We start from the raw sequence: 108,532 nt of genomic DNA on the forward strand, positions 1-108,532 counted from the left end.
AGGAGAGCAGAGCGCTATTTTCATCAGTTATCAAAATAGACCTGACCTATTAAAACAAAGTAATACTGTTTGTGTGCAGTGTATAACAAGACATGCAGGCCTATTAAACATTCCTGAAACTTCACTGTCACAACTCTCTCTGTTGTAAAAAACAATAAAGTAATAAATTACACTTGCAAAATTACATTTGCACAAAGCAGATACTTTGTAGTCAATATGAGCCTAAAATATAATGCATATAAAATGTAAACTGATTACTTGCACTTTTACTTGATTACATTTCTGAAGAAAAAAATATATTCTTTTTACTCCTTACAATTTTATTTCAACTTAAGACGTAATCATAATATTTTTCATTTTTATTTTATATCATGCACATTAAATATGGTAAACAGAAAAAAGTGCTTTTGATGTGCAAGAACCAATGAGATTTTTCATGCATCAAGCACACACATTTAATCTTCAGTTACTTTAACTTTAACCAGGCACATTTCTGGCAACAAAAGTTTGCTATCAGACCTGAGGAAGCATTTTCAGAATCAGAAAGAGCTTTATTGCCAAGTATGCTTGCGCATACAAGGAATTAGTTTTTATGACATAAGCTTCCAGTGCACAGAGACAACAACACGCAGACAAAAAAAAATTAAAAAATTAAAATAAACCTTTGCAAATAAGTTTATAAGTGTATAAACAAATGTGCTATAAATGATAATGGAATAGGATCAAGTAAGACGCAGGGATGTACTAGGATGGAGGGGTAACAATTAAATATAAGCATATTGCACATTTTTATTGCATAAGTGGGGAATATTTAATATTTCTCTGTAGTCTTCTGATGTCTGATTTTGTAGCTGAACCAAACCAGACAGTTATTGAAGTGTACAGGTACAGACTCAATGAAGGTAGAACTGTTTAAGCAGCTCCTGTGGCAGGTTAAACTTCCTCAGTTGGCAAAGGAAGTACAACCTTTGTTGGGCCTTTTTCACAATGGATATATTTTTAGCTGTCTAGTATATTGGCTGAATGAACAAAATGGCTGAGTCCAAATACTATCAGAGATGAGAATTTAAATACACTTCATGTTTTAGTAGGGATGACCGCTTTTTTAAAATTAAAATATTTACTATTTACTATTTTTCATTATGATTTTTGGTTACTTGTATTTAAAAAGAAAATAGAGTAAGTCTGGTCCTCAAAAAACACTGTATTAGTTATGATATTTATTTATGGAACCCACAAAAAAAAAAAATTAGATAAAATCACAATTCAGTAATATTTTGACCACTGAACTGGGAAATGTCCCCGGTTTTCATTTCAGAAATCTGGTCACCTTAGCTTAAGCTGTGTTCTCGAAATCTCTACATCAACCCTAAACACTAAATACTTGCATCGTAGCACTGGTTTTTAAAATGAAGCTTTGACAGTTTAGCAAAAGGTTTTGCACAAATTACCCAAAAGACAATGGTGCAGGGTGTGTGATATACAGGTGCTGGTCATATAATTAGAATATCATCAAAAAGTTGGACACAAAGAGTGGACTGCAGCTGGAGTCAGTGCTTCAAGAACCAATACGTACATGCAAGACAGGTTTCAGCTGTCGAATTCCTTGTGTCAAACAGACAGCGTCAGAAGCATCTAAAGACAAAAAGGGCTGAACTGCTACTGAGTGGTCCAAAGTTATGTCCTCTGATGAAAGTAAATTTTGCATTTCCTTTGGAAATCAGGGCCCCAGAGTCTGGAGGAAGAAAGGACAGGCACACAGTTCATGTTGCTTGAGGTCCAGTTTAAAGTTTCCACAATCAGTGATGGTTTGGGTCGCCATATCATTTGCTGGTGTTGGTCCACTGTGTTTTCTGAGGTCCAAGGTCAATGCAGCGTATACCAGGAAATTTTAGAGCACTTCATTCTTCCTGCTGCTGACCAACTTTATGGAGATGCAGATTTCATTTTCCAACAGGACTTAGCACCTGCACACAGTGTCAAAGCTTCCAGTACCTGGTTTAAGGACCATGGTATCCCTGTTCTTAATTGGCCAGCAAACTTGCCGGACCTTAACCCCATAGAAAATCTATAGGGTATTGTGAAGAGGAAGATGAGATATGTCAGACCCAACAATCTATCAGAATCTATCAGAGCAACCTGGGCTCTCATAACACCTGAACAGTGCCACAGACTGATCGACTCCATGCCACACCGCATTGCTGCAGTAATTCTGGCAAAAGGAGCCCCAACTAAGTATTCAGTGCTGTACATGCTCATACTTTTCACGTTTATACTTTTCAGTTCACCAAGATTTCTAAAAATCCTTTCTTTGTATCATCAAATCATAAAAAAAAATAATAATCACCAAAATTAAAAGAAATAAACATTTGGAATATATCCCTCTGTCTGTAATGAATGAATATAATATACAAGTTTAACTTTTTAAATGGAATTAGTGAAATAAATAAACTTTTTGATGATATTCCAATTATATGACCAGCGCCTGTATATCGTCTGCACTAATATTGTAATTGTTGTTTTAACGATGTGCGAAAAATATTAGTATTTTGACAAAAACCCATGTGTGTGTGTGTGTGTGTATATATATATATATATATATATATATATATATATATATATATAGCCTATATGTTTTTAAAAAATTAGTATTCAACATTTTATGTCTTATATATATATCAAAACATAATTTCTGCTTTGGTAACTGCAGGCTCTTTCCACCTCTGAGAGTAGCTGAACAAAGAGCTGAACAGTGAAGAGTTGTCTTTGAAGTGGCCTAAAGATTTAGAAAAGGAACAGGTTTTACTTGAAATTCAGCCAGACAGAAAACACATTAAACTCTGATGTAATTTAATTTTAGAACAGGAACACAGACTTCAAGGCTTATTTTAACAAAATGATGGCTTTACAAAAACACATTAAAAGTAAGACAATAAATATGAGAAAATATGATGAATGTGAAAATTATGGTCCTATGATTAATATTTTTCTAACTGTAACGTTAAACCAACCCAAGTACAGTAATTACTTTTCAACTTGTTATGCTTGAACTTTTCAAATTTTATGCTTAAGCTTTGGAAATGTATATTTCCTATGCTTAATCAGGCTTATTATTTTGCATTTTAGGCTCATTTTGACCACCATGTATGGACTTTCTCACTATCTGCGCGCGATCAACAAGTATATAGCTCGCAGCGCCCTCTGCTGGTTAAAATAACAATCATATCACGATTGCTAGTTGGCTGCTCGGGCTTTTACTTTTATTTGCGTGTTGTTTTTAACGTGGTGTAAAACGGGGACACACTAAAAACCGGGACAGTCCACGGAAAACGGTACGTCTGGTCACCTGAACCCAGGGTCTATGTTTAGCGGTTTCTGTTTAACGGGTGATTTCTGGGAAGAAGCTTGTGCAGCCGTTATTTCAGTGAATTGAAGCAGCATACTTTCACTTTCACTCTCGGTGTAGGGAGTGTATGGCAAATATCTTAGGAACAAAGACACAAATATAAGACGGGAGGAGCCTCGGAACATCGGGTTTGTGCGGTTCTAAATTTAAGAACCATGTATGCTTTCTGCTGTTCAACCAAGTCGCTTTGCTAACGATAGGCTATAATCAGCTTCTTTGCCTGTCAGTTATGTATTCAAATTTAAATGTAATTTTATATATGTTTTTATGTTTCTGTATGTAATTCTGAAATTACTGGCTATTGACGTTGTTGTGCTTTGTTGTTTTCTTTTGCAGAGTCATGGCGTGTGGCAGGCTCATGTCCGCTCCGGTGTGTCTCATTGAAAATGATGAAAATGGGCAGCTGCATGTGAGAAAAGAGGCCAAAGACATTCTGGATGGGATCAAGGAGCCGGTGGTGGTGGTGTCTGTGGTGGGACTCTACCGTACGGGCAAATCTTACCTCATGAACCGCCTGGCAGGACAACAGTCCGGTGAGAGAAAATGCTTGAAGTCATTCTTATGTGCGGTAACTGTTACATGCTATTATAATGAGGTTATGAGGTTATTATTAACTGAATAAAGTCAAACCAAATATTATTCAGACAGACACCAGATGTAGCCTATTTTATTTAAATAGTTGTTTACTTGTGGATGCGACACAAGTAAAAAAAAAAAAAAGATTTTGACGTGTATCAGCAGAGATTGGTCACATGTGAAGACAGTTGCAGGCACTCGATTAAAGCTCAAAGATGTATTTGGTACCCTACTCCCTGTTCGTCTCCTTATTTGAAACTACACGCACTGTGCAATAAAATAATTAAACAAAGAATACATTGTGTCCGAAGAAAAGTAAATGAACATTTTACAGGAGTTCCAGCTACGCATATGAACTGGGAATCGTTTAATTTACCGAATGCATGGCGTAAATTGAGACAGCACGCAGAGCTCGTGTTCGCGGGTTCATTAAAAAAGCTGAAGTTGAAAAGTGCAGTTATTTGTTCCTGTGGTTAGGATAAAAAGTGAAGCATGTGATACCCAAAACGAATATTTTTTCGCCACATGTCAGTTTCATGAGCGAGTACAAGGAGCCTACGAAGGTTTGGAGCAATTAGTGACCGAACTAAGACTATTACTGAAAGACTGCTTATGCAGACAGCGAGGAAATGGTTAGACATAGCATCGTATTTGGCATTCACTCTCCGCGAGTGCGAGAGAAGCTGTTGAACGTTAACGCTAGACAATGCCATAGATGTATAGAGTGAGAATCATGCCAAAACCTCACACACACACACACACACACACACACACACGAGACGTAGATAGCTCAGCTGAAAACATTTGCAGGGGCGTGTCTAGAGCATTTTCAGTGGGGGGGCCATGCTGGGGCACTGCCTCCTAATGGGGTGGCCGCCAGTGGCCAAAAAAAAAAAAGCGAAATTCTACAGTGTATTACGTATATCCTATTGATTTTATTATTATTATTAACTTGAATAAGTTACTTGTAAACAAATGCAGTAATAAAGCACATTTTTGATTAATTTAGTTTTTGTCATCCCATATATTTATTTATTTATTTTTTTCATTGAAAGAAACTCCCTATATCTTTACTTCTTTTCATGGCTTGCCACTGCTCTCTTCCCTGCCTTCAAAAGAAACACTTATGTGTGTCTATTTTTCTCAATCTCAAAAAAAAAAAAAAAAAAAAATGAAATGCACAGAATGCATCCACAACATTTCATGTGTAAATGGTTAAGTTAGGCCTGACAATTTAACTGACTCTCTAACTGACTTACTCTCATGCATTAACAAGTAACGTGTCACCAGACAATTATTATTATGGAACATTCTGTGCATATTGTCATTTGGTGCAATCTTGCTATATGTGGTCACTGTCACAAAATAAACTGATACAAAATATGCAAATCAACATGACTGTTTATTGTTTGATAGCCCCCCAGCGTATTTTACTTTTATTGTGTTTTATTAAACTTGACTGAACGTTCGATTGAAATCAACCACGACCAACGCGAGCAGAGCCTGACTGGGTAAAAACATTGATCTGAGAAAACCATACAAACATTTTAAACCATACTTAAAGGTTACCTACCAGCTCTTTTGCTTTGTTTGGTGCCTTGTGATGTGTCGTTCTTGAACGACGAATCTTTAATGTGACTAGGGAAGAACGAGTCGTCTCTATGACGGCGACATCACTTTGATTGTTTTTTTTTTTTTTTTTTTTTTTTTTTACAGTGGATTCTAATCTTCAAAAATGACCGTGTTGTATGATTTATGTCTTTTGAGTTCACTCTTCAGATTAGACTATAGAACTGTAGTGTTACTTGTTTAGGATTCAAAATGTTGTTTGCTTTTAATTTATGTCATTATGTCCTTTTTGAGCAAGCATCTTATACATATATTATTAAAAATGGATTAAAAATTAAACTAGGCTATGAATACTTGGATTATTATATTATTATATAGCCTAGTGTTTATTTACTGATAGACAGTCAAAAAGACAAATTAATCAATATTTTATTTATAAAAAGGTTTTATTTATTTATAAAATAATAACACCACAGATCCTCAAGAAACATTAACAAAAACACAGTGACAGAAATGTCAGAAATAGCGCATGGGTCTGTCACGTGATTAAGGAATAATTTGAACCCGAAGACTTGTCAGACACGAGGTGAGTTAATCACAGACTGAAGACCCAGGTCAAGAATTAATTAATTAAGTCCAATATCGCGACGAGCGTTGTTTCTCTGAAGACGCTGCACTTCTTTGAATCGCGAACTTCACCAATCACAAGACATCTTATAGGGGGGGCACCTGGGGTGGCCAATCGAATTTCAGGGGGGGCCGGTGCCCCCCCTGGCCACCACGTAGACCCGCCCCTGAACATTTGCAAACAGCGCATACAGCCGTGCACGCTGTCATCACTCAGAAAGAGGGAAGGCTGGAATGAAAGCTTCACGTCTGAGCAGCAATGACGTTGTTGTTACTGTGGTAACCAGGTTCACGGTCCGTCTGAGAAATGCCCTGTTAAAGGTTAACAACGTGGCAAATGCAGAATACGCAATCACTTGGCGAAAGTAGTCGTTCTGCTTTACAAAAATGTTCTTGCCGTGCATATACAAGCACAGATAAACTGATAAACTTTTACATAGTCAGCACGCAAGCACCGCCTACATAAGGTCTCAAAGCATGCCTAGACCTGGATTTAATTAAACTAGTGCTCTCTGTAAATGCACTTAAAGAGGACAAATCCATCCTGGAGAAATACGTTGATGTTTTTGATGGCATTGGATTATTTCCAGGGGAGTGCACAGTTCGTTTAAAGCCCGATGCAACTCCAGTTGTTTATCCAGTTGGACCTACAGGGCAGACTGAAAGAAGAGGAGACGAGAGAAGCAGTCATAGCAAAGATAATGAGCCCACCTGGTTAAATGCAATTGTAGTCACGGAAAAACAGAACTGGGTCTTCTTTTTGCCATAATTTCGGCTCAGGACGAAATCCTCCAATGTTCTTGAACATCAAAACACCTGCGTACTCAAATTCTAAAGCTTGGAAGAGCAAGGATAATTCTTTTTATATAACTCTCAATTGGATTCATCTGAAAGAAGAAAGTCATAGACACCTAAAAGATGATTTGAGGGTGAGGGAAACATGGGCTAATTGTCATTTTTGGTTGAGCCAACCCTTTAAGCATTGCTGGGTAATTGTTTGATGTTATCTAATTATGCACTTTAATTTAACAGCTGACAGCTATTCAGCCTAATTCATTACATACCTTTTTATCAAAGTTATCTGACATTATCAAGATTAATTTATTCTGACACAGTTTAACTATGAGTTCTTGTCATATTTTATTACCATTTTCAAAACTATAGCGAATAAACTGTGATAAAATAGTTTTGGTATGTGCAAAACAGTACTATAATGCGATAATTTCATACATGTAAACAATAAATATCAATTGATAATATAGCAAAAGTTTAAATATTAATAAAGTGTCTTTTTGTGCTCATTTTGTGCTCTAAAACTAATTTACTGAAAAGATGTCTTTAAATTAAAATGTCTTTAGATTTTTATGGGGTAAAGTAAACATAGTATAGCTATCCTGAGATGGTAATGTAGAAAAAAAGTTTTAATTATATGTGTACTCAGTAAATATTTCTCTCATTAAAAATATTTTACACACAAAGACACAAATGATAGATACACTTAAAAGAAACGTGATGTTTACAGTCATGCACAGTCTTCAGTCATAACAACTGCCCAATAAAACCTGGAGTGGTTGAGATTACATAAGGCAGTGAATAATACTGTATCTCAGTAACTCATTATCTGTCATTGCCGCTCACAGAAACATGACTGAGCACTTCAGTAATGGCATCGGTAACTAAAAACTTATGAATGATGCTGCATTTTCACCATTAAATAGTGATGTTTGTCCGAGGTAACTGGCATATTTGTCAAACCATTGATTAAAAAAAATAAGCACACAGCTAGAAGGCTGAAATCATTCAGCAGTTTTTGCATCATTGTTATCATTATTCCTTAAAGAGAGCAAGAAATAGAGAAAATAATATTTATATTCTGAAAATGTTTGTCAGGTTATGTTACCTAACATGCAGGAAACCATATTATGTGGTTCGCAATCGCATGTGACAATCATGAAAGAGGAAATTATGTCACAGAGAAGATATCACAGAGTCAGTATTCTTAGAAACAGTATGTTTTTCAGAGAAAACCAACGTGAATACAAAGATAATATTTTTTTCAATTTTGGATTTGCATCTAGACTTTATTTAAAAGATAATCTGAAATCTGAATAAATAAGCTTTCACTTGTTGTATGGTTTGTTAGGACAGAACAATATAAAATTATGATAAAACTATGAAAATCTGAGAAAATAGCCTTTACAGTTGTCCAAATGAAGTTCTTAGCAATATATATTACTAATAACAAATTAAGTTTTGATATATTTATGTTTTGATATATCAAAAATATCTTTACTATATATCCTAATGATTTTTGGCATAAAATAATTTTTATTAAATTTTGACCCATATCATGTATTGTTGGCTATTGCTATTACCTGTGCTACTTAGGACTGGTTTGGTTGTCCAGGGTCACATATGTCATTGACTTTAATAATTTGATTGTCTCAGGCTTTGCTCTCGGCAGCACCATTGAATCAAAAACCAAAGGCATCTGGATGTGGTGTGTCCCTCACCCTAATAACAAAGGACACACTCTTGTGCTGCTGGATACAGAGGGACTTGGAGACGTGGAGAAGGTGAGTAGGAAAATCACAAAGCATCTTTAGCAATGTTATCTCTATATAGCAGTAACATCTGCCGTCACCTTATGCTTTCACTGTCATTTAATTAATCACAAGATGAGAAGATTCACTGCACAGAATTATTTGCTATTAAATATAAATAAGTGGCCAGTTACTGACACTCACAAATTTTACTATTTCAGGGGGATGAGAAACATGACACATGGATCTTCTGTCTGGCTGTTCTTCTCAGCAGCACTCTAGTGTACAACAGCTTAGGAGTCATTGATAACACGGCACTGGAAAAGCTGCAGTATCCTTCTCTCTCTCTCTCACACACACACACACACACATAGAGTATATGATGTAAACAGAGTTTGCAGTTAATGAACACAGTTAATAAATGGAACCAGTATTATTCTTCCTGAACAGTGCTGAATGTAGCTATGTTACAGAGCTTACAGAGAACATTCGTGTGAAGGCAAAAGAGGGTCAACATGAGGAAGAGTCGGCTGATTTCATGAGAGTTTTTCCATCGTTTGTGTGGGCTGTTCGTGACTTTACTTTGGAACTGAAAAGGGGAGATGAACTAATAACATCAGATGAGTATCTGGAGGGCGCATTGAAACCCAAAACAGGTGAGATAAAGTGTTGACATTAAACAAATACACAACATATTCTATTACTAACAGGTATATATGCTCTCACAGACAATTTTTGTCATGTTGAAAAACATCAGTCATTAGACAAAAATGCAGAAATAACAAGCTTTCAAAACTTATTTCTCACATTCTAACTATTGGAGCTAAGCCACTGCTGAAATAAAAGAAAACGGCAACCTTGAAAGCTCAAAAGTGCAAATCAACCTACAAATGGCCTACTAAAACAGGATAGAAAAATGTATTTTAACATTGCAAAAATAGCAGTTTATATAGCAGTTTCGTATAACATAAAAGTGTCCATTACATACAGTAAATTAGCAATCAAAATATAATATATTCAATATATGTTATGATTTCATAATTATCTTATTTTAGGTTGTTCACCTCAGACTGTGCGGTATAACCTGCCCCGTAATTGTTTGCGGCAATTCTTTGCGGTGAGGAAGTGCTTTGTCTTCCCTCGACCTGCTAGCACGCCAAACATGAGGCGAATGGAGCAGCTGAATGAGGAAGAACTGGAGTCAGAGTTTCTTGAGCAGGCAAACACCTTCTGCTGTTACATCTACAACAATGCACAACCAAAAACAGTCACTGGAGGCTGTACAATTACTGGAACAGGTGTGTGCCTTCACAAAATCCCTTAAAGAGAAAAAGTTTGCCAGCTCTGATTCTCTTCTGAGATCCAATGATTAGTGGACTGTGTATAAAAGAGCATACAGTTGACTGAACTATGGAGTTGTGTTTCCTGACAGCTCTGGGTAATCTTGCTGAGGTTTATGTTGAGGCGATTCGCAGCGGGAAGGTTCCCTGTCTGGAGAACGCAGTGGTGTCTCTGGCTAAGATCCAGAATGTCCGTGCAGTGGAGGAGGCCCTGCAGCTCTACATGACAGAGATGTTCAACATGCTTCAGCTTCCAATGCACCCAGAAGAGCTGTCTGACATCCACACAGATGCAGAGAAGAAGGCAATTGAAGTTTTCATCACCTTGTCCTTCAATGACAATGACAAGACATACCATCAAGAGCTCATGGTAAAGTACCTTCTAAATACAGACCAAAAAAAACTAGGGAAAAACAGGGAAACTACTTAGATCAACTTGAAACTCTAATTGAAATCTGAACTATACTGTGTCTTAGAAAATCATTTTTACCTTTCTATCAGTTGATAATGCTTGAACTGAACTGGACACATTCATTACAAAATGCTGTGACCATTTCTCAACAGAAACTTCAAAAAGAACTGTCAGAAACATCCTTTTCTTTTGCAACAAATTTGCATTATGTAAAAAAATGCATGCACAAATGCACACAAGAAAATTGCAGCCTGTTGTTTTAAAAAATTTCATTTAAAAGAACTTAATAGTCAATATTACAGAACTTAATAGTCAGATTACATATAATGCATTTTTGTGTAGTGCAATGAAAACATTTAATTAAAGTATTTAAATTCATGAACCTTTATAACTTCTACTACTCTTGTATTGATGATGGTGATTCAAGTAATGGAGATTCACTCGGTGTACAATATTCTGTCTTCTTCTCATGATTTAGGGGAAGATTCATAATGAATATCAAGATATGTGCCAGCAGAATCTTGAAGCGTCTCGCATGCAGTGTGAGGAGATTCTGCATGAGGTGTTTGATAAGCTGGATAAAAGCATTTCTAACGGATCATACTTAAAACCTGGAGGATATCAACAGTACAGGGACACTCTCAGTCATCTGACCAGTGACTACAGAGCAAGAACGCACTCACAAATAATGGTACAGTTCAAACATGCAGGCTTTGCTCACATTTAATTGTTCCGGAAGAGGTCAAAACAACATCTAGCAGCTCTTATTATTTAATGCTGACGTGGTAACAGTCATGAAACTAAAACGTATAAATCTGTGTGCTGTTGTTATTTTCCTTAAGGCACAAAACAAACATTTCTGAAGGATGTTCACATTTCTTTTTATATGAAAAAAAAAGACGTTTGTAATGATTTGGGCTGTCAAACTTGAAACCTTGAAAAAAAAAAAAAACAGCCTTAACACCAGCATGATTGACTAATGGACTGATTTGCTTTATTTCAAGTTATCTGATGAGTCTATGATATTGCTTCAGAAGATAACTGATATAGAACCAGGGCTCTAGACTAACTTTTTGCACTGGTTGCACTTTTTTTCTTAGGTGCACCTGTACAAAAGCTTTCACCCAAAATTAGTACAAAAGTTGTCACCCAAAATTTCGACCGCATCGCATTTAACACCGCATTTTTACAAGTTAACTTTTTTTTTAAGCACAATTCTACAAGAAAGGTAACTGACTGAAAAAGTGTTGGTGCTTAAAATGCTTCACTGAGCTGAAATTTTAACTTAAAACATCTCAAGATAAATGAAATAAAAAGAAAATCTAAATTACTGTAAGCTTCGAACTGAACATTGTCTTTTGGACTATCCTCCATTGCAGTCACATGCCCCTCAGATGGCCAACTCCTGTAGTTTGGCCTTCTTGATCTTTGGCATTGGCTAAACCAGCTGGTCACACTCTAGCATCAAAAAAATCTTCCAAACTTGGCCCCTCTACACTGATTCTTATCAGATCTTCCACTGTGCCTGAATGAAGGAATGCTCTATTGTCTGATTTAAACAGCAAAACAGTCCCTAAACGGCTTATACTACTGTTTCAGCTATTAAAATAGCTTTTAATAATATATATATATTTTTTTTTTACTTAATTTAGAAAAACGTTTAGAGCTGTTTTTGTTTGTTAAATATAAGTTTTAGTTTGTTTGTTTTTTAAATAAAGACAAAGCGGCAGACAGTGAACCTATGTTTGATAAATTTAGCCCTCTCAAATAATCACGACTTGCCTTAAATAAAATCTATAGATATAAAACTGTTTAAACATACAACAATGTTTAAACGTTAAACCTAGATAAATGCGAGCTATATCCAATAGTTTGTGCGGAGATGCTTCAGGACATGGAGACGCAAGCATGATCACTTGCATCTTTTTCAGTAGATAATGCCATCATTGTTGCTCATAAGAGTAATACATCATTCATAACGGCAAAGGGTCTACTTTTATTTGTGTACACTCACAATATCAAAAAAACGCTGTGCTTTTATAAAATAAAGAAAACAAACATAATGTGCTTTCTGCCGTCTTTCTGCCTGTCTTTAACAGGAGTACACAAATGAACCGAAACTCAGTGAAAACATTCCTCACAGACATAAGTATATCTATAGAAAACTTTAAATGACTACTTAACAAAATGAAACTAATCGAAAACAAAAACTCTTTCATTTTAATTATAATCCATGAAGATGCACTTCTCTTTAAAGGCACGTCCAATGAGGAGGTAACAAGTCAGGCTCAGCAACCGCATCCTTGCAACACTGACTCAGAAAACACTAGTTTATTAGTAAATAATTCAAATATCTCCTTACGATTTCCCCTGTCACATTTATTGTAATTACTTTTGCCGGTGCCTTGCGGCCTATTGGGTGTATTTGAACGGAGAACTGTTCAGCTGCGCTGCTGCTGTGTGACACTAAACACTTTAGAGCTGCTCTTGACAGTCGCAGTAGCATGGTCTCTTGTTGTTTCCACCAGCACGGCAATTTTTTTCATCACTAATGATGGATGTCTAAACTATAAAAGTATTTTTTCCCTTCGAAAGGCTGGTTGCACCGGCCCGACCTCTGTACTTCAGAGCCCTGAGTACACATGTAATCTGGGCAACTTTTATGGTTCTTTTAAATGCTTTCATTTTCAAGCTTGAAAGCCATGGTAACTACAAACTGTAATTTTATGGAAAATAGTAGCATCAACATTCCTTATGGGAAAATTAACACCATGTTGGTTTATCATAAGATAAGGGTGAGTAAATGATAAAGTTTATATATTTGGGAAAACCCTTTAAGTATGATTTGTTGCAATCACAACAAAACTCCCAATTATATTTTAAATGATTAGAAATGTATTTTCCCTCACAGTGTGAAGAAGTGTTGAGTACATATTTGAGAGCAAAAGAAGATGCTGGAAATATGATTCTACAAGCTGACCAATCTCTCAGTAAGGTGGAACAGGAGAATGAGGGTATCTATCATATTATTTATCTATCATTCAAGGCTTCTAATGATATACAAGACAGTACAAGGACATAAATGAGAGCACAGAAGAATGCTAGTTAGCAGTGTTGGGCAAGTTACTTTTAAAAAGTAATTAGTTACAGTTACTAGTTACTTCTTCCAAAAAGTAACTAAATTAGTAACTCAGTTACAAATTTTTAAAGTAACTAGTTACTTAAGAAAGTAACTATTGCGTTACTTTCAAGTAAAATTAAATTTTAAATGCTCAAACGTGACCCCACCTCTACCCCTCTTTAAAGGAACTTAAAATACATGTGCATGTTCAATTATTTATGATAAATCTGAATATTATAATGAAATGGACACTTAATACAATACATTATTAACAGAAACATGAAACATTGTACACACATCTAAAAAAAAAGTTGCTGTGGGACAAAGTGAGACTAGCCTCCAATCAAATGGCATGTATGTAGATATTATGTTTATATAGTGGATCAATGCAAATAACACGATAGATTTTTGGGAACTTTTGATATTTCCTTTTATTGTTTCTTTAATTTCTTGAAGGAAAAAGTAATGTATATACTTCTATTTAGAGAAGGCTACTTTTGGATTATTTGGGCTCGTCGCCATACCTGTCTCTCGTTGACTGACTGGCTTGTGTTGTTCGTTGTGTGTCCTGTCCTGTCCGATGATGGGTCGTTCGCGAATGAGCGTTAGTGATGATGGATCGACTCGTTCGCGAATGAGCTTTTGATGAGTCGTTCGCGATTCGCGAATGAGCCGACTCTAAGAGCCGGCTTTTTTAGTTGAACTTCGGGAGCTGGCTCGCATATCTGAAGAGCCAACTCTATTTTTTCAAATTTAGCCTATAGAAATTAAATAATTATGTAATAAAAATTGAAATATTATAGTCAAAGTCATTTAAAGAGCCGTTTGTGAGCCAAAGAGCCGGCTCTTTTCAGTGAGCTGAGTCAAAAGAGCCGAATTCCCAACACTACTATGCGTGCTTTCGAAAACCCGCCCAACTCTACCTCTGATTGGCTTACAATGAAATTTTACTCTACCTCAGCCAATCGTCAGCATTTATGCGCTTGTCTCGTGCTCTGCCCACTAACCAAGGAAGAACAGTAAAAAAAAGTATTTGCCTCTCGCTCAGAGATCTAGTTGGTCTGATGAAAAAAAAAAACAGCTTCATCATCAGTTATAGTAACGCGCCGCATTTTTTGGCAGTAACGGTAACGGCGTTATTAAGATGAGAAGAGTAATCAATTAGATTACTCGTTACTGGAAAAAGTAATGCCGTTAGTAACGCCGTTATTTATAACGCCGTTATTCCCATCACTGCTAGTTAGTTCATCTAAAAATGAAAATTAGCCAATAAATTACTCACTCTTAAGTTGTCCTAGGTGTATAAGACTTTCTTCTTTCAGACGAATCCAGTCGGAGTTATATAAAAAATCGTTTTTGATCTTCAGAGCTGTTAAATGGCAGTCAGCAGGTGTTGCAGTGCATCAGTCCAAAAGAAGTAAAATAAAAAGCACCCATCCTTAATAAAAATTCTCTCACATGGCTCCGGGGGGTTACAAAAGTCGTCCTGTAGCAAATTGATGCATTTTGTAAGAAAAATAAACATATTTAAAACATAATAATCGACACCCGCTGAGTGCCATTAAACTGCTTGAAAGATCAAAAACAATTTTTGATATAACTCCGACTGGATTCGTCTGAAAGAAGAAAGTAATATACACCTTGGACAACTTAAGAGTGAGTAATTTATGGGCTAATTTTCATTTTTGGGTAACCTAACCATTTAATATACTGTTTAGTAGCTGTACATTAGGATTTCATTACTAAATACCTGTTTTTGTATATAGTCTAAACCTATGCCTTTTAAAAAAAGAAAAACATGGAAAGTGAAAGTGACGTGACATGTTTTTCAATACAGTGCAAAGACTGAAGAATGAAATTCTTGAGCAGCGGCAAAAAGGTCTAGAGGAACAGAACCAGTTACAGGAGCAAGCATTTAAAGACATGCAGAGAACCCATGATGAGCATGTGAAGCAGATCTTTCATCAGATGGAGAGAGAGCAGGAAAGGATCATCAGAGACAATGAACGAGTCCTGGAAGCTAAATTGAAGGTGAAGCGGAATAGAAAAAAAGAAAAAGAAATCAGAAAATAAATGTTTAATGCTGTGCTTAAAGGAGTACATAAAGTCTGTAATACCAATAGAATCTGTAAATGTTTGGCTTGTTAGAATTAATTGCTTAATACTCTAGGTTTATTGTAATGTACTGTTTTTGGAATAGAAATGTAACACTGTTTATGGTCAAGTTTATGAGTAGACTTTCTAAATTCAGTTGTCGTTTGTTTTGCAGGAAAGAGAAGCTCTTCTACAGCAGGGCTTTCAGCAGGAGGCTGCCAGGATGCAGCGTGAGATTGACAGCCTAAAATCAGACATGAATAAACAGGAAACGTCCCAACCCTCCACGGTGAGCAAGGTTATGGATGGTATCGGCACCGCAGCAACTTTTTTGTTGCCAGGTTTCATTCCTAAATTAGCTGGCATTGGTCTGTCCATGTTTTCAAAACTGTTTTGAAAATGGACATATATTATTGACATACTTAACATATACGTACATACATGCATGTAGTTTATTCTCATATTATACGCCGTATTAATTGATAAGGAAACTAAATTTGTTATAAGCTATGAACAAAGCTTTTGTTATCAGAGTGACTGCTGTCTTCCACGTAGTGTTAAAACGATTTACAAAATCAGTGTTTCCTTATGTAAATCTTCCTGAGAACCTTCCAGTTAAAAGCCCTTACTTGTGGCTAAATTATGGCTGATGTCTATGTCCAGTAACAGCTTTGACATCAAACAATAGTGTGGTACTTTCTTTGTGTTTAAAGGTTTAGCTTAGATGTCGGATGTTCTTAAACTGAGTTAGAGTGTATTCACTTTTTTTTGTTTGCTTGTAATTATATGGGGGGGGGGGGAAATCCTTATTGGCTAAATGTGGTGACTGAATTTTCTTTGAAATATAATAAAATTTCCTTTTGATTGAGGCTGATTGTGTCTTTGGCATTGAGTGTATATTTATATTGAAATAAACCTCTGAAGAAATGTTAAGCTTGAAGCTTGTCTGTTTCTTAACATGGCTGTACATTCCTGATTGAAGGGGCTCAAAATAAAATAAAAATATCTACTTGGTTTATCTACTGCAAGGAGTGAAATTATTTCCATATGAAATTAACTCATCATGAAACCAAAACTCAGGAACTCTCGCAATGCAAATGCCATGCCAGAAAACAATGGGCTTTGATTTCCTCATGAAGTTAATCATTCAGGAACTCTTATCAGATAGAAACACCTAGAGACCATTTGCTCTTCGGATCCTTCACCTTCACATGTTCCATAATTTTAAAGGTTTATGTGTGTATATGTCTTGAATGGAACACTTGGCTGTTTAGGAAACCATTTCCAGGAGCAAGGTTGCCACACAGCTAAAATGTGATTCACAGTTGCATTATCTTTTCTAAATTGGCTTCTAATCGTTTTATTATGTAATTGGCATGATACAGTTTTACCTGACTAATAATAATAAAATTTTCTATTCGAACTCTCCTGAACTCATCACAAATAGTAGGAGGCTAACTGTGAGGAGGCTTTTGTTACCGCAAATTTACAGCCAGGATGGGTCAAACTGAAGGCTCATGAATGATAAGAGCAGTAGGGTTGTCAGCGGAGACCTTCTGATTTCTGTCTATCACTGATGTTATATATACATATACACACACACACACACACACACACGTGGGGCCCATATGGGTTACAAATGGGCTACAGGGGTACATAGTGGGCATAGGCTCAAAAAAAGTCGACAAATATTGGTAGTCACGGGTCGCGTATTTTTTGGGGATTGTTTCTAAAGTGTAGTTGCTTATTTGGGCTTGTTCCCAGCTCCGTAATAAGTTATCAAGCAGATATTTTCTTTATGTTACTTAAACGTTTTTTCCATAGACAGTAAAGGAAATGGACACAGCGACCCCATTGGTTTCAACCATAGACAGTAAAAGAAATGGACACAGCGACCCCATTGGAACTCAATTGAGACAAATGAAGCCCAGTTTTAGCGTTTTTTAGCACTTCCGTTTCTGACGCGCAGACTCAAACGAAGCTTGACGACGTCAGCAACCTGTCTGCCAGATGTAAATCTTCTAAGTGGCTGTGCGTGCAAACTGCCATCGTTAATCTTGCAGAGACGGCGAGCTTGAGCGGGGAGTTCTTTGTCGTGAGTGAGCAGGAGTAAGTATTCTGATTCATTATTTTGTATAGTATTTTAAAATGTAACGCCAGTACGCCATATTAAGTTAATTGCCTGCGAGCTTCTCCACCTGTCTGTACGGTAATGCGACAGAGAGCCGAGTGGTTATGACGCAATCGTTAGCCTATTTTTTACAAAAACTGTTTATACGGGGCCATAATGTAACATAGAAGGTAATGGAGCCCTTTATACATTGTCGTGTATCTTTAGAAATAAATAATGGACAAACAGAGTCTTTAAACGCCTCAGATGTAAAGTTATTCGCTGTCAAAGTGACGCCAAAATGAATGGGAGTCAATGGGAATGCTAACGCAAGTGAAGTTCTGCTAAAAGATGGCAGCCCCCACCCGACTTCAACTTCCGGTCGAGTTCCTTGCCCCTTGGTTTCAACGGAGAAAATGAAGTAAATTAGAAGCTCTCGCTTCCTGGGGGTCGGGCGTACTCAAAACAGACTCAAACTGAGCTTGATTACGTAGATGTCACATGAGCAACCTGTGAGTCTCCTAATCGCTGTGCCAAGAGAAATCTGAATCACCCACCGAATCTTGCAGAGAAGGCGAGCGTTAACAGGAGCAAATTTTGGTAAGTATTCTGATTAATTATCTCCCTTCACTTTATATCTCCACGTTCTTCCGATTGCCTCATAGACAGTAAAAGATTGCCTACTAGCTTTTCCTCCTGTCCATACGCTAATTTCTCTACTGTGCGACAGAGATTCGACTGGTTATGACGCAACCGTTAGCCTATTTTTTTTACAAAAACTGCTTCTAAGGGACTATACGTAAGATACAACGTAATGGATCCTTTTATAAATTTTCGTGTTTCTGTAGAAATAATTAATGGACAAATGGAGTTTTTAAACGCCTCAGATGTAAAGTTGGAATGGAATGGAATGCTAACAGCAGGTGGGGGTCTGCTAGCCAATGGCGGCGCCCAGGGGTGCTTAAAAAAATATGAAACCCTGCCCCCCTGGTTTTTTCCCACCCACATCCTGCTTCTAATTGGCTCTGACCGAGATGGCAACCAGTACTAGCGAATCAGAGGCAGAGCAGGGTCAATCATCATTTTGGCAATCTGTCCATATGGATGTAAATTGACAATCTGTACCTAAAGTTTAAAATTCGTCCCCACAAATTGAAAACTGTGAACACGGTTTATTTATTTTTCTCTTCCCAGAATTCGGGGGGTTCCATAGAAAAAGTCGCTTGTTTTGGGCTTGTTTTTATAGGCCTTGTTGCTTATTTGTTTTACGAGATCTGTCAACACTGCTCACTGTCTGTCATTCAGCTGTAATCTTTCGGATTCGAAATATCTGCACACGCAGCACATTTTGAAGGGCAAGATAGGTAAAAGTCTTAAGATTTAAATTATAAAGATTTAATGGGAACACAAACTTTAAAAAGACAAGAATGATTCTAAAATGTTTTACCATTTGTGTGATATAACGTGATATTTAGCCCCTAAAATGCGAATTTCTGCCAAGGCAACCATGCCATAAAACGTATATTTAACCCGGAAAGCAATTTTTATCGGGGAACCTCCCGGAAACGCGATTGGGCTAGTTTTGGACTAGTTTTGAGAAGCAACTGGGCAGGATTTGTTGTGAAAACCTGGCAACCCTGATCTGAACGCACGTGCTGGAGATATACTTCTAATTACAGGAGCATCTTTACTGACGAGATGCGCATGAAAATTGCGTAGTGTAGTAGTATACAAATCTACCTGCTTCTGCTTGCTCCAGCTCCTACTAGACAACCTACTATATCCAATGGGATTTGGAAAATCCATAGGCAAAAATGGTAAAGAAACTCCCATTACCAGCAACATAGTGCACACTTTTATTACACGGTATATATTACATTAAGTAAGAATTAGAACACTACTCGTTAACAAACAAAAAACAGTCTCAATGAAAAAATACATTGTGTCTTGTAAGCTATATGGATATATCAATCTGTGATGCAGCAGTGATTTGCATGGAAAGGGTCATTTTACTTTGAGTCTTTGCATCATCACTCTGTAATTAAGGAAAGTTGGAAGGATTTCTGCCACAGCTCCTAAAATGGGCTTCACATATTCCTGCATAAAACCACCAGAACTTTCTTTTTCTTTTTTTAGATTTGTTATCTCTTCATTCAGGAGATCAGCTTTCTCCTTCATGTCTTTCTTTATCATCTCCTCCCTCTCCATCATCTTGCTCTCAATGGCTCGGTCCATCTCCTGCTGCTGCTGCTGCAGCTCCTGGTTGAACTTCTCCTGCATCTGCTTTATTTGGTCCTGCTGCCGCTCTTTCTCTGCCTGCATCATTCGTTCACTCTCAATGCGTTTCTCCTCTTGCTCTTTCAACTGCTGTTTCAGTAGAGCATTCCTTTCCTGTTCCTCTGTAAGTCAACACAGAAAACAAAAAATATGTGAAATATGTTACTACCAAACCTCCACCTGAACTCCAAGATGACTTAAACATGCTCTTTGAGTAACAATTTGGGCTTTATTCAATTAAAAATGCTCCAGGATGAAATTAAGTGTAATGAATTACAAGTATTCATTAGGTTGGTAATGATTTACCTTCCATATTTCTGTCTTTTTCAGTGAGTTTTGTGTCCATGTAGAGGATGCTGTTTGCTTCTGGTCCTCGCTCATTCAGAAACTCATTCAGCACAGCCTCAGCCTGCATATTAACATACATGATTAACTTTCACTGTATAGATAGCTCATCATGTATATTCAAAGCATAATTTCACAAAAACACAGTCCTCACCGATACACCTTTGTTGGGTTCTCTGCGGTACTGTTCAACAATGGCGTCTCTGTCTCTGCAGTAGAGTTCATATCCTCCAGACTTACTATACTCTCCATCCTGCAGCCGTTTATTCATGTCAGAGAACAGATTCTTCAGCAGATCTCTGCACTTTCTCTCTGATGCCATCTCATTCTCTTGCAGCAGGCATACAAAGTCCATGTCTATGTCTTCCTAAACGTACATAAAAACAGATACATGCATCACATATACAAGCTTGAAAAAGTCTACTATACTACCATAGCTGAATTACAGTTTAAGGAATGACCATCTGTGCACCTCTTCAGATTCCATAAAATAATAAATAAATAAAAATTCCTTGCACACATAAGAGTGATATATATACAATACTATCTAACTAACTATGTATCATTTAAAATAATGCACAATGAAACAAGTCTTTGGAAATTAACGTTTTATTCAGATAACAGCAGCATTATTGTGAGAGGTGCATTTGAAACTTACCCTCAGTTTGTTCACATATTCGCCTTTTTCATCTTTAAAGGAACGTTTCATAAACTCAGCGGTGGCCAGACTGCTGAACTTCTGATGCTCTGAGGTAATGTCAATCACACTTATCGGGAACTTGTTCTTCACCTGGAAAGAAATAGCAGCATGCTTCATCACTATGGCTGTAATAATTCTGTTCAGTTTCAAATAATTAAAGCTGTGGTAGGTAACTTTTGATGCTTTAGCGGTTAATAAACAGAACTGCTTGCGTCTTCCGGAAGAACATCGTAGCTGGAACTACTTCTCTCTGTTTATGTCTATGAAGAATCACAAAGGTACTGGGTTACTCCGCCGCGGTACCCCCGAAGCAATCTAAAATAGTCTGAATATAAACCCTTATTATAGGTGCACCCTAGTGATTCAGGACAAGCTAAAAACACGGTTTGGAAAATGGATTCATGGTGTACTCGCTTATTATTTCCCTTTTTATACGTTTTGAACACAAACAAAGTTACGGACCACAGCTCTGATTGGTTGTTTTTTACCGGGAGCGATGGAGTTTCTGCAAATGGCAATAGGACCACTGGGAGGAGCCAGAGGAGCTTGATTTTTTCAAAGATTATCTGTCTCATATTCTACTGTCAGGACATAATGACAGGTTTAACAAATACGTAAAATATATATTTTTACAAAAGTTACCTACTGCAGCTTTAATAACTGAAAATTATAATTTTATAATAAATATCATATCAGCAGCAAAAACAAAAAACAAAAAAACACACAATGGAAAAACTCAAACAGGATGCTCAACAAGAAAATACTGATCATGAAAATAGAAAAAAGTTGGCACACCTAGTCTCCAAAAATACAAAAATGTAACTAACACATACTGTAGGTGACACTTCAAGCACGTGGATGATCAGTCTGATAAAGAGCCTGCATGCTAGAAATGTCAAATATGTGATAGTCTGTTATTTCATTTGTGGAGCCTGGGTGTGCTGTCTTTTTTCTGTTTTCTTGCTGAATATTATCACATTAAATGGTTTACAAGATGATGCTCTTAAACTAATGCCTGACCAAGTGATCATATGTGTATAATTTAATTTAATGTCATATTAAAATTAAATAACAGCTGCTTCCAAAATACACATCTTTTAACTAAAAACCCCACTAAAGCCATGCTAAAACAACTTTAGATAAACTTTAGAGAGTAACTGCACTGAGTGAATATACAATATTACAATATTACAACATAATGTGTAATAGTGAATATATGAGATAATGTGTCATACCTTTTCCATCCCAGTCTGATATGTTTTTAAAGCTTCTTGAACAGCTGTCTTGTTCTCTAGATTCGCAAGAGCAACAACTGCATTTTCCAGACAGGGCACCTTACCACTTTTGATTGTGTCTACATAAATCTCAGCCAGATGTCCGAGCACTGACAACACACACAAACACATAAACAGATTTTACTTGCAATTATAAAACCATATGGGTCTGAACACAACATTTTTTCTCAATATTAAACTGGTAAAACACTCACATTTGCCAGTAACTCTGTGTCCTCCTTTCACTGTTTTCACGACACTATTGTGAAAGATGTGGTCACAAAAACGCCTCGTGGCCTGTAGAAAATCAGGTACAAGGTCCTGTTCTTTCAAGCTTTCTAAGCATGCCATATTTTGAGGTGAGGCTGGAGAAGGGAACACAAAACACTTCCTGGGGGACGGGAAGTAGTTTCGGATGCACTGACGAGGCAGGTTGTAGTCACTGACTTTCTTGTTAATACCTTTTAGAAAAAAAATAAATTTAGCAAATTGCAGTAATTATTCTAGCAATGTTTAAGTCTCTCTTAAATACCTTTTTTGAGCTTAAGAGCAAACTCAAGGTAATCGTCCTCAGTCACCCTCTTTCCTTCAATTTCCAATTCCAAGGTGAAATCTCTCACAACCCAGGTGAATGATGGGAAAAACTGCACAAACTTACAATCCTCTTCTTCCTCCTCATCAGCTGCTGCTTCTGTCGATCTGATCTTGATCTGCTCAGTGAGTTCAACAACATAGCTGCAGCACATTAAGAAATAACATCTTCTAAAGTGTATGCTTGCATGTGAAAGAGGAAGTGGGTTATTTGGTTAAAGGATACTGCAGCTTTTCCACTGCAGAGTTATCAATAGTGCCATGGCTGTTGTACACCAATGTGCTGCTGAGCAGAACAGCCAGACAGAAGATCCAGCTGTCATTCTTAGAGTCTCCCTGAAACACACAGAGTCTTCAGACAAAATCATCCACAACATATATCAACAAGACTGAGTCTACAACTTTATTCTTGTCCTCACTTTGGCCACGTCACCAAGTCCCTCTGTATCCAGCAGCACTAGAGTGTGTCCTTCTTTTTTGGGATGAGGGACACACCACATCCAGATGCCTTTGGTCTTTGACTCAATAGTATTACCGAGAGCAAAGCCTGAGTCAACCATGTTTTTTATTATTATAATTGCATGTAGCTAATATGTACACATTAAACTGGCATGTATAGACAGTGCTCTCACCGGACTGTTGTCCAGCCAGGCGGTTCATGAGGTAAGACTTCCCCGTACGGTAGAGTCCCACCACAGACACCACCACCACCGGCTCATTGATCCTGCTCAGGAACTCAACAGCGTCCTTACAGACAGAGAGTGATCCGTTCACATTCTCCACCAAACATATGGGTGAAGACATTAGTCCGGCTTTAGACATGCTGGCTCTCTCTAGCTCTTCCTTTTTGCTAAAGGAAAAAAATATTTGGTTACTGCAAACAGAATATTGTAAACAATAATGTATAAAAACCTCCACTACATACAACAAAACAACTAATTCTTCACCGACACTGACTTCACAGAAATCTATTATTAACTTCCAAAAAACTGTATAAAATGATCACTGATAGGCAACTGTCATTATCGTCCCTAAACAGGTAAATGATACAGTATTTTTACGGTGAAGTTATGCAACTCACACATTCAGCATGAGAGTTTGATTAACAGACGATCTGAACAAACATAACACCAAATCAACCATCTTGTCCAACAGAAATCAGACAGGAGAGTGGATTAAAGGGGTCGTATGATGCAATTTCAAGTTTTCCTTTCTCTTTGGAGTGTAACGAGCTGATTGTGCATAGATAAGATCCCTGAAGTTCCAAAGACTAAAGTCTCAAAACCAAAGAGATATTCTTTCTCAAAGTTAAGACTCTGCCACGCTCTCCTAAAATAGTTAATTCAAACACGGCCCTTTAAGTCTACGTCACTATGTGGATATTAGGTATGTAACAATTCATCGATATTAAATCCATGCTTTGTTCTTAAAATGTAAGCAAACTAATAATAAATCTAATACTGTCAAAGAAAAAATACAAGTGCTCACTGCTCCTGACTAAATAACCATTGCAACATCAAACATTATTAATCTATTTAATTTATACAGTGAAGACTGAGCAGTTATTTTACTTTTGATTAGACTTACATTTCTGTAGCTTACCTGAACATTTATTTTAGATTGAGCTGAAAAACCTGAAAAGCACTCTTTATTGAACTTGTGTCTTTGTTGTCCTGTATTTATTTTCTGCTATTGCTATTGTTAAATTGATCGATATACTCCTGTATCGAATAGAATCGTAATCGTATCATACATTTTTTATAGATATCGAAAAATATTGTATCGATGGTTATGAAAATCGATATTGTAAAGTATCGTGACGAACCATTTGATTTACACCCCTAGTGGATATATTTGTGTAATACCGCCCAAATGTTCACACAAAGAAAGAAGGCATGGTTTCAGACACCGCAGTTAGTGTTGAAGCAGCCATGTCAGGGAGATGCTTTGTGTATCTAGGCAAAAGCACTTAATTTGGCCTTCTGAAAGTAGATGCATTTAAGGAAGCTTTAAGAACAGAAAAGCAACGCATTTTATGGACAATCGTTTCGTGAACCTAGGAGCAGAGTTTTGCGCGTCGTGTATGTATGCGTGAGTGTGTGCGTGAGGGGCAGAGATGTATAAAGTATTAGAGAACCATACTTGAGTAAAAGTACAAGTGCTCTATCAAAAAACTGACTTGAGTAGAAGTTGAAGTGCTCTTTAAGCACCACACTTAAGTAGAAGTACTAAAGTATTCAACATTTTTTGTACTTAAGTATTGCAAGTAGTCTATTTTAAAATTTACTACTCAAGTACTGAAAGTAAAAGTACAAGTATTGTGTTATGTAGTTATTAAAGAGAGTAGTCAAAAGTTTGAACATATTGTTTTTTATTATTTCTAATGATTAACCTAAAGGACAATCGCAATTCCTTTGGCTGTAACTTTTTGTATTATTAGTTATTAATTATGTCATTAATAACTTACCCTCATGTTGTTTCAAACCTGTAAGACCTCCGTTTATTTTTGGAACACAGTTTAAGATATTTTAGATTTAGTCCGAGAGCTCTCAGTCCCTTCATTGAAGCTGTGTGTACTGTATACTGTCCTTGTCCAGAAAGGTAAGAAAAACACCATCAAAGTAGTCCATGGGACATCAGAGGGTCAGTTATAATTTTTTGAAGCATCGAAAATACATTTTGGTCCAAAAATAGCAAAAACTACGACTTTATTCAGCATTGTCTTCTCTTCCGTGTCTGTTGTTAGACAGTTCAAAACAAAGCAGTTTGTGATATCCGGTTCGCGAACGAATCATTCGATGTAACCGGATATTTTTGAAACAGTTCACCAAATCGAACTGAATCGTTTTAAATGGTTTGCGTCTCCAGTACGCATTAATCCACAAATGACTTAAGCTGTTAACTTGTTTAATATGACTGACACTCCCTCTGAGTTAAAACAAACCAATATCCCGGAGTAATTCATATACTCAAACAGTACACTGACTGAACTGATGTGAAGAGAGAACTGAAGATGAACACCGAGCCGAGCCAAGATAACGAACAGACTGACTCGTTCACGAGTCAAGAACCGATTCGAGAACCGAGGAGCTGATAATACTGTGCACATTTGATTCAGCATGAAGCAAACCGACACACAGAGCGTCTGAACTGAACTGATTCTTTTGGTGATTGATTCTGGACTGATTCTGTGCTAATGTTATTGTTATGAGCCCAGGTAAACCGAAGGCTTGCAGTCAACGGCAATGACGCCATTACGTCGAGCGCAAAAGAACCGGTGAAACGTTTTCTTCAACCGGTTTATTGAATCGAACTGACAGAAAGAACTACTGGTGATCCGAGAACTGATGCAACCGGTTCTTGACTCGCTAACGAGTCATTATCTGGCTCGGCTCGGTGTTCATCTCTCTCTTCACCGCAGTTCAGTCAGCACGCGCAGTCTCGCTTGATTCGCTCAATGATGTGCCAGCTTCATCAAACCTGCCATCTACAGTTCTGGCAGTGGTAATGTTTGTAATGGAATGATTCGTAACATTTTTATAATTGTAATGAGTAACGATGCAGCACATAAAAAATATATCGGAGTAGAAGTATTAAACTCATCGAAAATATGTAGTGAAGTAAAAGTGGAAGTAGGAGAAAAAAACAATACTCTAGTAAAGTACAGATACTGCCTTTTAGTACTTAAGTACAGTAGTGAAGTCGTTCTACTTCGTTACTATACATCTCTGGTGAGGGGGTCACACAGTGGAGTCAGCTGTCATAACCGTCAGTGTCTTGTGTACTGCAAACACATATGAGCTTCATCACGGTGTCTGTCAAGTGACTCTATTTCCCTCTCAGGCTTGAACTGATGTTAAAACTATGGACATTATTTACTGTCTTTTTTTTTTAAAGATGAAGCCTGCGATTATGGAAAGAGCATTACATTTCTTATGAGTGCTTGTGGTGTTCGGCCAACCACAATGCACTGGGTCAGTTGGCCAATCAGAGCAAACTGTGCTTGTCAGAAGGAGGGACTTTATAGAAAATTATGTTTGAGAGAAGCGGGGCATAGAGGACCTACAATAATGTACAGTATTAAAAAATAATGTGTTTTTTTAACATTAAAACATGTCAACATATTCTGTTACACCAAAAACATAAAACAATGATCTATAAAAAAAAAAAAGGATCATATGACCCCTTGAACTTCGCTAGACTTGTGCTGCATTCACATGTCATAATTAGATCAGCTGTTAGCATGACACTGTTTCCTTCGACAAAAAGCCTATAAAGTTTTTCCATAGGCTTTTGGATTATCGCAAAAAAACAAAACAAAAAAAAAGCTCTGTGTTCAACCATAGTTCATAAAATTTACATGTTTTGTCCATCAAGATAATCTTCACAAAATAATTTGGATAAATCTTTAAGCCTAATAAAAGAAATTAGAAACTAAACGTAGGCTATAAACGAACTACAGCACCACGGTCGCTCACCATCAGCATCATTACCACCATGGTTCCGACTTTTTGAAACTTATTTTTAACATGTTCAGTGAATTATACATTTCAAAGTAAGGTGCATTAAAAGGCAATAAATCCTTGATTAATATCCATCCATCCATCCATCCATCTTCTTCCGCTTATCCTGGGCCGGGTCACGTGGCAGCAGTTTAAGCAGAGACACCCAGACTTCCCTCTCCCTATACACTTCCTTCAACTCTTCCTGGGGGATACCGAGGCGTTCCCAGGCCAGCCGAGAGACATAGTCCCTCCAGCGTTTTCTCTGTCTTCCCCGGGGGCCTACTCCCGGTGGGACATCCCCGGAACACAAATAACACGTTTTTGTATAGTATCTATTTCCCCCTTTTTAGAGCAGTAATAGCTTTCTTTAACAGCGCCGCCATTTTTCTCTGGTTCTGTGTGAGTTCCGGTGGTCACATGGTACAAGCCGTAGCTCTCAGAAAACTCCCAGTTTATAAGTTGTGTGAGTTCTACAGAACGTGACTTGCTTTTAAAGTTTGTATCTTGTAATTATGGTAATTAAGATATGTCATAAATGCACCTTTGATCTTATGATGTGTATTGACATCTTTGCCCGGCTGAACCAAGATGTTCATGTTTACTTTGTGCTAAAACTAGTAAAGAGGAAGAGATGATCAGTCAAGTGCCACTTGAACTGAGGCACTACAGAGCCACAAAACTGTATTTATCAATTAAATAAATAATAATAATAATAAAAATGAATTCTGTTACCTAGTTTTCCTACCACAAGAACCTGTGGCAGTGTGCATGGCTTGTCGAAAGTAGCAACAGTAATTAAGGGGGAGCCGTCTCACGTCGATTTTCTCACACTCTCTCAAATGAATTAAAGAGCAGTTGAGTTAAAACTGTAATAATACAGATTTGGCAACATGTCCAGTGCATATTTGTGTTTGTGCTCTGAAAACTGTCAAACGTTTCTTTTTACAAGGTGTTTTTGTAGCGTTGAGTGATGTAGCCAATCACAGACATATCTGTTGATTTCTTGAACACCTCTGATTGGCCACTGCTGTTTAAAACTCTTTTTAAGACTATGCAGAAGTTCTGCATTCTCGTAAATTCTCTCATTGTAACAAAGTTTAAACAAGTTAAATAAAAGACCCATTGTGCAATGTAAAGAGCTTAATTTATCATAACATAACTTTGTGAGATCATGATGAACTGATCAGTGAGTTAAAGGACGCAGCCTTCAGGATATCTCTTCAGAATTTGAATAGAAGTTTTTTTTTTTTTTCAGCTGCTTAAAGGACAAGCGATCACATACACTGTAAACATAGCAAAAGGTTTGGGAGTACCTCATAACATTTCACTTTTTGCAATTCCATCTTTGCCATAGTGATAACCAATGGACGGGAGAAAAATATAATATGTCATACAGATGCAATGTAAATGCAGATAGCTTTTTAGTTTGAATTTTTTTATCAAAATGTTTTTGAAAAGTGTTTACTATGTAAATGCGCTGACTTATACAGTACATCCATCGCTCAATGTGCATTGTTATTCTTGTGGTGAAAAGTTCAGTCATGACGTTAACTACTATGTGTAGCTGTCAGACAAAAACTTGTAAAGTTTTTTTTTTTTTTTTAACAAAACAACCCCACCCTCTTGGGAATTCTGACTGCCAGTTGAGCTCAAAGTTGGCAGCCTAAGGTTTAAGGAGCGGCCAGGTATAACACAACAAGCGTCCTGAGATTTCAATGTATTCCTCTTAGGTTTTCTAAGTCCATGAATTTCAAAGTAAACCCATGACATATAATTAGAGTGCAATTCAAAGTTAAAATAAGGGTTAAATATTAATGAATTAAAATATAATTACCTATACATTAAATAAGCCATTAAAACTCAGTTTTTACACAATATGTTCATTTGCACGATTGAAATTCTTAAATAGATGTTCTACATTTGTTTTTGAATAAATGTCAAAGAAATTAAACAATAAAACAAAGTTTACTTACGTAACCCTAAACTTAAAATGTGTTTAGAGATGTTCACGCGTCTGTCTGTCCCTCTGCTTTACCTCTCTGAACTGAACTGAATCTTATATATAACTTTACAACACCGATGAGGTTATCGCCCAGTATCCGCCCATCGTCCTATAGCTGTCTTGACGTTAAAGAGTCGATTTCTTGGAAATCTCTTATATTGACCGAACCGAACCTGCCGTTTCACTTTTACTTTCACTTTCGTGTCAGCATAACTGATTTGCTAATAAGAGAACACTCACCGTATCTGTAACGTTACTATTTATAGTGGGGGCCTTATAGGGTGCTGCAAGACTTTTGCTCCAGTTACGTCCTATAACGATCGGTAAGGTAATAAATAAATAAATAATAAATAAAAACTTTAAATATATCTTACTTGTCAATGTTAAATCACTTTTAAGCTAAGTGTCCATGTATCATCAACCCAACTGCACACTCGGACAACCCTGAGACTAATTAAGCACAACTGTTTATCAATTTCATAATGATTAATGACCTAGATCTCAGGTAAAATATAGTCTGTACCTATTTTAGAAACGTTTGATAATTGTCACAACATTTAGTCAACAGGCATTGTTCGGCAACGTAAAAAAAAAGTTTTTACACGCTGAAAGAACATATTTGCTTTTTGCGGTAGCTATAGAGTCATGGCATGTGGCAGGCTCATGTCTGCTCCGGTGTGTCTCATTGAAAACGGTGAAAATGGGCAGCTGCATGTGAGAAAAGAGGCCAAAGACATTCTGGATGGGATCAAGGCAGCGGCGTCGGACTGGGAGTAAAACCAGTACTGTTTACCAGGGCCCCCAAAGAAAGAGGGGGGGGGGGGATATTAGGATCTTGTGCAGCGCCCCTGGATCAAGGAGCCGGTGGTAGTGGTGTCTGTGGTACCGTATGGGGAAATCTTACTTCATGAAGACTTATATTCCAAGTCTTCTTAAGGCACAGTTTGATGCTTAGGGTCATAAATAGACAAACGTCATTATAATATACAATATAGTATAGTTTTGTTTTTTGTTTTTTTACACATTACATATGCTTTTAAATTTAACATGTGTTTAATTTAATTTGTCATCTTGGATAATAATGTCATTGTGATTGTCTCAGGCTTTGTGCTCTGCAGCACTATTGAATCGAAGACTAAAGGCATCTGGATGGTGTGTCCCTCACCCTTATAAAGAAGGACACACTCTGGTTCTGTTGGACACAGAGGGACTTGGTGACATAAGGAATATATGGGAGGAAGACATCAGCAAATACCCCCATTGCAACACGCATACATTAATTTCAGCATAAGTAACTTATCAAATTTGTTTACTTACTGTTGATAACAGTCAATATCTCAGGGAGATGAGAAACATGACACATGGATCTTCTCTCTGGCTTAGGAGTCATTGATAACATGGCACTGGAAAAGCTGCAGTATCGTTCTCACAAAAGAAGCACAAAACATGCACATCCAGTACAATAGATTAAAAACAATCTCTCATAGCACCTGTCTTATTCCTCCTGAACTGTGCTGAATGTAGCTATGTTACTGAGCTGACAGAGAACATTCGTGTGAAGGCAGAAGTGAGTCAAGATGAGGACAAGTCAGCAGATTTCATGCGTGTTTTTCCAGTATTTGTTTGGGATGTCGACTTAACTTTGGGACTGAAAATAGGAAACGTGCCGATAACATCAGATGAGTGTCTGGAGAGTGCACTGAAACTCAAATCAGGTGAGACATTACACACACAGTAAACACAATATACACTATCTGTTTATTACATTCAACTGTGCCTTATTAGAGCACATAATTAAAGTAAAAGCTCTTCTCAAAAAGAACCAGTTTTAGCTAGTAATTGAGAATTTGGTTCATTTTACCAACCCAAACCATTGAGTCTCGTTCATCAAAATGAACAAAAAATTTTTTCGAGTCATGTTGTTCATTTGATCAAATTATAATTAAAATGTTACATGTTACTTCCCCTACGTCTACTAGTCCTGTAAGCTTTAACCTATGCAGTCTGAGCCAGAAAGAGAATTTAATAGTTAATCTATCAAGTCCTCCGGTTTGACTTGTTCCTTATTATTATTATTATTATTATTATCATCATCATAATCATAATGATTTACTCGTACAGTTACTGCATTTCTGGTCTGGTCTCTGGTAGCTTTTTACTTCTTACAGTTTACAAATGTGTGAATTTCTGTCATGGTGGTTATTTTCCTTACACCAAATGTTGTCAAGTCAAGTCAATTCCTTTATAGAGCACAACATTAACACAACCATTGTTTATCCAAAGTGTTTTACAATAAAAGGTTACCTAAAAAGCAACAGAGATCAAAAATTAAAGGGCAAAGATATAAAATATAATAAAATAAAAATTTATATAAAAAAAACTAGTGGTGGGCATATATTATTTTTTTATCTATTTTAATCTCACTGTGATCTTGAAATTAATCTAGATTAAAATGGCTCATTCGAATTCTGCCGAAGGCATTCAGAATATGTGTGTTACCCAAATAAAATTCTTTGAGTCTTTGAGAAGGGGTTTATCAAGCTAGGTGGTGCATTAGAAAAGGGGCTCATCTCCTGTTTGCAAAATGCATCACAAAGTGCTTGAAAAAGCTGTAAACTAATTCCACACTGCACAATGTGCAAACAACATTACGCCTGTTTCACACCAATGTTTAAGTTTTTTTCAAGTTTGTAGGTGTCAAGGTACAGAAACCAAATAATTTAATGTAAAATAGCACTGGATAGTCTTCAATGTAAAAATGAAATATACAATCAAACCTACATTTATTCAGACACCTTCAACATTTCTCAAATTATTAGTTTTGCTATATCAAAACTTATACCTGGTGTCTGAATAATTTTTGGTTTGACTGTTAAAACTACAAAGTAATTCAGTCAAGAGCAGTGAGTGATTTTCTTTCATTTTCTTGGATTAACATTACAGCAGCCAGTAGCTAAATTAGTGCGTGGTCACTTTAAGAGATGATGAATGCATCCAGTATACCATTTTTTCCCTCAACTGTTTACTTTCACTCAAGAAATAACTGACAGTTTTTTCGAGCATAATTTCCAAGGTGGATATGACATAATATATTTGACATATTTTGTATGTATTTGTCGGCACAAGAGCAAAAATAATCAAATTCGATGTTCAAGTGTTTTGAGACGCCTTTCTCTTCGCAGAAGAGAGCTCGGTTCAGTGTCGCTGTCCGTGATATGCGTCTCGTTTTCTCTCTCTCTCTCTCTCTCTCTCTCTCTCTCTCTCTCTCTCTCGTGCGCACCAAACACAGTGCGCAAGTAACCAGCTACTTCATTCAGCTTTTCCGCGTATTGTGTTTGGATGCTTTAATGTTTAAATCGACAAGCGGTAAGGCATAAAAACACGTGAAAATGATAAGCTTTCATGACGATGCGCAGCAGTGGCCCGTCAACTGTCCTGAGCATCTTTTTAGGCTGGCCAAAAGTTCCGTACACAGCATCATTCAAATCCAAGGGTGTAAAAATGAGTCTTTTAAGTCTGATTTAAAAACACTGAGTTATGGAGATGCCCTGATACTAAAAGGTAAACTGTTTCAGAGTTTAGGAGCTGCAACGGCGAAACGAGAATGAGGGACAAATAACCTTTATCAAACACACCTGAGCATGCTAAACAATATCTTTGGGATCATTAGAAAATCACAAGCGGGTGGCTTTGATCATGGTTGGAGCCAAACTCTGCAGTGCATTGGACCTCCAGGGCAAGATTTGAGGAAGGGGGACCTAGAGGTTGTATATGGCTAGATAAGGTCACGGATATAATCCGAGGCTGACTTATGCAATGCCTTATATACAAAAAAATTATTTAAAATCAACTCTGAATTTGATAGGGAGACAATGCAATGAAGCAAAAAACAGGAGTAATATGCTCACTTTTTTATTTTTATTTATTTATTTTTTTCCTGTCAACCCGTAGATTTTTTTACATGGGGTTGTAAGTTATCACTAAGGGAGCCTAACCTACTTGTAAGAGTAGTATTGAGTGCAGCAGGGTCTAGCAGAAGCACCTCAGTTTTGTCATTGTTTAGTTACAAGAAATTGTTAGCTATCCAAGTTCTCACTTCATCAAAACATGAGAAAAGAAGTTGTAGAGAAGAGTCATTTTCGAGATTGATTGGAAGGTAAAGTTGTAGGTCATCTGCAAAGCAAATATAGTTAATACTATATTTCTGGAGAATGGAACATAGGGGAACCATTGTGACGGTTGGGTTTTGGGAAAAACACAAGGAGAGGGTAGGGTCCAATTGCAGGTATGGTTTATTGCACAAAAAGGTTAAATACAAAATAAAACTGTCTTGAGAGACAAACAAAACAGGGAACCGGATGAAACGGATAGGAAACTCGGAGGAACGAGAAGGTGAGGGGAAGTCTCGGGACGAGAACATAAGCACATAGGGTAAGGACTCCATACAGACAACAGAGAAGGACAGCTCTATATAGGGAGACTAATGACAAAGGATTGTCAGCACCTGTGCGATTTAATTGGAGTGCAATTACTGTGAAGACATGACAAGACTAGAGGAATTAAAGTGCCTATGATGAAGTGCCTAAGGAGAAGTGAGCTCACTAAGGAACACCCAGGAAAACAGAGACTGACAGCGTGACAACCATGTAGAGCGAGAACAATAAAGGGCCAAGAATAGAACTCTGAGGAACACCATAAGGGACGGTTGCAGAAAGTGAGGTGAACAACCGAATATTTGCTGAAAACATCCTACCCTTTAAGTAAGAGGTGAACCACTGTAATGCTGTGCCTTGAGCCCCTACTGCATATTGTAGTCATTTCAAGGGGATGTCATTGTCAATAGTGTCGAAGGCTGTACTCAAATTTAACAGTATCAGAATGGCAGATGCCTGTCACGTGATGAATGTATGACTCGATAAACCTGAAGACTCGAGAGATGAAATAATCAAATCTCTTTCTGGCTCAGACTGCATTGACTGAAACAGGTGAACTACTAGTACCAGTAAAGAACCTATAGAATATTGCAAATGCATGACTGAACGAATCACTCCCCAAGATGACTCACTCTTCCTGAGTCACATTAAAGATTCGTTCAAAATCAACAAATCATTCAAAAATGACACATCACAACTTTACACTACTCAAAACTCTTGTTTGAATCATCAGTGGCAAATTCTTTAAATATGAAAACATACTTACAGGCTCTGAGTCAGTACAGCCAGCATTGTAGTCTACTCTCCCAGGACCAGGAAACAGCCCTCCATAAAATCGCTGCACACATCTGAATATTTGGGCTGAACTGTTCTGGAATTTAACCACTGTTTTATAGTTGTGTTCTCTTTTGGGAGGCAAAACAAAGTATTTCCACTTCCGCAATGAAACGCACTATGTCTTTACGATAGGGCGGGGAGGCAACAATACTACAGCATAAAAAAGGTTGCGTTACCGCCACCTATCTCTCAAATGGTCCACCTGAGAGATCGGTGGCAGTTATGCACTTATAAGTCTGTGATCTGACATAAAGCAAGAAGACACTTTGTGCTTCTGCTACTGAAAACACTCTCAGGAGAGTTCAGACAGTTCAGACATTGCGATTTACTGACTAATGAATCACATCTGGATATCAATTTCTTTAATTATTACTGAACTTTAGATTTTAAGTTAAATATGGGCTGTAATATTTGTTTTAATGGATTTGATGTTGATAACTGCAAAAAGGTTAAAGGCATCATAAAGAATTGTAAAGGTATTTCCATAGAACTTGGTCTTCATCACCGCTATTTTCTGTTTCTATTTTGTTTTACTTTGTATTCATTGATATTCAATGTCATGTAAAAAAACAACAACTACTTTGAAACAAAGTGAAAGTGAAGTGACATTCAGCCAAGTATGGTGACCCATACTCAGAATTTGTGCTCTGCATTTAACCCATCCGAAATGCACGCGCACGCACGCACGCACGCACGCACAGAGCAGTGGGCAGCCATTTATGCTGCAGCGCCCGGGGAGCAGTTGGGGTTCGATGCCTTGCTCAAGGACACCTAAGTCATGGTATTGAAGGTGGAGAGAGAACTGTACATGCACTACCCCCACCCACAATTCCGTCCAGCCCGAGACTAGAACCCACAACCCTTCGATTGGGAGTCCAGCCCTCTAACCATTAGGCCACAACTTCCCCTAAACAACTTACTCTATATATAATAATTGTCTATTGCTTTCTTAGTTTTTATTTCAATGCGGTTTATTTGTCTTGTATGTTTAAACATCTGTTGCTAACTTATATTTCTTGCTATAAGATTTTGCTGTGATGTTGCCATTATCAACACACTTCATACAGACAGTAACTTAAACATGAATTAAAATGTATTTTAATATATTTTTGTGTGTGCCATAATGTCCTGAGATTATAATAAAGCAGCAGTTTAATTTAAATTTTTTTATTTTTAATTTGTTCTGATTGCAAACAGTTTTACTATATGCATAAATATAGAACATTTTTAAAATCCTGAACATTCACAGGTGCATCTTAACACTCCAGTCATTTTAGTGACCTAAACAATCTGCTATATTTTGCATGCAGTAGATTATCTCATGAGAGCTGACTTCTTGGGATTACATGATCAGCCAAATGATATTAACACTACCTCAGTTACCCTGCATTTACACACATACTTTTGATTATGGAATAAATATAGCACTGGAAAAGCTGCAGTATATTTCTTTCTTGCACAATAATGAATTTGGACACTACTCATAAACAATCAAAATATCACCCAGACCTATACTCCTTTTATGAATGCAAGAATCTTAAAAACGCATTACTTTAATGTGACGAGTGTCTATGGTTTGCTGTTCTTTCCTGTGAACTCAAGCATTAGAGGTAGGAGTTTTTCCATATTTCTGATAAGTACCATCAACACATCCATAAAACTGCTAGAACCTTTTTCTTCCTTCTCTTTTTTTAGATTGTTTATCTCTTCCTCAAGGAAATCAGCTTTCTCTTTAAAGCCTTTCATTAGCAGTTCTTTCATCTCCTTCAGTTTGCTCTCCATAGCTCTGTCCAGCTCCTGCTGCTGCTGCTCCATCTCAGATTTAAACTTCTCTTGCATCTGCTGTATCCTGGCTGCATGCTGTTTTCTCTCTTCCTGCAACATTCGCTCTCTCACTATTATTTTCTCCTCTTCTTCTTTACCCCTCTGTTCCAGCAGAGCACTCGCCTCTTTCTCCTCTGACCATTTAATTGAGGCATAGAGAGAAAAAACAAAGTAATGAGATTCTGTGATTATTTGCAGCACCATGCTATGACATTCAGTAGTGCAACACATTTGCTTGTTTGGTATGGCTTATATAAAAATGTTTCTCATATAACTCCATATTTAAAAGACAAACAGTTGAGAACCTTGGTGAGCAAGTTAGTTACAGTTAATATATTATTGTCATGGTCTGCCAAGTACAGAGTGGATCTGTTTGCCCCAATTTCTTTATAGGAACAAAAGGAATATGGCCAACAACACCACAAATGCAAACTGAAAACTGGTATGTGTATAGACAAAGACTGGCAAAACTGAACTGAAAACGTTCAGGGAAGGAAGTTAAGGAACTAATCAAGGGACACACTGATCTTAGTTTCTGTTAACCAAGGTGGCCGAATGTTTAAAGTCAATAGACTGACATGAAAGACACTGCATTTGTATGGTTATTGCTGACTAAAATGTGGATATCTAAGGAAAGACATATTATACATTGTATTACTTTTGTACTTTATTATTTGCAATTATTTAACTGGTCCTGTAAATTAGAATACATTTTATTTTATATACTTATGTTTTCATATTTATAAGCACATTACCCCATGCATACCTTTCTTCTAACCATTTCTAAATATACTGTTGTTGTATACATAATGCACGCAAATATAACATATATTGAATCCAAATATTTATTATTGAAGGCAATGGGCTTGGGCCATGTTAAAATGCTAGAAGACTTTTACTGTCTGCAGTGGTTCCCAATCGTGGTTCTGGAGAACCCCCAACACTGCACGCTTTTGGTTACTCCCTTATCTGACACACTCATTTGAGGTCTTGGAGTCTTCAGTAATGAGCTGACAAACTGAATCAGGTTTGTTTGAATAGGGAGACATCTAAAATGTGCATTGTTGGGGGTTCTCCAGAACCAGAACTGGGAACCAATGCCCTACTGTATAGTGATACATTTCTCTTGGATATGTGGCAGTATCAAATGCCTTGGAAGGTAAAACAGGTTAGATTAAGTACCAAAATGTTCCTGGATTAAACGACTAAAGGAACTGAGAAATATTTATTAGGCTGATTGTTCATAAAAGTTTACCTTGAATCTTTCTGTCATTTTCGGAGAGTTTTGTATCAATGCAGAGGATACTTTTTGATTCAGGTCCCCGGTCCTTCATAAACTCATTCAACATGGCCTCAGCCTGCACAAAAACATATTATTAATACACATTTATAGGAACACTTATACCCATGTACTCTATATTCACACAGCTGAAAGTCTCAAAAACACACAAAAAATGTCCTCACCGATACACCTTTGTTGGGTTCTCTGCGGTACTGTTCAACAATGGCGTCTCTGTCTCTGCAGTAGAGTTCATATCCTCCAGACTTACTGTACTCTCCATCCTGCAGCCGTTTATTCATGTCAGAGAACAGATTCTTCAGCATATCTCTGCACTTTCTCTCTGATGCCATCTCATTCTCTTGCAGTAGGCCTACAAAGCATTTACTTACAGCTTCCTAAAATATATAAACATATGGAAATACAATCTGAAACATGCACAAACACACACATTCAATGTCCTGAATGTTTGGGTAAACTGTTATTTTAATTTCGCTACCTGATGGACATACAGTAGAAATTAATTTGGTCACAAAACATTAATACAATGAATCAATCTCCAAACCCAACATATACTCTTCAGTATGGTTATGTTCAGGTGTGGGAGTGGGATAGGGTTAGGTTTTTTGGGGATAGCTATCTCAAGTTAACTTGGGACATTAGTGGAGACATATAATTTTCCTTCAAGAAAACATTGTACAACACCCCTTCCTATACTGTTACATTATAGGTTATATATATTACATTGTTCATTATCTGGCTCAGCTCAGTGTTCATGTTCAGTTCTCTCTTCACAGCAGTTGAGTCAGTGTACTGTTTGAGTAAATGAATTACTCCGGGATATTAGAACTAGGGTTAGAATTAACCCTTTAAGATAAAAAGTTGTTCCTGTTCAGTCTGTTAATAAATATCATATTCTTGATATTAAGCTGTTTCCACGAGTCCTTTATTCTCGTAATATTTTGACTTTATTCTCTAAATATTAAGACTTAAATTTCATAATCCTTCTCCCCCTCTAGCTTTATTAAAATAAATGCACCACTGTTTTCCTGCACATACAAGAGGCCACAAATATATAAAGATATAAACACAAAATGTCAGATTATTGGCCAATAAAATAACAATTATTAATAATGGCAGATTAATTTAATAAAATTTATATATTATTATATTATTAATAATTATATTATTATAATTATTATATTTTATTATTATTACGACTGCATGCTAATATCAGTTGGTTAGTGACTTAATATTTAAAACTTACCATCAGTTTTATTAGGTATTCTCCTTTTTCATCTTTAAAGGAGCCTTTAATGAATTCAGAGATGGCCAGATTGCTGAACTTCTGGTGCTCTGAGGTAATGTCAATCACACTTATTGGAAACATATTCTTCACCTGTGAAACAGAAATGTGCATGCAGTTTGCCAATGAAAGGCTGCCAAAACTGTGGTACCTAAACTAAAACTGTTCACCAAGTTGAACATCTTTATTTGACTCAAGTGAAAAACACATACTTTTGACTAACCTGCTACTGAATACTATCATGAACATAATACTTATCAAAATATTGATAAGTGTCTATAAAGCTGTCTATGATAAAAAAGAAACCTGAGATTTCATTAGTTATACCTCTAAAGTGTATTTGTATAAATGGAAGAAAAAAAAACTGAGAAAGGTTAAAGAAGCTTCAGTAAGTGCAATTTTATGTGTATGAGAGTCACAGTATTTAAGTGATTTAAGTGAGGTCTTACCTCTTCTATCCCACTCTGATATACTTTTATTGCTTTTTGAACAGCTGCCTCATTCTCTAAAATTGCAAGAGTAGCAACTGCATTGTCCAGACAGGGCACTTCACCATTGCTTATTGTGTCCACATAAATCTGCACCAGACGCCCGAGCACTGATAAAATGCACAAACACAGATAAATAAATGTACCTGTTTTACAGTCTTTTGGACTTTAATATCTACGATGGACTGTTTAATTGGTAAAACACTCACATTTGCCAGTAATCCTGTGTCCTCCTTTCAGAGTTTTCACAGGACTCTTATTAAAGACATGGTCACAGAAACGACCTGTGACCTCCAGAAAATCTGGTACAAGTTCCTGTTCTTTTAAGTTTTCTAAGTGTATTATGTTTTCAATCGAGGCGGGAGATGGGAATACAAAACAGTTCCGGGATGGGAAATAGTTTCGGATGCATTGACGAGGCAGGTTGTAGTCACTGATTTTCTTATTCACACCTAAATGAGTTTAACAAGAAAACATATTATTACCAAAATGCACTAAGTCAACATTTAGAAAATAGTGTTTAGAAAATAATATTTTCATTATACAAGTCACAATTTGTTTACCTTCAAATGCTGCTTGATGAATATTTCACATTAGCTGAATTAACTGAACTTAAATAAATAGTCAGACCTATCTGTCACACATGATGACTAATATAATTTTAGCCAGGGTTTTTCTGCTTTTTGTATTATTTGAAATGCATAGATTATTTCCAAGTCTTTGCATTTACAATGCTGGGGAGGGGGCAATCAATAGACCTTAATTATAGTAATTATTTCTTAAATACCTTTCTTCAGATCGAGGGCAAACTCAAGGTACTCATCTTCTGTCATTTTTTTTCCATCAGCTTCCAACTTCAATGTGAAATCCCTCAGTACCCAGATGAATGATGGGAAGAAACGCACAAAATGACAATCATCTCCTTCAGCTGCTCCATCTGGTATAGGTAATGGTGACCTGATGTTGATCTGCTCACTGAGCTCAGTAACGTAGCTAGAGCACATTGAGAAATAACAGCATCTTGCATAGTCTGTATAAATGAAAGAGGGTTACATGTGACAGAAAAAAGGATACTGCAGATTCTCCAATGCAGTGTTATCAATAGTGCCGCGGCTGTTGTACACCAATGTGCTGCTGAGCAGAACAGCCAGACAGAAGATCCAGCTGTCATTCTTAGAGTCTCCCTGAAACACACAGTGTCTTCAAATCAAATCATCCACAAATTAATACATATTTAGAAGAATAATAAGTCTACAGCTTTATCCTTGTCCTCACTTTGTCCACATCACCAAGTCCCTCTGTATCCAGCAGCACTAGAGTGTGTCCTTCTTTTTTAGGGTGAGGGACACACCACATCCAGATGCCTTTGGTCTTTGATTCAACAGCACTGCCAAGAGCAAAGCCTGAGACAAGCAAATTATATTTATATAACAACCCATTTTCATGCAACTGTTGTAAGAACTGACTTAATTATGACTGTATATTGTTAATGGCAAGGTAGCCGTCCAAAACAAATCACCTGACTGTTGTCCTGCCAGGCGGTTCATGAGGTAAGACTTCCCTGTGCGGTAGAGTCCCACCACAGACACCACCACCACTGGCTCCTTGATCCTGCTCAGGAACTCAAGGGCATGCTTACAGACGCTGAGTGATCCGTTCACATTCTCCACCAAACATATGGGTGAAGACATTAGTCCGGCGTTAGACATGCTGTCTCACTTTAGCTCATTCTGTATGTTCAAGGACAAAATATTTGAAGATGAACAGATTTCTTAAGGGTTTGACACGATGGTGAGTAATGATGACAGAATTTCCATTTGAGCTGTGAGACGTCCTGTGCGTTTTGTTTCAAAATCAAACAATACTTGTAAAAAGAAGACCTTTCATTCAAAAAATGTACAAAATTCTTTCATTGAAGTAAAACAATTGAAAGTGTGAGAAAACTCATATCATGAAATAAATGTTTTTCTCCAACACATACATGCACAATTATTGGCACCCTTAGAAATTCTTATGAGTATAATATCTATCATATTTACATATTTACATTTTAGCACATAAGGTTGCTGTTTCATAAAAGATGCTGAGAAAAGTGGGGATTAAAGTCCAAAACATGATTTAAAATAACCTAACAAATCGTGACTAAAGCGGTTTCATAAATTTCTATTTAAGTTCACTCAAGCTCCCTTATTCGATCCAGGTTTAATCGGGATCATCATAGGAGTCAGGATAATTTGATGTGCACGCTTACTCTTAAGCAGCTCTTAAAGGGGTCATATGATGCGATTTAAAATTTTCCTTTCTCTTTGGAGTGTTACAAACTCTTGGTGCATAAAGAAGATATGTAAAGTTGCAAAGGCTAAAGTCTAAAGATACTTAAAAAAAAAAACATTTTAAAAAGAGCCACAAAAACTATGGAAAACTATTAAAGAACAGAAAAAATATTCTAAATAAATACATAGCTTTCACACGCTCCTTGGATGCTCTCATTTCCCAAGTTGTGCTTCCTTCACTCTAAGGCTAAAACCTGTATTTCATGATCTGGGTCACTGTTTAATACAAAACCACACATAATGTTTCTACTGTATCTCTGTCAATCACTCTGATATTTAGTTAAAAGTTAGTCTTTAATCAGATCTGTGAATTACTGTATGCTCATGCTTTATAAAGTATAGCAACAATGTAGTTTGTAAAGTACAGTACTTTGCAAAAGTCTTAGGCACATTAGTATTTTCACCCCAAAAAAGGGTTTTAAGCAAGTTATTTATATCTTTTGTTGTAGTGTGTCAGTAGGAAATATCAGTTGACATTTCTAAACATTCATTTTGCCGTTAATTTTAATAATAATCAAGTGAGATTTTTGAATGCACAAGCAGTCTGACAACGGCTGGTGCTCCACATAGAGATCTGATCTCAATTTCTTCGTATCTGTCTGTTATTACGTGAAGAAACAGATGAAACCGAGACAGACACATTTCTAAAAACATAAACATTTGAAATATATCATTCTGTGTGTAATGAATGAATATACAAATTTCACTTTTTAAATGGAATTAGTGAAATAAATCAACTTTTTGATGAAAGAAAATTATTAAGATGAGTTTAGCATTTCCTTGAACATTTCCCATTTGCCCACCGATTTCTGTAATTTATTTTGCTACTTTCATCACACATTTAATTAATTATATATTCATTTTCAACAAAAATGGGTATATACACACATTTGTTTATTTATTTGTGTAATTATTTGTTTATTGTATTTGCAGGTTTGGTCCTACAAACTAAACAGACATTTAAAAGTATGCCTATACTTCAGTGCAAAATATAAAAAAAGCAAAAACATCTCTAGGTTACGTATGTAACCCTAGTTCCTCGAGGGAACGAGATGCTGCGTCAAAACGCTGCATCGAAACGCTTTTGGGAACGCGTTTAGCGTGAGCAACTCTGAATATCATATCTAATCTGTCTTATAGAAGAGCGTGACGTCACGGGCGGGCTGTTTCATAAAAGATGCTGAGAAAAGTGGGGATTAAAGTCCAAAACATGATTTAAAATAACCTAACAAATCGTGACTAAAGCGGTTTCATAAATTTCTATTTAAGTTCACTCAAGCTCCCTTATTCGATCCAGGTTTAATCGGGATCATCATAGGAGTCAGGATAATTTGATGTGCACGCTTACTCTTAAGCAGCTCTTAAAGGGGTCATATGATGCGATTTAAAATTTTCCTTTCTCTTTGGAGTGTTACAAACTCTTGGTGCATAAAGAAGATATGTAAAGTTGCAAAGGCTAAAGTCTAAAGATACTTAAAAAAAAAAACATTTTAAAAAGAGCCACAAAAACTATGGAAAACTATTAAAGAACAGAAAAAATATTCTAAATAAATACATAGCTTTCACACGCTCCTTGGATGCTCTCATTTCCCAAGTTGTGCTTCCTTCACTCTAAGGCTAATACCTGTATTTCATGATCTGGGTCACTGTTTAATACAAAACCACACATAATGTTTCTACTGTATCTCTGTCAATCACTCTGATATTTAGTTAAAAGTTAGTCTTTAATCAGATCTGTGAATTACTGTATGCTCATGCTTTATAAAGTATAGCAACAATGTAGTTTGTAAAGTACAGTACTTTGCAAAAGTCTTAGGCACATTAGTATTTTCACCCCAAAAAAGGGTTTTAAGCAAGTTATTTATATCTTTTGTTGTAGTGTGTCAGTAGGAAATATCAGTTGACATTTCTAAACATTCATTTTGCCGTTAATTTTAATAATAATCAAGTGAGATTTTTGAATGCACAAGCAGTCTGACAACGGCTGGTGCTCCACATAGAGATCTGATCTCAATTTCTTCGTATCTGTCTGTTATTACGTGAAGAAACAGATGAAACCGAGACAGACACATTTCTAAAAACATAAACATTTGAAATATATCATTCTGTGTGTAATGAATGAATATACAAATTTCACTTTTTAAATGGAATTAGTGAAATAAATCAACTTTTTGATGAAAGAAAATTATTAAGATGAGTTTAGCATTTCCTTGAACATTTCCCATTTGCCCACCGATTTCTGTAATTTATTTTGCTACTTTCATCACACATTTAATTAATTATATATTCATTTTCAACAAAAATGGGTATATACACACATTTGTTTATTTATTTGTGTAATTATTTGTTTATTGTATTTGCAGGTTTGGTCCTACAAACTAAATAGACATTTAAAAGTATGCCTATACTTCAGTGCAAAATATAAAAAAAGCAAAAACATCTCTAGGTTACGTATGTAACCCTAGTTCCTCGAGGGAACGAGATGCTGCGTCAAAACGCTGCATCGAAACGCTTTTGGGAACGCGTTTAGAGTGAGCAACTCTGAATATCATATCTAATCTGTCTTATAGAAGAGCGTGACGTCACGGGCGGGGTGACGTAAGCAACCAGGAAGCTATAAAGGCACGAGCCACGCAGCTGGCTTCAGCTTCGAGTACCAGCAAGCGCCGGCAGGGGTGCCAGCGCTTGTCTCAACTATCCAATGACTAATAGTCTGCTTAGAAGCAGGAAAACCCCTCTTGGGGGGGACCGCAGCACACAAGCAATTGGTCTGTTTTTTTCCTCCACAGGGCAGCTCTGTGGACGTATGCATCCAGCGCTCGAGCTGGACACACATAATTTAGCTTCTCTTGGTCGGGCTCCCGAAAGGGAGGAGGACAAAAGGCCTGCAGCACTACAGGTTGTGGTGTGCACCTTAGAGGGCACCTTAGGAACATATCCCGCTCGAGGGTATATGAACACTTTGGTCATGCCAGGTGCAAAATCAAGATAGGTAGGGGCCACTGAGAGGGCCTGTAAATCTCCTACTCTCCTCAGAGAGGTAATGGCCAACAGAAAGGCGGTTTTAAGAGTTAGATGTCTGTCTGAGATATCTTGAATCAGTTTGAATGGAGATTTGCAAAGAGCCTCTAACACCACACCCAAGTCCCAAGGGGGAACATGGGACCGTACTGGAGGTCTCAGCCTCAGCGCACCGCGGAGGAAACATGTAACTAAGGGGTGTCTTCCCAAAGACTGGCCATCGAGAAGGGCGTGGTAGGCCGCAATGGCCGCCACGTTAACCTTCAGCATGGAGTGGGTCAACCCTGCAGAGAGCCTGGCCTGTAGAAATTCCAGAACTGTACCAACTTGGCAGTTTGCTGGGTCTAGCTGGCGGTCTCTGCACCATGAGGTGAAGAGTTTCCACCTCAGGGCGTACAGTTTCCTCATTGAGGGAGCTCTGGATTGGAGGAGGGTCTCAACAACCTCGGTTGAGAGACCAGCTGCTAATAGTTGTGCCCCCTCAGGGGCCACACCCACAGCTTCCACAACTCTGGGCGAGGGTGAATTATCGTGCCCTGCGCCTGTGAGAGTAGGTCTGTCCTGATCGGTATCTCCCTTGGAGAGCCGTCGAGGAGCAAGACCAGGTCTGCGAACCATACTCGGCCAAGCCAGAACGAGGCCACTAATAACAGATTGACCCTGTCCTGGCATACTCTCGCCAGAACTACCGGGAGCAGAGCAATAGGGGGAAAGGCGTACAGACGAAGCCTCGGCAAGGTCTGTACCATAGCGTCCAGTCCCAGAGGAGCTGGATGAACTAGAGAGAACCAAAGGGGACATTGTGATGTCTCTTGAGTCGCAAAAAGGTCTACTTGAGCCCTGCCAAAAACTCTCCATATCTGCTTCACCACCTCGGGATGAAGCCTCTATTCCCCAGGCCTCGGCCCCTGCCTCGACAGTATGTCTGCTTCCACATTTAGTTTCCCAGGAATATATACTACTCTTAACGAGAGGAGTTTCCTCTGGGACCACACAAGGATCTGGTGCGCCAGCTTGTACAAGGGGTGCGAATGCAGACCTCCATGGTGGTTGATGTAAGAGACCACCGATGTGTTGTCGGTGCGTACCAACACATGGTGACCCCTTAGGTCTGGGAGAAAGTGCTTCAGTGCACGATAAACTGCTAGCATTTCTAGACAATTGATATGCCATGTCAGATGGCGACTGCTCCACAGACCACGTGCAGGGTGGCCACTCATGACTGCACCCCAGCCAGTGAGGGATGCATCCGTTGCTAGTATTACATGGTGACAAGGAGCTCCCAGCACTGGGCCCTGATTCAAGAACCAAGGTGTCCTCCACATGTCTAAAGCACGGAGGGAGTGCCATGTGACTTTGATAGTTCGAAGTGGATTGCCCCTCGGGGAAAATCCCTTGGTCTTGAATCCCCACTGTAGGGGTCCCATGTACAGCAGGCCAAGAGATATCACGTTGGACACAGCTGCCATCAGACCCAACAATCTTCGAAATTGTTTGACAGTGAGTGACTGGCCTTCTTTGACTCTCTCGACTGAGATGAGGATCGACTCGATACGAGCAGGGGACAATCGTGCCTGCATCGCGGTCAAATTCCATACTACGCCTAGATAGGTGGTTCTATGAACCGGAGAAAGCACACTCTTCTTGGCGTTCAGTCTCAAACCCAGCTCCCCCATATGTGCGAGAACGACATCTTGATGCCGAGCCGCAACCTGCTCTGACTGAGCTAAAATCAACCAATAGTTGAGAATGCAGATGCCCTGCATGGGCTGGGGAACCAGAGCCACGTCTACACATTTTGTGAACGTGCGGGCTGAGAGTGCAAGGCCGAAGGGAAGTACTCGATATTGGGCTTCGCCCCCGAAAGCGAACCTCAGAAACTTCCTGTGTTGTGGAAGGATGGAAATGTGGAAGTATGCATCTTTGAGATATATTATGACAGACCAGTCCTCGGACCTGATCTGACCTACAACATGCTTGATCGTGAGCATTTTGAACTTCAATCTCATAACTGAACGATTTAAGACCCTCAAGTCTATAATCAGACTCAACCCCCCATCCTTCTTTGGAACTGTGAAATACCGGCTGTATGAACCCGGACTCCCTGTCTTGAGGAGGGACTACATCGATAGCCTCCTTCTCTAATAGGGTTTTCACTTACTGTTCCATAACCAGACCCTGCCTGGGGCCGACTATCGTCGGAATTACCCCGTTGAATATCGGCAGTGCTGAACTGAATACGGTAGCTTTTTCTACTATGTGCAGGACCCATTGACATACATTTTGGCAGTAGTTTTCACGCTGCTAAATAATCTACTGGGGAATCAGTCTCTCGAGAATGACCTCTGGTGTAAGAGGCCCCCGCAGGGGGACCGCTGCGCCCTGGAACACTGGCAGGGTTGGCAGACCGGCCCCCAGAGGGCGCTGAGGCGAGACGGGCACCGTGTAATGCGGTGTACGCCGCTCTACCCCAGTAGGGGCCGCACTCTGCAGTCGTGACCAAAACGTGTCAGGACTTCTTAACTGAGGGCCTCACAGCCTGAAGTATGGCCCTCAGATCTGCCTTAGGCTGGGAAAACCCTGGTCCAGAGCGTTGCTTCAGCCTCCGGTCCCGACGCAGGGGGAGCGCGGACGGCAACGCTCTGACTATAGACTCAGAGGGCTGCTCCCGCCCAGCAGCCCCTCCACTATATATAATTTCTCAGAGTGAGATAAATGTCATTATATTCCTCAGAATTTAATGCAAACAAACAATCAGATGAGTAAACACGGTCTGCCTTGTTGGTATAATTCATATATAACTTCTCATAGTCAGATAGATACTGAATTCAATTCCTCAGAATTAATGCAGTTAACCAATCAGATCAGTTAAGACAGTCTGGTTTTGGTAAGATTTACATCAAAACTGAAAATGATGTGATACATGCGTTGCCTCGGCAACATGCGAGCCGCTTAGTCACACAAACAATATAAATCTCCTCAGAGATAACTAGCTGCAGCTGCGAGTTCACAGAGGGGGAAGGAACCGCTGCGCTTGCTTCCGAACCTCGAGAATGAACTCTAAATCTAGGGAATACGGGTGAAGATAGGCAGAGCCGTCTTCCCCCCGTCCTTAGATATGCGAGAAGCACAGTCAGCCCCCTTATTTTTTTCCCGAGAGCTGACTGCGTGAGCTCCGTTCCTCATTAATGCTGCTTGTTATACAGTTAGGCATAATATGTTTGTGAAACTGATGCTTGTGTAACTGTTTGTGCAACTGTGAGCTCATCGACGCCCTCCGTTTCAATCTCCTCGGAGAAAAAAAGGCGGTGCGTCACGGCCGTCACTCAGGGGGAAGGACCGCGGCACTCGGGCTTCCGCACCCGGAGATCGGGCAGATCTGGCGGGTGAGGTAGGAGATAGGGATGCGCCCGTCTCCATACCCTCCAGCAGATCTTATCTGCGAACCCAGCGAGTGCAGGCGCATGCACACACAGAGCGCTTGCTAAAAATACGCGAAGCTGAAGACAGCTGCGCGGCTCGTGCCTTTATAGCTTCCTGGTCGCTTACGTCACCCCGCCCGTGACGTCATGCTCTTCTATAAAACAGATTAGATATGATATTCAGAGTTGCTCACGCTAAACGCGTTCCCCAAAGCGTTTCGACGCAGCTCGAGTTCCTGAAGAGGAACTTGTTGGTCCTTATTCGCCCAAAACACACACACACACATACACACAATAATGAGTCATCATGTCGAAAGACTTTTAATCACTCTCACCAGCACAATGCAAATGATTGTCAATTGACAGGTCTCTTTCACCAGGAGACAATGGATGAGTTTTCCGGGTTTGGAATGCAGAATAACTCTTTTTACAGGGTTGAGCTTTTAAAGGAAGGCTATATGGAAGAGCATAGCAAATATTATTTTTGTTTTCCAAACTACCCAAAAGGCAAGAAAAACCTACTATTGCATTTCCACGACTTTCAAAAATCTTAAACATACGGAAATAGAACAGGGCAGTCAAAAGAGAGAAGGATGTTAGATCTATCGTCACTTCCACAGCAATAGCCCATTCGAAATCATTCATGACGTTATAGTGTTGTAGTAAAGACTATTGTAAGTGTTTTTAAGCCACATACAAGAAAAGAAAGTCGCTTACGTTGATCAACCTTAAAAGATATGTTTTAGTTACTAGAAGATCTTACCGATGTTGTTTCCCACTCCTGTAGTTTTCAGGTAAATTATTGTTTGAGATGACGATAAACTGAGTTACCTGTTTACTATCCAATAACAAGAATACTTGCACTTTCGTGACAGCGTCACTCGCACACCCATATTTAGTAGGCATACCATTTTAGAGAACAAACCTGTTAGACACGAAGAGCCTGAGAGAGTTTATTAATATATATTTTTTAACGACGACAACAAATTCAGGCATTCAACTTCGTTTGAGGTAATTAACATTCAGAATTAAGTTTTGTTATTGTTGTATAAGTATAAAATCACCAGATGACTTTGTTTATTAAAAAATATTACTTTGTTTATTATTTCATTCATGTAACTTTTTGCGTCATGTTTTTTGAGTGATGGCGTGTGGCGGGTTTACGTCCGCTCCGGTTTGTTTTATTGAAAACGATGAAAATGGGAAGCTGCGTGTGAGAAAAGAGGCCAAAGACATTCTGGATGGGATCAAGGACCCGGTGGTGGTGGTGTCTGTGGTGGGACTCTACCGTACTGGGAAATCTTACCTCATGAACCGCCTGGCAAGACAACAGACAGGTTTTGCTTAAAGAAATGGCTTAAAATCTTCCTCACGTGCTGTCAGGCTACTAAAATGATATTGAAAAAAATATTTAAAATAATTTTTCTTGTCATCTTGGGCATCTTAATTTGTTTTTTTATTTTGTCTGTCTCAGGCTTTGCTCTCGGCAACACTATTGAATCAAAAACCAAAGGTATCTGGATGTGGTGTGTTCCTCACCCTAATAAAAAAGGACACACTCTGGTGCTGCTGGACACAGAGGGACTTGGGGATGTAAAGAAGGTGAGAGCACAGAATCCACAGTGTTTTCATAGCAATATTAACTCTATAGCAACATCCTTCAACTTTCATCACCTGATCTGTGCATTCAGTTTTCATTATCTATTCAACATGCCATGGATATGTTATTTAAACTTCGCTCACAGGGCCACAACACTACTCTCAAATGATGCTCAAACATTGTTTAGTATAAAAAAACTGTTTGAATTATTTGCTATTAAATATAAATAAGTGGCCAGTTACTGACACTCACAAATTTTACCATTTCAGGGGGATGAGAAACATGACACATGGATCTTCTGTCTGGCTGTTCTTCTCAGCAGCACTCTAGTGTACAACAGCTTAGGAGTCATTGATAACATGGCACTGGAAAAGCTGCAGTATCCTTCTCACACTATAAACAAACAAAACATGCACATACAAATGCAATAGATTGAAAACACTCTCTCGTAGCAGCAATATAACTCTTCCTGAACTGCGCTGAATGTAGCTATGTTACAGAACTGACGGAGAACATTCGTGTGAAGGCAGAAGAGAGTCAAGATGAGAATGAGTCAGCAGATTTCATGAGTGTTTTTCCATCTTTTGTCTGGGCTGTTCGTGACTTCACTCTGCAACTGAAAAAGGAGGATAAACCAATAACATCAGACGATTATCTGGAGGGTGCATTGGAATTAAAAAATGGTGAATAACAGAGTTGACACTAAACGCATACAGTACATATTTACTTTCAGAGTGCATGGACATCTAAATTTTATGTAGAAATTAAGATAATGTGGAAATACACAAATTACAAGTCCTTTTAGACACTTAAGTTTTGAACACGTTTCAGCCATCCATCCGACCCAGTTTGTAGTATTTTCATTCCATCTTAGTCCAAGATATGGTGTAGTGTCATTTTACTTGGCTGCTTACAACACTAAAAAGAAAATTGTTAACACAAGATAACATTTAAATCTATTATGGTCTGATCAAAGAGTGATTGCAGCAACATTAAATTTCTCTGCCTAAAATAAAAAAATGAACAAACATTAAAAGTGCAATAGAATGCAGGGTAGCACTTTATTTTACAGTCCTGTTCCTCATGTACATACTGTGTACTTATTATAGTAATTACAATAACTATGTAATAACTAGGTACTAACCCTGAACCTACCCCTAAACCTAACCCTACCCCATGTAGTTACCTTGTATTACCAGAACTTTCTTAGATAAATACACTGTAAGTACACTATAAGTACATGTTAGTACACGTACTGTAAAATAAAGTGCAACCGAATGCAGAAATCACTTTTATAAGGTGTTTGAATACAATTGGTGTCACCAGCTATGTATTGTACCCGGAAATAACGCCTCTCTCTCTCTCTCTCTCTCTCTCTCTCTATACAGTATATAAATAAATCAATTCAAATAATTTTATTCGTTTAGCAGATGCTTTTATCCAAAGCGACTTACAGTGCATTCAGGCTAACATTTTTTTTTACCTGACATAATATATAAATATATAAAGTATATTATTATGTAAAGTATAATATTATACACTTAATATAATATGATATTGTATTGTACTATAGTTATTATATCCAAGTTGTCTGTCTGAAGCGCAGCATTAGGTTAACATTTCAATAAAAGATTGTGTACTACAATTATGAGCCATTCTATAAGGTGACATTTTTAGCACTTGACAAACGGATAGCGACTCCTAAGTGGCACTTAAAGCACAGCTTACGTGCGACTGTGTTAAATGCATTTTTGGGAAACACACGTGAAACAATAAGGAACGATTGCAAGATGACTTGTAGAAAACGTTCTTAAGCACTAAGATCAATCGTTATCTAAACCTGGCCCTGATTTGACAAGAACATCGCCAATTAAACGATTGAGCTGTTTTGTTGTTGGATGTAGTAATGAGCATTCTTCATTTATTCCCGACATTCTGAGCCACTAAAGATGCAGAGGATTAACGTTACTTACGTTTTTGAAGGGAATAAACCAATCTGCCTAAATGCGTTTGTTCACGTGATTCATTGTGATCAAGCTTCATCTACAGAAGTTAGTTAGGTTTTTTATGCATCTTTTTCATGAATCTGTCCTAATATGTACCAATTAGCAAGTTTCACGGCTGAAGTTTACAGTCTGCTTGTCACCCCACGGAAGAGAGGGGTGGGTGAGCAGAGCTCACTAGCATTTAAAGCAACATGGACTAAAACAGTTAACTGAAAACAGAGCTGTTTTTGACAGGGTAAAAATGTTGTTTTTACACAACCATTGAGAAATTTTAACCATAGTGGATATCATATGATATCATTGATGATTAATAATTATCTTATTTTAGGTAGCTCACCTCAGACTGTGCAGTATAACCTGCCACGCCGCTGTCTGCGGAATTTCTTTGCGGAGAGGAAGTGCTTTGTCTTCCCTCGACCTGCTAGTACACAAAACATGTGGAAAATGGAGGAGTTGACTGAGAAAGAACTGGACTCAAAGTTCCTTGAGCAGGCAAACACCTTCTGTCATTACATCTACAACAATTCAGAGACAAAAACTGTCAGTGGCAGTCGTACAATTACTGGAACAGGTTTGTGTCTTTACAGAATTACTTGTAAAAAAAATGCATAAAAACATGTCACGCTGCCAGTCTTTGTTTTCCTGGGTGTTCCCTAATGAGCTCACTTCCCCTTAGGCACTTCACCATAGGCACTTTAATTCCGCTAGTCTGGTTGTGTCTTCACAGTAATTGCACTCCAATTAGAATCGCACAGGTGTTGACTATACTCTGTCATTAGTTTCCCTATATAGAGCTGTCTTTCTCTGTTGTCTTCATGGAGTCCTTACCCTATGTGTCTCATGCTCTCGTTCCCCCGAGACTTCCTCTACCTTATCATTCTTCCGAGTTCCCCGTTTCATCCGGTTCCCTCTTTTGGTTATGTTTGTCTCTCATGACTGTTTATTTTTGTAGTTACCCCTCTGTTTAAATAAAAACCCTTACCTGCATTTGGATCTACCCTCTCTTTGTGTTTTCCCAAACCCAACCGTGACAGAAGGACTTCATCATGCCTAGATCCAGCGGTGTGAGATTTCGAATCGGTTCCCCAGCCACCATGGAGGAACGGAGGGGGAGAGTCCGGAACTTAACCACCCTTCATCAAGAAGGAAGGGAGGTGGGTGGCCTGGCGCAATTGTTTTGGACTTTGGCAGTCGGGTTAGGTTACAATGATGCAGCACTAAAGGATTGGTTTAATAATTGCCTGGATGATCCTTTACCTCAATGGGAGATGAAGGGGTTAGAGATCCTGGACTTTTGGGGGTTTACCAATTACCTGCACCATCGTGCTCAGTGGAATGCAACAACCACACCAGAGTTTCCAGACAAGGCTGCCAGCTCAGCCCCACAACCCAAGATGGCCACCAGCCCAGCCCCACAGCCCAAGATGGCCGCCAGCCTAGCGCCACAGCTCAAGATGGCCGCCAGCCCAGCACCACAGCACAAGATGGCCGACTCAACGCCACCGACTCTCCATCGTAGAGGGCGGAGGAGGAGACAGGCAGCTACTGTTCCTCAGGACCCGGAGAACGCTCCCGAGCGGGCGGCTGCCGTCCATGAGGCCATTCCCGATGCGGTGCCCGCTGCTGTTCCGGAGGCGGTGGCCGAGGCTGTTCCCGATGCGGTGCCCGCTGCTGTTCCGGAGACCGAGGCGGTGGCCGAGGCCGTTCCCGATGCGGTGCCCGCTAATGTTCCGGAGGCCGAGGCGGTGCCCGATGCAGTCTCCGAGGCGGTGCCCGATGCAGTTCCCGAGGCGGTGCCCGATGCTGTTTCCGAGACCGAGGCTGTTCCCGAGAAGGTGCTCGATGCTGTTCGAGAGGCCGAGGCAATGCCCGATGCTGTTCCCGATGTGGTGCCCGCTGCGGTTCTGGAGGCCGAGACGGTACCCGCTGCTGTTCCGGAGGCCGAGGCGGTGGCCGAGGCCGTTCCCGATGCGGTTCCCGTTGCTGTTCTGGAGGCCGAGGCGGTGCCCGCTGCTGTTCCGGAGGCCGAGGCGGTGACCGAAGCCGTTCCCGATGCGGTTCCCGTTGCTGTTCCGGAGGCCGGGGCGGTGGCCGAGGTCGTTCCCGATGCGGTGCCCGCTGCTGCTCCGGAGGCCGAGGCTGTTCCCGAGGCGGTGCCTGATGCAGTTCCCGAGGCGGTGCCCGATGCAGTTCCCGAGGCGGTGCCCGATGCTGTTTCCGAGGCCGAGGCTGTTCCCGAGAAGGTGCTCGATGCTGTTCGAGAGGCCGAGGCAATGCCCGATGCTGTTCCCGATGGGGTGCCCGCTGCGGTTCTGGAGGCCGAGGCGGTACCCGCTGCTGTTCCGGAGGCCGAGGCGGTGGCCGAGGCCGTTCCCGATGCGGTTCCCGTTGCTGTTCTGGAGGCCGAGGCGGTGCCCGCTGCTGTTCCGGAGGCCGAGGCGGTGACCGAAGCCGTTCCCGATGCGGTTCCCGTTGCTGTTCCGGAGGCCGAGGCGGTGCCCGATGCTGTTCCCGAGGCGGTGCCCGATGCAGTTTCCGAGGCGGTGCCCGAGGCAGTTCCCGAGGCGGTGCCCGATGCAGTTCCCAAGGCGGTGCCCGATGCTGTTCCCGAGGCGGTGCCCGATGCTGTTCCCGAGGCGGTGCCCGATGCTGTTCCCGAGGCGGTGCCCGATGCAGTTCCCGAGGCGGTGCCCGATGCAGTTCCCGAGGCGGTGGCCGATGTTGTTCCCGAGGCGGTGCTCGATGCTGTTCCCGAGGCGGTGCCCGATGCAGTTCCCGAGGCGGTGCCCGATGCAGTTCCCGAGGCGGTGCCCGATGCTGTTCCCGAGGCGGTGCCCGAGACAGTTCCCGAGGCGGTGCCTGATACAGTTCCCGGGGCGGTGACCACGAGGACGTGGTGGTCGTCCGCTCCGCTCTGGGGGACTCCGGCGGTGACTATGAGGACGTGGTGGTCTTCTGCTCCGCCCTGGTGGACTCCGGCCTCGACCACAAAGACGTGGTGGTCTTCCGCTCCGCCCTGGAGGGCTTTGACTTTGACCACAAGGCCGTGGTGGTCTTCCGCTCCGCCCTGGTGGACTCCGGCCTCGACCACAAAGATGTGGTGGTCATCTGCTCCGTCCTGGTGGACTCCTCAACATGCCCTTCATGGACTTATGTTTTGTGTTTTTTGAGTTCTGTTTCTGTCTGTTCCTTTTAGTTTAGTCTGGCCCTCCTTCCCTCCCCCTGAGCCTCCACCTGTCCGCCTCCCTCCTGGACTCCTTGTTTTGTGTTGCACCTTTCCATTCCTCCTGGTTGCTCCTGTCCCTGTTTTCTGTCCCTCCGTCCCTCCCCCTGGTCCGCCGCCGTTCCACCTCCCTCCTGCCTCTTTTTCTGTTGGGGTTTTCCTGGGTTTAGGTGGAGCATCTGGTAGCTGCTCCGTAGGGAGGGGGTAATGTCACGCTGCCAGTCTTTGTTTTCCTGGGTGTTCCCTAATGAGCTCACTTCCCCTTAGGCACTTCACCATAGGCACTTTAATTCCGCTAGTCTGGTTGTGTCTTCACAGTAATTGCACTCCAATTAGAATCGCACAGGTGTTGACTATACTCTGTCATTAGTTTCCCTATATAGAGCTGTCTTTCTCTGTTGTCTTCATGGAGTCCTTACCCTATGTGTCTCATGCTCTCGTTCCCCCGAGACTTCCTCTACCTTATCATTCTTCCGAGTTCCCCGTTTCATCCGGTTCCCTCTTTTGGTTATGTTTGTCTCTCATGACTGTTTATTTTTGTAGTTACCCCTCTGTTTAAATAAAAACCCTTACCTGCATTTGGATCTACCCTCTCTTTGTGTTTTCCCAAACCCAACCGTGACAAAACATTGTTATAAAACTTTGATTAGCATAATTTCTATCGCTCTGTAGAAATCTGAGCATTTTCTACTGTGTGATTCATAGCTTCTCTAAATGATTAATTGTGCCAAAAAGAAAACCCAATTTTTTATCTTACCATCCTTTATTCAGCTAAACAGCATGTCCAAAGTACCCTTCCCATTGGTTGAAATAGACATATGCGTTCAAAGATTGTAATTAACTGATGTTTAGAGTTTATGGCTGTTACAAAGACAAGTATGATTACTCAGGACACTAAAATTAGTCTGGTATTTGGGACATTTTATGTGTTATTTTAAAAAGTCACTTATTACACCATTAAGCAGAGCAATGAAATGCGAAAGAAATAATAGATGTCTGACTTAACTATTGTGTTTCCTAACAGCTCTGGGTAATCTTGCTGAGGTTTATGTTGAGGCGATCCGCAGCGGGAAGATTCCGTGTCTGGAAAACGCAGTGGTGTCTCTTGCTAAGATCCAGAATGTCCGTGCAGTGGAGGAGGCCCTGCAGCTCTACATGACAGAGATGTTCAACTCAGTTCAGCTTCCAATGTGCCCAGAAGAGCTGTCCAACATCCACACAGATGCAGAGAAGGCGGCCATTGAAGTTTTCATCACTGTGTCCTTCAATGACAATGGCCAGATCTACCAAAAAGAGCTCATGGTACCTGCTGAAACACACATCAAAGTAACTAAGACAGACAGACAGAAAAAGAGACAGTCAGGCAACAGAAGACACACCATGTCTTAGGAACATGGCAAAAGAAGCCTATAGTCTTGCATAATAAGAGGTAGCTACCGTATTTTGTAGACTAAAAGTCGCACCTGGTATAAGTCGCATCAATACGTAAGTCGCATTGGACTATAAGTTGCATTTATTTAGAAGAAACAAGAGAAAACATTACCATCTACAGCCACGAGAGCCCTCTCGTGGCTGTAGACGGAAATGTTTTCTCTTGGTTCATTTCTCTCGGTTCATGTCAATTAATTTTGATAAATAAGTCGCATCTGACTATAAGTCGGAGGACCAACCAAACAATGAATGCAGATCATTCTGATCAAAACTGAAAATGCACATATTTAAAACAATTTTTTACAAATTCTCTTATTGCTTCTTGCATTTTAGGGAAAGATTAATGATGAATATCAACAGATGTGCCAGCAGAATTATGATGCATCTCGCATGCAGTGTGAGGAAGTTCTGCATGATGTGTTTGATGCATTGGAAAAAGGAATTTCTGACGGATCATACCTGAAGCCTGGAGGATCCCAAAAGTACATAGACATGTTCAGACAGCTGGCAGAAGAGTACAGAGCAAGAACAGGCTCACAAATAATGGTACAAAACACTAATATCACAATCACAAATAATGGTACAAAACACAAATAAACAACAAACAGATTTGGAATGACAAAAGGATAAGTAAATGTATTAAGTTTTTGTTTTTTGTAACAAATCCTAATTTAAAACTGTAATTGTGCAAACAGACATTTTGAATGATGCTTTGAATATAATATATGTTTTTATCTACAGAGTGAAGAAGTGTTGAGCAAGTTTTTGAAGACAAAAGAAAATATTGGAAAAATGATTCTACAAGCTGATCAATCTCTCAGTGCAGCAGAACAGGAGAAAGAGGGTACAAATCAAATGAGCTGTACACTTCTCTATCATGCTATCAATTAAGGCTGATTGACAGAATTATATGATACACAAGACGATACACATATATATATATATACTCATAAATTTCTATTCTAAATATCTGTTAAGCTTTCATACTGCATATCTTTATTGCTGGGTGTGCATGCACAAGTAAACTGCAAGACTAAATGTATGTGAACACATGCAGCCATTAAGCTTTCTTAAATATAGGGAGTTATGGGGAGTTATGGGGAGTTATGGGGAAGTCGTGGCCTAATGGTTAGAGAGTCGGACTCGCAATCGAAGGGTTGTGATTTCTTGTCTCGGGCCGGCAGGAATTGTAGGTGGGGGGAGTGCATGTACAGTGCTCTCTCCACCTTCAATACCATGACTGAGGTGCCCTTGAGCAAGGCACTGAACCCTCAACTGCTCCCTGGCCGCTGCAGCATAAATGGCTGCCCACTGCTCTGGATGTGTGTTTGTTCACTGCTGTGTGTGTGCACTTTGGATGGGTTAAAAGCAGAGCACGAATTCTGAGTATGGGTCACCATACTTGGCCATATGTCACATTACTTTATTTTTAGTCGATTTTTCAAATGAATGTGTTTAGCTGTTTCAGCTATATCCACTGACAAGCAGATAAATTTAAGCATGCAGCCATGTAGTTAAGATATTTTTAGTAGAAATGGATGTAAAAGGATGGCAATGACAATCCACACAGCAAGAGTGATGTGTTCAGTAAAACACAGTTAAAAGTTTTCTTTGTCCCTTTGCAGGGGAGAAGATGAAGACAGAGATTCTAAAGCAGCAGAAAAAAAGCCTAAAGAAACAGAACTGGTTACAGGAGCAGATGTTTAAAGACATGCAGAGAACCCATGATGAGCATGTGATTCAGATCACTCATCAGATGGAAAGAGAGCAGGACAGAATGAGAAGAGACAATAAACGAGTCATTGAAGCCAAACTGAGAGTAAGAACTGTTTTAAATGGATTTATACAACCCAAAATAGGTTGTAAATTTTCAATCAGACACATAATAACTAGACTAGAGGCATCAGCAATAATCAAAAGGTGAACATTTATTAATAAGTGTAACAATATACAAACTGTATAATCACGAGAAGAAGGAGGCGGGAACCGGCGGACATTTAAATACAATATATAACCAGGCCTGGTCCTCTCTTGTCCTTCACTGTCGCTCCTCTTTTATATCCTTCCGATCTCCTCCATGGGACTCGAGACTGGTGAGTGGTGCAGGTATCGCTCATTTCCAATCACTCCACCGGCCTTGCTCTGTTCCCACGGCTCTCAGCCCTGTCCCACTCGTCACAATAGGCAATTCTCTAACTCAGCATTTTTTACAATGAATACATTACTCCTTTTTTTTTTTTTTTACTTTTTTAGTGTGCTCCAAAAAAAAGTTCACATTTACAAGATATAAACATTTAAAACTTACAGTGCTTTTAATAAACATCATCAGTTTAACATGCTAAGAATGCTAACCTAACATATAAGTATATAAACCATAAATGTTTAAGAATCACTTAGGCTACCCCTAGGCGATTCATGTTCAGGTAGATCTTAAACTGCACGCTCATGCCAGAAAACTATTAATTTGCCAAAATGCTTGGTTTGACTTTTCGGAGATCATCTACTCTTCCCTATGGACTACCTCTGACCTACTTTCTCAATGATATTAATTTCTGCATATTGAATTTTAAAATGTTGAATTTGATGTTCCCAATTTCCTCTTCATCTTGAAAACTTGAAGCTGGATTTTTAAAAGCTGGATATTTACAGTCTAAGATTTCAGAACAAAACATGTGTTGTTTGAAAAAACATCTATAAAACTCTGCCATAAAAATATGCAGTTCTGTTACATTTCAAATGTTTAATATTCAAGTAAAAAAAATGTAATTCAGAACTATGTTAAATGCCACATAATAGTTTTGTTAAATTACATTTGTCAACATTTGAAATTTATAAGAAGAGAAACTAAAGTAGAAGCCAGCAAGAAGAATAATGATACTAGATGGTGTTTCTCCTCATGGTTTTAGAGGAGCAGCTGGCATGTAGGCCACAAAAAAGGTGGCATCAAAAGTGGCAAAAAGGCAAGGAAAAAAACCTAAAAGCCATGACTAAAAGCATAATTTGATGGTGTCCTGAGTATTTGAACTGGGCTTTTGGACACATCCCAAATGTTGTCTTGACCAATTAGATATTGTCTTTGGTTGGGGTGTTGCGATGTTTCTCCTCCTAAATCGACATAAATCACGTTATCTTATCAGTCACATGGTCCGAATTTTCCCGCTCTCGCAGAGAATAATTTTGGACATGATTTCTATAACAAGAATATGATACATTTGACAAAGTATTGTTTGAAAGAAGCAGTTAAAGCATGACTTTCAAACTCATACATACCCAACATGAATATAATCCTATAAACTATTAAATTGTTATTCAAAATACATAAACAATAAGTGATTAGCACATGATATGAAGTCAAATGTGTGGGTTACATACATAATATGGAGTTATGCATAGAAATGATTAGTTGCTCATAAGTCCTTTTATTTAGTCATTTAGGTGCATATATACATGGAAAGGCAGTTTCTGTGCAATTCTGTGGACGTAAAGGACATGTTCTGTGAAGACCAGAGAGGTTAAAAGGTCTCCTAAGGAATTTCAGTGTGGTTCTTGTCCTCTAGGTGGCGGGAAGTCAATCCAAAGAGCTTGTGATCATGATTACTATCATGGATTTACATGTGATGGTCATGCTGTGCTTCTCTTTTACCATCATCTTGGTTATTTGCCCCAAATTTGACAATCTCCTTCCTGAGTTGTTCTTTGGTGTAAATGTTGCAAGCTGTTCTGTGAGAGAGTTGGTTGATTAGGCTTGCTTCAGAGCTGGCACTAGGATAAGATTTACAAAGATTTACCTGTTGTCTTGGGCCTTTCTGTGAAATTCGGCTTCTCGTGTTTCAACCATGTTCTTGATCCAATCTTAAATTTTGTTCTGATACTCTAAATGTATGTTACAGGAAAGTCAAGCTCTTCTAAATATGGGCTTCCAGAGGGAGGCTGCCCGGATGCAGAGTGAGATTAACAGATTGAAAGCAGACATGGATAAAGAGAAATCATCACAACACTCCAAATTTGGCCAGGTTTTGAATTGTATCGGCATTGCAACAACAGCCCTTGCACCAGGCTTCACCCCTAAACTGGTTGGTGTTGGTATTTCCATGGCATCAAATTTTGTTTGAATACAAGCTTATTCACACACACCTAAACCTATATAACAGTTGAATCAGAATTACAGCAGTTTGTCATTCCTTTAGTCAGTGAATTAGTCAAATCAGTTCATAGGCATTGCTTACTCACAAGATGCCAATTATTTTGAAAGACCAGTATATTAACCTCTAAGCAAGAACCAACATTTGTCATGAACAAAGCTGTTACCAAGTTATTCAGGACATGGGCCCTTTGTAACTTTAAACAATTTATGCAATGTATGTAATGTTAGATTTTGTTGTATATTTTTGTTATATTTTATTTGTTTTCTATGTGAATACTACTGATAGACCTACAGTATATATCAACCAGGCTGAAGAACTGGCTGAATATCATTGTCAACTGATAACTGTGTACAGCTTACCGATTATTAAAAGCTCTCTGTAATGTTAGTGCCAAAATCTATCAACAGCACTTTCATCAGATAATAAAGACGTTTTTTTTACTTTTAAGTGAATTTTGTGAATCTCAGCACAATATTTAGTTTTGAGTTTTTAGCCTAGGCATATAATTGAAGGAAGATAATAATACGTTTTAATTTAAATGGGTCATATGATGCAATTTCAAGTTTTCCTTTTTTTGTGCATAGATAAGATCCCTAAAGATGCAAAGACTAAAATCTCAAACCCAAAGAGATCTTCTTTATAAAGTTTAAGACCTGTCCACGTCCTCCTAAAATGCCTTGTTTAAACATGCCCCCACATGTCTATGTCAATGTGTGGGAAGATTTGCATAACACTGCCCAAATATTCATGCAAAGAAATAAGGCCGATTCTCACTGTTGTATTGTTGCTGCAGATAAAATGAGTTCTGATGACAGAACCATTGAATTATGTGATCCTTAAATAATTTTTAATTATTGTAAAGGACTGTAAAAAAAAACAGTGCAATGCACTGCAAATTCTTTGAACTGAGACAAAGCATAGTCCTTCTAATAAAAACCTAGGGCTACTGTACATGTGTATTTCTCCCTCTTTCACCCCCAATCAAGACAGAGACCTCCCCGCTGTTTGTTTCAGTAAGTTTTGAGTAAGTTTGCTCGGTGCACACACACACACACACACACACAAAACAAAAAAACAAAAGCTTAGCGAACAATAGTGTGGTAAGTTGTGTTTAAAGGTTTATCTAACAGTGACTGCAGTTTTCTGTGAAATATAATAAATGTGTCTTGATTTAGGCTGATTGTGACTTGTAAAGCATATTATGAACATGCCAATGTAAAAATTTAAACCTGTATTTATTTCTCAGATAAGATCTTGCTGCGTATATTGTGCAGGCATTTGTACATTTCTTACTCCTTATCTATGCTGAAGACATCACTGCCTGGTGATGTTGTAGGTTCATTTTATCCTTGAACATTCCTTACCTCCTAGCCCATGCCCATGACTTATACATGCCAATGTATCCTTGGTAGTGAGTATATATTCCTTTAACAAACAATAAACCTCTGAAGAAGCTTAAACAGGGTACACAATGTTTTCTTCCTGCGGTTTTGCATTATACTATTACTGATTAATGAGGCTGAGTACTGTATATTATACACTATACATTAACAACTTCTCGGTTACATTGGGGGGAAAAAAGCAGAATTAATTTTGCTGAATGACTGTGTAGTTTTGGTAAAACAGTCTCTTCAAGTGATGTTCACCACATAACTTATTTTACACACACACAAAAAAAACGGTGCAATTTATGAGAACACCTATGGAAAAAGTAGCCGTCTGGTTTGGCCTGTACATTTATGATGTCACTACTTGGCAAAATTTGCAGTGTACATGTGTTTCTTTCATCCTAAATCCTTTCCCTTGTTTTTAGTAAATAGATAAATGGACACAAGAAAATCATTTCATCAGTTTCTAAGGCTGAAGTTTGGAGTCAAATTGACTCAAAAATGGGAAAAGGAATAAAAGAAGTTTGTGACGACAGAAGCTTTGAAATGTTTGAACCTATATGTTAAATAAAGATATTTGAACTGATGCATTTAATGATTCTTTAATTTATGTAATGCTTAAATCCTAAAAAAAAGTATGAAAGAATAGGAAATAAAGTTCTACAAAATACTGTCTTACTAAGCTGAGTCATCTTAAAGGTGCTGTAGGGAACTTTTGTAAAAAACTATTTTTTACATATTTATTAAACCTGTCATTATGTCCTGACAGTAGAATATGAGACAGATAATCTGTGAAAAAAATCAAGCTCCTCTGGCTCCTCCCAGTGGTCCTATTGCCATTTGCAGAAACTCCATCGCTCCCGTTAAGAAATCAACCAATCACAGCTGCGGTCCGTAACTTTGTTTGTGTTCAAAATGTAGAAAAATGTATATAATAAGCGAGTACACCATGAATCCATTTTCCAAACCGTGTTTTTGGCTTGTCCTGAATCACTAGGGTGCACCTATAATAAGTGTTTATATTCGGACTATTTTAGATTGCTTCGGGGGTACCGCGGCGCAGTAACCCAGTACCTTTGTGATTCTTCATAGACATAAACAGAGAGAAGTAGTTCCGACTACGATGTTCTTCCGCAAGACGCAAGCAGTTCTGTTAATCAGAGATGTATAGTAACGAAGTAGAACTACTTCACTACTGTACTTAAGTACTAAAAGGCGGTATCTGTACTTTACTGGAGTATTATTTTTTTCTCCTACTTCCACTTTTACTTCGGTACATATTTTTTACATATAGTTTAATACTTTTACTCCGATATTTTTTTTATGTGCTGCATCGTTACTCTTTACAATTATAATAATGTTACGAATCATTCCATTACAAACCACTGCCAGAACTGTAGATGGCAGATTTGATGAAGCTGGCACATCATTGAGCGAAAAAAGCGATTAAGAAGACTGCGCGTGACTTGACTCATGAACGAGTCATTATCTGGCTCGGCTAGGTGTTCATCTTCAGTTCTCTCTTCACAGCAGTTCAGTCAGTGTACTGTTTGAGTCAATGAATTACTGCGGGATATTGGTTTTTTTTTAACTCAGAGGGAGTGTCAGCCACATTAAACAAGTTAACAGCTTAATTCATCTGTGGATTAATGCGTATTGGAGACGCAAACTGTTTAAAACGATTCAATTCGATTTGGTCGACTGTTTCAAAAAGATCCGGTTACATCGAATGATTCGTTCGCGAACCAGATATCACAAACTGCTTTGTTTTTAACTGTCTTACAACAGACACGGAAGAGAAGACAATGCTGAATAAAGTCGTAGTTTTTGCTATTTTTGGACCAAAATGTATTTTCGATGCTTCAAAAAATTCTAAATGACCCTCTGATGTCTTACGGGTTTGAAACAACATGAGGGTAAGTTATTAATGACATCATTTTGCAAATTGGGCTAACTAACCCTTGTAACCATTTTTTGTTTACAAGAAGTTACAGTCAAAGGAATTGTGATTTGTCCTTTAGGTTAATCATTTGAAATAGTAAAAACAATATGTTCAAACTTTTGACTACTTTCTTTAATAGCAACATAACACAATACTTCTACTTTTACTTTCAGTACTTGAGTAGTAAATTTCAAAATAGACTACTTGCAATACTTAAGTACAAAAAATGTTGAATTCTTTAGTACTTCTACTTAAGTGTGGTGCTTATAGAGCACTTCAACTTCTACTCAAGTCACTTTTTTGATAGAGCACTTGTATTTTTACTCAAGTATGGGTCTCTAGTACTTTATACATCTCTGCTGTTAATTGACCGCTAGATCGTCAAAAGTTCCCTAACCGCAGCTTTAATTCATGCAGAGTGTTATACAATATAGATTGTTTAAAAGCAACTTTACAGGAAATTAAAGGGAGGCAAACAAAACTAAATTCTGTAAAGCAGCTCTAAAAAAGACAATAGAAAACATTCAATTATTCAGTTAAAGTCAGTTCATTGTTGATTCAGTTTGGTTCAATAACAGTAGATTTAATCAATATCTTAAATCAATATATAAAGCAGAGAACCGTGATGTCATCAACCAGCTCAGTTCAGTTCTCATCCAATAGTCCATGTGTCCGAAATCAAATACTTGCCTACTATATAGTGTGCAAAAAATAAAACAAACAACAAAAAAATATAAAAATTGTAATGTGAGACAAGTACATTTACATTCATTTATTTAGCTTTTAATTGAGGCATACAACAAGCGATTCATAATAAAGAGACAAACACAGGAAGTTCTAGTAATAAAGTTTCAGGCATTGGTCAGAATATTAGGGAAAGAGAAAGCAAAGTTGTGAGTTTTTTTTTTAAGATTAAGTCAAGTTGTAATAAAAGAGGTATGTTTTCAGCTATTGCTTGAAAATTCAGCATTCTGAGTAGAGGTGGGAAGATCATTCAACCAGACAGGAATGATAAAAGAGAATGTTCAGGAAAGTGATTTTCTGCCCCTCTGTGTCATTTGTAGATCTCAAGACTTCTGGAGTGGATGAAGATTCTCAAAAGTAAGTGGAAGTAGGATGGTGCTAAAGCTGTAGCTGTTCTATGAGTAAGCATCACTGACTACGTTTACATGCAGCCAATAACCCGTTCAAAACCGGGATATTAGCAATAACCCGGTCGCGCACGGCCATGTAAACACCGGCAAAAACCCGGATATGCTCATATCTCGGTTTTTAAATACCGGGATATTATACCTGGGGTACCCCTTTTCTAACCCGAATATCTGGTCTTGTAAACGCGTTTCGGCATATCCCCATCAAAATGTGTGTTCTGCGCATGTTCTATTCGCAAGGAAGCTTGGTCTTTTGAGTCTTTGGATACAGGAAGAAGAATCGGAAATGACGCATATTGCGTATTACGTCCAGACGCTAACCGTGCGTCGCTGTTTACATCGGGATATTGGCGACTGATTACACATTCCATGTATACAGGAGTAACTCTCTCTCTGCTCACGCATGTAAACGGGTTATCCCGAATGTTTCAGAAACCCAAATAGTGACCTTAACCCGACCATAACCCGAATTTTAACAGCATGTAAACGTAGTCAATGTATTGAACTTAATATGAGCTGCAACTGGTAGCCAATGCAGGGAGATAAAGAGAGGCGTGACATGGTCCCTTTTGGGCTCAATGAAGACCAGATGTGCCTCTGCCTTCTGAATCATTTGTTGAGGTTTGTGCATGATGGAAAACCAGCCAGAAGAGTATTTCAGCAGTCCAGCCTAGAAATGACAGGGGTCTGGACATGTCCTTTATGCTCCGTAAGGAAGGGCCTGATAGTATATCAGAATTCATAGCATTTGAAAAACAGTAGGTGAAAAGTACCAAGGCAACCTACTAAATCCAGTGAGATTCAGAAGTGTCCCCCAAGCCAATAGGCAAAAATGGCAACTTTTATTACACAGTATACAGTACATTAAGTATGTGAATTAGGAAAAAACACAGTCCTAATAACTAAAACCTGCTTTGTGTCTTTTAAGCTATATGAATAAATCAATATGTGATGCAACAGTGATTTGCATGGAAATGGTCATTTTACTTTAAGTTTTTGATTCCTTTCATCATCACTCTGTAATTAAGGAAAGTTGGAAGGATTTCTGCCACAGCTCCTAAAATGGGCTTCACATATTCCTGCATAAAACCACCAGAACTTTCTTTTTCTTTTTTTAGATTTGTTATCTCTTCATTCAGGAGATCAGCTTTCTCCTTCATGTCTTTCTTTATCATCTCCTCCCTCTCCATCATCTTGCTCTCAATGGCTCGGTCCATCTCCTGCTGCTGCTGCTGCAGCTCCTGGTTGAACTTCTCCTGCATCTGCTTTATTTGGTCCTGCTGCCGCTCTTTCTCTGCCTGCATCATTCGTTCACTCTCAATGCGTTTCTCCTCTTGCTCTTTTAACTGCTGTTTCAGTAGAGCAGTCCTTTCCTTTTCCTCTGCAAGTCAACACAGAAAACAAAAAATATGTGAAATATGATGTTACTACCAAACCTCCACCTGAAGTCAAATTTGACTTAGAAATGCTATTGAGTACAAATTTGGGGTTTTGGGTTTATTAAATTATAAATGCTCCAGGATGAAATGAAGTGTAATGAATTACAAGTATTCATTAGGTTGGTAATGATTTACCTTCCATCTTTCTGTCTTTTTCAGTGAGTTTTGTGTCCATGTAGAGGATGCTGTTTGCTTCTGGTCCTCGCTCATTCAGAAACTCATTCAGCACAGCCTCAGCCTGCATATTAACATACATGATTAACTTTCACTGTATAGATAGCTCATCTCCCTTCATGTATATTCAAAGCATAATTTCACAAAAACACGGTCCTCACCAATACACCTTTGTTGGGTTCTCTGCGGTACTGTTCAACAATGGTGTCTCGGTCTCTTTTATAGAGTTCATATCCTCCAGACTGACTGTACACTCCATCCTGCAGCCGTTTATTCACGTCAGAGAACAGATTCTTCAGCAGATCTCTGCACTTTCTCTCTGATGCCATCACATTCTCTTCCAGCAGGCCTGCATAGTGCATATCTATTTCTTCCTAAACACGCATTCACACACATACATGCATCACCTAAACAAGCTGGAAAAGTCTATACTACCATAGGTGAATTACAGTTTAAGGAATGACGATCTGTGCACCTCTTCAGCTTTGAGAAAATAAAAATAACATTTTTTCCCTTGCACACATAAAAGCAATATCTAAACACTTCAACTGTCAATCATTTAAAATAATTCACAATGAAACAAGGATTTGCATAATTTTACGAATTATAAAAAAAAAAACAGCTGCATTATTGTGAGAGGTGCATTTGAAACTTACCCTCAGTTTGTTTATGTATTCTCCTTTGTCATCTTTAAAGGAGCGTTTCATAAACTCAGCGGTGGCCAGACTTGTGAACTTCTGGTGCTCTGAGGAAATATCATCCACACCTACTGGGAACTTGTTCTTCACCTGGAAAGAATTAGCAGCATGCTTCGTCACTGAATGTCTGTTATAATTCGGCTCAGTTTCAAATAATTAATAACTAAAAAATAAAAGCTTTATTTATTGGCTGAATATTATCATATAAGCAAAACAAAAACAAAAAAGCACACACATCAATGGAAAAATTGCTCTGATCATGAAAACACTGATCATGAAAATGAAAAAGGCACCACACCTAGGCTCCAAAAATACAAAAATGTAACTATTACATAGGTGACACTTCAAACACGCAGTCTGATCAGTCTGATAAAGAGCCTGTATGCTCGAAATGTCAGCTATGTGACAGTCTGTGATTACATTTATGGAGCCTAGGTGTGCCGACTTTTTTCTGTTTTTATGCTTAATAATGCCATAATATCATGTGTGTGTGTGTGTATGTGTGTGTGTGTGTGTCTGTATTATTTCATGTAACGTTATATTAATCAAATAACGGTTGCTTTTAACTAAAAAACCCACTAAAGCCAAGCTAAAGCAACTTTAGATTAGAAAAGCCTAGTTTGATGAGTAACTGCACTGATTGAATATGTGTCATAGTGAATATATGAGATAATGTGTCATAGTGAATATATGAGATAATGTGTCAAAGTGAATATATGAGAATGTGTCATACCTTTTCCATCCCAGTCTGATATGTTTTTAAAGCTTCTTGAACAGCTGTCTTGTTCTCTAGATTCGCAAGAGCAACAACTGCATTTTCCAGACAGGGCACCTTACCACTTTTAATTGTGTCTACATAAATCTCAGCCAGATGTCCGAGCACTGACAACACACACAAATACATAAACAGATTTTACTTGCCATTATAAAACCATATGGGTCTGAACACAACATTTTCTCAATATTAAACTGGTAAAACACTCACATTTGCCAGTAACTCTGTGTCCTCCTTTTATTGTTTTCACGACACTATTGTGAAAGATGTGGTCACAAAAACGCCCCGTGGCCTGTAGAAAATCAGGTACAAGATCCTGTTCTTTCAAGCTTTCTAAGCATTTCATATTTTGAGGTGAGGCTGGAGAAGGGAACACGAAACACTTCCTGGGGGATGGGAAATAGTTTCGGATGCACTGACGAGGCAGGTTGTAGTCACTGACTTTCTTGTTAATACCTTTTAGAAAAAAATATAAAAAATTTAGCAAATTGCAGTAATTATTCTAGCAATGTTTAAGTCTCTTATAAATACCTTTCTTGAGCTGAAGGGCAAATTCAAGGTAATCGTCCTCAGTCACCCTCCTTCCTTCAATTTCCAATTCCAAGGTGAAATCTCTCACAACCCAGGTGAATGATGGGAAAAACTGCACAAACTTACAATCCTCTTCTTCCTCCTCATCAGCTGCTGCTTCTGTCGATCTGATCTTGATCTGCTCAGTGAGTTCAACGACGTAGCTGCAGCACATTAAGAAATAACATCTTCTAAAGTGTATGCTTGCATGTGAAAGAGGAAGTGGGTTATTTGGTTAAAGGATACTGCAGCTTTTCCACTGCAGAGTTATCAATAGTGCCACGGCTGTTGTACACCAATGTGCTGCTGAGCAGAACAGCCAGACAGAAGATCCAGCTGTCATTCTTAGAGTCTCCCTGAAACACACAATGTCTTCAAATCAAATCATCCACAACATATATCAACAAGACTAAGTCTACAGTACAACTTTATTCTTGTCCTCACTTTGTCCACATCACCAAGTCCCTCTGTATCCAGCAGCACTAGAGTGTGTCCTTCTTTTTTGGGATGAGGGACACACCACATCCAGATGCCTTTGGTCTTTGACTCAATAGTATTACCGAGAGCAAAGCCTGAGTAAACCATGTTTTTTATTATTAGAATTGCATGAAGCTAACATGTACACATTAGGCTGGCATGTCTAGACAGTTCTCTCACCGGACTGTTTTCCAGCCAGGCGGTTCATGAGGTAAGACTTCCCCGTACGGTAGAGTCCCACCACAGACACCACCACCACTGGCTCATTGATCCTGCTCAGGAACTCAACAGCGTCCTTACAGACAGAGAGTGATCCTTTCACATTCTCCACCAAACATATGGGTGAAGACATTAGTCCGGCTTTAGACATGCTGGCTCTCTCTAGCTCTTCCTTTTTGCTAAAGGAAAAAAATATATTAGGTTACTGCAAACCGAATATTGTAAAAAAAATAATGTATAAAGACCTCCACTACATACAACAAAACAACTAATTCTTCACCAACACTGACTTCACAGAAATCTATTATTAACTTCCATAAAAACTGTATGAAATGGTCGCTGATAGGCAACTGTCATTTTGGTTCCTCACATGCTTTATTACTTTACTAGAATTACAATTTTAGCTAGATAGTGAGATATTTGCATGACTATATATATTGATAAAAAAAGGACAAAAAGAAGAAAGCTGATAATAGTGCCATATAGGGCAGGTTAAAAAAATAAACATTTCCTCTGGCTTCAAAAACATTTATTTATTTGTATTAGCAATTTTACATGGTTTATTAAATAATTTAACATATTCATTACGAATTCAGGTTTGGGACCTTTATGAGAATGGCATCAATCACTGCCAATTTAAAATCCCAGAACTATGCTTTTTGTCACATCCTTCATCACAACACTATTTGGCTTCTTTAATAAACAAAAAGACAAAATTAAAGACTATTTTATTATTAACCTATAACTATTTCTTGCAAAATTTCATATTCACCCACTCATCAAAATCCTTGTTTTTAAAACAAAGAGGTTCAACAGTATATCCAAACTATTTAATCTTCCAAAAATCTTAAAGAGCCACACAGATGGGAAATCAAAAATTACCTGTATTACAGTGTATGATGTAGCTGTCCATCAGTGTAAACAATGTGCAAAGTAATTAAACCAAAAAGTACACGATTTATAAAGTTATTGGCTTCTAAAGTAAGGATTCGACTCTGAATCGCTGAAACGAGTCGTTATAGATTTCAAATATTTTGCCCATCTCTATGTACGTCACTAGGAGCACTTTGCATAATAATCTCCGCTTACCGTCTTGGGAGAAACGGAACTCTGAGCTGCCCCCCCCCCCCCCACCCACACACAGACGCTCTGTGGTGTGATAGCATCATGTAGAGGAGACAGTGTGTTTTTAATTGTAAAGGCAAGTTTGTTTTATTTTCACTGCCAAAGAATGAAGATCAGAAGAACCAATGGCTAAAATTAATTTTTACCACAATACCAGAGCAGTACAACAAATCCTTGTTGTGTTCACAACATTTCACTGATGACTGCATTTCTAATCTCGGTGAGTACAGCGGGATTTTCAAAGCGTTTGGCCATAAAAGAGGATTCATTACCAACTTTATTTAGACCAACGAGCATCTCCAAATCACAATGCGAAGTACGATTATGAAGTTACGTGTTTGTTTTCTCCCGAGCGTCTTATCAGTATGTGTGTGTGCTGTCTGTGCTGATCTTCATTTACAAAAACGTCATTAAAATGAAGTGTAACTACGTGAATACTCAACGAAGAGACATGAGAGAGATATCTATAGAAAGCTTGACATGTATACTTTAAAACTAAACAAGTGCTGCCGAAAACAGATATTCTGTGATAAAGTAATCCATATGAAAACAACGCAATGTCTATTTTTCATGTCTCCTTTCATTATATGTAATGTGACCACGCCCCCGCGCTGAACGCGCTATTCAGATTCAAACTGAAGCGCGCGGCTTGAATACACCCACACAGAAGAAAAAGCAGCGAAACTGTTCATGTTTTTTACTTTACTGTTTGCTTCGCGGTAAGAGGAATAAGACATAATTCACCCCAAACAGATGCTAACGCATTGTTTACCGTGAAGTTGTGTGCGGAACAACCAATCAAAACTATGTCAGTTGACCAATCAGAACACAGTATGGAACCGAAAGGTGGGGTTTAAGGAAACTGAATCTTTTGAACAGCTTCGCGAGAACCATTTGGGGATCTCTGAGAATTGAGGTAATTTTAAAATGATATTTTGACAAAATGACAATGTTTTTTAACCTTGGATGGATTTAAACCTATTGTACAGGACTTATAAACAGTGATAGGAAGCTTAGAATTTTCATCTTACTGGCTCTTTAAGGCTTTTAAATTTAAAGATTTACAGATTTTTTAAATTAATTTTGTTAAAGCTTTCATTATGTATTATTTATTTTTATGTTTACATACGTCTATATGATGCTTTGCATGTAATATGTCACCTCTTTGTACGCAATACTGACATTCTCTGTACTTTTATCTTTGGTACCTTGGCATTAATAAAAAATAAATAAATAAAAAAAAGGGTGTGGAGGCACTGACCCAGATCCAGCATGATGACATTAATATGCCGAATCTGGGCCAGCACCGGTGTCCTGACATTTCATCCTACCTGTCAGATTTTCCTACCAGAGCTTACTGCGCATGCACACATCAATGTCGCTTCCTTCTTATGCCGAACAACAATATTTAATGTATCTGCATTACTGTAGGGGTATAGGGTTGGGGTAGGTCTAGACTTTAAGAAAAACATTTATTGTTTCCTGTAGCTGCATCCCTTCTAGCTACAACCACAAATAAAAACACATAATTACTGTGTTTGCTTTACTGTAAGGGTAGGTTACCTTGCTGGTTATGGGAGGCTCAAAGAGTCCTCAGATTCCATCAAAAATATCTTAATAACTGTGCTCTGAAGATGAATGAACATCTTAACAGTTTCGTACAACACAAGGGGGAATAATTAATGACAGAATTTTCATTTTTAGGTTAACTTTCCCTTTAAGACCACACGAAGGTTTACAGTTTTGGGAGTCCCTCATAATGCCACATTTCACTTTTCGCAATTGTAATGTTTGTCACAGTGATAACCGTAACAATGGACGAAAAATATAATGTCATATTGATGTAAATCACGACTAAAATGTTTTTGAAATGCGTTTACTTTGCCATATAAAAGCACTGACTTGTACTTCCATCGCTCAATGTGCATTGCTATTCTTCTACTAGTGGTAAAAGGTTAAGCCTGTTTGTTTTTAAAGTACTTATCATGACGTTAACTAATAAGAATGTGTAGCTGTCAGACAAAACGTGGACAGGTTTGGTTTCTTCAAAACAACCCCAAACAAACCCCACCCTCCGTAGGAATTCTGATTGCCAGTTGCAATCACTGATCTATATATATATGTTATTAAACGAGTTTAATTCATATTCAGGGCTCATCTGATTTTTTTGTACATAGTATAGTTAATTAGTATAATGTTTAGTGAGTTTGGTTTTTTAAAATTAATGTCTTAAGCCACATTAAGCGTTTTCTTTTAACGGTTTTCTATGGGAGGAAAAGGCTTAAAGTGTTATTAAACGAGTTGCATTCATATTCAGGACTCATCTGATTTTTTTACAGATAGTATAATTTATTACGGTTTAGTGAGTTTGGTCTGTTAATATCACTTAGGACATTAAGCAAGTGTTTTAGAATGTCCCCAAAAGCTGGCAGCCTGAAGTCCAACACAACAAGCGTCCTGAGATTTCAATGTGTTCCTGTTAGGTTTTCCGAGCACATGAATTTCAAAGTAACCCCTAATTAGAGTGTGTAATTCAAAGTTAAAATAACAGTTAAATATTTAGTCAGTTATAATGGAACAAGCACTGCAAATCGTTACACGGACCATACATGCCAATAAAACTCAGATTGTACACAATATAGCCTACAGTTGCAAAATTGACGATCTTAAATAGATGTTCAACGTTTATTTTTTTAATAAAATCAAAGAAAATAATCAATCAAAAATAAATAACTTACGTTACCGTAAACTTAAAATGTGTTTAGAGTAAAGATGGTCACGCGTCTGTCTGTCCCTCTGCTTTACTTCTCTGAGCGCACAGAACTGAATCTTGTATAACGTTATTCCATCGATGAGGTTGTCGCCCAGTATCCGCCCATCGACCTATAGCTGTCTTAACGTTAAACAGTAGATTTCTCGGAAATCACTTTTACAGTGACCGAACCGAACCTGTTGTTTCACTTTTACTTTCGTGTCAGCAGGGGCGGACTTTACCATTAGGCAAAGGTAGGCAATTGCCTTGGGCCCTGAGCTACCTAGGGGCCCCCAAAATGCCCCATTAACTTGCTTAAAGATTTTTTTTTTTTTTTACTTTGTGCAAAATATATATTTATAAAACTCCATTTGCGAAAAATGGCATCAAATCATTAGTGTCGCAGACAGGAGCCCCCCCCCCCCCCCCCCACCTCACTACATTGGACTATTCCATTATTTCACTTACTGCGCCTCTGCGAAAGTGACAAGGCTGTAATGCGCCAAAAAACTGACGAAGAAGAAGTGATTGACAGTGATAGACAGAGTGTACAGAGAGAGAGTGTTGACAGTAAAAATGAAGCGAAGCTACCCAAGCGGTGCTGAAAAAAGGAAGAAACAGGAGGAAAGCAAAAAGTTTTTAGGAAAATTGATGAGTAATGAGTACTAGCAGTCACTAGCCGCATTTCCACTGTCGGCCCAGTGCGAGCCAGGGCTTAAAAGTTTGTTTGTTTGCATGCTTTGTTATATATTCAAATTCAAAATCATCGATGTTTTATCTATAGAATTGATTTAATTTATCAGGACTCAAAATTAATCACACATAAATACACTTATTTCTATTTTATTTATTTATTTTTAACGCTTATGAAAATAGCCTGCTTATTCAGTCGAGTCTGTTTCTGTTTATTAGCCACAGTATAGCCGTCATATTTAGAATTAATGATAATATCTCTATTTTTATAAAAGCTCCCGAACAAAAAACATTATTAGGCTATATTCTTTTATGATAGGCAACGTGAGATAAACTCTCGAGACGAGGCTTGTGAAAGATAATATAAGTTACTTAATACACGATTGTGATAGAGAATAAGAAGCTGACGTCTGATTTCTTCAAGCGGTCATATTTTACCATGTTTACTATGGTAATATGTTTAGCGTGCATATCTTTTTCATCGCTTGTAAATATTTCTGCCTTGTATGGTCCACATTGGATCAAGTTATTTCAAACACTCGCTGCTGACTGAAAGAGAGTTTTGAGCTCAACTTATTTAAAAAAAAAAGTGTTTAATGCTGGTGTTAAAGCTGTTATCTTTCTTAAATGATCCGCAGCGCAGACTCTCTATTTTTATAAAAGCTCCCGAACAAAAATCGTTATTATATTTTGATGATATGCAACGTGGAGCTAAACTCTTGAAACGAGACGACAGATAAAATGTTACTTAATAAATACACAATTGTGAATAAGAAGCTGACGTCTGATTTCTCCAAGCGGTCATATTTACCCTGTTTACTGTGTAACGTTAATGTTTATCGTGCATAGTCTTTTACATCGCTTATAAATATTTCTGCCTTGTTTAGTGATTATAATCCACATCGGATCAAGCAAACACTTGCTGCGAACTAAGAGTGAGTTTTGAGCTCAACTTATTTTAAAACGTCTTTAATGCTGCTGTTAAAGCTGTTATTTTTCTGAAATTATCCGCGCTGACGCTCTCTAGACACGGAGAAACTCCGCCTTTGTTCATAACCCCTCCTCTAGCCCCAGCTGGCCCGCTTTGGCCCAAGGTTTTCGTCGGGTCAAAAAACCCTGGCCGTTGGCCCCGAGGAAGCCCCGGCGAGGCACGATCAAGCCCCGGAAGTGACAGTGGAAACGCAACTGGACCTGGCACGCACTAGCACGCCGGTCTTAGCTCGGTAGTGGAAACACGGCTATTCTGACCAATGTGTTACACTTGAACTTGAAGATGACCAAGCACTCTGGCCAAAACATCTCACTGACAAAGAACGCTGCTTAATAGTGCAGAGAGGCCCAGTTCAGAGCAAGGATATAATTTATCCTTTTTATTTTTCTTCTTTTTTTCTTACAGATACAACTCCAGATGTCTATACATCATTGCTGTGTGAAGACTGCTGAAGAGAAGTAACAAGTAGGGCTTTTTTTTTTAAAATAAGGATTGACAAAAGGAGGGAAACAAGAGATGTAGAGGGCCCCATGTCTGTGTTTGCCTTGGGCCCCAAAATGTCTAAATCCGCCCCTGCGTGTCAGCATAACTGATTCACCAATGAGAGAAAAACGCCCCGTGTACCATTTATGACAAAGATAAGGAAGTTTTGCACAGGAGGGGCTTATGCCGCCGAGCTGCAAGACTTTAGCTCCAGATGTGTTGAGATTATAGCAGAGACCTCGCTACGATATTTTTACACTTACGTCGGCTAATGCTCGGTAAGGTAGTACATTGTTTAAGTCAATACATTATTAAAAACTATAAATATAGCTTACCTTTCAATGTTAAATCATTATTAAGCTAATAAGTGTCCATTTATAATCAACCCAACTGCAACAACAACCCTGAGACTAATTAAGCACAACTGATTAACAAACTGTTTATCAGTTTCATAATGATTAATGGCCTTTTAGATTTGATGTCACATATAAAAGTTAGTCTGTACTTATTTTAGAAACTTTTGACGCTTGACACAACATTTAGACAACAGGTACTGTTCGGCAATGTAAAAAAGTTGCTACCCGCTGAAAGAACATATTTGCTTTTTGCGGTAGCTAGAGTCATGGCGTGTGGCAGGCTCATGTCCGCTCCGGTGTGTCTCATTGAAAATGATGAAAATGGGCAGCTGCATGTGAGAAAAGAGGCCAAAGACATTCTGGATGGGATCAAGGAGCCGGTGGTTGTGGTGTCTGTGGTGGGACTCTACCGTACGGGGAAATCTTACCTCATGAACCGCCTGGCAGGACAACAGTCTGGTGAGAGAAAATGCTTGAAGTCATTCTTATGTGCGGTGCATGCTGATATCATTTTGAGGACAAATCAAACGCGTGTGTCTCTATTTGTAAGTATCTGAAAACATTAACTGCATTAAAATGAGTGCATTTTATGAAAAAATAACAGTGTAATAAAACAAACTAAAGCAATATACCAAATAGAGCAATATAAAAATAAAAACATAAAACAAGAGTAATGGGTGAATGATTGTGTGTGTGGTAAATTCCATTCGATCGCTTAGGGTGATAAATAGATAAATGTGGTTATAATATACAATATACCGTTGTATGGTTTTCTTTTGCTTTTACATTGCATATGCATTTAACTGCGACATGCATTTGTCACCATGGATAATTATAAGTCATTGCGACTGTCTCAGGGTTTGCTCTCGGCAGCACTATTGAATCAAAGACTAAAGGCATCTGGATGTGGTGTGTCCCTCACCCTTATAAAGAAGGACACACTCTGGTTCTGCTGGACACAGAGGGACTTGGTGACGTAAAGAAGGTATGGGAGGATATCATCAGCAGTGACTTTTTCATAGCAAATGCCTCCATTGCAACAAAAATATGAATTGCAGCAGAATTAACTTATTATATTTGTCCACTTACTGTCTTAAAATTTCAGGGGGATGAGAAACATGACACATGGATCTTCTGTCTGGCTGTTCTTCTCAGCAGCACTCTAGTGTACAACAGCTTAGGAGTCATTGATAACATGGCACTGGAAAAGCTGCAGTATCCTTCTCACACAATAAGCACAACATGCACATCCAGTACAATAGATTGAAAACAATCTCTCATAGCACCTGTGTTATTCCTCCTGAACTGTGCTGAATGTAGCTATGTTACTGAGCTGACGGAGAACATTCGTGTTAAGGCAGAAGAGAGTCAAGACGAGGACAAGACAGCTGATTTCATGCGTGTTTTTCCTTCATTTGTCTGGGCTGTTCGTGACTTCACTCTGGAACTGATATTAGGAAACGAGCCGATAACATCAGATGAGTATCTGGAGAGTGCACTGAAACTCAAATCAGGTGAGATATTACACACACAGTAAACACAATATACACTATCCATTCATTACATTCAACTGTGCCTTATTAGAGCATATAATAAAATTAAAATCTCTGCTTAAAAACCCTTCTTTCTGGCTGAGAAACAGTTTCAGCAGATGCTAAAGAACATGGGAGAATTAGCTAGTCTATGCTGTTCTATTCAGCAAGGAATAGTAACAGTTTTAAATGATAATAAAAATTATTACTGCTTGTTTGCAATCTTATTTCTTATTCTAGGTTGTTCACCTCAGACTGAGCAGTATAACCTGCCCCGTCGCTGTCTGCGGCATTTCTTTGCGGTGAGGAAGTGCTTCGTCTTCCCACGACCTGCTAGCACGCAAAACATGAGGAGAATGGAGCAGCTGACTGAGGAAGAACTGGATTCCGAGTTTCTTGACCAGGCAAACACGTTCTGCCATTACATTTTTGACAGCGCAGATCCAAAAACCGTCAGTGGAGGCCGTATAATTACTGGAACAGGTGTGCACTTTCATACAAGCCCTTGTAGAAAGCGAATGTTGAAGTGAATCTTCTCATTTTAGACGAAGGACATCCATCAATCTAAATTTTGTGCTTTGCACGATATTGGTTTCTAGCAGTTTTTTGTTTTTATTTAACTGGTTAGTATTTATCGATTTCTAAAGGTGCTGTAAGTGATATCTGCTCCACTAGCAGCAAATATGACCCTAATGATGTCTTCCAAACACATAGTACTGCTCCAATTTATTTTATTACATTGTGGGTGTTGTTTCAAAATCACTTGCATGATCTGTGTTGCATAATCTGTTTTGTCAGCTCTGGGTAATCTCGCTGAGGTTTATGTTGAGGCGATTCGCAGCGGGAAGGTTCCTTGTTTGGAGAATGCAGTGGTGTCTCTGGCTAAGATCCAGAATGTCAGTGCAGTGGAGGAGGCCCTGCAGCTCTACATGACAGAGATGTTCAGCATGACTCAGCTTCCAATGCACCCAGAAGAGCTGTCTGACATCCACAAAAATGCAGAGAAGAAAGCAGTTGATTTTTTCATCTCTATGTCCTTCAATGACAATGACCAGATCTACCAACAAGAGCTCATGGTAAAGTAAAGCTCAAATAAACAGTATATCTATGCAAACGTAGACAACAAATGTAATAGTTCATCACATTTTCTGCTTCTTTAATTTGTTTTAGGGGAAAATTTGTGAGGAATATCAGCAGATGTGCCAGCAGAATCAGGAAGAATCTATTCAGCAGTGTAAAGCTATTCTGCATGAGGTGTTTGAGCCACTGGAAAAAGGTGTTTTTGATGGATCATACATGAGATCTGGAGGATACCAAGAGTACAAAGACATGCTCAGACATCTGACCAGTGACTACAGAACAAGAACACGCTCCCAAATAATGGTACAGTTCACACATGCATTCTTCGCTTTAGATGGCTACAACAGCACTGATTAAAGTCTTTAATACTGATAAAGATTAAAAAATAACATGCAGTTATGAAACAAAGATTTAGAATTTATCATTCCATTGGGTCAGATAAAGACTTTGTTAAGACTTGGGAGCTCGTTTTTTTTTTTTTACTACTACAGCACTACTCTAGTGATCACAGCTGTCTAAATGAATAATAAAAAAATTAAAAATAAAAACCGAAATGTTGCTCCTATGCCTAGAGTGCCATATTACTCTTCTTCTGAAGCCATACAAAATCTCTTATTAGTTAAATGATAATCTCAAAAAAAGGTGTCATGTGCCTTTAGAAAACTTAAAATATAACATGCAAGTTGTAAAGATTTTAGTATTATTTATATGGTATTGTAGTATTAATATTTTGAATTAATAATAATAATAATTTTACTTCATTTTAATTTTACAGTACACTATGAAGAAGAAAAAAGGCAAGTAAAATGACTAGACAATTTGTCTCATTTCCAGAGGGAAAAACTAATAAGTGCATTTTGCTTAAAAATAGTAAAATTATCTGCCACTGGGATAAGTAAAATACTCTTGTTTTATGAATATTTTACTTGCCCCACTGGCAGATTTTTGTACTCCTTTTAAGCAAAATGCACTTAATTTAGCTTTTTCCCCCTGGAAAAAAGATGAATCATCTTATGTCATTTTGCTCATCTAGTAAAGGCATCTTTAATTTTAAGATTTTGTAGATATTTTGACTGGAAACAAGACCAATACGATAAGCCAAACCTACTTTTGCAGTGTAAGCTTTAGTTTTTCTTTTTCAAATTGGTTTAGATTTTCTTCAACACATTTCAGTTGGCCAAAGCGACCTTTGTTTTGTTTTCATTTAATTTGTATATTTATTTAAATTAACAAACTATATTTAAACTAGTTTTGGTAGCAAAAACAATACTTCTGGATTACTTATAGCACATTTTAAATGATACCAGTCTTTCTTTTTTTTCTTCTACAGAGTGAAGAAGTGTTGAGCAAGTTTTTGAAAGAAAAGGAAAATATTGGAAATATGATTCTACAAGCTGACCAATCTCTCAGTGAAGCAGAACAGGAGAAAGAAGGTACAGTTCAAATCCGCTGCACTGTTCTCTATCATTCAACCATCATTCAAGGCTCTCAGTGATACACAAAACCGCACAATGACTAGAAAAAAATTGTAACTGACAAATTCAGCAATTGATTTTACATCAGAATTAGTTCATTATACTGTCTCTCTTTATACAGTGCAGAGGTTGAAGAATGAGATTCTAGAGCAGCGGCAAAGAGGTGTAGAAGAACAGATCCGGTTACAGGAGCGGGCATTTAAAGACATGCAGAGAACCCATAAGGAACATGTGGATCAGATCATTTGTCAGATGGAAAGAGAGCAGGAGAGAATGAGGAAAGACAATAAACGAGTCCTTGAAGCCAAACTAAGAGTGAGAACAGTACAAAAATGTACTTTGTTGTGTTCCAGAGAAGTCATGGCTAGCAATTATTTCACTTGTGGCTGTTTTGTGTTGTATTGTAGGAGAAGGATGCTCTTCTTCAGATGGGTTTACAGGAGCAAGCCTCCACGATGCAGAGGCAGATTGACAGCTTAAGAGCAGAAATGAATAAAGAGAAGTCAGAACCATCCAGAGTCAGCCGGATTATAGATGGTGTCAGTGCCACAGCAGAATTGATCTTGCCGGGCTTTGTTAGCCGTGGTCTGTCTGCAGTCTCAAAATGGTTCAAATAAGAGCAGTTTTTGCACAGACTGAGTTCTGTATTCTTCTCTTACACATGCCATTCACTCTAATGGGCTGTTCACTATTATTTTCAACACCAATATACAGTCACTAGCCAGTTTATATGCTTAAGCTCTATAATTTCAGGTGGATTGTTTCTGATTAGCTGTTAATGTTTTTCTCATTCATCAGCTGTAAAACAAAAATTGTTCTGAAAGTGCCACCTTCATGTAATAGATGTGTGGATTTTGCCATTTTAATTTTTAAATTCTGAATGACTTTTAAAAATTAATCATTACAATTATCATTCACGGTGAGAGCAGGTGATCCTAGTGTAAAAACACTTAAAAAAAAATCAGTAAAAAAGCTAAGATTATTGTCTTAATACTAAAAAAGCCCAGAAAGATAAGAAATGTATCATTCCCTCTGGATCCAAAAGTCAGGTTTACAGAAGAGATTTTGTGATGCAGTTGATCTCACAGAGATTCTGCTGATCATCCTTTTATTTAAGAGATTTGAAGACTACATGAAACATCCTATACTGCATTGCAATAACAAGCTCACACACTCAATGCGGTTATGCATGTAATGGCCAATCTTAAAGTTCAGAGGCGGACATTAGCCTCCTAAGTGTGTCTGATGACTCCGCTCGAATCCAGGGCTCTGTAGTGGCTGTATCAATAGAGCTGGGCCTGCCAGGAGACTGCAGGGTAAAATGCCCATCACCACGATTTGCTTCCTCATCATCATCCAAGCAGCCTCCTAAACACATAAATGAAACAAGTTGTGCATCTCCAAAATCATAAAACATTCAGAGACGTACACACACACACCTGCTGTGGTGTTGTGATGGCTGAAGGCTTGTAGTCCCTTCTTCCTGGGAGTGTTTGTGTCTCTGAGCTTCCTTATATTGAAGGGCTGGGGCTGCAGCTGCACTGCCTTGTTCTCTGCAGACTAAACACACATATACAGGTGCTGGTCATATAATTAGAATATCATCAAAAAGTTGATTTATTTCACTAATTACATATTATATTATATTCATTCATTACACACAGACTGATATATTTCAAATGCTTACTTCTTTTAATTTAGATGATTATAACTGACAACTAAGGAAAATCCCAAATTCAGTTTCTCAGAAAATTAGAATATTGTGAAAAGGTTCAATATTGAAAACACCTGGTGCCACACTAATCAGCTAATTAACTCAAAACACCTTCACAGGCCTTTAAATGGTCTCTGAGTCTAGTTCTGTAGGCTACACAATCATGGGGAAGACTGCTGACTTGACAGTTGTCCAAAAGACGACCATTGACACCTTGCACAAGGAGGGCAAGACACAAAAGTTCATTGCAAAAGAGGCTGGCTGTTCACAGAGTTCTGTGTCCAAGCACATTAATAGAGAGGCGAAGGGAAGGAAAAGATGTGGTAAAAAAAAAAGTGTACAAGCAATAGGGATATTCTAATTTTCTGAGATACTGAATTTGGGATTTTCCTTTGTTGTCAGTTATAATCATCAAAATTTAAAGAAACAAACATTTGAAATATATCAGTATGTGTGTAAAGAATGACTATAATATACAAGTTTCACTTTTTGAATAGTATTGGTGAAATGAATCAACTTTCTGACGATATAAGTCATGGCCTAATGGTTAGAGAGTTGGACTCGTAACCCAAAGGTTGCGAGTTTGAGTCTTGTACCGGCAGGGATTGTAGGTGGGGGAGTGAATGTACAGTGCTCTCTCCGAACATACAATACTACGACTGAGGTCCCTTGAGCAAAGCACCGAACCCCCAACTGTTCCCCAAAAAAATGACTGCCCACTGCTTCGGGTGTGTGTTCACTGCTATGTGTGTGCACGCACTTTGGATGGGATAAATGCACGAGTGCTAATTCTGAGTATGAGTCACCATTCTTTCACTATAAATTATGCATATGTAACTCAGGGGAAAAAAGCTTTTAAAAGATATGTTAGTTACTTCAAGGTAATAAGCCAATGCTTAGATTACCGCTCTGGACATTCTGACTTCATGAGGTGTCTCCTGGGATGCTATCAGTAATAAACTATATATAAATGAGTAAATGTTGTCTTTTTTTGTTTGTTTGAAAGTGTTGAAATATTGCATATCATGAACTGTTCAAAATGTTGTTTTTTCTGATAACTACACGTTTGTCTAAAATATATAAAAATGAATCAACTGATATGTGAAGAAAAAATCTGAAAATAAAATGCCATAGCATGCAATTCTATCAGTATTTTTTGCAGTTGAGTCTGTATGTCACTATTACAGACATATATTTAGATGTTTCAGTGTGAATTACCTGCAGGTTTGCTAGTCTGCGTCGCTCTCGTGCAGACTGTTTAGCAGATTTCCTCTCAACGTCTGGAGGAACTGGGAAAGCATTTCCATTCTGATCTAATGATAAATAATACTACAACTGTACACCAGCAGCTAGCGATCAGCAGTGTGTATTCAAACAAACAAAACAAAAACTGACGTATAAGAAAGTGAAATTGTATAAGAATATGAAAATAAACATCATCTTGTGAAATATTGTTGATAAAGTGTGTTCATATTTTCTTAGGGGCCTTTGGTTTGATGTTTTATTACAAAATGGAAAGACATTAATACATTAAGTGTCCAAACTAATTTTGGGGCCACTTGTATATAATACTGTGATTTATTTTGGTTACGATCATCAAGCAGTTAAAGAAATATGATCCCACCAATAAATTCACTTTCTGACAGAAGCACAGATCCTCGTCCCCCCTCAACATCTCTGTTCCTCTGTGTGACAGAAAAACAGACCTTCAAACAGACCATCATTCAGTACTGATGCAGCATGCTTCTAGCACTGCAGAACACAACGGAAGTTACAAGCACGTCTTACATTCATAGTCAGAGGAAAACTTACAGAATTCCTTGTTCTAGCAAGAGGCATAAATGCATCTGAAAAAATAAAAAAGGTGTCAAAGGTACACAAAAATGGATTAACATAAGACCAAACTAGAATTAAACTCTCATTTCAGTCAAAGAATTTATTTATTGCCAGTTTTTACCCCTGTACATGATGTCATCGGCTTCCTTTGAGCTGATTGGCTCAGTGCCACGGGCGGAGGGGCCTCGCACAGGCATACGCAAACGAGCCATGTCAAACACATCCGTCCTGTGCCTGCAAACACACACACAAAGCTCTATATTGTAAAATATGAGTGCTGCACATAAAGCAGAGAACAATTATTTCCCTGGTATAGTGATGTAGCTGTAGCTGAAAGATATATATATATATATTTTTTTTTTGTAAATACGATACATTTGGATTTCATTATGCATATATTTTAGATCTGTACTCAATGCAATCAAGGATTTCATTACACATATTTGTCATGTAAAAAAAAAAAAAAACTATAAACATCACATCTTTATTACTTTGATTCCTTTTAGGGTGTATCCATCGGGAATATTGCTGTAGAGATAATTCCAAAGCATAATTTCCTTCAAGAAAGCAAAATTATAAACCATTAGGTTGAGAGATCACAGATTACTGATCCTCATTAACTGGAAAGAGTTTTCTAGTGAAGTGAAGTCCATAAAAAACAGCTCATTTAGCAAAATCAGATGAAACCAGCCAAGTCCAGGAAAGGCTGATGCTTTTCTGACCTGCTGTATTCATGTACATGTTGACTAATTATTAAAACATCCCTTTATTGTTAAACTAAAACATTCGATTTAAACATCACCAAAATAACTGTGCAGTACCTGTCATTGAAAGGGGAGGGAAAATGCTCCCACTCCGACTGCAAGAGCTGCTCCTCCAGACGCCGCTGTTCACTGCGCAGACGTCTTCTTAACGCACACAGCTCATTAACAACCTCACTTCTGTCCTCTGAAGAAAACAAATATAGTAAACCCTCCAAAAAATATGTGAGGATATTTTTAGCATAATGGTAGATAATCCTGAAATCACCCAAATTTAGGGGACCTCTGATAATTAATAATGGCTCAATTTTTCATTCAAATCTGCAAATAGCAAATAATTTCTGTAAAGGTCAGGTTTAGGGTATAGCCAATATTGTTAGATCATATCTAAACAAAAAAAGCCAATAGGAGATCTCCCTCGTGATACAGTATGTGTGTATATGTATGAGTGTTTACTCTCTGTTCTCTGGTTGTTTCTGTTCTCTGGAGGCGAAGAAGCCCGAAGCGCAGAGAAATCCTGCAAAATGTATATATTAGTAAGTGAGAAGTGAATGTGGTTGTTTGCAGCTAGCTAAAGTAAAGATTATAGAGTTTTGGTAATTGGATAATTATGGTTGCCAGATCTGCATGGCAGAAATTGCCCACTCACACCATTACAAATAGCAAAACCCAAAATATGCCACACCCATTACATTGAATGTATGTATACACAATTTTATACATATGAGGTGAACATGAGCATTTGTAATGATTGTCAGTTCAAATAAAGGCAGTTTTTGTTACCGTAGCATTTGAAGGGTTTCTGTGTTTATTTTGTAGGGTTGGGATGGGAGGGGAAGGTGCACGTTGAACCTAAAAATATAATGACAATACTGTCACATACTCACTACATCTAGAGAAATTTTCAGCAAATTTAGCTTAAATATATATATAGTGTTTAAGACAGCTCATTCAAGTAAATTTCACTTTCAGACACCTGTTGCTGTCGTATTTGTCTCTCTTGCTCTTCCTGTTTTCTTACAGCTGCTCTCTCTTTCTCTTCTTCTTCTTTTTTCTTTTTCTCTGCAGCCCTCCGTCTCTCTTCCACAAGACGAGTAAGTTCTTCATTCTTCAGCTTTTGCTGCAAGAGATAAGGCTACTTAAAATCAGCGGTGCTGGTCACTGAGATGGTCTGAGGCCATCAGAATGACATAATGGACTAGAAAATGAAACATGACGAAATGTATTTCATGGCATTCCTTAAGCACTTAAATTCCCTTTACTTGAAGTGAACAATTATTACATTATTAAATAAGACAGGGCAGGAGTGCATCTGTGTTTGTCTGACCTCCATCTCTCTGCGTTTTCTGTTCTCCTGCTCTTCTTCATACTCTCTCCTGATTTTCTCTCTCTGTTCTGCCAGTCGTCTGTCCTCCCTCTCCTCTTCTTCCCTCATCCGCTCTCTCTCCTCCGCCTGCTTCCTTTGCTTTTCTTCTATCTAATGTCACAGACAAACACAAGAAAGATCATTGTTTATATACAGGTACAGTGGAATCCAATCATTTAACCACATTGAATATCTGTGATAGACTATTTATAATTTATAAATATATGCATGAATGTCATGAATCTGTGTATACGGTGTGTATAACATTTGAAGTGGATCAAAAAAGTTAATAAAAGTTGTCCTAAGACAAGAATGCATGTGTTAAAACAAGCGTTCATAAGTCTGTTGTTGTGTTGGTAATATTTTTTCATATGTTTTTAAATAAAAGTCACTTTTTTAACCCTACAAACTTAAAACTCGATCAGTAGTGCATGTGTGTACCTGTTGTTTCAGGTAAGCTTTGTATTGGTCTTGCTCCAGTAGTTGCTGGGGTGGCAGGATCTGATTAAACACATTTCCTCTTGCAAACTGTGGAGTGTGTGTCTCAACAAATCCTTCAAATACACACATTCAACTTGAGGATGCAAACAATCACTAAAGACACATCATGCATGTTTGTATGTAAACTAAAACATGTGTTAGCATGTTACCTGGCCTCTCCGGTCTTTGTGGTGGTGGTGCTGCAGCTGCTTCATTCAAAAGATGCATCTGCTTCAGATCAGCTACACATACACACACACACACAGACCATTTCTATAATCACATGTTTCATAACAAGCAGGCTAACAGGACATTAAATCATACTAAATAAATCATACTGATTAGATTTCCAGTGCTGTCTCTGAGTGGTGCACCGCCTCCGCCTCTTCCCCAGGGTTCATATGCTCTCATATCAGCTTCAAGTTCAGCTTCCAGTCTTCGCTTCTCCTCTCTGTCCACCCTCCTCTGTGCGGCCCGCTCCTCTATCTACTCACAGGGCACACAAACAAACAGCCTAATAAGCTTTCTAATGCATCTTGGAAGTTAGAATAAACCTACTGTTCATGAAGACAGACCCACCTTTGACTATGTAATTAAGAAATACTGTTTAATATGTAATAAGGACACACCCCTCAGTGAATAAGTAATAGCACACCTGCTTTCTGAGCTCCTCTTTATAGTTGAGGCTGTTTGTCTTTGCGTGATGTGCAGGAAACGCTAAAAGACCTGAACTCACAACTTCATTCTCACCCACAATCCTCCTGAAACACACATCAAGCACAAAAACACCCCAAAAACAAGATGTGTATTAATTGTCTGCTACAGGCATATGGTTTAAAACGGTGTCTTTGAGAGTGAGAAAAAAATACCTTGGGTTATACATTCAAAACTAGCCCAATGGTCAATCAAAAAAAGCCCAAACTAGACACCATCCCAAATATCAGTATACTCAAAATATGTCACTCCTCTGCCTAAAACACATTATTTACAGTCACAGTTATGTGTCTACATGATACATTTTATGGGAAGAAATATATTTGTGTTTGCCAATCTTGGGTACAGTCAAAGAGCTACAAAGTTAACAAGATCCAACAACTGCTTCAAGACAACAACATCTGGTTTTACTGCCTGTTTCTAAACAGTTTGAGTCTGTTGCAGTCTTACTGTCTGTGAGTGCTTCTCCTGTGTGGACTGAGTGGGTGTGGCTCTCCTGATGATGATGAAAAAGAAACCCCTGTTATTGGGCAATCTGTTGAGACACACACAGAGGGAGTAATAAAAAAAAAATACTCCTGCATCCAATCTTTCACTGCGTGCACAAAACCATGTTTATCCTCAATGCAAGTAAACTCATATTTAACGTAATTTGCGGTGTCATATGTGTCTTACAGGCTCTATTGGGACTCAGCAAACTCTCAGCATCATTATTTGGAGTCTTATAGTCATCTGTAAGGAATGGGAGTTGAGTAAGGACAAAAGGCATCCTACAGAAAAAAAAAAACATGTTTGTGAGCTTGAAGAACGGAATGTTCAAATATGTGTGTTTTGTGTTTGCACTCATGTACACTCATATATACCTGCAGGGTGAAATAGGGTCTGTCCTGTATTGCAGAACACCCTCAGGAGTCTCAGCAGTGTGCAGGCGGATGATGTTATCCCTGGGTTGCTTTCTGTACGCAGGCGCCTCACTCACAAAGAGCTGCTTTAAAGGTAAGTGTCAGAAAATCAGCACAAGAATGTCAACAAATATGTACACACGCAAACACACACAGTGTTACCTTTTTCTCAGCATCTGTTGAAACTCTCAGGTCCAGTTCCTTCTCCCTAAAAAGAGTTGAATTACAGGGGTTGTTCATGAGAGTGGCATGAATGTTCTGCCCAACTTATCTTTTGTAGTCCACAAAAAAAAAAGAAAATTGGGTTTGGAACGTCATGAGACTGCTCATTCAAAATACTGCATAAAAAGTTTTTTTCAGAACGCATATTTATCGCATTTTCTAGAGGGACATCTATCACTGTTGCACTCGCGTCTCCCACAAGAGAGCCGCATGTTTAGAAAGACATGTAAAATTTAAGTTCAACGTTTTAAAAAAATGTCTTGAGACTTTGTTGTTTTTTCTGCATAAGTGTAATTAAGTATATGTGATTTATAAACATTATTTGAACACTATGCACTCTTTCAAAGACTGTCATGTTATTTTATTGCTTTGAAGAAATGTGCATTAGTAATATTTTGCTCGATGCGTCCTCTTGTGGCCTCAGATGAGAAACCTAAAGCTTTTTCCCCCTAACAGAATTCATGCTTTTTTGAGTATTTTAATATTGATAATATCTTAGAACAAAATTTGAATTTAGTTTTTCGGCCATTCTAATAGCCCTAACACACACCTCCTCCGGTGACTCTGTTTCTCTGCGATTTGTTCCTGTAGTTCATGTCTGTAACGCTCCTTTTTCCTCCGCAGTGTGCCCTCCAGACCCACTGCACCTGTCAAACAAAATCAGCCACGTCAGAAGCCTGAGCCTTAAAATCTGTTAAATGAATGAATATCCTGTCATCATTTACATTTCCCAAACTGTTTTACTTTCCTTGTTCCACAGAACAAAAAAGAAAGATTTGGGGACATGGGGAACCTGCTTTTTTGGAAATTATTTTTACTTCCAAAGTAAGCCCACTTACTTCCAAAGTATGGCAAAAAAAAAAAAAACTGTTCCACAGTTTTGTTATGAACAGTTTGCGATAAATGAAAAAATAAATGACAGAATTTTCATTTTTAGGTGAAGTATTCCTTCAAAAAAAAAAATTCTAATTAGAATTGTTCTCCATCGAATGAAGCAATTATATGAAGTTATTAAACCAATCAGAGCAGTAAAAGGGACCTCTAACCAATCAGAATCATGATACTAAACTCATACCTATTAAAAGTCCTGTGGTGCAAACTGTGTCCTGACTGGCCACAGATACAGATCTTTCATTGGCTTGGGTCGCAATGGATGTCGACATTCTACAAAAGTGAAGTGAACAACAGTGAAGGAGAAGAGATGAATGTATGTGAAATCTATCCTGACATTAAAAAAAATCTTTTTTGGATCTTTGACCTGTTTCTGTGCTGTAGCTTGCTTGTCTGTTGTCCCATCTCTGTGAACAATTCCCCTCTTCTTATGAGAAAGAGAGAGGCAGAGATAAAGATGACACTCTTAATATATATAAATAAATATATATGTCAATAAAAAATTCAGAATCAGCCCATATAGAATAAAATGGGTTCAAGAGCCAGCAGTTGTAAACATCTTTCCCTCTGTCTCTGTCCTCACCTGTTTGCTGTCCTAGTGTCTCTCTCTCTCTGATGTCGCCTCCCTTGCAAAAGCTTGAGTTCTTCATCACTGCAGTCTTCCTCAGAGCTACACACACCCCATCCCAGTCCACACACCTCTGTAAGGGTGGCCACATCCCTTACACGGACTGTCTAAATAAGTGAGCGAGATAGATTTGCCCTTATAAAATGGTACTTTGGCAGAACCATGGTACAGTAATAATATCAAGACAGTAATATCGTGGTAATGTATGAGGCACTAGCAGGTGATGTGGCTTTACTAATAAAGTAGTTCAGAAGAAGTTGGAAGGGAGTGTGGGTAGTGTCAAAAACACCATTATACAATAGTAATTTTTAGTAAGTGTAACAAACAGTGCTTAAAATATAATCATACTCTATCAGAATACTCAGCTGTTCAAAATGACAGCAAATATAAGAGCTATGAAAGTGGCAGACACAGGAAGTGAAATCTCAACCTCAAAAACTGTGAGGTACAGTACAGAAGGAGTAAGGCAAACCAAAACAATCATGCTTTTGACCAAATAGTGTACCCTGGGTATTCGTCTTCTCTCTTGAACTGTGTGAATGTCACAAGCTTCAAAGTGGTCTTTCTGCAAGTGACAAAAAGTGAGAAAATAGTGAGAAATAAGATTCTGGTTCTGTAGGCTTCTATTGTGTTTGTACTGGTTTTGCCATTGTGTCTCACCTCTGCCTTGTATTTCCTGTAATCATTCCTGAGTTCCTCTTGCAGTTTGTGTTTCTTTCTCTCATATTCCTCTCCGAGTGGCAAGCTAACTCCATCTACATGGTGAAATTTAACATACACACCTTGAAAACCAGGTATACATGTAACAGAAATTAATTTGCAACCACATTAAATTGCAAACAAAGCTATACCTTGCTGACTTGCGTGTGGAGGGATGTTCTCTTTCTGAAGAACGTGGCCTGTCCGCCTCTGATACATTAATATTTAACAACATTAAAATGAAGACCAGTCACACATTCTCTTTACCCCCGTCATTAACTCTCTCTCACCCTCATCTCCATGTAAGGGGGCTCCTGTTCCAGACATGCCTTCTCCTCTGCTATCTTTGATTTCTGATCTTCCAGAAACTTCTCCAATACTTCATCCATCTGGAACACAAACTAAATATTAATGCAAAGCAGATCAATCATAAACTGCAGTTCTACAGCGCCACCCGTAGATACATATTATTTCACATTATAGCAAGGTCCCATTATTAAATGTTAGTTGGTGCATGTATTTAAGTAAACTAACAACAAGCAATTAAGTTTTGGTTACACTTTTCTTATGTTAAGGTGACCTTGTTAGAGTGTAATAATCCATTTAAGTTCTGAGTCATTTTAATTAACGACATGGACTTGCTGTATGGTTAGGGTTAGGATTATGGTTTGGTTTAGGGTTATTTGCATGTGTAATTAATTATGCATAATTTATTGTTATTACAGTAGTAAGTTCATGCAACGTGTAACAAGCTCACATTAAAATAAAGTGTTAACGCAGTTTTTACAGTATTTTTTTATCTCTGATATTTAATAATATTAATTAATACAACTTCTGCTTTTAATATGGCTTCTGAAGAAGTTAATGTGGTTAACCAGTGTTAACAAATGGAAACTGTGGAGTTACACAATATCTATTATGTAGCTTTATTTATAGGTACAACACGTTACACACCTCTCTGAATTCCTTGTGGTGTTGACACTCTGTTTAATCGTCTCTGAACACATCTGATCTTCCGCTCCACAAAACAATCATTTCATCAGATCACATCGATATAAGGCATGCTAATAAAGTTACCGAAGTGCGTTGTTTATTTACTAAATCTAAGGTGTTATCTGATACAAACTCTCTTCCGAACTAATAATCTCAGCAGAAAATGTACGGTTTCTTTGGGTAAAGGTAATAAATTTGTAATCTGATATCTGGATCTGTCCATAAATTGGAATTAATCAATGTTTTAAATTAACTGTATATTTATCCAATATGTTAATCGGTTCATAATATCATCTCTTGTCCGGTCACAGTGAACAGACACAGAGCTCCGCTGTTGTTGCTCTCTTGCAGTCTTCCTGTCTTTCACTTCCTCTCTTCCGCTAGTCCTCTTTTCCTCTCGCAGCTGCTGATTTATATAACGCATGGCTAGGCAGAAGCGGAAACGCTGCTCGGTCCTGACGTTTTCTAGGCCAACCCAGAATGGGTTTAAAATCGATTATTTATTATTTAAAAATAAATAAAAAAGGAAATAATAAAAAAAATCGCTTTGTTCATATCACAAAATAAGCAACAATAAAAAAAATAAAAAATAAATAAAAAATAAAATCATTATTTATGTTCTTATTGGTAATCACTTATAATAAGAAAATGCTCTTTAAAAATGACAAGTAGTTCTGTAAACAATTTTTCTGAAGGTTTAGAACATTTCCTCCACATAGCATTGTGTGATGGGAATTGCAATTTAATATATTTTCAGATTTGGCCAAATTCATTTCAATACTAGTTTTACTATTTTGTGTGCTATTTATTACTTGCGTAATTCGACAAAAAATATTGCTTGAAAATGATGCACAGTTAAAAGATTACATTAACGACATTGCCTATTCACTTTTTGTAACTCACATGATGATGTGATTTGGTAAATATATATATATATATATATATATATATATATATATATATATATATATATATATATATATATATATATATATATATATATATATATATATGGTTATTTTTTTTATTTATTTTTTTTACCAAATCACCCATCATGTGAGTTACAAATATATATATATATATATATATATATATATATATATATATATATATATATATATATATATATATATATATATATATATATATACTTATTAACTATTTCTTCTATGTAATATTTTAATTTTTAAATATTAAATCACATTATAATAAACAATATTATTTGCTATAGCTTATATAATATAACATTACATTTTTTGCAGCCTGTGATCGATTTCTATGAGAAAGAGGAAGAAACAATGTATGAAACATTGTATGTTTATGTAACTTACCTTAAACAACTGCAGTTTATTCTCACGCCCATGTAAAGATTGCTGAAGTAAATAAACACAACACAACCTTTGGCCTTCTTTGTATTGTGGTTATTGTAGTTTTGTCAAAGTCACTTTTGTTGTTATATCGCATTAGTCGTCCCAGTCGGTAGTAAACAAATATTGCATTTCGTAAATAAAAGAAAAGCCAAACGTTTCTGTAAGATAATAGTATAAGTTTTAATTCTTTTTTTTAAATAATGTCGTTAGAAGACCTCTAGACCAATGCGGTTAAAAACGTCATCTCCCAACATGCCTTGCGCTACCCATAAGGTCACATTGTGTTACGGAACCGCTTCCGTGTTGTGTTTGTTTCTGGAAAACAGAAACTGCGTGAGGTGACATAATTTTCTCTCGCTCGTCTCTGATTAGACAGCGATGTTTTTGTAAACCGATGCGTCAAACGGTATATTAGATTGGACTATGTCGTTGATTCCGGGCTCAAAGCAGAAGGACAGGCGCATTTTATGCGGGATGTGCCCGGACCCGCAGTGCCAGGCGAAGCTCTTCTTCCCCGCACACACCTCCATGAGCATCGAGTGCACTGAATGCGGCCAGAGACACGAGCAGAAGAACCTCGCGAATGTGGAGGAAGTAACTGACCCAGATGTAGTTCTTCATAATTTGCTGAGAAATGCTTTGCTGGGTGTGTCAGGCCCTCCTAAAAAGGGCTCCGAGCTGGTGAAAGTGATGGGACTGTCCAACTATCACTGCAAGCTGCTGTCTCCCATCCTCACCCGCTATGGCATGGACAAACAGACAGGCACGGCCAAACTCTTGAAGGAAATGAACCAGGGAGAGATCTTCGACTGCTCGCTTCTTGGGGACCGTGCTTTTCTCATCGAGCAAGAGCATGTGTCCACTGTTGGGTATGGACGGGACAGGTCAGGGAGCTTGATCTACCTTCATGATACTTTGGAGGAAATCAAGAAAGCAAACTTGAACAGAGAGTGTCTTATTCCCGTGCATGTGGATGGAGACGGACACTGCTTGGTGCACGCCGTGTCCAGAGCACTAGTTGGACGTGAGCTCTTCTGGCATGCCCTTCGAGAAAACCTAAAACTCAATTTCAAGCAGAACCTCGACCGCTACAAAGCCCTTTTCCAGGACTTTATAGATGCTGCAGAATGGGAAGATATCATTAATGAGTGTGACCCATTGTTTGTTCCTCCAGAAGGCGTTCCCCTGGGGCTTAGGAACATTCACATATTCGGCCTGGCGAATGTACTGCACAGACCCATAATCCTGTTGGACTCCCTGAGTGGCATGCGCAGCTCGGGCGATTACTCCGCCACTTTCCTGCCAGGCCTGGTTCCAGAGGAGCAGTGCCGAGGAAAAGATGGCACTCTGAACAAGCCCATCTGCATCGCGTGGAGTAGCTCTGGCAGAAATCACTATCTACCCCTCGTGGGCATCAAGGGCTTGCCTTTGCCCCGTCTACCAGCTGCATTGCTCCCGAAAGCTTGGGGTGTTCCTCAAGAGCTGATTCGCAAATACGTGAGCTTGGACTCCAATGGAAGCTGTGTGATCGGTGGCGAACGGAGCCTGCAGGATAAGTACCTGCTGCGGCTCGTAGGCGTGATGGAGGATGTCTTCATGGACAAGCACGGCATCCACCCCGCTCTAGTCGCCGATGTCCACCAGTATATATACCGACGCACTGGAGTGATCGGCGTGCAGCCGGAGGAGGTGACAGAAGCGGCTAAGAAATCTGTTCAGGAGGGTCGTCTCCATCGCTGCCTTGTCTGCAATGCTCTTTCAGAGCTCCACGTCCCAGCAGAGTGGCTCATACCGGGAGGGAAACTCTACAACTTGGCCAAGTCGACTCACGGGACTCTGCGTGCGGACAAGAACTACAGCTTTCCTTTAAATAGTTTGGTTTGTTCCTATAACCCAGAAAAAGATGTGCTGGTGCCCGACTACAAGCTTGGCTCACTGACGGCTTGCACCTGGTGTCACGGTACTTCAGTGCGACGCGTTCATGGCGACGGCTCTGTCGTCTATTTGGATGGAGACCGTACCAACACTCACTCACAGGGTGGGAAGTGTGGGTGCGGGTTCAAACACTTCTGGGAGGGGAAGGAGTACGATAATCTTCCCGAAGCTTTCCCTATCACTCTGGAGTGGGGCGGCCGTGTGGTGCGAGAGACCGTTTATTGGTTCCAGTATGAAACGGATCCGACTCTCAACAGCAATGTTTATGACGTGACGATGCGACTTGTCACGAAGCACTTTCCCGGAGAGTTCGGAAGTGAGATTCTAGTCCAAAAAGTGGTGAACACCATCTTGCATCACACTGCCAAGAGGAGCCAAGATGAATACAATCCAGTTGCCATCGAAGGTGCTCATGTTCAGGATGGGAGAGATGGGAGCGAATCAACCACTCACCCTCCTACTAAAATCATCTTGACGGGACAGAAAGGCAAAACCCTGCATAAAGAAGAGCTGGTGATGAGTAAAACCGAGAGGGTCTTGCAACATAGCATCAGCGAGCAGGCGGCCTTGTCCCAGCGGCGTAGCACAGACCGCTTGCGCCAGCAGGATCCCCGCCCACCATCTCCTTCCTCTTCATCATCCTCTGCTCCTCCCACACCCACTAAAGTGCCACCCCCCAGTGGAGAGAAGAAGATACGTGTAACGACCAGCGATGGGCGGCAGGCCATGCTTACACTGCAACCGCACACCACCTACGGTGAGCTCCAAAACTCCATTGTCCAGGTCTTCAACTTATTGCCCGGACAGCTGTGCATCCGACATGGCTTCCCACCCAGAGAGCTGCCCCCACCGCGTCCTGAGGACCAGAACCAACCCGTGGCGCTTCAGCATGGCGACCGCATATCTGTGGAAGCGCTAAAAGAGAGCTCGCCCGATACTCACATGACCCAGACGCACTCTCACACACCTCAAACGCATGCTCACTCTGACCCACGACTCAGCCGCACCAGTAGCAGGGAAATTCAGGACAACATTGACCTTGAGATGTCATCACTTTGTCTCCTGGCAGCACTTATGGGTAAAACACTCCCTCCTGTTATAGATCTGCTTTATGAGAAGACTGTGTCATACTAGAATCAACATTTGCTTAAGAGTGTCTATGACTCGCTGGACTGTATGATACAAGCCTATTTTTGTAATTTACACATCAGGATGATTCTATTATTATTATTCAATCATGTTTAATGAGTAATTATTGATTGCTGAACAAAAATTAAATCTATGGTAAACAATGTGTGTGAGACCTGTCTATTTAATGGGTTTCTTTTCTCCTCTCTCTTTTTCTGTTTGTCTCAGGTGAAGATGTCTGGTCATATGCCAAGAAACTGCCTCACCTGTTCCAACAAGGAGGAGTCTTCTACAATATTGTGAAGAAAGACATGGGTAATCTGTCTTTTTTCCCATTTTCTCACACACAATATGCTTGGCATGAAAGTCTATATTATATGTGTTGCCAAAAGCATTTGCAGTAACTGTATTGTGATGGTGGGATTTGAGAACCAGTTATAATTTAGTTTTATTTTCTGTGTACTAACACAGAATTATTATTATTTTTATTTATTTTTTTGTCACTGGCTGAGAGATGTAACGCAGTGGAGTCAAAAGTAATACAATTAAGATTAACTGTACATGCCCAATAGTCAGAAAAGTAGGGAAAAGCAGCTATTTTGCTGTTTATTTCATATATTTAAACAATGACAATATATTTAAATACAAATTTAACAATGAGCATAACAATTTATGTGAGAAGTTGAATTTAAAAATTAACATTTCAGAATGTCTTAGAATTTTATTTACCCCTCTTTTTGCTTTAATATGGCTCAAGCAGTAGAGTATGGTGCTAGCACGTACAAGGTTGAAGGTTTGATTCCCAGGGAAATTTAAATGTGTGCCTTGATTTCAGTATAAGTCGCTTTGTATAAATGTAAATGTTCAATGACAGCAGGAGAGAATGCATAAACTCCACAGGTTTGTGTAAAACCCAATGATCAGTGTTTTCCAGCATGATTTGAAATCATCTAACCATTCATCTGGTCTTTGTCAAATATTTATTTAACTTGGTGTGACCTAAAAATAGTTCTGAACCAGAAATATTTCTTTTTCAGTTTTTTTTTTTTAAACATTAAAACTTTTAGATTTATTTTTTTGTTTACAAATATGCCATATACATCATTCTGTGCGTGTGTTGCTATTCCACAAATACATACAAATTATTAGATATTGTTATCATTTTTAGGAATATTGTAAACATTTGTAAAATTAAATTGACAATGTGAGAAATTATTAAATTGTATCATCCACCTTTATGCATACAATGAGAAACTCTGCTAATAAATTCTATTTCTTGTGTTAAGGTCTGTTAGATGGGAAGCACTGCACACTGCCCCATTTGTCGGGTAAGACGTTTGTGTTCAGTGCTGCAGAGGAGCGTTTGGAGCTGTGTGTGGACACAGCCGGTCATTTTCCAGTGGGCCCTGATGTGGAGGAGCTCGTCCAGGAGGCCCTTTCCCAACTCCGCTCAGACGCAGCCTCTCATAGCCGTGAGGGAAGCCCCGCTCACGGCCTGCGATTGGGCGCCGGCGGTGCAGTGCGCAAGAAAGAGCAGACTGTCACTGCTTTCCAGGGCAAAGGTCACTCACTGGGTTCCGCCCCTCCAGAACACCCACCAATCAGGCGGCAGCACAGCAGTGGCGTGGATCTCAGCAACAGCGCTCGCGGTGAAGAGATAACATTGTCAGGGGAAGAGTTGGTGCGCGTGGCCCCGGGCATGCTCACTTTACGCGAGAGCCGCGGTTTGGGGCTGGAGCCTGCCGTTATCGAGGCCCAACGGCAGCGTCTGCAGGAGATGGTCTCAAACATACAAGCGTCTATGGACAAACACTTGCGCCAGCACGCTGTAGCAAGGCATGATGTGAAGGAAGAAGAGGCTCCTGACAAACAAGAGGATATGGAAAGTCACGGTGCGGAGCCACCCAGCACCTTTGAACCCATGGACCAATCTTGATACTTCATTATCCGCTTAGCAGAGTGAGCTTCCTGTCATAACACACATACATGCACTGTGATTCAAATAACAAATAATGGTGCAGCCGATTTATTGACACATGCGTCTTTTGAGTGTGAAACGCATTCCTTAAATATTCTCGAAGTCTTATGATGTGAAATTTGAAATGATTATTACAGGAATTGAGTGTCTGCTTTCATTCGCCTAAATATAAACGTGGTGCACACTGATTTAAAGAGACAGTTCAACTTAAATTGAACATACTGTTATTAATTTACTCACTGTCATGTCATTCCAAACCAAGGCCTTACTTTTTCTCTTTGGAACATAAGGGAGATATTTTGAATGTTTCTGTCCATATAATGAAAGTCAGTGGGGTCCAAAAAACATTGCATCCCAATGTATTTTGTGTTTTGTTGAAAAAAAAAAGTCATACAGAATGACATGAGGGTGAGTAGATGTTGACAGAAATTTCGTTTTTGGTTGAACTATCCCTTTAAGATCACTCTTGAGCTTTGCTAGTTTCCATATTGTACTTAAATAATCAAAGTGCACTTTGACCCTCATTGCTGGGTTCACGGCTTTCTTACTCCAATTTGGATCACTGACTGTCTCACAAACTTCAGCCCTGCGTTTGTGCACTTAGTAGGTAACAGGGTCTCCTTGATAATGTTTGTCTTTTCAGCACGGTTCTGACTCTCTACCCACAATTCATTGCGGTCTATCCAAAGAGCACTACGCGGTAAAAGCCTGGAAACGAGTTCCAGCTGGATTTCACATTTATTTTATCGTCCAGCTACACAGTTAGAGCACAGAAACCTCTCTCAGCAGATCAGCATGGAGTATCCATACATCTGAGAATGAGTTTCTCTCCTGTGATCTCAGATTGGCCTTGTCAGTGTTGCCTTTAGTGTGGCCCAGGTTCTGTTGTACCGTTTTGCATGTCCTTTCTTCTTTAAACACTGTTCAGTACAAGACAGTTCATACACTTAGTATCAGAATGTAATGTACTTGATTCTGGCAAAATCTTCTCTTAGGAAGTCTTAACAGACAGTAGCCGAGTGGGTGATTTTTTTCAGGATATTCTGATTCAGCGCTGTAGTATATTGTTAGGCCATGCTAATATGCTGAAGTAGAGGGGATGAAGGATGGTTAAAGTGTTTTCTTTTGAGTTCAGGGAAAAAAAACGATAGCCACATTCTGTTCTAAACAGATTTTTCTTGTCACCTTGGCAACTGATTCATATAAACCACACACAAAAAAAAATAAAAACCTTGAGCTTGGGCTGTTGAGCTTTGTGCTTCAGTCACCGGGTAAAAGATAAAACAGATGGAAAAACCTAGAGACTTTGCTGAGCTGTTGCATTTAACCCAGTTTTGCCAACAACAGGTGGTCAAAACTGCTGTTAACAGCATTAATGAGTCTTTTAGCATCCCCAGCTCTGCTCTGCAGTGTTTGTGCGTGTCAGAGAATCTGTTCTGAGAAGGAGAAGCTAGAGGATTGGGACGAGGCCTGACTTTGGTCCAAGGACTCATGATGAAGTCAGAGGCTTGATGAGTTTTTGATTTTACAAAATTGTTTTTTGATTTTTAAGTCGAAAAAACATCTATACCAGAGCACTTTTCTGTGTAGGCGTGTTTATTAGCTTTTGAACATAATTTATATTGTTGGTGAAAAGAGCAGCACAAAAGAAACGTTTTACTGCTTCATGTAACACAGACTCAAGTGCAGGTTGTTTCTCTGCGACTGCCACACTCCTGATATATTGTATTCCAGTGTACAATAGTGGTATATATTGTATTATATTTTCATCTGTACAGATATTGAATCTGTTTTTTTCCCTTCTAGATCGTTTCTCCTCTGTTTCCAATAAAACAGTTGGATGATTCTACGCTGTTGAGGAATCCGCTGTTTGCATGCTTGATTACTTTTCAGTCTAACAACAATAAAGTTATTCCATCTGTATGAAACGATGTGATCGCTGTTTATTTAAGCTTGATGAAGTGATGATGATTATAATCAGACTGTGAATTACAAAACTTACTTTTCATTTCATGAAAATCTGCACCAGTCGGCTGTATGCCAATGTCTTTTAAGTACAAGCTAAAAAGCCCATCAAAAATTAAGGGTAAACAGCATAATTTAACAGTATTAGACTTACTTAACTTAGTTTAGATTATTTGTGGTATGTAATGATTTTAGGTGTGGTTATAATTACATAAATGTATAATTTGTATATAATATGCAGGATTTAAAAAAAAAGGAATGGAAATCTATATGTACACTGTAAATGGATTTCTGTAAGCACATTTTTCTGTGTTTTTAAAAATTGTAATATATCAAAATAACTGTCTCTGGTAATCAACTATATATATATATAATACATATAATAATACATATATCCAGACAAATACTTTCATAGACGAAAAGTGTGATATTTCCAATCAAATTCACAATATTTACATATTTACCAGTTGCAGGCTCAGTGCCACAAACTGGCTGAAGTTACTGAGGCCCCAAGCTCTAATCAGGACACTGAACTTCTGTTTTCTCTCCAAATCTGAAAGAGTTGCATGAAGACTGAACTTTGGTGTATACTGTCCTAGTTTCTGCTGTTCTGTGACCCATTGAAGGTGGAGCTCTAGGGTTAGATCCATCAGTCAGGATTAAATGCAGGATTGCTGGAGCAGACCGAACATACAGCATGTCTGTCACTACGTCGACGAGAGAGCAGTCGCTGAAGTAATCGAGGTGAACCCAGGACTCCCGACAAAGATGCTCTCCGAGGCTGTTTTAGAGAGCGTCCTCTAGAAATACAAACAACACAGCAACACGACAAAAACATTTTTTAATTTATTTTTTGTACACAACCTTGTTATACTCACACAGAACAGTGACCCCAATCATTAGACAACGCTTGCGTGAAGTTTTGTGATGTCTTAGTCACAATGATGGGCCTCAGTGGCTCTATATGGTAAACTGTTTATTGAAGAAAAGTACAATACATGATGCATCTCAGTAAATGTACAGTAAATACACATGGATTATTACAGTGCTGTGTGGATGAACATATATTCATTTGTCGATGCTGTGAAGGTCGTGAGGGCAGCGTTGGGTAGCAGATTAGCAGGAAGAAGCGCCCAAAAACACACAGACAGGATCCAAGAGTGATGCTGGAGGCAAATGATGCTTGAAAATGAAAATTGAAAATGATGTGAGAGGCAATACATCAGTACACCAATACAGAATGCACATAAATGAAATTATATAAAGCTGGAGATTGTGGATTCTATTTTATATTGTGACTTTGTATGTACACCACTGCATGTGGGTATGGGAAGCTTTTGAATTCAAGTAGGAAAAATGCCAGGTGGAAATCCCCAAAATAGCATCAGGGCTTAACTGGAAATTTTACCATGATAATTAATGTTTAATGCTGACAACACATTAAACACATATATGTGTCATATTTCGATTGGTGTGCAGAATGCAGTATCTGATGGTGAGTGTGTTACTGTCTGTGCTGTTCCTGCTCAGGACAGTGACATCACTGAAAGGATTAAAGGTCAGTGAGGTCAGAGTGTAGAGATCAGTGTCTCTGCTTACATAATAAAATCAGCACAGCTACTGTAACTAGAGGCTGTGCTTCTGAGAACCCCATCAATGTGTTAAAACCTCCTTCAGTTTTCTCAGTAGAGCTTCTGCAAACAGAGCGGTCAGATCATCTTCAGTGTGAGCTCGTCAAACATGTATGACAAACAAACTCAGTTAATCTCTCTGAAATCATTTAAACACATTATATAATGTGATATTGATTGGTAAGCATTGGAGCATACGCTGGGGCTATTAAACATGAACATAGTACCTTATTAATGTATGTACATTTACATTTATGCATTGAGCCACTTTTATCCAAAGCGACTTACAGTGCATTCAGGCTATATTTTATTTTTATTTATTTATTTTTTTACCAGTATGTGTGTTCCCTAGGAATTGAAACCATGAACTTTTGCACTGTTCATGTTTCAAATATAGAATTATCTATAAAATGAACTACAGAAAATCTAGGTCAATCAAAACACACGAAATACATTTTACAGAACAAGCATGTAACGTTGCAAAACTTTAGCAGCTTTTCTCAAAGCTTTTCTGTGACGTTTTTATATACACTACTAAGACATACAGTGTTGATATTTGACAGTTTTGAGTTTAGCCTTCGATGTGTGTTACCTCCAGGTGGCGCTCAGGACACATATCTGCAGTGAAGCCAAAAACAGCAGGTGAAGGAAGAACCTCAGAAGATCCATGAGGCTGAAAGAAAACGGCAAAGTAAAACTACAGTGTGGAAAATATTGAAAATCTGCCTAAACTACTTTGAAATTGAAAAAACTATGTGTACCAGTACTAGTATTAGTATTACAATGTATCAGAGAATATATAATGTGTGCTATTGTGTGCATTCATTTAGATAAACATTATAACTCTAAATTTGTTGTTTTTATTTTGTTTTTGTTTTTTATTAAAGGTTCACCAAGGCCGAGATAAAAAAAAAAATAGAGTAAAAACCTTAATATTGTAGAATATTTTAAAATATTTTTACAAATTTACATTTATTCCTGTAAACACTAAGCTAAAGTTTTGCAGTCATTACTATGTCTGCAGTGATCCTTCAGAAATCATTGTATGCTGATTTGGTGATTAAGAAATATTTCATATTGTAATTTTATTGTATTGTATGTTATTGTTATACATTTTTTCCAGGAATCTATGATGAATAGAAAGCTCAAAAGAACATTTATTTGAAATAAACATATATTGTAATGCTATAATAAATGTCTTTTTTAACGAATTCTGACTTCCTGAACCCACATTTTTGAACAGTAGTGTAAGTTTATATATATTTAGCTAAAAATGGGCTTCACTTGTCTCAATTGAGTTTCAATGGGTTCGCTGTGTCCATTTCTTTTACTGTCTATGGTTTGAGCAGGTGGAGCTGCGCTGCTGTCCCTCGCGCGTCAGTGTGTCACCAGCAGAGACTCTCAATTACCGGCGTTTGAATCATATTCATAACATCGAATTAACAAACTCTCGGTTAATTCACAAGAGAATGCTTCTCGATTTAATCTACAGCATGAAATAAATACACGACGGAATGCAAGAGCATTTTCATTTGGGATTTACTTGAACCGCAGCCATTCCGGTGATTGTGTCTTCTCAGACATAAGATGCTCTTCGCCTTCATAAATAAACCCCACCGATGCTCGAGCTACTCCGAAAACCGACTCTCACAAACGAAGTCTTTCCCGGAAGATACTGGCTGAGGTAAGCATGAAATCAAATCATGCCTTTTACAAAATTACATAAATATTAACTTCACTAATGTCTTTTTTTTTCTTAAAGACAGAAATAATGTATCCAGCAGAGTTGGTTGGATACATTATGATCGTTGAAATCGCTTGCCTGATTGCCCAACCACTAAAGAAGAAAAAGCTAAGAAGAAAAAAAAACGTCCTGGACAAGTTTTTATTAAGTTTTTCAGAAACAGGCACATTCTCAACATACAAAAGACAAGATTTAGGCTATACACGTTCATAATCCTTTATTTTCCATTTTAGTCAGCTACTTCAGAAAATATTAACCATTAATATTTAACAGGTTTTTTTTATTTAATCCTAGCTAATAAATGTATATTTATAACTGTCAAAGTAACATATGTTTGAAGTACAATATAGGCTTTCTGGAACAGCACTGTGATGTTGCAGGTTTACTAATATAGTCTTGTATTATTTTGTTTTATTTTGGCATATTTAACCAGGAAAAAGAGAAAACGTGGCGTGGGCCATCCTCGGATGTCTGGTTGAGATCGGGAGTTACCTAAAGATATGGAAAAGGAGGAGAAAGTGAGATGGAAAGAGACAGATGGTGATGGCTGGACAGATAAATGGAAACAGTAAGACAGAGCAAAAGGGTTTTTATAGGGATTTATAGTGAGTCATAACAGAATACAGCATCTATCTGTGGTCATATGAAAACGTTTTGAAATGACTAAAACGGTAGAGACTGAGCAGGTTATAGTTTGGTATATTGTGTTTTTTTGATTGAGACTCATAATTCAGGACGATTCTGGTCTTTGTCCTCACATGACTGGGATAAAAACATTTAGGTTTTGATTAGCAGCTCAGATTGCTGCAAAGCCTATGTTTAAATCCCATTTTAACAATGGACGGCCTCCGAATGGACAGTGTTTATATTGCTCTTTAATTCTGTTTAGTAGTATTTCTCAGGACACTTTATGTTATTACTCAATTCTTTCTAGTTTCTGATTATATAAGTAACTAAATTTGCCAAAGCATAAATGAGAATGATAGTGTGACATTCATAAAATCTCTTGTGGCCAAAAGACATGATCTGTAGATTTGAAGAAAAGATTGTTACACTCTTCCCAGGCAGCCAGTTGCATTTTATATGTATCTACTTCTCTTTAGTGAGATAAATGAATGAATAAATAAAGAACCATATAAAGTTGTTAGTTGAAAAAGTAAAACGTTTTCACTTATCAACATGTCAAATTCTGTAAGAGAACTTGTGCAGTAGAAAGTTACATTTTTTTAATAAAATTCACTGAATTCATCATGTTCTACTTTGGTTTACAAAAAGTATTTTATTTCATTTTAAATACCAGAATATAAAAAAGCACAAAAAAAGTGTCCCTTTTTAGTGTCAGTGGTCTAGTGCTGTTCGATTTTTAGAAATGTTTAGGTATGAAGGTCCATCACTGACTCACTATATGTAACCAGATGATACAAAAAAATATGAATGAGATCCAATAAACTAGTCACCAACACCACCAATTCAACAAAACATAAAATAGTTCGAAATTGCCATGTTAGTTTGAATAATAAGGTAATCACAGTAAAATAAAAGATGATCCCAATAAAGCAGCCACTGATTCCTATACATCAGGGCGATTCAAATCTTGCCCTGTAGGGCCAGTGCACTGCAGAGTTTAGCTTCAACCCTTATCAAACCCACCTACCTGTGATTTCCTAATGATCCCAAAGACTCTGATTAACAGGCTCAATTGTGTTTGATCAGGGTAGGAACTAAACTCTACAGTGCACTGGCCCTCCAGGGCAAGATTTGAATAGCCCTGCTATACATCCTCAAATATTTCTCTGTCTTTCTCTAACCGAAGTTAGAGGTTACAAATATGGATGAGAGTAAAGGAGATGGAATTTTACCTGAGCAGGTGCATCTGTGGAAGAGTTGAGACTGGAGTCTGGATTGGGTTTAAATAAGGGTGTGTTCTCTGATGAGTTGGTGTTCACTGATTGGGTAGGTTTTGCTGACATCAGTGAGGAGTCGGCTGCCATTGGTGGAGAGGCTGGAACAGGGGTGTGTCTCTGCAGGGTTGGGATGGGTGTAGCCCCTGAAGCTGCAATGGGTGGAGGATTCGGTACAGGGGTTTTCCTCTGCTGGGCCGGGGCAGGCATAGCCACTGAAGATGTCTGAGTCTCTGGAATAACAGTACCTGCTAATTCTTCCTCCTCATCATCATCCTCTTCACTGTCATCACCATCTACAATAACAGAGAGAAGGATCTTCTATAAAGAAATAGATTTTAAAAAAAGCCTATGTTAAGATAAGAGTTAGTTTACCTTTGGTAAAATCTATGCTGAGTATTGCTTTTCGTTCAGGGCTGAAGTTTACTGTGAAATGATCCATATTTTCATATCCACGTTCCACCTTTTCTAAATGAGAAACATTCCTGCCTTCTGCTATCCTGAGATGAAGAAGACAGAATTAATAAGATGGCATAATAGAGAAATGTCAACAATTTATATTCAGTAAAACAGTTAATTCAGTAAAATGATTATTTGAATCTTACTTTTGTAGTAGAGGCTTCGTGTTCTGTAAGAGAGACATGTAGATTAAAAACATAGTATTCCATTGCTTAGGATAAAAATGCTGTCATTTCTAATATTTAACATATTATATTACTTTAAGTATGTCTGTTAAAGAAAAGCATGCCAGACTACAATAAAAAAAAATAAAAACTGACCTGCAGGAAGATGGCCATCTCAGATTCCTCCATCGTCTGAATTCCTGTCTCCACTAGTTTGGCGGTGTTATCCAGGTGCTCTCTGTACCTGTATAGGTTATTAGCAGAGTGTGTAATCAAACCTGTCAAACATACTTATTATGGAAACAGAGAGAAAATATGCTGTAAATAAAATAAGATGAAATTAACATCTTATCATATGTATGTAAGATCGATTATATTTAGAATTTTTCATTAGACAAATGCTGTAGTAATACTTTTTAATTTTGTGTATAATGTGCATTTTTGTGTGTGTGCATCTACTTGCGCTGTAGGCCACCGATGTAGTCAAGTTTCTCCTGCTGTTCTGCGGTGATCTTCAGTGTGAGTTCTCCTCTGCGCTCTTCCAGAAGAGCATACAGACGATCAAACCACTCGCATACACGAGACTTCTGCCGACGTCCATTCTCCTACACATAATCAAACATGCACTGATATCATTTCTTGGACCATAATATAAGAAATAACTGAAAGTTATGATGAAATGGTCAACAGGAAAAAAATACAGTCATTGCTGCTTATAACACACACGCAAGTACTGACCTCCACAGATCTGCAGCTTTCCTCTAGCTGACTGATGATGCCCTGAATTCTGTCATTGTTGCCAACCAACACAGCAACGCCATCAGACAACTCAGTCTGAACAAACAATCACATAAATATAAACCGATCAATCATCATGATTGAGCAGGGAGAGGAAAGCAGAAAGATAGATTTAATGTAGTCTCACTTTCTGTGTTTCGTAAACAGATTTGAGTGGAGCAACTTCACAGGACTGATGACTCCCAAAGACTTTACAAAGTGAACAAGTGGGAACAGAGCAGGTCACACAATATATATTAATCTTCTCATCCTGATGCTCCTCACACATCAACACATCATTCTTCAGTTCTGGTTCAGGCTTACTGCTGCTGACAGAGAGATATCAAATAAATTGCCTTATTTAGACTTTATTTAGTCCTTTATTTTCTAGATCTTAAAATGTACACATACATATATAGAATACTGAATATAAATCTTTAAAAAAAGAGGGAGGATTGAGAGAAAGTTACTACTGTTGTTCATGCTGATGTGTTTTTAAATGTGTGTGTGTGTGTGTGTTAGGGCAACTGATAAACACACAAGTGTGTCTGAAATAGCTCCTGTCACATTGGTCTACTTATAAATATAGCCCAACACACACACAAACGGACAAATGGAATAAAATAGAATGGAATAGGAGGAAGATATAGGTTCAGTAGGATTCTAAATTATTTTATACAGCATAAAAGATTAAAGAGATGGAAGTTTAAGTTATTGTATTAATACCTGCTGGATTCCTGTTTGTACATATCTATGATGTTCTCCACCAGCAGGTTCCTCTGCAGGCCATACACCCCATGCCTATCCAGAACCACTTCATGCCTACAGGATGGGCAGCGGAACCGGCCGCCAGAGCCCAATGTAGAACCTCCTCGTGTGGGCAAGTAGGGGTTTGAGGCCTAAAACACACAAAAGCACATATTTTTTAAAAATAGTCCTTGCAATAGGATGAAATATACAAGCTCTATATTATGTCTGATCTCAATGGAAGAATGAAATCCAACCATTTCACCTGTAACTTGACCAACTTCTCCAGTTTGACACACACAAATATGTATTATATACAATAAGTTGTCATCATTATACAGCAGTACAGCTTCTGATTTTAAAATCACCACTGGAAAATCAAGCTTAAACTGATTAGTTTGGAACAGATTAGAAAGCATTAGCTAGTCTAAACTGGTTGTTCCAAGCCATTACAAACACTAGACAATCCTGAACCAGTAATATTCTAACTGTTACCAGCTTCTCAAAATGTTCCCTAAAATATTTTGTGTTATGAAATACCATGCATAGTTAACTTTAATGTTTGCAAATATCGGCGGTACCTGAAAGATGTCATTGGCACATTTGCGGCAGAGGTTGTGCTGGCACGGTAAGATCACCACCGGTTTGGTGAAGATCTCAAGGCAAATAGGGCATATCAGCTGTCTCTCCAAACTCTCCATGGTCTCGCGCGTTCTTGGGTAAACCCACGCTCATCACGGGGATCGCACGCGCTTGGTGAACACACTCTGGTGTGTGCTAGCTTCTCTGTTTATTTTATTTTTTTCTTGGAAAAGAAGTGCAGTTGTAATGCTGTCTTCCCGTTTGCGCATAAAAAAAAACACTTCGTCACCTTCCTCCACGCGCTCCTGTAGTGTCTGGTCTGTTTTTAGAATGGGTACGTCAAGGTTGCCATGATTACGTGACCATATATGAAAACTGCACTGAGTGAGATCGGACAGCTGTCTGACCCCCACCACAAGCTCGCAAACCTCGCCTACCAGGCCGGGAATATCACACACCCCTAGAAACCAGACATCCAGACCAGTCATCTTCTCCCATACAAGTTTAATGAGATGATGTACTTGTTAAAAGAGAATGGTATGGTGTAAAGAAGATTCCATTGCACTTCTAAGGTGTTTTTTTTTTTTTTTTGACTGCTGTAATAATGTGTCTTTGGAAGTTGTTATAGCAAAAAGGTCGGCATGGGCAAGTCGTGGCCCAGGGGTTATAGAGTTTGACTCCTAGGGTTTTGGGTTCGAGTCTTGGGCCGGCAAACCACATCTGAGGTGCCACCGAACCCCCAGTGTCACAGTGTGTGTGTGTGTTCACTTTGGATGGGTTTATAT

At 38.5% G+C, this 108,532-nt stretch overlaps 8 protein-coding genes across 28 annotated transcripts; 4 read left to right on the forward strand and 4 right to left on the reverse strand.

Annotated features, from left to right (window-relative positions):
• The first annotated feature begins 3,195 nt into the window (after positions 1-3,195).
• On the forward strand, positions 3,196-16,470 carry LOC127950493 (guanylate-binding protein 1). 4 transcript variants are annotated; one of them, XM_052547590.1, is made up of 11 exons: positions 3,196-3,332; positions 3,743-3,939; positions 8,627-8,754; positions 8,943-9,052; positions 9,184-9,377; positions 9,777-10,019; positions 10,154-10,431; positions 10,952-11,164; positions 13,385-13,487; positions 15,432-15,625; positions 15,864-16,470. In XM_052547590.1, exons 2-11 carry the CDS (start codon positions 3,747-3,749, stop codon positions 16,083-16,085), a joined length of 1,878 nt encoding a protein of 625 aa, XP_052403550.1. In that variant the 5' UTR covers positions 3,196-3,332; positions 3,743-3,746; the 3' UTR covers positions 16,086-16,470. The 4 variants fall into 4 exon arrangements, with proteins under 4 accessions (XP_052403550.1, XP_052403552.1, XP_052403553.1 ...); XM_052547592.1 differs by lacking the exon at positions 3,196-3,332 and adding an exon at positions 3,369-3,534; XM_052547589.1 differs by lacking the exon at positions 3,196-3,332 and adding an exon at positions 3,386-3,628.
• Positions 16,471-19,630: 3,160 nt separating this feature from the next.
• Positions 19,631-73,772, reverse strand: LOC127950495 (guanylate-binding protein 1-like). Of its 7 annotated transcripts, none has more exons than XM_052547599.1 (11): positions 73,542-73,772; positions 23,618-23,835; positions 23,405-23,532; positions 23,212-23,321; positions 22,927-23,129; positions 22,610-22,855; positions 22,356-22,504; positions 21,079-21,210; positions 20,575-20,787; positions 20,382-20,484; positions 19,631-20,197 (listed from the first exon to the last, which is right to left on the reverse strand). In XM_052547599.1, exons 2-11 carry the CDS (start codon positions 23,805-23,807, stop codon positions 19,803-19,805), a joined length of 1,869 nt encoding a protein of 622 aa, XP_052403559.1. In that variant the 5' UTR covers positions 23,808-23,835; positions 73,542-73,772; the 3' UTR covers positions 19,631-19,802. The 7 variants fall into 7 exon arrangements, with proteins under 7 accessions (XP_052403559.1, XP_052403558.1, XP_052403557.1 ...); XM_052547598.1 differs by lacking the exons at positions 20,575-20,787; positions 21,079-21,210; positions 22,356-22,504; ... (3 more) ...; positions 23,405-23,532; positions 23,618-23,835 and adding exons at positions 67,096-67,308; positions 67,591-67,722; positions 68,366-68,514; ... (3 more) ...; positions 69,422-69,549; positions 69,635-69,852; XM_052547597.1 differs by lacking the exons at positions 20,382-20,484; positions 20,575-20,787; positions 21,079-21,210; ... (4 more) ...; positions 23,405-23,532; positions 23,618-23,835 and adding exons at positions 66,896-66,998; positions 67,096-67,308; positions 67,591-67,722; ... (4 more) ...; positions 69,422-69,549; positions 69,635-69,852.
• LOC127950496 (guanylate-binding protein 2) lies at positions 35,882-49,252 on the reverse strand. Its single transcript, XM_052547603.1, has 11 exons — positions 49,199-49,252; positions 41,179-41,389; positions 40,935-41,062; positions 40,734-40,843; positions 40,447-40,652; positions 39,869-40,111; positions 39,621-39,769; positions 39,133-39,264; positions 38,051-38,263; positions 37,842-37,944; positions 35,882-36,720 (listed from the first exon to the last, which is right to left on the reverse strand). The coding sequence occupies exons 2-11, from the start codon at positions 41,366-41,368 to the stop codon at positions 36,332-36,334; spliced, it is 1,863 nt and encodes a 620-aa protein (XP_052403563.1). The 5' UTR covers positions 41,369-41,389; positions 49,199-49,252; the 3' UTR covers positions 35,882-36,331.
• LOC127950494 (guanylate-binding protein 1) lies at positions 49,271-61,753 on the forward strand. Its single transcript, XM_052547594.1, has 11 exons — positions 49,271-49,446; positions 49,578-49,772; positions 49,910-50,037; positions 50,305-50,414; positions 50,525-50,718; positions 52,370-52,612; positions 56,289-56,566; positions 57,029-57,241; positions 57,437-57,539; positions 58,321-58,514; positions 60,586-61,753. Exons 2-11 carry the CDS (start codon positions 49,580-49,582, stop codon positions 60,805-60,807), a joined length of 1,878 nt encoding a protein of 625 aa, XP_052403554.1. The 5' UTR covers positions 49,271-49,446; positions 49,578-49,579; the 3' UTR covers positions 60,808-61,753.
• A 2,076-nt stretch (positions 73,773-75,848) lies between the features above and the next one.
• On the forward strand, positions 75,849-80,793 carry LOC127950492 (guanylate-binding protein 1). Of its 2 annotated transcripts, XM_052547587.1 has the most exons (11): positions 75,849-75,995; positions 76,332-76,532; positions 76,931-77,058; positions 77,179-77,288; positions 77,394-77,587; positions 77,846-78,088; positions 78,404-78,681; positions 78,776-78,988; positions 80,016-80,118; positions 80,282-80,475; positions 80,568-80,793. In XM_052547587.1, the coding sequence occupies exons 1-11, from the start codon at positions 75,989-75,991 to the stop codon at positions 80,775-80,777; spliced, it is 1,881 nt and encodes a 626-aa protein (XP_052403547.1). In that variant the 5' UTR covers positions 75,849-75,988; the 3' UTR covers positions 80,778-80,793. The 2 variants fall into 2 exon arrangements, with proteins under 2 accessions (XP_052403547.1, XP_052403548.1); XM_052547588.1 differs by lacking the exon at positions 80,282-80,475.
• Positions 80,794-81,210: 417 nt separating this feature from the next.
• Positions 81,211-91,814, reverse strand: cspp1b (centrosome and spindle pole associated protein 1b). Of its 6 annotated transcripts, none has more exons than XM_052547580.1 (28): positions 91,328-91,814; positions 90,664-90,762; positions 90,526-90,583; positions 90,335-90,429; positions 90,180-90,239; positions 89,630-89,781; positions 89,414-89,470; positions 89,231-89,319; positions 88,706-88,802; positions 88,096-88,141; positions 87,895-88,016; positions 87,707-87,801; positions 87,482-87,566; positions 86,973-87,078; positions 86,656-86,803; positions 86,488-86,559; positions 86,279-86,391; positions 85,799-85,948; positions 85,448-85,591; positions 85,255-85,323; positions 84,928-84,988; positions 84,532-84,658; positions 83,832-83,944; positions 83,663-83,721; positions 83,499-83,559; positions 83,093-83,187; positions 81,600-81,720; positions 81,211-81,528 (listed from the first exon to the last, which is right to left on the reverse strand). In XM_052547580.1, exons 2-28 carry the CDS (start codon positions 90,760-90,762, stop codon positions 81,365-81,367), a joined length of 2,658 nt encoding a protein of 885 aa, XP_052403540.1. In that variant the 5' UTR covers positions 91,328-91,814; the 3' UTR covers positions 81,211-81,364. The 6 variants fall into 6 exon arrangements, with proteins under 6 accessions (XP_052403540.1, XP_052403539.1, XP_052403538.1 ...); XM_052547579.1 differs by having other exon boundaries at positions 89,414-89,473; positions 91,328-91,812; XM_052547578.1 differs by having other exon boundaries at positions 87,895-88,019; positions 91,328-91,808.
• A 1,177-nt stretch (positions 91,815-92,991) lies between these two features.
• On the forward strand, positions 92,992-99,705 carry vcpip1 (valosin containing protein (p97)/p47 complex interacting protein 1). 2 transcript variants are annotated; one of them, XM_052547608.1, is made up of 4 exons: positions 92,999-95,749; positions 96,028-96,114; positions 97,086-97,758; positions 99,584-99,705. In XM_052547608.1, the coding sequence occupies exons 1-3, from the start codon at positions 93,160-93,162 to the stop codon at positions 97,733-97,735; spliced, it is 3,327 nt and encodes a 1,108-aa protein (XP_052403568.1). In that variant the 5' UTR covers positions 92,999-93,159; the 3' UTR covers positions 97,736-97,758; positions 99,584-99,705. The 2 variants fall into 2 exon arrangements, with proteins under 2 accessions (XP_052403567.1, XP_052403568.1); XM_052547607.1 differs by having other exon boundaries at positions 92,992-95,749; positions 97,086-99,705.
• An 870-nt stretch (positions 99,706-100,575) lies between these two features.
• On the reverse strand, positions 100,576-108,245 carry LOC127950511 (E3 ubiquitin-protein ligase TRIM63). 5 transcript variants are annotated; one of them, XM_052547630.1, is made up of 12 exons: positions 107,747-108,123; positions 107,145-107,317; positions 106,567-106,747; positions 106,380-106,475; positions 106,101-106,246; positions 105,798-105,885; positions 105,624-105,646; positions 105,394-105,518; positions 104,977-105,314; positions 101,966-102,046; positions 101,342-101,436; positions 100,576-100,924 (listed from the first exon to the last, which is right to left on the reverse strand). In XM_052547630.1, the coding sequence occupies exons 1-11, from the start codon at positions 107,864-107,866 to the stop codon at positions 101,425-101,427; spliced, it is 1,383 nt and encodes a 460-aa protein (XP_052403590.1). In that variant the 5' UTR covers positions 107,867-108,123; the 3' UTR covers positions 100,576-100,924; positions 101,342-101,424. The 5 variants fall into 5 exon arrangements, with proteins under 5 accessions (XP_052403590.1, XP_052403588.1, XP_052403589.1 ...); XM_052547628.1 differs by lacking the exon at positions 101,342-101,436 and having other exon boundaries at positions 107,747-108,125; XM_052547629.1 differs by lacking the exon at positions 101,342-101,436 and having other exon boundaries at positions 106,567-106,744; positions 107,747-108,124.
• Positions 108,246-108,532: the final 287 nt, after the last annotated feature.

This window comes from Carassius gibelio, chromosome B2 (assembly GCF_023724105.1).
Source record: "Carassius gibelio isolate Cgi1373 ecotype wild population from Czech Republic chromosome B2, carGib1.2-hapl.c, whole genome shotgun sequence".
In the NCBI taxonomy this organism is placed as follows: Eukaryota; Metazoa; Chordata; class Actinopteri; order Cypriniformes; family Cyprinidae; genus Carassius; species Carassius gibelio.

Bases quoted from the DNA above. Each gene is read 5' to 3' on its own strand.
- LOC127950495 (XM_052547595.1), bottom strand. From the start codon at position 69,824: ATGTCTAAAGCCGGACTAATGTCTTCACCCATATGTTTGGTGGAGAAT. The intron at 66,999-67,095 runs GTGAGGACCGTG...GTTAATATGCAG, and splicing joins AACCCAACAAAGGTGTATTG to GCTGAGGCTGTGCTGAATGA. The intron at 66,703-66,895 runs GTAAATCATTAC...GTTGACTTGCAG, and splicing joins AAAAGACAGAAAGATGGAAG to AGGAAAAGGAAAGGACTGCT.
- LOC127950494 (XM_052547594.1), top strand. From the start codon at position 49,580: ATGGCGTGTGGCGGGTTTACGTCCGCTCCGGTTTGTTTTATTGAAAAC. The intron at 49,773-49,909 runs GTTTTGCTTAAA...TGTCTGTCTCAG, and splicing joins CCTGGCAAGACAACAGACAG to GCTTTGCTCTCGGCAACACT. The intron at 52,613-56,288 runs GTTTGTGTCTTT...GTTTCCTAACAG, and splicing joins TCGTACAATTACTGGAACAG to CTCTGGGTAATCTTGCTGAG.
- LOC127950493 (XM_052547590.1), top strand. From the start codon at position 3,747: ATGGCGTGTGGCAGGCTCATGTCCGCTCCGGTGTGTCTCATTGAAAAT. The intron at 3,940-8,626 runs GTGAGAGAAAAT...TGATTGTCTCAG, and splicing joins CCTGGCAGGACAACAGTCCG to GCTTTGCTCTCGGCAGCACC. The intron at 10,020-10,153 runs GTGTGTGCCTTC...GTTTCCTGACAG, and splicing joins CTGTACAATTACTGGAACAG to CTCTGGGTAATCTTGCTGAG.
- cspp1b (XM_052547577.1), bottom strand. From the start codon at position 90,762: ATGGATGAAGTATTGGAGAAGTTTCTGGAAGATCAGAAATCAAAGATA. The intron at 88,803-89,230 runs GTATGAGTTTAG...TTTGTTTGACAG, and splicing joins CACCACAGGACTTTTAATAG to GTGCAGTGGGTCTGGAGGGC. The intron at 87,802-87,894 runs GTATATATGAGT...TTTTTTCTGTAG, and splicing joins GACCCTATTTCACCCTGCAG to GATGCCTTTTGTCCTTACTC.
- LOC127950492 (XM_052547587.1), top strand. The intron at 78,682-78,775 runs GTAAAGTAAAGC...AATTTGTTTTAG, and splicing joins TCTACCAACAAGAGCTCATG to GGGAAAATTTGTGAGGAATA. The intron at 80,119-80,281 runs GTACAGTTCAAA...CTCTTTATACAG, and splicing joins AGCAGAACAGGAGAAAGAAG to TGCAGAGGTTGAAGAATGAG.
- LOC127950496 (XM_052547603.1), bottom strand. From the start codon at position 41,368: ATGTCTAACGCCGGACTAATGTCTTCACCCATATGTTTGGTGGAGAAT. The intron at 41,063-41,178 runs GTGATTTGTTTT...TGCTTGTCTCAG, and splicing joins CCTGGCAGGACAACAGTCAG to GCTTTGCTCTTGGCAGTGCT. The intron at 39,770-39,868 runs GTGAGTGTTTTA...GCATTTTATCAG, and splicing joins ACACAGGATTACTGGCAAAT to TGCTCGGGCGTCTGGTGCAG.
- LOC127950511 (XM_052547628.1), bottom strand. From the start codon at position 107,866: ATGGAGAGTTTGGAGAGACAGCTGATATGCCCTATTTGCCTTGAGATC. The intron at 105,647-105,797 runs GTCAGTTTTTAT...TCTCTCTTACAG, and splicing joins AGATGGCCATCTTCCTGCAG to AACACGAAGCCTCTACTACA. The intron at 105,315-105,393 runs GTAAACTAACTC...CTGTTATTGTAG, and splicing joins CAGCATAGATTTTACCAAAG to ATGGTGATGACAGTGAAGAG.
- vcpip1 (XM_052547607.1), top strand. From the start codon at position 93,160: ATGTCGTTGATTCCGGGCTCAAAGCAGAAGGACAGGCGCATTTTATGC. The intron at 95,750-96,027 runs GTAAAACACTCC...TGTTTGTCTCAG, and splicing joins TCTCCTGGCAGCACTTATGG to GTGAAGATGTCTGGTCATAT. The intron at 96,115-97,085 runs GTAATCTGTCTT...TCTTGTGTTAAG, and splicing joins TATTGTGAAGAAAGACATGG to GTCTGTTAGATGGGAAGCAC.